General features: G+C 43.2%; 2 protein-coding genes across 9 annotated transcripts in view; one reads left to right on the top strand and one right to left on the bottom strand.

Moving 5' to 3' along the window:
• Positions 1–5,864: 5,864 nt before the first annotated feature.
• si:dkey-10o6.2 (uncharacterized protein LOC100124608 homolog) lies at positions 5,865–72,855 on the top strand. Of its 4 annotated transcripts, none has more exons than XM_068046259.1 (8): positions 45,997–46,070; positions 50,655–50,837; positions 59,484–59,602; positions 60,019–60,085; positions 63,640–63,793; positions 64,202–64,347; positions 69,068–69,178; positions 72,596–72,855. In XM_068046259.1, exons 2-8 carry the CDS (start codon positions 50,685–50,687, stop codon positions 72,797–72,799), a joined length of 954 nt encoding a protein of 317 aa, XP_067902360.1. In that variant the 5' UTR covers positions 45,997–46,070; positions 50,655–50,684; the 3' UTR covers positions 72,800–72,855. The 4 variants fall into 4 exon arrangements, with proteins under 4 accessions (XP_067902362.1, XP_067902360.1, XP_067902359.1 ...); XM_068046258.1 differs by having other exon boundaries at positions 46,040–46,121; XM_068046261.1 differs by lacking the exons at positions 45,997–46,070; positions 50,655–50,837 and adding an exon at positions 5,865–6,017.
• A 10,032-nt stretch (positions 72,856–82,887) lies between these two features.
• The window catches only part of nucb2b (nucleobindin 2b), a 68,205-nt gene continuing 6,913 nt past the window's right edge, over positions 82,888–144,179 (bottom strand). For 4 of the 5 annotated variants that reach the window (XM_068046267.1, XM_068046265.1, XM_068046266.1 and 1 more), the window contains exons 2-13: positions 143,630–143,767; positions 115,215–115,322; positions 109,528–109,660; positions 106,935–107,038; positions 106,533–106,718; positions 105,371–105,461; positions 104,449–104,507; positions 100,175–100,267; positions 95,960–96,049; positions 90,648–90,818; positions 87,464–87,548; positions 82,888–86,226 (exon numbers count right to left, since the gene is read on the bottom strand). In XM_068046267.1, coding sequence (XP_067902368.1) covers positions 86,114–86,226; positions 87,464–87,548; positions 90,648–90,818; positions 95,960–96,049; positions 100,175–100,267; positions 104,449–104,507; positions 105,371–105,461; positions 106,533–106,718; positions 106,935–107,038; positions 109,528–109,660; positions 115,215–115,322; positions 143,630–143,767 — 1,371 coding nt within the window. In that variant the 3' untranslated portion in view covers positions 82,888–86,113. The remainder of the gene's footprint in view (positions 86,227–87,463; positions 87,549–90,647; positions 90,819–95,959; positions 96,050–100,174; positions 100,268–104,448; positions 104,508–105,370; positions 105,462–106,532; positions 106,719–106,934; positions 107,039–109,527; positions 109,661–115,214; positions 115,323–143,629; positions 143,768–144,179) is intronic. The other variant, XM_068046264.1, reaches the window with a different exon arrangement.

Genomic DNA, 144,179 nt, shown 5'->3' on the forward strand with positions numbered 1-144,179 from the left:
TCATTTATTTTACCTGCTGTCCTATTGCTCTGGTTCCCACCCCCCTGCCACACTAGTTTAAACCCTCCCGAGTGACGCGAGCAAACCTCGCAGTCAGGATATTTGTGCCCCTCCAGTTTAGATGCAACCCACTGCTCTGGCTGCTGCTGTTGTTTTCCCCTGATAGGCCATCCCCCCCAAAACGGTATACTTGATAGAGAGGGGGATAGCCACAGGTCCCCCCTGTCCCTGAAGAGATCCTCATGATCCAGATATCTGAAACCCTCCTTTCTACACCAGCTGTTCAGCCACGTGTTTAGCTGCAATATCTTCCTATTTCTAGCCTCACTGGCGTGTGGCACAGGGAGTAATCTCGAGATTACAACCCTGGAGGTCCTGTATTTTAACTTTCTACCTAATTCCCTAAACTCCCCCTGCAGGGCCTCGTCACTCTTGCTGCCTATGTCGTTGGTACTGATGTGTACCACAACCTCTGGCTGTTCACCCTCTCCCTTCAGAATGCCCCCTGTCCATTCAGAGACATCCTTGACCCTGGCACCAGGGAGACAACATACCAAACTGGAGTCTCTGTCACGTCCACAGAAGCGCCTATCTGTGCCCCTGACTCTCGAGTCCCCTATAACTATTGCTCTTCTGCGCTTTGTCCCTCCCTGCTGAACAACAGTGGCAGCCGTGGTGCCACTGCTCTGGCTGCTGCTGTTGTTTTCCCCTGATAGGCCATCCCCCCCAAAATGGTATACTTGTTAGAGAGGGGGATAGCCACAGGGGATTCCTGCACTGACTGCCTGCCCCTACTAGCGGTCACCCATCTATCTGCCTGCACCTTGGGTGTAACCACTTCTCAAAAACTCCTGTCGATGATGCTTTCTGACACCACATGCTCCTAAGTGCATCCAGTTGCTGCTCCAACCGATCCATGCGGTCTGTGAGGAGCTGCAACTGTGTACACTTCCTGCAGATGTAGTCGTCCGGAACGCTGGAAGAATTACATACCTTCCACAAATCACAGGTGAAGCACTTTACCCCTCTAACTGACATTTCTAGCACTAATTAATAAATTAATTTGAAATAAATAAATACTTATTAAATCCTTACTCAATTATGCTGCAATTAACTATATGGTCCCTAGTGCTTAATTTCTACTATAAATATTAAATGCTAACTAAATAGAGTAATCTCCTCCCTCTGGTTTAGTTACTCTACTTATTAATTAGTTAATTAGGGTTTTAATCAATTTTTATCAATGTTTTATTTTCAAATTCAGTACAAATTCCCTACCAGCCAATCAGGTCACAGCTTTCCTGTGATGTCACTTTTTCAGGGGGGATTTTTACCAGAGGTAAGTTTTTTATACTTACCAGTCTGGAACTCCGCCCTCCGAGTCTTCTCCCTGGATGAAGGCCGCGAATCCCCGAGGTAAGTTTTTTATACTTACAGGTCTGGAACTCCGCCCTCCGAGTCTTCTCCGTGAAGGATGGAATCAGGATGTTTGAGTCAAAGACAGAGTCTCGATTGGTTATAACAAAACCATGTTCTAAGCATTTCGTCAAGCAAAAGATTCATTGGAGTTTACTTTCCCTATTCCTTCCTTGCCAATCATACCATTCCAAAGATTTGAGTCCTTCCCAACTCTAGCATTGAAGTCACCAAGGCGAATCAGTTTGTCCCCCGCTGGGACTCGAGCTAGAGATTGCTCGAGATTGAAGCAGAATCGTCTGAGGCTTTGATTGTTGCATCTAGGGTGGGAACATAGGCAGTGATGGTAGCAAACTGGTTGCTCATTAGGGAGTGCTGGAGGGTCATGAGACACTTGTTCATGCTGCAGGGGAAGGCAGTGAGATGCTGGACAAGCTCATTCTTGATGGCGAAGACCACCCCATTAAGGCATCGTTCCTCTTCAGGATAGCCCTTCCAGTAAAAAGTGTACCCGCCACCTTGTTCCTTGTGTTCGTTTTCCCCTGCCTGCCATATCTCACTTAGAACTGCGACATGGATGTCATAGCACTTGAGTTCCTGAGCTATGATAGCCGTACTATGTTCAGGTCTGTCATTGTTTGGATTGTCCATGAGGGTCCTGATGTTGCAGGTTCTGAAGTTAATTTTGAAGAGTGGCAGATGGCTGTGGGTGAGCTTCTTTTAAGGTGGGGTGGTTGTTGCACATCAGCTACCACAGGGTCTAGGCAGAGTGAGGTCTAGATCCAATGGCAAAGAAGTCCGAGGTGATTGGAGACCAGACTCTGCTGCATAATGCTAACACAGCTGGCCCTTACACAAGACAGACAGAGGGATGTAAATAGAATAACTACTCCCCTCCACAACTCTCATCCATCCCTAAACCTCCCTCGTCCACTTTCCCACAGCCTCCTTCTACACCATACGTCCACCCTCAAACCTACCTCACTCTAAATCATTCCCTCTCCCAGATGCCTCCCCCACCCTTAGCCACCTTCTCTGGCTGCAGCTTGGTCTCACTCTCCCTCCAACCCTACCTGCTTTCCTCCCTCCTTCTCTCTCCGATAGTCCCTTCCCTTCTCTCTCTCCCAGTCTCTGCCTCACACAAGGGAGGCCACAATTTCACCACTGGGACCCAAACCCACCCCACCAGGGTCTCTCCTCACACTCCGGACTGATCACACCACCACCCCCTCCACAACCCCAACCAAGGCCGGAAAACCTGCTGCTAGGCCTGAGACCCCAGGATTGCAAAATGCGCCGCTGGGACAGGGCCACCAGCAGCCACCCCCACAATCAATGTTATTGAATCCATTCTCCCTCCTTCAAATATGCTGAACCAGCATTGTCCTGGCCTCCCAGACCACTCTCTGCAACGCCATCACTCAGCCCCTCACTCCCAAGCTGCCATCATCCACAACAGTAAAAAGGAAAGGTGTTACAGGAATTAGTGCTACACATACTCTGGCACAGAGGGAGGCCATTTGGCCCATCAATTCCGTGTTGGCCCACCACAGAACAATCTGGTCAGTCCACTCCCCCAAATCGACCCCCATAGCCCTGCAAGTTTATTTCCTTCAAGTGCTCATCCAAGTATGTGAGAAAAGTAAAATACTGCAGATTCTGGAAATCTGAAATGAAAACAGAAAATGCTGGAAATGCTCAGCAGGTCTGGCAGCATCTGTGAAGAGAGAAAAAAATGTTAAAATTGTTTCCGGTCGATGACATATCGTCAGAAATGACAATATTCAGTCTGACAACAATGTGATAAACGTGCAGTCAATCTGTCTTGGTTGAGGATAAATGTTGACCAGGGCAGCAGGAGAACTCCCTTCCTCTTCAGGTAGTGCCATGAGATCTTTTACATCCAGCTGAGCAGACAGTCTATCAATTTAATGTCTCATCTGAAAGATGGCACCTCTGACAGTGCAGCACTCCATCAGTACTGGACTGAAATGTCAGCTTGGATTTTGAGCTCAGGTTGCAACCTTCTACCTAAAAACCTGATTTGCGGCACGTACACCGAGTGCAGATTTCAAACTCACTCAGAACACAAGATGGCAGGTTTGGAGATTGGAACATATTACACTGCTGCATTATTAAATGTGTTTGGGGGATACGGTGCAATGTAGGGGCGAAGATGGAGCTTTACTTTGTATCTGAAAGTATCAAACATTCCTAGGTTAGATATGACACTGAATGCTCAATATAGGCAAGCATGCCTTTTCCTAATTATATCCCTCATCTTAATAAGCACAATTTAAAAACAAAATAAATGATTTCTTTCCAATCACATCTATACTTAATTACATGCCCAGTGTCCTTGTTTAAAGGTCATGTAATTATTCACATCCAGGACTGACCTGCCGACTAATGATTGTTCTTATTTTGTTGCAGTATTTACTTTCTCATCATTTTCAATTGCCAGCACAGTGAAGGCAAACACTTGACAAGTAGCACAGCAAACTGGTAAGTCAATCAATCAACTGAAATCTGAAAAGTTTTAAATTAAGTTTAAACTAGCAGAGAGCCACAAAACATTTGCTGTGAAATTAGTACTTAGGATTTCTAGTTATTCTTTCACCAAAACTTTAACAGAATCAAACTTCTTGCTCTGGAAAAAGCTACATAAGGCTGCCCATGTGTAAAAACAGGTCTAAGAATATAAATACATATTTTGTCAAAAGTGTAGTCTTGCACTGGGATTTCAACATAGTATGTCAATGGACATGTAAAAATTAAATTACTTGAATAGTGAAAGCACAAGTATAGGTTTTGTCCCTCCAAACTTGGGTTAAGTCTGGAGAAACTGTTGTGAAGGATTTGTGGTTATAGGTTTTTCACTGATCATTTAAGTAGTGGGAATAATTTTAAAGTGATGTAATATTGAAACACAGGATTGAAGCATTTCACGTTCAGTGCATTATAGGCAGGATTGCATTGATCCTAGTATGTTAAATTGGTCGAGAGATAATACACCCCCAGATATCAATTATATCCCTGTCAGCATAATGGAGTACTGTTAAGTATCTCATGTCACACCCCTACTTTCTGCTATTTTTGTCACCACAGCCACCACCACCAACTGTTGACAGCCGCACGTGCATCACGCGTTCCAGTCCTCCACGTGCACCGGGCTCTACCCACCAAATCAATCCACCGGCTAATCAAAACAGTCCAGACAAACAGAAACCAAGTATTATTATAGTTTCAACCTTGGTTACAAATTTCATAATTTGGTAAAAGTTCAGACATTTCACAATTAAGGTCTAAGGCCAGAGTCTTCCTGGCCCCTTGGAAATAGCTTTGGAGGCAGAGGGGGCCAGGGAAGTAGCAGAAAACCTTGTCAGGACAGCTCCCTGATGCTGTCACCACCCCACCACCCCCCCCCACTCCCTCCTCCAAGCAGGTTTCCCAGGCCGAGCTGCCACGGGAACTGGCAACCTGCTCCATGGAGGTGGGCAGCCAATCAAGGCAATTAAGGTCCCACTTGAGGGCCATTTCCCCACACCAATGGAATTTTTCTGGCATCTGATTGGACCTCCCACTGAGTCCGGAGCCGGCAACAATTTGGAGGCAGCCTCCCTGCAGGAGGTTGGAGGGCCATTGGAGCCTGCTCTCCAGGTGCCTATGACAGAACCGCAAAGCGGAAATGGCCACAGCGAAAATCATACTTGTGGAGAGGTTCGTCCTCCACACTGATGGCCCTAACAGCTCTGGGCCTTCTTTGTTATGGAACCTTCTGCAACTTTTCATTATCTCCATTTTGAGGCGCCCTCACACTCATCTTTGCGTCACTGGGACCCCTTATTGGGTCTCCTGCATCTTGTTCTGTTGCCATCCTTAATTGGAGGCAGCCAATTATGAGGCTGCCTCATGTAACGTTGCACTGGCATGCGCGCTGCCAAGCTACAATGATCACGAAGCCAGATTCTCAACCCCCATAAGATAATACAGCTCTAAATCCCTGAACCTGTTTTTCCATTTCCAATGATAAATTCCTAGCTAGGTTCTCTGTCTTATCTGCTGGTTCTCTCTCTCGCTCACTCTCTCTTTTTCTCTCTCTCTTTCTTGTCAATTTATAAGCCTTTTTTTTTCTCCTTTTGTGTCCTTTTTTTGCAATCTTAATGCTGCGTTTCCCTTTGTATTTCTCTTTTATGTTTCTCTGTGTTCTTTGCTTCTTGCTGTTTTCTTTTTTGGTTCTTTCTCTTGCCCCCCATTCCCTGAGAAAATGAGAGAAGAAAGAGTTGCGGAGGTGAGATGGGATGAGGGGAAGCGAGGGATAGTGGATGGGAAAGAAAAGAGGGATAGGGAAAGGAAGAAGCAGGGAATGTTCTGCATCTCTATTTAAATCATTTTGTTCTATCTTTATTTACTGAAAGTTCTTAAGAAACCAGGATCCTTGGAATAAGATGAGCATTGCAGTGGTCGACTTTAGCTCATTTGGTTTGAGAAAAGCTGAACCCTCGGCCATTGAAATGGAACACTTATCCACTGAGATCATAAAGGCCTTCAGTGACCTTGGGTTTGTGTACCTCAAAAACACTGGGATCGAAGATCAAAAAGTGTGTATCCATTTTATTGTCTCAACATAGATATACTAACAGTACTTCCTAACTGTGTGCCAATGCATGCTATATAAATTTCTGTATTTTACTACATAAAAAATAAAATGTCAATATAAAGGGTGACTTAGCTCAACTATTAAACAATAAACCATGTCTGTCATAAAACTGTTAATGCTTGAGATTTTATAACATCAATTGAAGGAACAATTTATAAGCAATTATAAGTGCCTTCTGAATCTGAAAACACATATTTGAAGATATATTCTGCATTTTCCATTAAAGACCTTTGATATGGAGTAAATCCTGTTAGATATTGTAAATTATTCAGTCAATAACCAGACTGCCAAACATGTCACAAGACATCTGCATTGTGCCCTCCCTTCTGCTAACCCTTACAACTATCGATTTGATGTCTCTCTTCTATTCAGGCTCTCATATTAATGTCCCACCACCTCTATCTAATTACTTTTGGAGACGATTGATGACTTCAAGAGGAGGTTGGATGGCTACCTTGCAGGGCTACGGGGATCGAGCTGGGGAGTGGGAATGACAGCATAGCTCTGTGGAGAGCTGGCATGGACCCGATGGGCCGAATGTCCTCCCTTTGTGCCATAAATGACACTATGACACTATGGCTCTATGACTTCCTAGCAGGGCCCTTTCCATCATCAGAGGGAACTGCATAAGTTCCTAGTCCATTGGAATATCTTCATATGATGTGTTGCTGTAAACAGGGCACACCTGGGGCTGGCTTTTAAGTGGTCGCCGCCGTACACGGCAGCAGCCGTAAAAGATGGCAGCCCACACATGGAGTTAACTCCGCGGAGCTGCTGTTATCTGATATGCAGCAGCTCATTGACATGGCTGGGGTGGCAGCCCTGCCGCACCCCGCCGCCCCCCCCCCCCACCCCCTAAGGCATTGAGGGGACGGGCGAGCCAGCAACGGTGTCCAGCACCATTGTGCCAGTGCCATTTTTAAAGGGCTCAGAGCCCTAAATGACAGGTTGAATTTTTAATGTGACAGTCCATTAAAAAATATTGAGAATAATTTTTAAAAACTTTCATCCCCTCTCCCATCACCTGCCCCAAAAGTCTTACATTTAAGATCTTGTCCACTCACACCCCCAAATACTTACCTTGACTACGTGACCTCCTTCTCCCCGCCCCCCGCTGCATAGATCATGAACTCTAACCCTCAATCCCTTCCCATCATGCCCCCAACCAATCCAAAGCATTTGACCCCGCTTTCCCCCCTCCCCCATTGCACTGAGAAAATCACCACCTCCACCTTCCCCATAGGTGACATGCCTCATTTCCCTTCCCAATTGGAAGGTGTGGCATTGCCAGCCACCGGAATGAAGATCTCAGCCTGCCGTTGGAATGGCAGCGGCTGGTATGTTAATGAATGGTAAGTGCCCATCTGCATATTGTAATGCAGGTCCCGTCGTTGAGTGGCGGGGATGCTGATACCGCCGAGATGGTGATGGGCCCTACCAGCGTCGAGGTCGGTGGCGGGCCTTATCCGGAGCAATCTTCATGACCGCCCCCCACCCCCCGGCCATTGTTCCCAATGTAGATGTTTGTATAAAATTCAACCCTTTATCATTTCTCCAGTGTTCTTGACTGTTTCTACTTGGCACCCAATAAATATATTCCAAAATTTTTCTGCTTCTCTGCCTCCATAAAGATCCTATTCTAAGCATCTTAAAGAAGGATAAACTGCACGTGCTGACAAATGCTCTCCTTTTCATTTCCCATGATACATCTCTGCTACCCAGAGTGATTTACGTAATCTGTCAAAAAAGATTGGGAAAACCAGTATGGGGCTGCCAGTATGTAGCAAGTCCAACAAGAGAGGGCGCAGTTTTAGACTTAGTTTTAGGAAATGAAGATGGGCAGTTGGAAGGGGTGGCAGTGGGAGAGCATTTTGCTGGTAGTGATCATAATTCAGTCAGTTTTAACATAGTTATGGAAAAGGACAGAGATAGAACAGGAGTTGAATTTCTCAATTGGGGCAAGGCCAATTTTACTAAACTGAGGAGTGATTTAGTGACAATGGACTGGAACCTGCTGCTTGAAGGTAAATCAATGTCAGAACAATGGGAGGCATTCAAAGGGGAGATTCAAGGGTTTCAAAGTAAACCTGTTCCCACAAAGAAAAAGGGTGAGATGGCCAAATCTAGAGCCCATGGATGTCAAAGAGCCTACAGGGTAAGATAAGGCAGAAAAGGAAAGCTCATGTCCAACACCGAGAACTCAATAATACAGAAAGCCAAGAGGAGTATAGGAAGTGGAAGGGTGAAATCAAAAAGGAAATAGGGAAAGCAAAGAGAGCATGAAAAAATATTAACAAGCAAAATCAAGGTGAACCAAAAGATGTTTCAATACATTAAGAGTAAGAGGATAACTAAGGAGAGAGTAGGGCCCGTAAAAGACCAAAAAGGTAACCCATGTGTGGGGGCGGAAGATATTGGTATGGTTTTTAATGAATACCTTGTGTCTGTCTTCACAAAAGAGAGGGACGATGCAGATATTATAGTTAAGGAGGAAGAGTATGAAGTATTGGATGTGATAAACATAGGGAGAGAGAGGAAGTATTAATGGGATTAACATCCTTGAAAGTTGATAAATCACCAGGGCCGGATGAAATGTATCCTAGGCTGTTAAAAGAAACAAGACAGGAAATAGCAGAAGGTCTGACCGTCATTTTCCAGTCCTCACTCAATACAGGTGTGGTGCCGGAGGATTGGAGAACTGCTAATGTTGTACCTCTGTTTAAAAAGGGAGCGAAGGATAGACCGAATAATTACAGGCCAATCAGTCTAACCTCAGCAGTGGGCAAATTATTGGAATCTATTCTGAGACAGGATAAACTGTCACTTAGAAAGACACAGGTTAATTAAGGATAGTCAGCATGGATTTGTTAAGGGAAGATCTTGTTTGACCAACTTGATCGAATTTTACGAAGAAGTAACAAGGAAGGTAGATGAGAGTAGTGCAGTTGATGTGGTCTATATGGATTTTAGCAAGACTTTTGACAAGCTCCCACATGGCAGACTGGTTTAAAAAATCCCATGGAATCCAAGGAAATGCAGCAAGGTGGATACAAAATTGGCTCAGTGGCAGGAAACAAGTCAGGAATGTGATGGAATACTCTCCACTTGCCTGGATGGGTGCAGCTCCAACAACACTCAAGAAGCTCGACACCATCCAGAACAAAGCAGCCTACTTGATTGGCACCCCCATCCACAAACGTTCACTCCCTGCACAACTGACGCACAGTGGCAGCAGTGTGTACCATCTACAAGATGCACTGCAGCAATGCATCAAGGCTCCTTCAACAGCACCTTCCAAACCCACGACCTCCGCCAACTAGGGCAGCAAATGTGTGGGAACACTACCACCTGCAAGTTCCCCTCCAAGTCACACACCATTCTGACTTGGAACGATATCGCTGTTCCTTCATTGGGTCAAAATCCTGAAATTCCCTTCCTAACAGCACTGTGGGTGTACCTATCTCACATGGACTGCAGCGGTTCAAGAAGGCAGCTCACCACCACCTTCTCAAGGGCAATTAGAGATGGGCAATAAATGCTGGCCTAGCCAGTGATGCCCACATCCCATGAATGAATAAAAAAAAACAAAGGGTAATTGTTGACGGCTCTTTTACCAGTTGGAGGGCTGTTTCCAGTGGCGTTCCGCAAGACTCAATATTGGGACCCCTGCTTTTTGTGGTATTTATAACGATTTGGATGTAAATGTAGGGGACATGATCAAGAAGTTTGCAGACAACACAAAGATTGACCATGTGGTAGATAGCGAGGAGGATAGCTGCAGGAAGATATTGATGGTCTGGTCAGATGGGCAGAAAAGTGGCAAATGGAATTCATCTTGGAGAAGTGTGAGGTGATGCATTTGAGGAGGTCAAACAAGGCAAAGGAATACATGATTAATGGGAAAATACTAAGAAGTGTAGAGGAAGTGGAGGACCTTGGAGTGAATGTCCACAGATCGCTGAAGGTAGCAGGACAGGTTGATAAGATGGTTAAGAAGGCATATGGAATCTTTTCCTTTATTAGCCGAGGTATAGAATATAAGAGCAGGGAGGTTATACTGGAACTGTATAACTCATTGGTTAGGCCACAACTTGAGTACTGTGTGCAGTTCTGGTCACCTCATTGCAGAAAGGATGTAATTGCAGGAGAGAGGGTACAGAGGAGATTTACGATGATGTTACCAGGACTGGAAAAATGCAGCTATGAGGAAAGATTGGATAGGCTGGGGTTGTTCTCCTTGGAACAGAGAAGGCTGAGAGGAGACCTGATTGAAATGTACAAAATTTTGAAGGGCCTGGATAGAGTGGAGGTGAAGGGTCTTGGCAGAGAGGTCAGTGACTATAGCGGGCATAGATTTAAAGTGATTGGTAGAAAAATTAGAGAGGAGATGAGGAAAAACTTTTTTCACCCAGAGGGTGGTGATGGTCTGGAACTCACTGCCTGAAAGGGTAGTTAAGTCAGAGCCCCTCAACTCATTCAAAAGGAGTCTGGATATGCACCTCAAGTGCCGTCAGCTGCAGGGCTATGGACCAAATGCTGGAAGGTGGGATTAGAATAGATGGATCATTTTGCGGCCGGCACAGACACGTTGGGCCAAAAGTGGCCTCTTTCTATGCCTTAAACTGTCTATGATTCTAAGGCAGGAAAAACACAGAACAGAAAGAAACTGAAAAAAAACAGTATGTCAGTTTTTCAAACTGAAAATTCTGATGTTTAAAATCTAATGAGATCCAAATGTTACTAAATCAAAGATGCAAAACACATTCACCATGTTTAAAATGTAATTGCTCCTCAGCTATTCGAAGTGATGGACATCTGCAAGAAGTTCTTCATGCTTCCAAGTGATATTAAAAGCCAATATGCCCGTTCAGTGGACTCTGAGGATCTAAATCATGGCTGGGTTGCAGCAGAGGTTGAAAGGTAGTAAAGCCTAAAAAAACTACCTTCAGCAGAATTATTTCATATAGCAATCCTGAGCCTGAAGAACCAAAATAGAGGTATAGAGTACAAAAGCAAGGATGTAATGCTCAACCTTTATAAATCATTGGTTAAGCCTCAGCTGAAGTATTGTGCCCAATTCTGGGCACCACGAGAGGAGCTTTACTAAAATTGTACCAAGGATGAGGGACTTCAATAATGTGGAGCGACTAGAGAAGCTGGGATTGTTCTGCTTAGTGCAGAGATGGTTAAGGGAGATTTAATAGATCTATTCAAAATTGAAAGGTTTTGATTGTGTAAATAGGGAGAAACTGTTTTTACTGACAGGAGGGTCAGTAACCACAGGACAAAGATTAAGGTAATTCGCAAAAGAACCAAAAAGAGATGAGGAAAAAAATTATGCAGCAAGTGTTATGAACTGGAATGCACTGCCTGAAAGGATAGTAGAGTAGTAACTTTCCAAAAGGAACTGGATAAATACTTGAAGGTGGGGGGGTCGGAATTGCCGGGCTATGCGGAAAGAGAAGGGGATTGGGACTAATTGGATAGCTTGTACAAAGAGGCACAATGGTGTCATGCTGTGCTGGATCCCCAAACACTACTTCAGTATCGTGGTAGTGAGGTTTTGATAGAACAATATTTATGAATAAAACAAAGTAGCTGAAGTTTGTGAATAATTATTTGATCATCTTATCAGTCAATATCTTAGACAAATTTAGGACTGCTTATGTTTTCTTTCTAACAATTTGTAGTGAAAATACCTAGGTAGATATGCATGGCAGAATTTTGCCTGAATGCTTTTGCAGAAGATTAAAGAAGAATTTTCACTTCGGTAGTTCCCTGGGTGGAGTAGATTCCATGGTAAGGTGGATTGTATATGATCTGTGGAGGAAGCAGATTTGGTCAGCAAGATGACATTTCTTGTTCCATACCTTCTTATGTTATAGTCAAGCTAATTAATCAGATGCTAAGTTATGAGTAAAACTTGCCATTATCTTTGCAAAATATAAATTTAAAAACTGTTTGTTCTTCACAGCTTAAATCCTACACGTCCTGGTGACCTGAAGGAAGCTTTTAATATGTCAACAATATCTTCACATGCTGTAAGATCTAAGAAGTTCCAACTATGGTTGTTCTTGAGCTGTATATTGTAAATTTAATCTGGTAAGATAGTGGAATTGAGGGGGATTTGACCAGTCGCTCGTTAGACCAGCTCAAATGAAGTGCCCGTCTTAGTCCCAACCTGCAGTTGGTGGAGGGCCAAATGGCCCTCTTGTAAAGGGAGCTGATCATGGGGGAAGGTAGGCTGAAATGTTTGGAAATTGAGGTCAAGACTACAGGTGAGCCCCTGGGTTCACGCCCCATGATTTCCCATCCCTTCCGATTCCTACCACCCCCTCACCCCATTTATATTCTACTCCCCTGTTGTCTTCACTCTCTGTCAACATCATACTGCCTCCTCCTCCCTGTCCCTCATCCTTTCTCCCATTACTACAATCTCACAGCCACCTCTATTTGTTCTCACTATCCCCTGGTTCAGTCACCTCCCATTTTGCCTCCCCTTCCCATTCTGCCATCTCTCCTTTCCCTGATCCCTTATGCTACCTTCCAACTCTTGCTCCTATCACCTCTGTTACCTCTTCCTTGTCTCTCCACCAGTTCTCACTACCTTAATACCTTTCACGTCCATCATCTCCTTACTCCTTTTTCCCTTCCCGCCAGTTGTTCACCTCAACATCCTATTGCCTCCCATCTTCCTCACTCCCATCTCCTTGCCTTCACACTCCCCTCCATTACTTTCTTCATGGCCTGTTACCTCTCTTCCCCTTACTTCCCTTATCTCCTCAACTCTTTCCCACCCACCATCAGCCTAAACCTAAAATCAGGTTTCTAGACTAAGCTGGAAAACCACTTAGTATTTTCAACCACCTGCTTATGCTATAAACTGGTGGTTCTCAAATTGAGGTCCACTGACCCCATAGATCCGTAGAGACTTTGCAGGGGGTCTGCAAAATAATGTGAATATGACCAGTTGCTTTGATGATACATGCTGTTGACCATTATTTTGATTTCCTTCATCTGCTTGAGCAGCACAACCGAGAGCTCATGCCCCAGGAAGTTCAATGTCAAGCCCAGGGTCCTGGTGCTCTCGCATAGCGAGACACTGGTAAGCGATTGCCAGGCAGGCACTGGGATCGAAGCAGCTCTGGAAACAGGTGTATAACCAGATTAACGGGGCCTCGGAAAGACTGAGAATCCTGCAAGAGGAGACGAGAGGCCCCAGAGGCTCCAGAAATTAATTCTGAGGGAATGACAACATGTCAGCCCTGTCCTGGGACCTGGACTGACAATCAAGCTTCATTCACTCAATACAGAAGATGGGCCTGTGACTTGCCCTGGACTAAACCCAAGGTCCCAGTTACAGGTGATCCCTTTTGGAAAAAATACCACACACCAGGCAGTCTGTCAGTGATATTCCAGCACATACAGGCTAATAAATAGCAGAGGAGAAGGGAAAAAGCCCTGAAACATAAATAACTGTGCAGTCAGTAGGCAGGCAGTGGAGGGTTACATCTGATATGGTGCCCCTGTTCCCAACAGGAGCCACAGAGCCTAATCCCACTCCTGGAAGAGTAGGGAGATGTCATATAGTGAAATATTCAACAGGTGTGTTGCTGAACCTGTAGGGTTACCTTTCAGCTGAAGGGAAAATAAAAGTTTTCACATTATCAATCACGTCAATATTCATTATATCAGAGAGCCCTAGCAAAATTTCATGCAAGTCCATTGAACAGCATACTGATGAACTTCATTCGGAAATGTTAATATGCAAGGAGTTTATAGTATTATCCTTTAGATGTTGATCTATGATTACAAATCCATTTGAAAAGGGGTCCTTTGACCAAAAATTTTTGAGAACCACTGCAATAAATAGACGATAGTACTATAAGCACTTTAAAAATGTTGCCAGTCTTTGGGCTTTGTACTATGAAATGGACCAGCAGAAAAGAACTGGAGAGGGACATTGGAAAGGTGATGGGCCAATGGCAACCACAGCGGCTGAGGCCTGAGCATGGTTTGGAAATAAAGTAGTGAAGGCTCAAGGCATCAATGGGCAGGCTGAACAACAGGAAGTGACCAATACTATATGGGAAAGACTGAAATTGGTGAAAATGGTCCAGAGGAATGTCTGTGGCAGTTGGAAAGAGTGACCATTGTAGCAGATGTAGGAATGGTTTGGAGCCACACTGGTGACAGGAATAGTGGCAGGATGGGGTCTGCTGAAAAAAAAAACCTTGCTGGAATTCTTAGAAGATCTGAAAAGGCTCCCCTTGGAACCAGCTAGACTAGAGATGGATGGGACATCTCAAATGTAAGTAAGCATCATTGTTGGAATTTGGGGAGTCAATTAACCCCTAACCCCTTCACTCTCAAGTTCTGAAATGATTCTAAGTGATAGCCCTTGTTGGTAACCGTGGTTATATTTTATTCAGTAAACTTAAGGATTGGCACATGCGAATGTCTGAGAGGTAGTATCAAAGCACAACAGCATTACCATTACACCCTGGGTAGGAGTGCAATATCCACGCAACTACTCCCTAGTTGTGCCCCAGGTATCGCCACATCTGTCAATGCGACACATAATACCTCTACATTCTCTGTGCTCAGAGAATCATTTCTTATACATTTTTTACATAGCAAAGCCTATGGAGACTAATTTAACCCAGTCATTACCGTGCTATTATTTGAACGGCCCAATTACAAAAGGTGTCATATACCCATCTGCTCACTCAAGCTAGATCAGAGTTTCAGGATCTCTGACTTCCCACACTCAGATTCTTATTTGCTCAGAAACATTCCAATCTTAGTGCCTGGCCAAAGCAATGAATACATGGAGGCCTTGGCACCTAGTTATTTTTCTCAGCTCTACTTACAGTAAGGCTTCTGGGATTCTGCTCATGTATTTACGTCACGTTGCAGGTTGCCTGCTTTCACACCCTGCTAGATTTCTGCTGAAGTTTCGAAACCTTCAGGGTAAATAGAACACTTGGTTCAACTCACAATTTCCTATCATGTCACCTGTCAGCTGCTTTTACACAAGACAGATCACAAGCATGGTTAAAAATATAGTTCAGTACAAGCATTATCAGATCACAACTAGTGAATACTCTAATTTACAGTCAGTCATAGTATTTAAGTTTTTGTTAATTAGGGATTTTGCACAATTTTTATATAATTGAGTGAGAATTTTGATAACCAAGTGAAGCAAGCTTAGAGCTTCTTGAAATTGAAATCAAGAGAAAAAAGACAAATGGTGGCAATGACAGAAATAGTGTGAGAGCTGCAAGAAGAAATTGTACAACAGGACATTTATGTAAACACAAGATTTATCTATCTGGAGTAGGAAAAGCATTATTAATTAATTTATTTTCCAGGAACCAATACTTCTTCACTGTCTTTCATTGGATTTTTTGACAAGTGTCTTCACACATCCTTCAACAGCAATGTGCAACCCTCCCCCACTCCCCACTAAGTCCCACTCAGCACCCCAACATCCAACTTACTACGAGCAATGGCATGAGAGATTTAAATTCTTTTTCTTCTTCTTCTTTGGCCTCCTTGTCGCGACAGACAATGGGTAAGCGCCTGGAGGTGGTCAGTGGTTTGTGAAGAAGCGCCTGGAGTGGCTATAAAGGTCAATTCTAGAGTGACAGGCCCTTCCACAGACGCTGCAGATAAAATTGGTTGTAGGGGCTGTTTAACAGTCGGCGCTCTCCTTGCACTTCTGTCTTTTTTCCTGCCAACTGCTAAGTCTCTTCGACTCGCCACGCTTTAGCCCCATCTTTATGGCTGTCCGCCAGCTCTGGCGATCGCTGGCAACTGACTCCCACGACTTGTGGTCAGTGTCACAGGACGTCATGTCATGTTTGCAGACGTCTTTAAAGCGGAGACATGGACAGCCGGTGGGTCTGATGCCAGTGCCGTACAATGCATCCTTGGGGATCCTGCCAGCTTCCATGTGGCTCAAATGGCCAAGCCTTCTCAAGTGCCACTGGCTCAGTAGGGTGTATATGTTGGGGATGTTGGCCGCCTCGAGGACTTCTGCATTGGGGATACGGTCCTGCCACCTGATGCCAAGGATTCTCCGGAGGCAGCGAAGATGGAATGAGTTGACACGCTGCTCTTGGCTGATATACGTTGTCCAGGCCTCGCTGCCGTAGAGCAAGGTACTGAGGACACAGTCTTGAAACACTCGGACTTTTATGTTCCGTGTCAGTGCGCCATTTTCCCACACCCTCTTGGCCAGTCTGGACATAACAGCGGACGCCTTTCCCATGTGCTTGTTGATTTCTGCATCGAGAGACAGGTTACTGGTGATAGTTGAGCCTAGGTAGGTGAACTCTTGAACCACTTCCAGAGCGTGGTCACCGATATTGATGGATGGAGCATTTCTGATGTCCTGTCCCATGATGTCCATTTTCTTGAGGCTGATGGTTAGGCCAAATTCATTGCAGTCCTGTCGATGAGTCTCTGCAGACACTCTTCTGTGTGGGATGTTAATGCAGCATCATCAGCAAAGAGGAGTTCCCTGATGAGGACTTTCTGTACTTTGGTCTTTGCTCTAAGATGAGCAAGGTTGAACAACCTGCCACCTGATCTTGTGTGGAGAAAAATTCCTTCTTCTGAAGACTTTAACGCATGTGAGAGCAGCAGTGAGAAGAAGATCCCAAACAGTGTAGGTGAGAGAAAACAGCCTTGTTTCACACCACTCAGGATAGGAAAGGGGTCTGATTAGGCACCGCTATGCTGAATTGTGCCTTTCATATTGTCATGGAATGAGGTGATAATACTTAGTAGCTTTGGTGGAGATCCGATCTTTGTTAGCAGTCTGAAGAGACCACATCGCTGGCGAGGTCAAAGGCTTTGGTGAGATCTATGAAAGCAACGTAGAGGGTCATCCGTTGTTCGCAGCATTTCTCCTGTAGCTGGCGAAGGGAGAACAGCATGTTAATGGTGGATCTTTCTGCTCGAAAGCCACACTGTGCCTCAGGGTATACACGCTCAGCCAGCTTCTGGAGTCTGTATAAAATGACTCGAGTGAAGACTTTCCCCACTGTGCTGTGCAGGGAGATTCCACGGTAGTTGTTGCAGTCACCGCGGTCACCCTTGTTCTTACAGAGGGTGATGATATTGGCATCGTGCATGTCCTGTGGTACTGCTCCCTCAACCCAGCACAGACAAAGCAGGTCATGGAGTGCTGAAAGTATAGCAGGCTTGGCACTCCTGATTATATCAGGCATAATGCCGTCCTTTCCACGGGCTTTCCCACTGGCTAGAGAATCAATGGCATCACGAGTTCCAATTTTGTTGGCTGTGCATCCAGCTCATGCATGAGTGGCAGAGACTGGGCTGCATTGAGGGCGGTATCAGTGACAACATTTTCCCTGGAGTACAGTTTTAGGTAGTGCTCCACCCAGCGGTCCATTTGCTTGTGTTGGTCAGTGATTGTATCCCCTGATTTAGACTTGAGGGGGGCGATCTTCTTGATGATTGGCCCAAAGGCTCTCTTAATGCCATCATACATTCCTCTGATGTTTCTGGTGTCGGAGGCCAGCTGAATACGACTGCATAGGTGTTGCCAGTAGTCATTTGCACAGCGCCTGGCTGTTCTTTGTGCAGCGCTTCTGGCTACTTTAAGTGCTATGGATGTTAACTCACTGGGGGCTTTCTTGTAGTTCAACAGTGCAGTGCAGTGCACTTAGCGGCTATGACAGGTTCCAGCTCTTCAAAGTGAGACTGAAACCAGTCTGCATTCTGCTTCTCGCGTTTGCCAAAGGTGGTCATTGCTGAGTCCTAGATGGCGTCTCTGATGTGGGCCCACTTGGTCTCTGCATCCCCTGCAGGACTGTTTTGAAGGGCTTTTTCAAGTGAATTAGAAATTTTACAGTCAAGTAAAGTAACTCTTGCCTTTTTTGTTATTTTAGTAAAGCAAATATGAATAAAGTTTAAGTCCTGCTGTTTTCACTTACATTTTTTTTAGAAATGGCCTTGTGTCAATGATAATCCTGAGTTTAGAGAATGTCTGGAATTATTCTTCAAAACCTGTGAGCAGCTCTCTGTCCGAATAATGAAAGTGATTGCACTGGGCCTTGGTTTTGAGAGTGATTTCTTTATTGAGAAGCACAAAATGATGGGCAGTTAAGTATCTGTTTCAATAACAGTAAAATCTGTCTCTCTTTTTCTTTAACTAAAGATCTCTCCTGCATTTAAAGATCTCCTATATGTTAAAGAAGGTGGGCTAACTCCAGGCAAGTGGTCGGTGTTTCAGTAGAAACACCAGCCAATTTAAGCTGAGGACGCTGAAGGCAATCGTTATCCCACTTCACTGAAGAAATTTTGTTGGACAGTGTGACAATCTAATGGAAAATTCAAATTATGAAAGTGTTTGTTATTATTTAAAAGGAAAATAATTGCTTTCATTTTCTCATTTGTTGGTTAATGGTTTTAAAAAAAACATTATGTAACTAATCCTCCTTTCCATTTGTTATCCCATCATCAATCAGATTACAAAAGAAAAATCAGAACCAGCAGCCAGGATAGACCCTTTCTCCATCAGAACATTATTGTGTGACCACAACAAGGCTCCCACACGACACACAACTCGGCTCCCACACGACACACAACTCAGTCCCAAACTGGAAGTGAATCTCCCGGAGCCATGTGTCAGCACAAGATTATGACAAGCCTGATATCGACATAGGCCTAGGCTGAAATTAAACTGGGTCACAGGTGGTTTTAACTCTATCTGCCCAGCAGAAACTGGGCAGTTGGTCGTTAAAATCCCCCACATTACATACCAGCCTTCCTGCTCCCGGGATCTGACTGTTCAGACTTTTAATCTACTCAACTGAGCCGGCAGCAAGAACATGCTTCCAAAGCCGGTTTGGTCACTTTGTAGACATGAATGCCGGACTTATGTGGTTCGGACATGATGGCAATTTTAACTTGGTGGCCTGAGTGGTAAACTACAGTGACTTTACCGCCAGATGAAGAAGGTAGGAAAGAGGACCCAGGCCAGAAGTGGTCCAAATATTTAAAATTTTTAACGTTTTTTACTTTCATTATGGGGCCAGGAGGAAAGCTTAGGCCTCCCCTGCCACGTACTCGACTCCAATCCCCCACCCAATCTGATCAATGGACCCCATGAGACAGCCCCAGGAGGTGATCCTCCATCCTACCTGCTATCAGCAGGTGACCACCAAGCCATGTGACCTTCCACCACATCCCACCCGGAACATATGGGAAGTCGATTGGCTGATTTAAATCAGGCCCAGGATTTAAAATACCTCAGGTCTATTTCTGCAGCAGTAAGTTAACTTTTAACTCACCCTGCTATGCAGCTGCTCAAAACCAGCCTGACCTGAGAATGCTAATACACAAACGAAAGTTTGACCTACATGATAGTGATGTTTAATTTTTAAGTAGATCGATTTATGAGCCTGTATGGAGGAAAGAATAGCACACAATTGGCTGGATTTTATTGAGGTCCCAACATAGCGATCCGTGGCGGGGAGGGCGGCTGGAAAATCTTACCAGCAGCGGACTGCCATGGAGCTCGACGCCGGGAGTGCCAGGACCGATCATCCAGCTGGCGGTAAGGCTACGTGGTAGCCCTCTCCCCCCACCACCCCACCCCCGCTGCTGGGTGACGGGACCCGGCTTTACGTATTTAAATTAAGAAAATAAATAAATTTAAATAAGTTGTAAGTGATCTTACCTGGTGCCTGGGATCTTCCGAGTGGCGACCAGCACTCACACGCCTTCACTTTCCTGTCCAGGGAAAGCTGACACCACCGAGGTGGGGAAGGGCGGTACTTAGGATTTTCAGTGTAGTGGGGGAAGTGGGTGGGGGCGTTTACAGGGTCAAATGTAAATTACTAGTATGGGGGGCAGGGGGGATGACCTCTGCACTTTGATCTTTTTTGGGGGTAGGTCAAGTCTTGCAGTTAAGTGTTTGGGGTGGGGGGAGAGGACAACTATTACAAATAATTGTTCTTGCGGGGGAGGGGCAATAGTTTATTTTGCAATGCATTTGGTGAGGGGGCAGGGATAGGCCTTTAAAAATTTAAATGTGGCGACAGGGCTGGCTTCACAGTGCCTGCCCCCTCCATGTGATTTGGGGGGGAGGGCAGCCCGACCGGCGTATTATCTTGGGTCATTGCACAGTAGATCACGGTGGCGTGACAGCGCATGTTGTTCACCCGCTGCCATTTCCGACACCGAGAGAGTGAAGAACATTCAGCCCAAACTATGAGTAGTGAATGAGCACAAGCATTAAAACATTAACTGGCCTATTTTAAGTGAATAGATTTATTTCTAATTTGTGACTGCAATGGATGAGTAACATAATTTACCAATGTACTTTTTTTTTCAGTTTTATCTTCAAGATATGTCATAGGAAATACAATAGTATTTATATAGAACAGCTTGGAAGTTGTCCGTCACATAGGATACCTTATCTGTTGGACAGAAACATGGAAAAAATGAAACAAATAAAACAATGAGTTCATGGTATTCATTTTAATTTATTGTACAATCTCTTAAAGGTAACCAAAATCCTACAACGCTTCGAGTTCTGTCTTATCCGTCAATACAGAAATCTTCTGTGAAAGGACGTCAGATCCGATGTGGAGAACATTCTGATTATGGCACATTCACTTTACTCTTTCAAGATAAGACTGGGGGTTTAGAGGCAAGTGTAAATCTCCACAATATGATTTCAGATTTAATTGTTTTCTATTTGTGTTGTAATATGTTCCTAAAGCACCTTTTCAAACTTTGTTTACCATTTGGTAATTTGCTAATGTACTACTGTGTTTACATTTAAGTACTGCCCGCACATTCCTAAGGTTCTGAATTCTAGTTTTATAAATGGTACTTTCAGCGCACTTTCCCTATCATCACACATTTATGTTGCAGCAATATTTTTGTTTTCTGTTCGCCTTGAATTTGTTTACAATTAAACAGACATTAATATGGCAGAGAGTATTGCACCAGCAAGAATTATCGCCCTGCGGCTTCTTTAATTATTACATCAATATTATCAGCCAAGATAAGCACAATCTCCAGCTAAATGATGTCTTATCTTTTGCTCTTTAAGAAAAAGACCAGCAGGATCTCAGATTCAATTCCTAGTCTATGCTGAGTTGACTGATTGAGGGGCCATAGGTGTACATAGAGCATATGAGCTAGGGAGAGTGGATAAAATAACAGCAAAGTTTCCTGCCCTTGATCATATCCAGTGACCTCTACAGGCTACTCCATGTGTGGATGTTAGGATATGACAGAATTAGACGTGAATATGATTCGTCAACTCATGTGCCAACATTCATTGTTAAGTTTCAATGCATGAAAGGTGGCCACTATGGGCAAGGTACAAGAGGGCTCCCAGTGAATTGGTATCTTCAGGAGAAGCGATAAATGTGGAAGAAAAATAGGATGGGTGGGGTGGGGGGACAGATGGTTTTAATGTGATAGTTGGTAGTGTTCCATCACTTTACAACATCTGTATTTTAGGTTATGCACAAGTCTGGCCAATATATTGCTGCTCCCTACATCCCAAGTACTGTTCTTCTCAACATAGGTGACCTTCTGCAGAGGTGGACATGTGACACATTGATATCCACGGTGAGTTGGAACCCGTTTTGGTAAAAATATGGTCATTTGACCACATTCTGAATACTTTTTTACTTTTCTGCAGCCAGATGCAGATGAAAACTTTGGGAGCTGAAATTCCTGTGTAGATTTTAGCACACTAACATGTTCACGTGAAACTCCACAGTTTCGTCAAGAACTCGAATAAAATTGCTGTATTTGTAATGCATTGCTTAATACACATATGTGAAATTATACCATTTGTTATTTGAATGAAATCATTCAATGGTTTGAACTATGCAGTTTTGTCCGAATGCATTAACCAATGTTTTACAAATATTACATTGGAGAATGTGAACTCACCAATTAACTTTCAGATTGGATAGTGAAGTAATCGACTGAATTTAATCATGGAAGCTGAATTCCAATTAAATGGCTATGCAACCAGAGGGCCAGCAACCTCAGCAGTGCCACTGCTATCAGTGAAGCTGCAGTTGCAGGATGAGGGTGCATCGATGGCTGGTTGCCCTCAAAGAGTAGTAAGTGGGATCTGGGGATGCCAGGGCCAGGCTGATGGGCCCCAACATTGGACAGAGGGGGGGTGAGTTGGTCACTGAGGGAGGTAGTGCTGTTGCTAAGGAGGTGGCCATTGCCACTGGGGCCTCCTCCATGGGCCATGGAGTGCCCCAAGAAAACGTAGGGCCACCTCAACTGGAGACCACAGAGGTTTCACTGGACAGTCTCCTCACGCAGCAGTGGGCCCCCCAGCCGCTGGCAAAATGCCTGCAGAGGCAGGAAGTGGCCCTTAACTGACCACTTAAGTGGCTGAATTGGGCTCCTGGCAGATGGCACATCTGCCAGCTTTCCCACTGCTGGCAAAGTGGCATTGGCAGGAAGATGTTGGGCATGCTGCTGCGAGGAGGCTCCAGCGGGGAGGTGCGCCCTACTTTTTGCGTATTCCATCGACCATGGAGGGCCTTCCCACACCATTTTGCCAGCCTTCCTAACTCCCAGCCCGTCGCCAAGGGACTGATAAAAGTCTGCCTATATTTGTTATTTTACATACTTAAGTGAATAATATATATTTTTTATTCATTCATGGGATGTGGACATCACTGGCCAGGCCAGCATTTATTTCCTATCCCTAATTGCCCTTGAGAAGGTGGTGGTGAGCTGCCTTCTTGAACTGCTGCAGTCCATGTGGGGTAGGTACACCCACATTGCTGTTAGGAAGGGAGTTCCAGGATTTTGACCCAGCGACAGTGAAGGAATGGCGATATAGCTCCAAGTCAGGATGGTGAGTGACTTGGAGGGGAACTTGCAGGTGGTGGTGTTCCCATGCATTTGCTGCCTTTGTCCTTCTAGCTGGTAGAGGTCATGGGTTTGGAAGGTGCTGTCGAAGGAGCCTTGGTGCATTGCTGCAGTTCATCTTGTAGATGGTACACCCTGCTGCCACTGTGCGTCGGTGGTGGAGGGAGTGAATGTTTGGGGTGGTGTGCCAATCAAGTGGGCTGCTATGTTCAGGATGGTGTTGAGCTTCTTGAGTGTTATTGGAGCTGTACCCATCCAGGCAAGTGGAGAGTATTCCATCACACTCCTGACTTGTGCCTTGTAGATGGTAGACAGGCTTTGGGGAGTCAGGAGGTGAGTTACTCGCCACAGGATTCCTAGCCTCTGACCTGCTCTTGTAACCACAGTATTTATATGGCTACTCCAGTTCAGTTTCCGTTCAATGGTGGCCCCAGGATGTTGATAGTGGGGGATTCAGGAATGGTAATGCCATTGAATGACAAGGGGAGATGGTTAGATTCTCTCTTGTTGGAGATGGTCATTGCCTGGCACTTGTGTGGCGCGAATGTTACTTGCCACTTATCAGCCCAATCCTGGATATTGTCCAAGTTTTGCTGCATTTATTAATATTAATAGATACATTGAATATTATGAATAATGTACAGTTATAATTATAAATTAATTCACCAATATTCCCACATGTGAGATCCTTTTCCTGTTTCACGTAAAGGTCGATCAATAGTTTTGTTCAAAATCAGTTATCTTTCCATTCTTTGTGTGTTCAAAGCAAAGTCTATTTTCCATGGGCAACACTTATATTCCCAAATCTGCACATTTGTACACAATGATTTGGGATAATACATTGCAGGGGAAGCAATTATTCTTTTTACTGATATTTTACACCGGAGGTTGCGCACCATACTTTCCTGGGCTTCTCAAAAGTCAGAAAGCGATACCCAGTCAGACTGCATCATTCAGACTAAAATTAATGATTGGATTTATTTACATGATACTTAATTACATTAATGGAAGACATCTCCAAGAATTGTTTGCAATCTAGTTCTTGACTTTTATTTAACTTTAAGCTGTTTGAGAAACCAAAATGCTAAGAGTCTGAAATTTTACAGTCAATTTAAGAAAGTTTTAACTAAGTCCTATTTCATGACAGCAACATGGATATGTATGATTGCAACAGAGGAACTGGGAATTAATGAAAATACCCACCATGTCTTCATTCCTTAAGTCTCCAAGGCTGACTGCATAATACCAACTCAAAAATATTGTTTCCCAATAGGCTGTAATTATGTTATCAATCAATATTTGGCATTTAGGATGGAAAGTATGAAAGGCTGATTTGTGGCCATTGTGGCTTCAGTTGTTCTTGTCAACAGACTTACACATCAAATAGTTTCGGTTTTTGTTCTAAATGTCAACCTTACCTTGCATTGCATTAGCATCTCAAAAATATGAAACAAATTACTTATATCAGAAATTATCAGTATACACAATCAAAAGCACAAGAAGTGAGAGGTTGCATCCCTTCAAAATCAGTAAGCTGCCTTTAGATGTATTTGCATATTATGACATTTCTCTCAGCACACAGATAAAAGAATTATTTTCAGAGGCTCATTTTAAATTCAAATGGATAGATTTTCAACTATCCCTCAGCATCAAAGCAGCATTGAGGGCCAGTCAGCCATTTTAAAACCCACTGGATATTAATTTCCAATCTGAATTTCCAGTTTTATGCACAGATGGTAAGTTGAAAATCTACTCCACAATATGCTGGCTTACCTAGAACTTCACATGCAATGTATACTAGACATTGTATGGCTTGAAGCCAGGTGAAGATCGACATTGGTCATAGTTGTATCTAGCCCAAAATTTTCACACATCGATCTTAAGACGCTCATTGCTAACACTAACCTTGTGCTGCTTTGCTTTCATTCTGTGTTCGGTATAAAGTAGCTTAAAGTCTAATCATTTTACAATGCAAAGCATTATATTGTAGAGTGACTTTTTCACATAAAAATTACAAGCAGAAAACATTTATCTACATTAGAAAAATATTTTTATCACATTTTTAGTGTGATAAAAAGTCTCCTGACCTCAAGGCTGAGATCAATACTGCAAAATGTTTTAGAAGCTAAATAAGAAGGGCTTTGTCTCAATTAACCTAAATTAACCATGTTCTGTGTTATCATTTAGTTATCTTACTGAAAAGCAATCTTCTTGCCCAGGCTTCTGACAGTAACTTGTGGTAGTGCTCCTTTTTTTCATGTGGCAGCAACTTACCTGTTCCTGATACAGCCATTTTTAATATTATTGGGTCTTTGAGCCAATTCCTGGAAAAAGTCTGAGAGGATGGCAGAGGTGAGAGAATGGGGAAAGGGAAAACAGGAGGAGTGGAACGGTTTAATATGTTTCCTTTCAATTAAAAGTGCTTGCTAGTGTTTTTTTTTGTAGTAGAAGATTAATATTACCATATTAAGATGTCTCCTTATATTTCAATCATAATATCTCCAGTATTGGTGTTTGTTTCTGCTTCTTAGTAATTGTGCTGAAAATGACCAACTCAGAGATCCTAGAATTTCCAAGAACATGTCAATACTTAAAAAAAGAACGATTTTTAATAGAACCTTAAAAGATGGCCCTAACAAGGAGAATATTACAAATCTGTACAAGCGAAGAGCGACTCAACAGAATCAGGCTCCAATATGCCACAAGACATTAGGTACAATGTAAAAATAATAGAGAAAGAAAAATGGGGGACGATAGAGAAAGAGATAGGGAGGGAAAGAGAAGAAATAGAGCAGCAAAAAGGTTATTTGCAAGTTGTTGAATTCCTTTGCTTTTTAGTTCAACAAAAGATGTAAGATATATCATCCTTTTGGTTAGTCAGGGGCTGGATTTTCCAGTCCTGGTTTGGTTAGAGTTGCTGAAAAGACTACAACCCATTGATTCTGCTTTACAATATATAACACTTAACTCTACAACCCATTGATTCTGCTTTACAATACATAACACTTAACTCTACAACCCATTGATTCTGCTTTACAATGTATAACACTTAACTTAGATAAATAATTGCTCTTTTTTATAGGTACATCGAGTCCTTCTTCCGCAATCTGATGACAAGGTGTACAAACCTAGACAGTCATTGGCTTTCTTTGTTCATCCAGATAATGATGTAATCATCAAGTGCTGCAGTGGATCTAAGAAGTACCCTCCCATCAATAGTCTGCAGTATCTACAGCAGTGTTTCAGTTCTACGTACAAAATGTAACAAATTATGTGATCTAAAGGGTGGGCACAGCAGCAATTAGAGATTTCAAGATTGCATAGAGAAGTCTCAAAATCAAGGGGATGTTAACGGATTTCTGATAAGCTATGATGTGATTACTTCAACTACAATTTCTGAAGGGTGGTGGCAGAACATTTTGGGGCCCTAATGTGTGATGCCACAGCAGGGATAGGCACCAACATGTTGCATCACGGACATTTTACATAATTATTTACTCAGCCACGGACATGGGGGCAGTTAATCTGTATATAAAGTGTATAGCCAATCTAATGTCATCAAAACACAGTCCGATTTAAAACTGATTTCTCCCTATAAATAAAGTAGCTAAGCATACAAACACCAATGGAGAGCAGCACAACTGTATTAGCTAGCTAGCAAGCAAAATAAAATGCAATGCCAATGCGAATTACTTTTGTCGACAGAATAGAGCTAGCTACAACATGTCATGGGGTAGTAGATGGACCTTATCGGATGACCTCTGTGTCAGGAGTGCAAATTCATCCAATAAACCATGAAAGTCAGGAGAGGATTGTTGGTGATTATTGAGGTGAGGCAGTAGAAAGATGAGCAGTAGGTAGATGGACCATTTCTCACACTGTTGTTGTCACAAGACAATGTGGTCAATGTTTGTGCAACTTCTCCACCTGCTTGTAACATGTACCTGAAGACAGGGCAGCCAACAAAAGGGCAGTGATCTCCAAATCAGGAGAATTTTATAGGATGGAGAAGATAGTACTTCAGAAGAGTCATGTAAAACAGAAAAGCAGAGTGGGACAGGAAGGGACGGAGAGATTAACGGCAAGTAGCCAAGACTAGTTTATTCATCTTGACAGGCTTTTAAACTAGGTCCTAGATTCTAAAATACAGAAACAACAGCATCTCTCATAAAGAAAATGTCATTTGCTCTTGAAAGCTCGTGAAAATATTAGATAAACACAATTACAAATAAAGAGCACCCTTCAGTTCCTCCAATAAAACAATTCTTTTAAATATATCTCAGTCGATCATTGTCAATTTCTATTCAGCTCTGACGACAATTATTAACAAAAAGCTTTTCTGCAAAAAGTTAAGCAGTTGTTACTGCATGTATTATTAAATCACAAAATGTTTCGTCACTATCTGTAAGATTGTACTGCAGACTAACCAATTTATGTCCAAGCCAAATCTCTTCCCAGTTAGCAAAGGTGCACTTTTAACATAATGTAATTATATGATATAGACAACGTTTAAATGACATTCGCCACTCAAGTTATCTGCCCTCAAAATAGATAGTAAATGATGCACACTGCAGTTACTGGTATGTGACATACTTGTAAAACTTGTCCTTTAATCCAATTTGATGCAATAAAAATCAGTTATTGACTGTTTCTAACATGGTCATTGAAACATAACAAATTTTTACTATGTCTTCCCCCACAGTTTTTAAAACAGCAAATGCAGCGTGGATTTTGTTAGGCAATCATAGACAGTTCATCAAAGATTAAGATTTATTAAAGCTGTCTGTTACATTGTATTTGCTAACTATTGTATATGGGTCAGCAGCATCCTTTTTTGCCAATATCAGTCAACCACAATACTCTGTGCTTTTCCTGAGGAACATACAATGATAAGTTTTGGAGATTCCTTGGATTTTCTTGTCCATTTTCCTCCCAATACAAGTTCTGCAGCAATGTAATTCCAATGGATAGCAGCAAAATTGTGGCATTTACATAGAAATAAAAGTTCAGTAACTTTCAACATGTCACTGAGTTTGCGTCCCAAGTGAAAGTAACATGTGCCAAAACGTAGAAATCAAGATATTCTCTAAATGATTTTTGCCATTTGAAAATAAGTTTATATAAAACAAGCCTTTAAACTTGTATTTTAAAATAACCTTGCTGCTAATTTATTTCAAAACACACGGTTATGGTTTGGAGCAGGGGTGTCCAACCACTTTGCATGGAGAGCCACATTACAATTTCTTGTCTTGCATAGAGGGCCAGTGAGACAATTTCAGAAAGATAAAGGCATTAAAAATTTATTTTGCTATTAATCAAAACAACAAATGTGCATTTTTGTGAAGAAGCTTTAAATGAGATTAATTTATTGATTTTCTTCCTCTTCATTATGTTGGATACTGATTTAGAGTCATAGAGTTTAGATTTAGTGAGTTTTTTTTTGCTTGCACAAGTAGTCACTGTCTGCCCGCACACTTGTGTAGTGATGTGGAGTATTCCGGATAGATGGCCTTCTGTTAGAAGTGATGATGATTGCTCTCTCTCCCTCTCTGTCTATCTGTCTATCTCTCTCTTTCTATGTGTCTCTCTCAACCCCTCTCTGTGTTGTCCCCCTCTCTGTGTTGCTCCCTCCCCTCCGTGTCATTCACCCGCCCCCTCCCCCATGTCATCTTCTCCCTCTGTGACCTGTGAGCTCTCTCTGTTTCCCCTCCCCACATCCCCCCCCCAACCTCAGTCCCCCCATGGCCGGGAGTTTACGTTGGGCAGGCGGGAGCTGGCCACCAACTGAAATGTCGATGGCGAGCCTGCTTCCGCATCGCCTGGAGATCTGTTCCATATTTTACGGGTCCCCAAGCTTTAATTGTTCCCATGCGGGACTTCCACCCACTTGAGGGAGGAAGTCCCGCCTCATTGAGCTGCCAGCCAATCAGCAGGCCAGCAGCTCTTAGTCCCAGCAGCACCACCGGAAGTGGTGGCTACTGCTGGGACTGCAGCCCAGCCGACCATAGAGGAAGACATGGAGCTGCGAGTTAAGGAAAGTTTTGGTTGCCTCGCTGGGGGTAATCAGTTGGGGCCCCGCGAGGTAGGGGGGTCGGTTGGGTGTAAGGTGGAGCATTCCCAGGCAGCTTTTCCCGGCTCCAGGACACCTGTTTGCCTCACGTAAAATCCATGTGGAGGGGGCCACAGGCCCTTAAGTGGCCGTCAAGTACCCTATGTAAAGTGCGGCGGAGGCAGGAGTGGGTCGGGAAAGTCTCCTGGAGCCTCCTTCTTGATTTACGCCATCCCCCCACCATCATACCGCTCATTTGGGGTGGCGTAAAATTCCGGCCCACCTCTCTCTCTGTCCATCCCTCACCTCTCCATCTCTCCCACTCTCTCTGACACCCACTCTCTCTCTCTCCCCCCCTCAACTACAGTCTCTCTCTTTCTATCCCCCGGCTCGCTCCCTCTGTACAACCCCCCCACCCCCACCCCACTTTCTCTCTGACAGTTGCTGAGAGCTGGAACAGCACTTCTGACCCAGCAGGTCCCAACTTTTTTTAAAAGCCTGCCAGAAATCACAAAGATGTCTGAAGTTCAGAAGCACAGTTCTGTTTCAGCACCTGCCAGCTGTAAAACTGACACTTGTGATTTTTTTAAAAAGCCAGTCTGAAAAAGCCAATGGGAAATTTCTCGTCCATGAAATTACCAGTCACAGACCTCAAAAATATTTGCCAGAAACACTGGTGTCCATGTATGGACATGTTGCCAAACCCTGTGCCACAGTGAATTTTTGATCTCTTATTTCACTAAATTCACAGTCTCAGCCATGCTTCTGTGAGGAGATACAGTGGAAGGGGTGACAAGACATTGCCAAAGGAGAAGGAAGTAAGAAACTTTGGCTGGAATTTTGGCAGGAGTGGGCTGGAGAGTGGGGAGGCAGGAGCATAAAATGTAGTGGGAGGTGGGAGATGCCGTTCCCGTCGCCTTCCTGCCCCTGCTGTAATTTTACAAACGGCAGCAGAAGTGACAAACGACCCACCTGCCCCAGCCCCATTCAGGCCCTGAAGGGCCCCTCCGACCGCCACTGGAATATTAGCAGCAGCAGGCGGACAGCTCCGAGGCCACCCAGTAAAACCTGACGACCTCCTTGCAGGCTGTGGTGGGGGGCCCTCCTGATTGGGCTCCCTGTGCCTGATGGCGGGGTCACCCGTGACACAAGCCATCCCCACTGGAGCACCTCCCCTCCCCCTCTCGAGCGACACACCCTGACTCAACAGCACCCAGCCGATTGTCTCTGGTGAGGCCCCACACACTTACCTGAATTCCGAGGCCTCATCCATGTTGCCAGTCCTGGCTGGGTGCAGTCCCAGCAGTGGCCATTTAAGGATCTGGGCCACATAAAATCATGGCATAGCTTCCGAGCTCAGTGGAGGCAGGCTTGCCACTGACTTTTTCTGCCGGTGGGCAGGGCCTCAGTCCTGACATAAAATTCTGGCCTTTGTCGCTGTAACTTTCAGATTGTTGGCTCAGGCCTGGAAGAAGTCTTGGCTGCAGGATATGTTTGATCTAATAAGAGGAGAGAAAAGAATGGAGTAAATTGGAAAGTAGAACAAAAAAGCAACAAACTGCAGTTCTTACATTTTTAAGAATTGCACAATTAAGTAAATGTCCAGTTGCTTCATAAGGCACCTTATATGGTTGAAATTAAGTGTGACATTGTTAACTTTCCTTGAGATTACTTCCCCTCTTTACCATACCATTTATTTATCTGTTTTGTCTGTTTCAATTTTCGTTGGCCTTTTGTGTTTAAAGTGACTTTTATTGGTCATTTCCCTGTGGTTCAGTGAGTAGCTGAGTTATGTAGGCCAGTAAGAGTCCAGATTTGATTCCTGGTCTGTGCTAAATTATCTGAACTCAGCCACAACCTAATCCTAGAATACAGACTGCAAAATTGATGAGGCTTGCTGCACCTGATCAATATGCAAGACCCTGCCGGAAGAGTATAGCAACATAGAAAATAGGAGCAGGAGTAGGCCAGTCGGCCCTTCGAGCCTGTTCTGCCATTCATTATGATCGTGGCTGATCATCCAACTCAGTAACCTGTTCCCGCTTTCGCTCCATACCCTTTGATCCCTTTTGCCCCGAGAGCTATATCTAACTCCTTGAAAACATACAATGTTTTGGCCTCAACTGCTTTATGTGGTAGCGAATTCCACAGGCTCACCACTCTCTGGGTGAAGAAATTTCTCCTCACATCAGTCCTGAAAGGCTTACTTCATATCTTTATTCTATGACCCCTGGTTCTGGACTCCCCCACCATCGGGAACATCCTTCCTGCATCTACCCTGTCAAGTCCTGTTAGAATTTTATAGGTTTCTATGAGATCCCCCCTCACTCTTCTGAACTCCAGTGAATATAATCCTAACCGACTCAATCTCTCCTCATACGTCAGTCCTGCCTTCCCAGGAATCAGTCTGGTAAACCTTCGCTGTACTCCCTCTATAGCAAAACATCCTTCCTCAGATAAGGAGACCAAAACTGCACACAATATTCCAGGTGTGGTCTCACCAAGTTCCTGTATAATTGCAGTAAGGCATCCCTGCTCCTGTACTCGAATTCTCTCGCTATGAAGGCCAACATACCATTTGCCTTTTTTACCGCCTGTTGCACCTGCATGCTTACCTTCAGCAACTGGTGTACGAGAACACCCAGGTCTCGCTGTATATTCCCCTCTCTCAGTTTATAGCCGTTCAGATAATAAACTGCCTTCCTGTTTTTGCTACCAAAGTGGATAACCTCACATTTATCCACATTATACTGCATCTGCCATGCATTTGCCCACTCGCTCAACTTGTCCAAATCACCCTGAAGCCTCTCTGCATCCTCCTCACAACTCACCCTCCCACCCAGTTCTGTGTCATCTGCAAATCTGGAGATATTACATTTAGTTCCCTCATCTAAATCATTAATATATATTGTGAATAGCTGGGGTCCTAGCACCGATCCCTGCGGTACCCCATTAGTTACTGCCTGCCATTCAGAAAAAGACCCATTTATCCCTCATCTTTGTTGCCTGTCTGCCAACCAGTTTTCTATCCATTGCAATACACTACCCCTAATCCCATGTGCTTTAATTTTACATGCTAATCTCTTATGTGGGACTTTGTCGAAAGCCTTCTGAAAGTCCAAATAAACCACATCCACTGGCTCCCCCCAGTTACATTCTCAAAGAATTCTAGTAGATTTGTCAAGCATGATTTCCCTTTCGTAAATCCATGCTGACTCTGCCCGATTCTACCACTGTTCTCTAAATGATAATGGACTCTAGAATTTTCCTCACTACCGACGTCAGGCTGACTGGTCTATAATTCCCTGCTTTCTCTCTACCTCCCCTTTTAAATAGTGGGGTTATATTAGCTACCATCCAATCTGTAGGAACTGTTCCAGATTCTATAGAATCTTGGAAGATGACCACCAATGCATCCATTATTTCTAGGACCATTTCCTTAAGAACTCTGGGATACCATCAGGCCCTGGGGATTTATCGGCCTTCAATCTCATCAATTTCCCCAACACCATTTCTCTACTAATACTGATTTCCTTCAGTTCCTCTCTCTCACTAAGACCTGTGTTCTCCAACATTTCTCGTATAATATTTGTGTCCTCCTTTATGAAGACAGAACTAAAGTATGCAGTTAGTTGGTCAGCCATTTCTTTGTTCCCCACAATAATTTCCCCTGTTTCTGACTGTAAGGGACCTACATTTGTCTTCACCAATCTTTTTCTCTTCACATACCTATAGCAACATTTACAGTCAGTTTTTATGTTCCCCGCAAGCTGGCTCTCATATTCTATTTTCCCCTTCTTAATCCATCTCTTTGTCCTCCTTTGCTGAATTCTAAACTGCTCCCAATCCTCAGGTCTGTTGTTTTTTCTGGCAAATGTATATGCCTCTTCCTTGGATCTAATGCTATCTCTAATTTACCTTGTAAGCCATGGTTTGGCTACCTTTCCCGTTTTACTTTTGCGCCAGACAGGGATAAACCATTGTTGCAGTTCATCCATGCACTCTTTAAATGTTTGCCATGACCTATTCACCGTCATCATTTAAGTAACGTTTCCCAATCCGTCATAGCCAACTCGTGCCTCATACCTTCGTAGACTCCTTTACTAAGATTCAGGGCCCTAGTCTCAGAATCAACTACGTCATTCTCCATCTTGATGAAGAATTCTATAATATTATGGTGGCTCATCCCCAAGGGTCTCGCACCACTAGATTGTCAATTATTCCTCTCTCATTACACAATACCCAGTCGAGGATGGCCTGTTCTCTAGTTGGTTCCACAACGTATTGGTCCAGAAAACCATCCCATATACACTCCATGAATTCGTCCTCTGTGGTATTGTGACTGATTTGCCCAATCTATATGCAGATTAAAATCACCCATAATTAGAGACGTTCCTTTATCACACGCATCTCTAATTTCCTGTTTAATGCCATTCCCAACATCACCACTACAGTTTGGGGGTCTATATACAACCCCCACTAACGTTTTTTGCCCTTTAGTGTTTCTCAGCTCTACCCATACAGATTCCACATCGTCAAAGCTAATATCTTTCCTCACTATTGCGTTAATTTTCTCTTTAACCAGCAATGCAACTCCACCGCCTTTTGCTTTTTGTCTGTCCTTCCTAAATACTGAATACTCCTGGATGTTCATTTCCCATCCCTGGTCACCTTGCAGCCATGTCTCCATAATTCCGACTATATCATACCCATTTACATCTATTTGCGTGATTAATTCATCCACTTTATTGCAAATGCTCCACGCGTTAAGGCACAAAGCCTAAAGGCTTGTCTTTTTAACATTACTTGTCCTCTTCCCATTATTTTCCACTGTGGCCCTATCTGATTCTGGCCCTTGATTTCTCTGCCTATCAATTTTCTTATTCCCCTTACTGTCTTTTGTTCTTGTCTTTGATCACCCCTCCTCTGACTCCTTGCAAAGTTTCCCATCCCCCTGCCATTTTAGTTTAAACCTTCCCCAAACACTCTAGCAAATACTTCCCCCTAGGAGATCAGTCCCGGTCCTGCCCCGGTGTAACCTGTCAAGTTTGTACTGGTCCCACCTTCCTCAGAACCGGTCCCAATGTCCGGGAATCGAAAACCCTCCCCCTCACACCATCTATTCAGCCACGTATTCATCTGAGAGCGGCACAGTGGCGCAGTGGTTAGCACCGCAGCCTCACAGCTCCAGGGACCCTGGTTCGATTCCGGGTACTGCCTGTGTGGAGTTTGCAAGTTCTCCCTGTGTCTGCATGGGTTTTCTCCTGGTGCTCTGGTTTCCTCCCACAAGCCAAAAGACTTGCAGGTTGATAGGTAAATTGGCCATTATAAATTGTCACTAGTATAGGTAGGTGGTAGGGAAATATAGGGACAGGTGGGGATGTTTGGTAGGAATATGGGATCAGTGTAGGATTAGTATAAATGGGTGGTTGATGTTCAGCGCAGACTCGGTGGGCCGAAGGGCCTGTTTCAGTGCTGTATCTCTAATCCAATCTAATCATATCCTGCTATTTTTACTCTGACTAGCACGTGGCACGTGGACCTTTGAGGTCCTGCCTTTCAACTTACTTCCTAAGTCCCTATATTCTGCTTTTAGGACTCATCCTTTTATTTACCTACATCGTTTGTACCAATGTGTACCACGACTATTGGCTGTTCACCCTCCCCCTTCAGAATGTTCTGTAACCACCCTGAGACATCCTTGACCCTAGCACTAGGGAGGCAACATAACATCCTGGAGTCTCTTTTGCAGCCACAGAAGCTCCTATCTATTCCCCTTAAAATTGAATCCCCTATAACTATTGCATTCCCACAGTTTTTACTCCTCTCCTGCGCAGCAGAGCCAACTATGGTGCAATGAATTGGGCTGTTGCTGCTTTCCCCTGAGAGACCATTCCCCCCAACAGTATCCAAAGCAGTATATCAGTTTTGCAGGGGAATAGCCACAGGAGATTCCTGAACTGCCTGCCTAGTCCTCTTGCTCTGCCTGGTGGTCACCCATTCCCTTCCTGCCTGTGGAGTCTGAGCCTGCGGTGTGGCCACCTCTCTATATGTGCTATCCGTGATACTCTCCGCCTCATGAATGCTCCACAGTGTTCCCAGCTGCCGCTCCAGCTCCGAAACCCAGGCTTCCAGGAGCTGCAGCTGGAGGCACTTCCTGCACACATGCTGGTCCCGGGCACTGGAAATGTTCCCAGCTTCCATGGAGCACAAGGAGCACACCACAGCTTTGAGCTCTCCTGCCATGACTTAACCCTTTAAATGAACCTTTTGGAAGATCTTAATGTCAAATAATATCAGTTACTCTGGGGTTCTTCTTCTCTGGTCCTCATTACTACAGAACTCCCTAAAAAAACACAACTTACTATATATGAAATAAACTGTAAACCTTTCTTACCTTAGATACTTACCCAGCTATTTAGAGCTATTCCCTGACAGCAGTGACTCACCAACCAATCACCTTGCAGCTTTCCTGTGACATCACTGTTGGCCTTTTTTTCAAAATTCCGGTGCACTGGAAGAGGTCCGACTGCTCTCCGCTCCTGAAGGTAACTGAAGGCCCAGAGCCTCGCACTGGATTTATCTGCTCCCGGTTCTCGGTGTTTCCTCACAGGTCCAACTGCTCTCTGCTCCTGAAGGTATGTATGTGTCAACATCATTCGAGTATAAGATTGGGAATCACTATGATGCTTCCCCATGGAATAGTTTATCAGGGCAGTGTTAGAGGTGCTAATCAGGGCAATGGTAGGGCTTCTGCAATGTGACTCAGTGCCCTGGATTAGAGATTCCATTCCTAATCACTGCAGTGAGAAGTGTGTGTGTATGATGTGTGTTGTGCATGTATGTATGTGAGTTGGTGGTCTGTGGGGATGGAAACTCCAGTCCTAACCCCATATGTTCCCCACCCCACAGCTGATTGGTTCCCCACCCCTCTAATTACCTTCTCTATTAGGACATTGTTGCTGTGTTGGTTCAGGTAAAGGATTTTCCTTTGGTATTGACTTCTTTTGTTCCAGATATTACTCCAATGGCCCAAAATTATGAACACTTCCCACATACACCAGCCCTGCAGCAACAGATAACAAGGCAGAAAAGGCTAGTTTTCATGAAATCATCTTGTTTGTGGATATGCCCTGGCGCCTCTTAGAAGGAGGCATATATTTAAAAATCGAGGACAGTATTTACTGACAGTGAAGTTCTTGAAGTTTTGATTCTTAAACCATGCAGCACAACCTTGCCACACACTCTCCACTGAAGTATAACCTCCAAAAGTACTGTTACTCTGATATATTGATGTACAATTGCCTTAGTTGATGTATGCAGCTTACAGATTATTTTATGATACAGCGAAAGGGTCAGTAGTGCAATTTGACCTGCTGTCCATTTCTCCTTCACTTACCCCCTTCTTTCTCTCAGAAAAATAAATACATTGTGATTCCCATAAGGTTTCTATATAAGGGCAACTAAATTGTTGCACAGTGTAGATTAGCCCCTACTACTATTTCTGAAAAGCAAGCAGATAAATAGCAATTTGCAGAAAAATAATTACCAGACTCGGCTGATTTGCCACATTGTAGACTGCAGCTTTAAGGGAAATCTCTGCTCCCATTAGACATTTCGACGCTAACACTTGCACAGAATATACATCCTCTGAAAAATGTGTGTATGCATGCCCACCATCCCCTACCCACCACCCCCCCCCCCAACACACCATCCACCTCCACACCACCCTGCTCAGCAGCTCATTAGCCTGCTTATTTTAATATTTAGATCAGCAGCTTGCCACCCCAAAACTGACTTTATGGTGCTACTGTTAGTGTAAAGCAGTGGTAGTTTCGCCCTAAACAGTACAACATAATGCAGGCACTCATACATCCCCATTCTGAATCACACTGAGGAGGGAACCCCATTGTCAAAGGAAAGGTAAGTGACCAGTTGTAGCAGTGGTGTAGGCAATGAGAATCAAATATTATGCAGTCCATGTCTGGCCTAATTCTTAATCCAATCAACACTCCATAACTAAGGGTTATGACCTGCCGATTATCTTTAATTTTAATTTTGAAAGCTAAAGGTCAAAAGATGAAGGGTGAGGTTAAGTGCTGTGAGTTCACTGTGAAGCTCAAAAGATGAGCAATCCTGCTGGTCTCAAACGTATACTGCTCATAGTTTAATTTAAGACCATCACTCGTCGGCCTGGATTTTATTCCCAGCCCGACGCCAGGTTCTGTGGCTGGAGGGGGGATGGAAAATCAAGGCTGCAGAAGCTGCCACGGAACATGATGCCAGGATAATCAGGTCCGATCTTCCCGGCAGCGGGGAAGCTCCGAGGCAGCTCCTCCACTGCTCTGCGATGGGACCCAACTCAGCATATTTAAATAACATATTTGCATGAATTAAAATGAAGCCACAGCGATCTTACCTTCAGTTCCCAATCCTCAGCACGATGTGTGGCACTCACACACCTTCACTTTCCCTTCCAGGGAAAGCTGGCAGCACCGAGGTGAGGAAGGGGTGAACTCTGCATTCTGATGGGAATGGGGGAAGGGCTGTTTGGGGGGGGATGAACTCTGCGTTATGGTGTACTGTTTGAAGAGCTGGCAGCCTTTTAACAATGGCACCACCACCTGCCGTTCAACAGGTGACGCCATGAACGGTGTCACCACGGCCGCCCCCACCACATGATTGGAGTGGGGGGCAACTTCCGTGAAGAAGTAAAATGGCCGCCTGTCGTGTAATCACATCCGCACAGCGGCGCAAGTCCCATGGGTGATGGCCATCAGGCTCCACGCCCACCGCTGCTCCCGGTGGCAAAATCCAGCCTGTCAAGTTGTACACACACCTGTGCTGCAATGAGCTGACCTTACACGATTATTCAAGCCTCTGACTTCTATACTGTTTGAGCCTATCCCGCCCCTGACTAAATTGCAGTGCGACAGGAAGGCAACAGGCCCTCTGCCTCCCGCCTCCTGTCACAATTCTATGGACCCCCTCATCTCTGGGAGGGACCAATTAAATCCAGCCTAAAATGTGTATTGTGCCAGTAAAAGGCTTGACTCCTCACTTGTAAATTGAATTGAATCATCAACCTTATAGGAACTAAAGGGTTAAAGTCTGCCATGTTTTATCTGTTGGGTGCATCTGTAAGTTATGATCTGATAAAACTCTCATGAGATGCTATGTTTTAAATTAGAATGATTTTAAGTGATGTTGCGGTTATGCTCGGGAATAGTTATACTTTGTGTGTTATGTGTGTGTATATATCAATGTATTAGATTAGAACTAAGTTGTGGACCTTGCGTTTAGAAGCCTGTTGTTAAATGTGAAATCTATATTGGTATACTGTAGTGAGGAGAAGGCGGATGACAGTGTTTGTTATAACAACCATAGCAGAAGTAGTGTTGCTATGAGACCAGATGCCCATTCTGCATTTCAACTAAAGACAGACTCCGTCACAATAAGGGATAGACTTGTATGCCTCACAAAGGATGATAATGTAAATAAAGATATTCAGACACCATTCAAAACTTGAATTGACAGCAAAATTCCCCATTGTGTGACAACAACTTGGGCCATCAAGCTGCCTGCAGCAACAGTGTACAGAGGGTAGGGTCATATCTGCTGTAATCTGATTACTATAAACTAATCAAGAAGGGACAATGTACAGAAGGTGAGGTTAAACCTGACCTATCAAAGGGTTAAGGTGGACCATAACCTAATATGGAAGGAAGGAACCCTCAGATGGGGCCATAAATGGCAGGCGCTGGGACAACTCGGCACACCGATTCAAGAGTAAACCAACCTACAGTCAACAGGGGCATAGATAGGGTAGATAGGAAGAAACATTTTCCCTTAGCGGAGGTGTCAATAACCAGGGGGCATAGATTTAAGGTAAGGGGCAGAAAGTTTAGAGAGGATTTGAGGAAATTTGTTTTCACCCGGAGGGTTATTGGTATCTGGAACACACTGCCTGAAGAGGTGATAGAGGCAGGAACCCTCACAACCTTTAAGAAGTATTTAGATGAGCACTTGAAATGCCATAACATACAAGGCTACGAGCCAAGTGTTGGAAAATGGGGTTAGAATAGATAGGTGCTTGATGGCCAGCACGGACATGATGGGCAAAAGGGCCTGTTTCTGTGCTGTATAACTCTATGACTCTTTGATCTCAAGAAAGAAGACAGCGCCACAGCAGCTCGGAAGGCAAAGACCCTACATCCTGCTGTATAACTACTGCTGTTGGTTAAGTATTGCTTGTATATTCTTGCTGTATTTAATAAACTCTCTATCTTGATTAAGAAGCTGAAGTTTGTACTTTGTCGGTCAAAAGCAACATCCCACCTAAACAGACAAAAATCTTACAACCTCTAGATATTGGACTTGCTATCTGCCCTAACTGCTAATCCATCTTTTGCACCCCCGAAGGCAAGTGTGCAGTCCCTCCCTGCCCCTACTGTGAGGATTTTCAGATCACTGTTTCTGACAGGATTATCCAGATCTGACAGAAATGAAATGCACTGAATAGCAACCCACACCCACCTCCTTCTGGTTGCCAAGCAGCAGCCACAGAGAGAGAGAGAGAAGACAGAGATTCAATGTAGCAGTTTCGACTTTGAAAACTAGCTGGCAAAAAGTTGGTTTGGACAGAGACAGGCTGTTCCAGCAATTGACGGAAGTCAGTTGAGAGCTCTCTCTCTGGGAGACAATTTAAATCGAAGGGGAAAGAGCTATGTTATTTCTCTTTCAAGAAGATTCTACAGGGCAACAAGACAAATTAATTCCCTAAGAAAACTAGAAAAAGCTTTTCTCTCTTAACAAAGTATCAGTATTGGTGTGCTTATCACTGAAGGGATAGTTAATGATTGCCTAACTGAACTGCTGAATTCCTACCTTTGGAAGGACCTTCTGATTCATCAGACCTTGGAAGACTGCAAGTGAACTTTGACTGTGTTGTATTGGAAAACTGCATTTGTCAGGAACGTAACTTGCAAAGACTTAATTTTTTCATTCAGATAATTAAAAACCAAACTATTGTTAGTTTGAGTATGTGTATGCTGTTACAACCAGGTGAGAAAGGGGTCTAGGGTTCCCTCTGAGCCTTCACCTGGTCTTACCCTAATGTGGCTTAATTTTAAACGTGCTATGTTTTTAGTTTCCCCTTGGTGAATCCTTATTCACTGCTTTCCAATTATAAGGCAAAGAAACCAGCCAAACAGGTTTTCTTAGGTTTAAAGAGGAAAGGTTGAACTTTATTAAACTTAAACTCTAATTCAGTTAATGCCTATGGATCCATGACATGCTCACTCTAGCATGCATACACGATAGACACAAATGCAGATCGAGACAGAAAAGAGCAGAAGAAATAAAGTGGAAAAGTTTGAGACAATATCTGAAGATGGTTTTGGTTACTGTTCTTCGAGCTCGCTGTAGAGTCCTTGATTGTGGGTAGATCTTGCTTTTCGTTGGGGCCCAGTATTTTTCTTGAACCTTGTTCGATGCATGAGATTTTTCTCTCTTGAGGTCTTCAGTGGATTTGGAGTTCCGTGAGAAAGAGATGGGAGCAGGCAGGAGAGGTCTTCTCAGTGCAGGAGAAAACAGTCTCTCTCTTTCTCAAACTGTTTGTACATTTCAAAAAAATCCAGGTTGCCCAGCAGGTTAGTCATGTGACTAGCTGTTTTGACCACGTCTATTGGTGGATTCGGCCATCTTAGCAATCATCCTGGAATGTGAGCTTACTTGCCTTCAATGTCTGATGATCAAAGTCCATTGCGGGTTGAATGTGTCAGGCAATGGTCCTTTGTCTCCACAAGCATTGTCTGTTAGTACGTAAATGTTTTTTCCAGCCATGGCTGATCTGTTTAACAAGTCATTTCCTCGCTCCAGCAACAGCTTAAAATCAAGGTTCGTAAGACAAAATTAATATGCCTCACTCTTGGCAGGTGGGGGTCTGCATGACAATGCGAATGTGGGAGTTAGATTTTTTTTGAAATAAGTTATAACATCTTTAGATATTGGTTTATTTTAGTACTGTTTAAGATTTTTTTTTTAAATAGTTAATTTGTTGATATCTATAGATACCTAGTTTGGTTCGCTTTATTCAGGGGTTATTAGATTGTTTCAATTCAGCTGCTGCTTTCTTCAATTTGGAAAGCTTAAAGAAATATGATGCAACCTGTAGAGCGACGGGACTCAATTGACAGTGCATGGCTCCCACTGCGATCAGAATCATATATTTTAATTGGGGGCTTTGTCTTGAGCGGTCATAACAATTGCAAGAGTATAAGAGTAGGGAAGTATTGCTACAATGGTACAGGGCATTGGTGAGACTGCACCTCGAGTACTGTGTACAGTTTTGGTCGCCTTATTTAATGAGGGATATACTTGCATTAGAGGCAGTTCAGAGAAGGTTCACTAGGCTGATTCCTGGGATGAGGGGTTTGTCTTATAGGAAAGATTGGAGAAGATTTGGCCTATACTCATTGGAGTTTAGAAGATTGAGAGGTGATCTTATTGAAACGCATAAAATTCTGAGGGGGCTGACAGAGTAGATGCTGAGAGGATGTTTCTCCATGTGAGGGAATCTAGAACTCAAGGCACCATTTCAAATTAAGGTGTCTCAATTTTAAGATGGAGATTAGGAGGAATTTCTTCTCTCAGAGAGTTGTTAGCATTTAGAATGCTCTTCCCCAGTGAGTAGTGGAGGCTGGGTCATTGACTATATTCAAGGCTGAGTTAGACAGATTTTTGATTGAAAGGGAGTCAACCATTATGGGGGGGGGCAGCATTCCTGGAGTTCCTGTGGAGTTAAGGCCACAGTCAGATCAGCCATAATCTTATTGAATGGTGGAGCAGGCTCAAGGGGCCAAATGGCCTCCTCCTGCTCCTACTTCTTATGATCTTATGATTTTAAATTCTCCCATCCCTGGAACTATTCTCGTAAATCTCCTCTGCACCCTCTCAAGGACACTCAAATCCTTCCTAAAGTGTGGTGACCAGAACCGGATAACCAGACTCTAGCTGTAGCCTAACCAGAGCTTCATAAAGGTTTAGCATAACTTTCCTGATTCTGTACTCAATACCTCTATTTAAGAAGCCCAAGATCCCATATGCTTTGCTAATTACTCTCTCAATTTGTCCTGCCCCCTTGAACGATAAACATGTACCCCCAGACCCTTCTGCCCCTCCACACTCTCTAGAACTGTACCATTAAGGCAGACCCATTCACCCGCCTCCAGAATTCTCCCTCTACCTGGACTCCTCCCCCTGGCCTCCTACCCGCTCATGATCTTTTCATTGAAAACTGTCGGCGAGACATTGGTCATCTCAGTTTCTCTGCCCCCCTCACTCACTCTAACCTGTCCCCTTCTGAACTTGATGCACTTCGTTCTCTCAGGTCTAACCTCGACATGGTCATCAAATCTGCAGACAACGGTGGTGCTGTTGTTGTATGGTGTACCGATCTCTACCTTGCAGAGGCTCAGCGCCAACTCACAGACACTTCTTCCTACCTCCCTCTGTACCATGACCCCACCACCGAACATCAAGCTACTGTCCACAGGACTGTCACTGACCTCATCTCCTCCAGAGATCTTCCCTCTACAGCTTCCAACCTCATAGTCCCGCAACCCCGGACAGCCAGCTTCTACCTCCTTCCCAAAATCCACAAATGGGACTGTCTCGGCAGACCTATTGTGTCAGCCTGCTCCTGCCCCACTGAACTTATTTCTTCCAATCTTGACTCTATCTTTTCTCCACTGGTCCAGTCTCTTCTCACCTACATCCGTGACTCTTCTGATGCCCTACGTCATTTTGACAATTTCCAGTTTCCTGGCCCCAACCGCCTCCTCTTCACTATGGATGACCAATCTCTCTACACCTCCATCCCCCACCGGGACGGTTTGAGGGCGCTCCACTTCTTCCTTGAACAGAGGCCCAACCAGTCCCCATCCACCACCACCCTCCTCCGCCTGGCTGAACTTGTTCTCACATTGAACAACTTCTCCTTCAACTCCACTCACTTTCTTCAAGTAAAAGGTGTTGCTATGGTTACCCACAGATCTTTGTAGGATATGTCGAGCATTCCTTCTTCCAGTCCTACTCAGGCCCCCTCCCACAACTCTTTTTCCGGTACATTGATGACTGTATTGGTGCCGTTTCCTGCTCCCGCCCCGAACTGGAAAACTTTATCAACTTTGCTTCCAATTTCCACCTTTCTCTCACCTTAACATGGTCTGTCTCCGACACGTCCCTTCCCTTCCTCGACTTCTCTGTCTCCATCTCTGGGGATAGGTTGTCTACTAATATCCATTATAAGCCCACCAACCCCCACAGCTACCTCGACTACACTTCTTCACACCCTGCCTCCTGTAAGAGCTCCATTCCATTCTCCCAGTTTCTCCGTCTCCGATGCATCTGCTCTGATGATGCTACCATCCATGACAGCGCTTCTGATATGTCTTCCTTTTTCCTCAATCGAGGATTCCCCCCCTCTGTGGTTGACAGGGTCCTCAACTGTGTCCGGCCCATTTCCCGCATCTCTACCCTCACCCCTTCCCCTCCCTCCCAGAACCGTGACAGGGTTCCCCTTGTCCTCACTTTCCACCCCATCAGCCTCCATATCCAAAGGATCATCCTCAGCCATTTCCGCCACCTCCAGCGTGATGCCACTGCCAAACGCATCTTCCCCTCCCTTCCCCTGTCAGCATTCCGAAGGGATCGTTCCCTCCGCGACACCCTGGTTCACTCCTCCATTATCCTCACCACCTCGTCCCCTTCCCATGGCACCTTCCCCTACAATCGCAGGAGGTGTAATACCTGCCCATTTACCTCCTCTCTCCTCACTATCCCAGGCCCCAAACACTCCTTTCAGGTGAAGCAGCGATTTACTTGTACTTCTTTCAATGTAGTATACTGTATTCGCTGCTCACAGTGTGGTCTCCTCTACATTGGGGAGACCAAGCGCAGACTGGGTGACCGCTTTGCGGAACATCTCCGCTCAGTCCGCAAGCAGGACCCTGAGCTTCCGGTTGCTTGCCATTTCAACACTCCCCCCTGCTCTCATGCTCACATCTCTCTCCTGGGATTGCTGCAGTGTTCCAGTGAACATCAACGCAAGCTCGAGGAACAGCATCTCATCTACCGATTAGGCACACTACAGCCTGCCGGACTGAACATTGAGTTCAATAATTTCAGAGCATGACAGCCCCCCCATTTTACTTTCATTTTTAGTTATTTTTTCTTCCTCTTTTTTTTACATTCCTTTTTACATTTTTACAATCTTTTTTTGCATTTATTTAATTTCATCTCAGTTTGTTCAGTTTGCTTACCAACTGTTTTTTTCAGGTTGTTTTTCTTCAGGTTTGCACTTGCTGCTGTTCAATATTCAGTGTATTCACACCTAATCTGTACTAATGCTTTGTCTTTCAACACACCATTAACATATTGTTTGCCTTTGCTCCATGATCCTCTGGTCAGCTATTCTGTGCCCTTGTCCTATTTACACCTTCTCCTTTGTTATCTCTTGCCCCACCCCTGCTTTACTTGCTTATAACCTTTGACATTTCTAATATTTGCCAGTTCCGAAGAAGGGTCACTGACCTGAAACATTATCTCTGCTTCTGTCTCCACAGATGCTGCCAGTCCTGCTGAGTATTTCCAGCATTTCTTGTTTATATTTCAGATTTCCAGCATCTGCAGTGTTTTGCTTTTATTTATCATGCATTGCTGTTTTCTGCCCTTAAGATATGTTATCAAAGCTGTTGCAGACCTCCCTATTCCATGACCCTCAGTTTTGTGAACCATCCTTTTATGTGGTACTTTGTCAAACTCTTTCTTAAAATCCATATAGACAATGTTCACTGCATTCCCTTCATCAATCTTCTCTGTTACTTCATCAAAAAATTCAATTACAAATCCACGCTGGCTCTCCTTAATTAACACAAACCTCTCCAACTGCCGGCAATTGTTTCTAAAACCTGATTATTGTTTTAAATACCTTACCCACCTCGGATGTTAAACTGACTGGTCTGTAGCTTCCAGGAATGTCCTTACACGCTTTCTTTGAACAAGGGTGTCACTTTTGCCACTTTCCAATCCTCTGGCACCTCCGCCCTATCTAGGGAAGATTAGAAGATGTTAAGACCTTCTGTTATTTCCACTACCACTCGCTTAGCAACCTACAATCCAAGCCATCTGAACCAGGCGACTTATCCACTCTACACAGAGCCAGCCTTCCCAGTACATTCTGCCTATCAAATTTCACCTCATTTATTGCCTCTAGTGTCTCCACTTATACCAATATTTTGTCAGCATCCTCTTCCTCAGTAAACACTGATACAAAGTACTCATTAATTATTCTAGCCTTGCCCTGTGCCTCTAATTATATATCAACTTCTTTGTCCCTATAAAGCCGCACTTCATCTCTTATTATCACCTTACCATTTACATGCCTGTAGAAAATTTTTGGGTTAGCTTTTATGTTAACTGCTGTTCTATTCTCATATTCTCTCTTTGCCAACCTTATTTTTCTCTTCACCTCCCCTCTCAACTTATTGTATTTGACCTGGTTCGCACTTGAGGAATTCACCTGACATAGATCATACACACTTTGCTTCATCGTATTCTTCATCTCCATCATCATCCAAAGAGCCCTGGATTTGGTTCCCTGCCTTTCCCTCTTGTTGGAAAGTGCCTAACCTGTACCTGAAACATCTCTTTCATAAAGATCACCGATTGTTCCATTGCAGTTCTTCCCATCAGTCTTTGGTTCCATTTTACCCTGACTAGATCCTCTGTCATCCCATTGAAGTTAGCCCTCTTCCAATTTAGAAGTTCTACTTTTGATTGTTCCTTGCTCTTCTCCATTACTAACCTAAACCTCATCTTTTTGTTTAAAAAGGAAGTGAATGATTTACTCATGACTGAAAAGTCAATATCTGATTTGTTATTTTCTTAGAACAAGTTTTTCTCATCATTAACTCAGTGCAGAGTACATATTTGATGAGCAGCTTTATAAACTGGTAACGATATTAACTAAGCATTGAGGTAAGTCTAATTTCTGTGAGGATTCAAACAGAATTTCTGAGGATCTCAGCGGTGAGTATTGAGTAAAAATCATAATTTGTCAAAGATTTCAATACTTTGCAATTCAGGCTTAACATTTTCTGGTCATCAGTTATGGGAGCACTGATTTTTATGCTGCAATTTTAGGTGTTAATTGTTTTAAACATAATTTGAAGTGTGGCATGTTTTGCTAACATGATAATCATCTTACTGAAAATGAATTTAGTGAATTTTGAAAGAATCAACCAGAAGTGTCCTGTGAAACCTGCATCAAAGGCAGAAATGGAAATTTGTAAATCAATTTTTAATTCAGCTGTATGTTTTAGCAGGAAAGAAAGAAAGAGGAACTCACAGAGATAGAGTCAATACTGCAAAAATGTTCAAATGGGCTGGGATCTTGTTATGTAATTTAAGGGAGGGATGACAGATAGTCCTTGGGACTGAACTATCAACAGAAGTAATATAGCATATTGGAAAAATGGGGCAAGGAGCGGATAAAACCAAATTCACTAAAATGCCTACTTTTCTTTCAGTCTTCAGTTCAATGGCAGGTATGTGTATACAGACATATCCTTTCTCTTTACAGATACTGATGACCCTAAAGATGACCAATATTTTTAGTGTTTATTGAAAATTGGTAAAATAGTTTTCTTTCACTCTTTCCTGACTTTTTTTTACTTTTAATGGGAAATGTGCTTCTGTGCTTTTGTAAATCCCTGAAAAAGTTTGTGGAAAGAAACTACAGTTCTCCTTCTTCTCAATTGACTGCTTTCAATTTTAAGGCAGCCGTGCAACACTAATGAAAATAAATGAAGCAGCAAAGTCCAAGGAATTTTGATAAATTTACATAAAGAAACTTAGTTCTGTGTTCCAACTCATTGCTCTTGTCACTTGCTAAGCTATGAAGTGGTGTGACTCAGATTTCCAGCCACATAGATTGGTTTCCATTTTCAGCCAAACCGACCAGGGAACATTTTGAACAAAGGGAATTAGGTTTTATATCAGTTTGTATGGATCAAATCTAATATGTGCTCACTGTTAGTCCTGCTACTACTCTTCCAAATAACAGGTTAACAGCCAGAGATGCTTTTTGTTTTTGAAAATAACAGGTCATGTTTTTATGGAGAATGGAAATTCAAAGGCAAGTAATATCAGCCAGCTGATCATGCCTACTCTAATGATTCAGTCACATTGTCATTGGCAGGAATTGAAAGCAGTCTGCCCAAAGGGAAATTGGTTCATAGCATGGAAGAGAAAGAAATGTAAATAGATCACAATATATCAGTGCGGGAGGGAAAGAGAAATATTGCAATCAGTAAAAATGCCATTTAAAGTTAAAATAATTCCTAGCTTTCGTTTCGCAAAACGCCTGAGAATTAATTAATTGGTAGACTACAACTTGCACTGCAATCAGTAAAAGCAAAATTCCTCAGTTTAAATGCATGTACACAGACTTCGACTATGAAGAAAATATGGCTTGCCTGTGTATGGCTGTGCAACTATGGCTTTGGGGGGCAGCTGGCACCTTAGAACAATGTTCCAACCTGATTCGGCACCTTTGCCAGGGGAAGTTACCAGGATGGTGGGGTGAGTGGTGGAGGGGTGTGGTGGTGGTGCTTGGAGAGAAATCACTTATAGGGATAATATAGGGACACAGATCAGAAAAAAAGGGATTTAATTTTTTTAAAACAAATGAAATTCTAGGAGAAAATTCAAGGGAGCTGAATTGGATATGGGCCTGAAAATGGGTCTGGGGATTGCATCGCATGAATGACCCACATCTGTTGATTGCAATGCAGGCAGCATGCCAACTTTGTGTTCTGTACTTATTTACGTGATCTCTGCAAGCAACCAGCACTAACTGCACTGTTCATTGGCTGGACACATCACCAGCGGGCCAATATCATGAGTGACGAGAACCACTTAAAGCTAGCCTGCACTGCTTAAAGCTAGCCTGCACTTCTGAAGCTGTAACTAGGGGCAGAGCTGAAATCATTGAGGGTGGTGGTATCCTTAGACCTAATCCTCCTTCTCACATGTCACATTCCCCTCATCCCACACTCTCTTCTGATTTACAAGCTGCAGACAGTATAAGCATACACCTCTTTCTTTTCATCTCACACACCCCACATCCCCACACCACAAACTTACTCTAGTGCCTTTCTCCTTTCAAATTCCCAAGAAGTGCAACCTGGCCAGGCAGTGGAGGAAGACCAAGAAGAGAGTAATGATGAAGACACAACACCTTCACTTGATTTCAAACACGCAGCCACCACCTCAGATTCTGGCACAGTGTGTATCTTAGAGGATAGATTAGAAGCCGGAACTGCATGTGGCGAGAAACTGCGTGAGTGGCTGCAACCAGTGCAGCGGGCAAGGGTAGCCCCGGGGGGTGAGGTCACACATGGGTTCCACTGCAGAGGATTCAGTTGTAGACTTTGAAGCCAACAGCGGAAAGCTGCTGATATTCACAACAAAATGCTGCCTGCATTGGGACGCCTGCCAGAAAGCCTACAGTCAAAGTCAAGGAGCATTGAAGAGTCCAGCAGCTACTTGGCACAAGGCTTACAGCTGAACTTGGAGCCCGTCCTTCCAGCATGCAAGTGGTGGCCAATTTCATTCACACACAGATGGCCAATGTCGCAGTTTCCATTGCAGCAGAAGCAGCAGCCACCAAAATCTGAGAGCTGCAGTGGAAACTCAGACTGGAGTCATACAAGGTCAGCTTGCTGCCTTGCAAAGAAAGACTTGCATTTATATAGCGCCTCTCATGACCATCAGCCCTCTCAAATCTCTTTACAGTGAATGAAGTACTTTTGAATTGTAGTAACTGTTGTAATGCAGAAAATATGGCAACTAATGTGCACACAGTAAGCCCCCACAAACAGCAATGTGAGAATGACATGATAATCTATTTTGTGATGTTGATTGAGGGATGAATATTGTCATGGGAATAGTGCCATGGGATCATTTACATCCACCTGAGAGAGCAGATGGAGATGGTTTCACGTCTCATCCAAAAAATGGCACTTTTAACAGTGCAGCACTCCCTCAGTACTGCACTGAAGTGTCAGCCTTGATTTTTGTGCTCAAGTCTTGGAGTGGGACTTGAACCTACAAATTTCTGGCTCAGAGGTAAAAGTACTACCAACTGAGCCATAGCTGACTCTGCAAGCTCAGATGTCTGCCATCATGGCAGTTGATTGCAATGTGTAAAGGAGCTTACAGGGTGTCACAGCAGTTCAGCAAATTTCCTCCTGCAGATTACTAGGATTACTGAATCACTGCCCTGTCAGAATGGCAGTGGCTCCATGGAGAACAAACCAGCTGTCTGCTCTCATGAAGACATGGGAGATGGTGGCACAGGGGTAATGTTGCTGGCCTAGTACTCCAGAGGCCCAGGCTAATGCCCTGGGGACATTGGTTCAAATCCCACCATGGAATTTGATGGAATTTAAATTCATCAACAAATTGAAAGCCAGTCTCAGTCATGGTGCCATGAAACTATCCCATCTGGTTCACTAATGCCCTTAAGGGAGGATGTCTGGTCTACATGTGACTCCAGATCCACAGCAAAGTGACTGACTCTTGGGCAAATGCTGGTGATGCCCACATCCCATGAAAAAATTTTAAAAGATGTCATTGATCCTCTCACACCCACTGGTAAGGTGGTCCTTGCCCGACAGTAAGTAAACAAGCTTGCAGTTGTGGCTACAACAGATGACAAATTTCAATGAGGATAACTTTACTGAAACACAAACGTCACACCATTGTTCCTCATTGCGGTTCAGGTAGGGGAATTGCTCCCTGATACCCTAGTAGGAGCCCTTCTCCCTCTCCTTCTGTCTCTCCCAGTAGCTTCCCCTGTTCTGCATTGCCTCTGTTCATTCTCCAAGTCATGCTGTAATCTAAGGGGAATGCAAGTATTGCACTCATGTATGGGAGCAGCTGGTTTGTGCAGAAGCCTTGAAGTCAGCAAAAAGTCCTTCAGTACCTGTCTTACCCCTCCCTGTAGCCTTTTTGCAACTTGAAACAACAATGGAAAGCACCAACATTACTAGAATTGCAGAAACAGACAGAAAAAATCAACCAACTACTAACCTGCAAGTAGTCGATGACTCCTTTGCATTATGCTGGTAGGGGGTCCTTCCTGCTGTTGAACACATGTTCAGATGTGTGAGGTTAAGAGCAAGGTGTTGGCTGGAGCATTGAGCTTCAAAACCGCAGCATTGCACACTGATTGATGTCATGATCTGCCTGGCCTGCATGCTTCTGACGAATATTCACTCCACACACTAACACCTACACTAATGTGGTGTCTGCCGTGTTTCTCCCCACAGGTGAGCACACACACTGCGGACGCCATTTTGGAGCTCTAAGGGTGCTTGTAGCACCCAACAAACAAGTGATATCAAGACCAATTTCTCATCGATAGCAATTAATAACAATTTTCAACAGATCTGGTCGAACTTACAATTCATTTAATTATTTTACTGCTATGTTTTCGAAAAGCAGTTTTATCCTATTCTATTTAAATCATTTTGTTCTACCTTTATTTACTGAAAGCTCTTAAGAAGCCAGAATCGTTGAAACAAGATGAGCATTGCAGTGGTTGACTTTGGCTCATTTGGCTTAGGAAAAGCTGAACCCTCGGCCATTGAAATGGAACGATTATCCACAGAGATCATAAAGGCCTTCAGTGACCTTGGGTTTGTGTACCTCAAAAACACTGGGATCGAAGATCAAAATGTGTGTATCCAGCTTATTGTCTTGTTATATATATTTACACTGCTCTCTAACTGTACTGTAATGTACATGCTATATGAAATAATATGAGCGGTCTTGTTCTGCTAAGTAGTAACTGTATCAATATAAAGATGATTAATTTTAAATTCTGCTTTTAGATTATGCCATGTGAATACTAACATGCTCACATGAAAAATTTTTGTTCACTATTCAGAGGTGTTAATTTATTTAAATAATGAAAAGTTTTATATTTAGCATGCTTAACAACAGTGTCACACATTCCAACACACCCCAAATGCAACATTTAAATGTATCACATGCAGGGCCCAAAATCGAGGTTTTAAGTGCAAGTCCTGACTACTTTGACAACTACCCATGCCTGTTCTCCCTCTCATGCTGTTGCCTTGTTTCCATGGGGAAAGGGACAAAGCACTTCTCCAGCAGCAAAGCTTCAGTGGCCTGCATGGTGTATCGCTGAACTTAAGTCTGACTAACTGAACTTAAGTCTGACTAATGTGGCAAATGTCATCAGTGGTAAGGGTCTGTTGACGTAAAAATGCTTTGCTATGGCAACAGAAAGGCCTGTTCCTGTAAAAGGTCCATCAGAAACAACAGAAGGCACTGGATACTGCAAAGGTGATGGGCCCTGACAATATTCCGACAATAGTAATGAAGACCTGTGCTCCAGAACTTGCCGTGCCTCTAGCCAAGCAGCTCCAGTACGGCTACAACACAGGCACCTATACAGCTATGTGGAAAATTGCGCAGGTATGTCCTGTACACAAAAAGCAGGACAAGTCCAATACGGCCAATTACCAATCCATCAGTCTACTCTCAATCATCAGTAAAGTGATGGAAGTTGTCATTGACAGTGCTATCAAGCGGCACTTGCTGAGCAATAACCTGCTCACTGCCATTCAGTTTGGGTTCTGCCAGGGCCGCTCAGCTCCTGAGCTCATTACAGCCTTGATTCAAACTTGGACAAAAGAGCTGAATTCAAAAGGTGAGATGAGAGTGACTGCCCTTGACATCAAGGCATCATATGACCGAGTTTTTTTTAATTCATTCATGGGATGTGGGCATCACTTGCCAGGCCAGCATTTATTACCCATCCCTAATTGCCCTTGAGAAGGTAGTGGTGAGCTGCCTTCTTGAACTGCTGCAGTCCACGTGGGGTAGGTACACTCACAGTGGTGTTAGGAAGGAGTTCCAGGATTTTGACCCAGCGACCGGGAAGGATTGACGATATAGTTCCAAGTTAGTATAGTGTGTGACTTGGAGTGGCACTTGCAGGTGGTGTTGTTCCCAAGCATCTGCTGCCATTGTTCTTCTAGGTGGTAAATGTTGCGAGTTTGGAAGGTGCTGTCTAAAGAACCTTGGTGTGTTGCTACAGTGCATCTTGTAGATGGTACACACTGCTGCCTCTATACATTGGTGGTGGAGTGAGTGAATGTTTGTGGATGGGGTGCCAATCAAGCAGGCTGCTTTGTCCTGGATGATGTTGAGCTTCTTGAGTGTTGGAGCTGCACCCATAGCGGCACAGTGGCGCAGTGGTTAGCACCGCAGCCTCACAGCTCCAGTGACCCGGGTTCAATTCTGGGTACTGCCTGTGTGGAGTTTGCAAGTTCTCCCTGTGTCTGCATGGGTTTCACCGGGTGCTCCGGTTTCCTCCCACCACCAAAAGACTTGCAGTTGATAGGTAAATTGGCTGTTATAAATTGCCCCTAGTATAGGTAGGTGGTAGGGAAATATAGGGACAGGTGGGGATGTGGTAGGAATATGGGATTAGTGTAGGATTAGTATAAATGGGTGGTTGATGGTCGGCACAGACTTGGTGGGCCGAAGGGCCTGTTTCAGTGCTGTATCTCTAATAATAATAATAAAAAAAGTATTCCATCACACTCCTGACTTGTGCCTTGTAGTTGATACACAGGCTTTGGGGAGAGAGGATGTGAGTTACTCGCCGCAGGATTCCTAGCCTCTGCCCTGTTCTTGTAGCCACAGTATTTATATGGCTACTCCAGTTCAGTTTCTGGTCAATGGTAACCCCCAGGATGTTGATAGTGGGGGAATTCAGTGATTTTAATGCCATTGAATGTCAAGGGGAGATGGTTAGATTCTCTCTTGTTGCAGATGGTCATTGCCTGGCACTTGTGTGGCGCAAATGTTACTTGCTAGTTATCAGCCCAAGCCTGGATATTCTCCAGGTCTTGCTGCATTTCTACAAGGACTACTCCAGTATCTGAGGAGTCACGAATGCTGATGAATATTGTGCAATCATCAGCAAACATCCCCACTTCTAATATAAAAGCAAAAGATTGCAGATTCTGGAAATCTGAAATAAAAATAAGAAATGCTGGAAATACTCAGCAGGTCTGGCAGCATCTGTGGAGAGAGAAGCAGAGTTAATGTTTCAGGTCAGTGACCCTTCATCAGAACTGGCAGAGGCTAGAAATGTAATAGGTTTTAAGCAAGTATTCCGAAGGGATCATTCCCTCCGTGACACCCTGGTCCTCTCCTCCATTACCCCCACCACCTCATCCCCTTCCCACGGCACCTTCCTTTGCAGTTGCAGGAGGTATAATACCTGCCCATTTACCGCCTCTCTCTTCACTATCCAAGACCCCAAACATTCCTTTCAGGTGAAGCAGCGATTTACTTGTACTTCATTCAATGTAGTATACTGTATTCGCGTCTCACAATGTGGTCTCCTCTACACTGGGAAGACCAAAAGCAGACTGGGTGACTACTTTGCGGAACACCTCCGCTCAGTCTGAAAGCATGACCCCGAGCTTCCGGATGCTGACCATTTCAACACTCCCACCTGCTCTCATGCCCACATCTCTGTCCTGGGATTGCTGCAATGTTCCAATAAACATCAACACAAGCTTGGGGAACAGCACCTCAATTACCGATTAGGCACACTACAGCCTGCCGGACTGAACGTTGAGTTCAATAATTTCAGAGCAGGATGGGCCCCCCTTTTTATTTTTAATTTTAGTTATTTTTTCTTGTTTCTTTTTTATGTGTTTATTTTATTTTAGATTGTTTAGTTTGTTTCTACTTTGTCCATCCACCTTTTTTCTCATGTTTGTGTTTGGTGCCAGGCTATTCAGTTTTTTGTCAATTAATACCCTCTCTGTACTTTGTCTTTCCCCACACCATTAACATACCGTTTGCCTTTGCTCTATGACCTTCTGGTCAGTTATTCTCTGATTCTCTGTGACCTTGTCCAAGCAACACCTCTTTTTTTATCGATTGCCCCACCCCCGCTTTACTTGCTTAAAACCTATGAAATTTCTTGCCAGTTCTGATGCAGGGTCACTGACCTGAAACATTAACTCTGCTTCTCTCTCCACAGATGGTACCAGAACTGTTGAATATTTCCAGCATTTTTTGTTTATAACCCCACTTCTAACCTTATTTTTGAAGGAAGGTCATTGATGAAGCAGCTGAAGATGGTTGGACCGAGGACACGACACTGAGGAACGCCTGCAGTGATGTCCTGGAGATGACTGACCTCCACAACCACAATCATCTTCCTTTGCGCTAGGTATGACTCCAAGCAGCGGAGAGTTTACCCCCGATTCCCATTGACTCCAGTTTTGCTAGGGCACCTTGACGCCATACTCGGTCAAATGTTGCCATGATGTCAGGGGCAGTCACTCTCACCTCACCTCTTGAGTTCAACTCTTTCGTCCATGTTTGAATCAAGGCTGTAATGAGGTCAGGAGCTGAGTGGCCCCAGTGGAAACAAAACTGAGCCTCACTGAGCCCCTTCTTAGCACTATCAATGACATCTTTCATCACTTTACTGATGATTGAGAGTTGACTGATGGGACAGTAATTGGCCGTATTAGACTTGTCCTGCTTTTTGAGTAAAGGACATACCTGGGCAATTTTCCAAATTGCCGGGTAGATGCCACTCTTGTAGCTGTACTGGAACAGCTTGACTAGGGGTGCTGCAAGTTCTGGAGCACAGGTCTTTTCTGAATGGAGGGATGTGACTAGTGGTGTTCCGCAGGGATCAGTGCTGGGACATTTTCTGTTTGTCGTATATATAAATGATTTGGAGGAAAATGTAGCTGGTCTGATTAGTAAGGCTGCGGACGACACAAAGGTTGGTGGAGTTGCGGATAGTGATGAGGATTGTCAGAGGATGCAGCAGGATTTAGATCGTTTGGAGACTTGGGCAGAGAAATGGCAGATGGAGTTTAATCCGGACAAATGTGAGGTAATGCATTTTGGAAGATCTAATGCAGGTGGGAAGTATACAGTAAATGGCAGAACCCTTAGGAGTATTGACAGGCAGAGAGATCTGGGTGTACAGGTCCACAGGTCACTGAAAGTGGCAACGCAGGTGGATAAGGTAGTCAAGAAGGCATACGGCATGCTTGCCTTCATCATTCAGGGCATAGAGTATAAAAATTGTCAAGTCATGCTGCAGCTGTAAAGAACTTTAGTTCGGCCACACTTAGAATATTGCGTGCAATTCTGGTCGCCACACTACCAGAAGGACGTGGAGGCTTTGGAGAGGGTACAGAAGAGGTTTACCAGGATGTTGCCTGGTCTGGAGGGCATTAGCTATGAAGAGAGGTTGGATAAACTCAGATTGTTTTCACTGGAACGACGGAGGTGGAGGGGTGACATGATAGAGGTTTACAAAGTTATGAGCGGCATGGACAGAATGGATAGTCAGAAGCTTTTTCCCAGGGTGGAAGAGTCAGTTAGTAGGGGACATAGGTTTAAGGTGAGAGGGGCAAAGTTTAGAGGGGATGTGCGAGGCAAGTTCTTTACACAGAGGGTGGTGAGTGCCTGGAACTTGCTGACGGGGGAGGTGGTGGAAGCTGGTACGATAATGACGTTTGAGAGGCATCTTGACAAATATATGAATAGGATGGGAATAAAGGGATACGGTCCCCAGAAGTGCAGAAGGTTTTAGTTTCGGCAGGCATCAAGATCGGCGCAGGCTTGGAGGGCTGAATGGCCTGTTCCTGTGCTGTACTGTTCTTTGTTCTTTGTACTATTGCCGGAATATTGTCAGGGCCCATAGCCTTTGCTGTATCCAGTGCCTTCAGTCGTTCCTTGATATCATGGGGAGTGAATCGAATTGGCTGAAGTCTGGCATCTGTGATGCGGGGGACTTCAGGAGAAGGCCGAGATGGATCATCAACTCGGCACTTCTGGCTGAAGATTGTCGCAAATGCTTCAATCTTGTCTTTTACACTGATGTGTTGGGCTCCCCATCATTGAGGATGGGGATATTTGTGGAACCACCTCCTCCAGTTAGTTGTTTAATTGTCCACCCCCATTCATGACTGGATGTGGCAGGACTGCTGAGCTTAGATCTGATCCATTGTCTATGGGATCTCGTAGCTCTGTCTATCACATGCTGCCTCTGCTGTTTGGCATGCAAGTAGTCCTGGGTTGTAGCTTCACCAGGTTGGCACCTCATTTTGAAGTATGCCTGGTGCTCCTCCGGGCATGCTGCCATGACTGACCCAGGGCTGATCTCCCTGCTTGATCGTAATGGTAGAGTGGGGGATATGCTGGGCCATGAGGTTACAGATTGTGGTTGAGTACAATTCTGCCACATGCTGATGGCCCACAGTGCCTCATGGATGCCCAGTTTTGCATTGCTAGATTTGTTCTAAATCTATCCCATTTAGCATGGTGGTAGGGCCACACAACACAATGGAGAGTATCCTCAAAGGCAGGACGTCGTCTCTAGAAGGACTGTGCGGTGGTCACTCATACCAATACTGTACAGATACATCTGCAGCAGGCAGATTGGTGAGGACAAGGTCAAGTATGTTTTTGGTTCCCTCGCCACCTGCCACAGACCAAGGCTAACAGCTATATCCTTTAGGACTCGGCCAGTAGTGGTGCTACTAAGCCACTCTTGGTGATTGAAGTCCGCCACCCAATGTACATTCTGCACTCTAGCTACCCTCAGTGCTTCTGCCAAGTGTTCAACATGGATGAGTACTGATTCATCAGCTAAGGGAGGGCAGTAGGTGATAATCAGCAGGTTTCCTTGCCCATATTTGACCTGATGCCATGAGACTTCATGGGGTCTGGAGTCGATATTGAGGACACCCAGGGCAACTCCCTCCAGACTGTATACCACTGTGCTACCACCTCTGCTGGGTCTGTCCTGCTGGTGGGACAGGACATACGCCAGGATGGTGATGTCTGGGACATTGTCTGTCAGGTATGATTTAGTGAGTATGAGTATGTCAGGCTTGACTTGTCTGTGGGAAAACTCTCCTAATTTTGGTACAAGCACTCAGATGTTAGTAAGGAGGACTTTGCAGGGTCGACAGGGCTAGATTTGCTGTTGTCATTTCCAGTGACTAGGTCGATGCAGGGTGGTCTGTCCGATTTCATTCCTTATGGACTTCGTAGCAGTTAGATACAACTGAGTGGTTTGCTCGGCCATTTAGAAGGGCATTTAAGATTTGACCACATTGCTGTGGGTCTGAAGTCATATGTAGGCCAGACCAGGTATGGACAGCAGATTTCCTTCCCTAAAGGACATTAATAAACCAGATGCGTCCTTGCAACAATCGACAATGGTTTCATCGCTATCATTAGTCTAGCTTTTAATTCCACATTTAGTAATTGAATTCAAATTTCACCTTTTGCTGTGGTGGGATTCAAATCCATGTCACCTGAGCAATATCCTGGTTTTCGAGGTTACTACTCTCGTGACAATGCCACTACGCCACTGCCTCCCCGAGGACGGCATCAAGGAGCCCTAGCAAATCTGGAATCAATGGGAATCGGGGGAAAACTCTCTGCTGTTCAGAGTCATATCTAGCGCAAAGGAAGATTATTGTTGTTGTTGGAGGTCAATCATCTCAGCTCCAGGACATCACTGCAGGAGTTCCTCAGGGTTCATATCCTAGGCCAAACCATCTTTAGCTGCTTCATCAATGACCTTCCCTCTATCATAAGGTCAGAAGTGGGGATGTTTGCTGATGATTTCACAATGTTCAGCACCAGTCACAACTCCTCAGATAATGAAGCAGTCCATGTAGAAATGCAGCAAGACCTGGAGAATATCTAGGCTTGGGCTGATAAGTGGCAAGTAACATTTGTGCCACACAAGTGCCAGGCAATGACCATCTGCAACAAGAGAGAATCTAACCATCTTCCCTTGACATTCAATGGCATTACATTCACTGAAACCCCCACTATCAACAACCTTGGGGTTACCATTGACCAGAAACTGAACTGGAGTAGCCATATCAATACTGTGGCTACAAGAGCAGGGCAGAAGCTAGGAATCCTGCGGCGAGTAACTCATCTCCTGACTCCCCAAAGTCTGTCCACCATCTACAAGGCACAAGGTACAAGAGTGTGATGGAATACACTCCACTTGCCTGGATGGGTGCAGCTCCAACAACACTCAAGAAGCTCAACACCATCCAGGACAAAACAGCCTGCTTGATTGGCATCCCATTCATGAACATTCACTCCCTCCACCACTGACACACAGTGGCAACAGTGTATACCGTCCACAACATGCATTGCAGCAATGCACCAAGGCTCCTTAGACAGCACCTTCCAAACCCACGACCTCTACCTCTTAGGAGGACAATGGAGCAGATGCATGGGAACACCACCAGCTGCAAGTTCCCCTCCAAGCCGTTCACCATCTGACTTAGAACTATATCGTTGTTCCTTCACTGTCACTGGGTCAAAATCCTGGAACTCCCTTCCTAACAGCACTGAAATGCACCTACCCCACAAGGGCTGCAGGGTTCAAGAAGGCAGCTCAGCACCACCTTCTCAAGGGCAATTAGGGATGAACAATAAATGCTGGCCTAGCCAGCGATGCCCCCATCCCAGGAAGGAATAATAAAAAAAGGCATCATAATTTTGTCGCAGCCTGCTCAAGAGAGAAAGATGGAAAAAGCTGTTCTCCTCAGACAAGGCAATTCGATGGACATGGGTTGGGGAATTTAGTTACTTACAATTGCAGGTAACCAGCCTCAAAAAATATTCTTCTTCTGCCACTGAATCAGTAGTGTAGCTCCACTGGTGCTCTGGCTTATCTATCCAATTCTATGGTGGATTTGTGGGGCACTTCCCCAAGTATTACATCAGGGAAACAATCCTATAATCGGCGCAGTGTCTCTCTTCTTTCTGCCATTCTGAAGTTTGCAAAACTCTGTTTTTGCTAATTTAATGAAATTATGAACAATTACCAAAAGAATGTATTTACAATTTCACTGGAACCATTGAGCAAAGAATATTTTTTAATGTATTCACATTTCACATGTGCAACTTCATGTATTTACAATATCACTATACAGATCAACTAGAGGAATATTTGTCCTACAATTTCCCAGTTCCTGCTCATGATGAATTTTGTTCTTGCCTCAAAGTAGGGAAGATGAGAATTTTAAGAGAAAAGCTGGGGAAAATTAAACAGCTGGAAAACTGAAGAATCATTAAGGAGAAAACAGAAAGAAACAGCAAAGAGCAGAAAAAGATGAACTGAGGGACACAATAAAGTAACCAGTGTCCAGTGCTTATAAAAGTGTAAATGCTAAGGTTTACCAATCCAGTGAAACCCCAGTGTTGCTATATTAAAGATAGAGCACATATTTTATAATCTTTCAAACAATTGCTCCTTAGGTATTTAAAGTGATGGACATCAGCAGGAATTTCTTTCGACTTCCAAGGGACATTAAACAGCAATATGCCCGTTCCGTGGAATCTGAGACTCCAGGCCATGGGTGGATTGAAGTAGAAAGGTAAGATTCCCTGAAAAATTTCCTCCAGCACAATCCATACCTCCATCAATCCCAACTGCATGATCGGAAAATAAAGAACCCTGAATGGAATTTGCACTGGCTAATTCCCGAAGATTACTTTGTCATGACAGGTACAGTGACATTTTGATACCATGACCACATGCAGCTGAAAATCATGAATTGGTATTTGCTCATATCAATACTTTCTTAAACAAACCCTCCAGGATCACGCCTTTACTCTTGGGGACAAAGGATTATTGCTGCAGAACTTTTCCTCAGTGGATTAAACTGATTGAATATATTATCTATAGGGATAAAATGTTGCATGGTCATGGAATGAGTGGGTTTGAAGATGGCCTGGATAATAATTCTGCATGGCTGTGTAATAAATAATGGAAATGTTATGTGATTCACAGGATAATTTCCACAAACCCTGGAGACCTGAAGGAAGTCTTTAATCTGTCAACATTATATTCAAGTGACGTAAGATCTATAAAATTGGATCAGATTGCTTTTGTATTATAGGTCGTTGTCTATATGGCAAGATTGAGATTTCTAGATGCAGTGTATTTCTTCTATACATTTACAGGAGGAAATGATACTCACAGACAACACGGGCAATGATATGATTGCTGCAGGAAAAGTCATGTTTTTGTAGCAGGGTTTTCAACACTCAATTTCCCGAACTTCATGTTACAATATTCCATTATTGTTCAGCTCAAGACCACTACATAATATACCTTTCATGACATCGATCCTTAGTTTATATTAACTTCTGTTAGCTCAGCAATCTGGAGGCTCATGATTTCTGTGGTAGAATTCAGTAGCCTTCACTCACCTACGTTTACAGAGGGAACATAAGCTGCCCGTCTAAACACATACAAAAGAAAAGGGTAAAACTAACTTCTTATATGGCTCAACACCGATAGATTTATCTCCCATAATGTCAGAAATACACAAAGAACAAACAGCTATCTTTATGATTCCAGGATATACCAGCCACAAAGAGGCCCTGACGGTCTCAGCTGATCTGGACATGTTCCAGATACTACCTGCTTCAGCAGTTTGCTGCAAACACTGTCTTTTAATCACAAAATGGTGTCCTCAGTAGAAGTTGGAACCCAAATACAATCTCAGATAGTATAGTTTTCATAACACTGGAACTTTAAAGAGGATATGAATAAACTTCAAGAGGACATAGACAGGCTGGTAGAATGGGCAAGACATGTGGCAGATGAAATTTAATGCAGAGAAGTGTGAAGTGATACATTTTCGTAAGAAGAACAAGTAGAGGCAATACAAAATAAAAGGTGCAACTCTACTTGGGGTGCAGGAACACAGAGACCTGGGGTGTATGGGCACTAGTCTTTTAAGGTGGCAGGGCAGTTTGAGAAATGGTTGGGCACATGGGGATCCTGGGCTTTATAGAAGCATAGAGTACAAAAACAAGGAAGTCGTGATGCCCTTTATAATCACTGTTTCGGCCTCAACTGGAGTATTGTTTCCAATTCTGGGTACCACATTTTAGGATGGATGTGAAGGCTTTAGAGAGAGTGCTGAAAAGATTTACAAGAATGGTTCAGGGATGAGTTATATGGATAGATTGGAGAAGATGGGGTTGTTCTCCTTGGAGGAGAGAAGTTTTAGAGGAGATTGGGTACTGATGTTCAAAATCATGAGGGGTCTAGACAGGGTAGATCGAGAGAAACTGTTCCCATTGGCAGAAGGGTTGAGAACCAGGAGACACAAATTTAAGGTAAACGGCCAAAAAAAAAGCGACATGAGGTAAAATCTTTTTATGCAGCGAGTGGTTAGGATCTGGAATGCACTTCCTCAGAGTGTTCTGGTGGCTGATAGAATTGTGGGTTTCAACAGGGAATTGGATAAGCACATGAAGAGAGAAAATTTACAGGGCTACGGGGAAGGGGCGGGAGTGGAACTTGCTGAGCTGCCCTTGCAAAGAGCCAGCATGGATGCAACAGTGCAAACGGCTTCCTTCTGTCCTACAACTATTCTATGATACTCTAACAGATGGTAGCTCTGTACATGTAGAGCTAAGGGGCTAGAAATTTGGTTGCATAGTGTCTCCTCAAGCGGTGCTATGGAGGTTTACTGTCTGGTGTTTCATCTACATGCGCCAGAAGTCCTTGAATAGACACAATCCTGATGTCACACAGGCCAACTGGCTGATGTAATGCCCAGATTCCAAACTTGGACCATTCTTGTCCAGGCCATGAATCCATGCATCGCTAACCAAAGATCAGGTGTTCTGCTCCAAGAAAGGGACTGAACCCATGCTAATTAAATAGCTACTCCACAAGTTCCAGGTGAGGTGTTTTTGAGTGCCTGTTCCTTAGACAGTGAGTGAAAGCATTGTGCTTGGGTCTTGGAGGTGATTTTACCAGTCTCTGAATGACCAGGAAATGGAACATCGGACACAGAGAGGGGAAGCTGTGTGAGCAGGGAGGGAGGGAGAAAGGAGGAGCAGGAGGGGGGAGGAGGAGGCATCCTGGACCCCAGCTAAGTGGATGGACTGTGTGTGAGTGAATTGTGAGGCTCTGTTCACATTTCAACAGTTTCCCCAACCCACATGGACTTACCATTCACCACTGTCACATCCACTTCACACTCACCCTCACAACATTGAACAATAAATGCCGCCAACAAAAATCTTCACAAAACACCTTTATACAACAATACATTCAATTACACAAAATGGAACTTTTCACCCTTGTGCATTCCTTTAGTGCCTATCTTGTGGGTGCACTTGATTAACCTCGTGCTACCCCAGTGGCTGCAGCATAGCTGGTGGAAGGTTGCTGACTTTCACTGGACGAGACTGCACACGAACTTGCAGGATGCCCTCAAGCAACCCTGCGCCTTGAGGGCCCGACTTCAGACTTGCACCACCTCAGAATGAGTGGCAGCAGTTTGGGCTGGCTAGCTGAGAGGCAACAGCATGGGCACTGGTGGAGTTGCAGTGGTGGGAGCACAAATGCTATCATCCTGAGAAAGGACAGTAAGTTCGTCCTTCATGGGGCCACTGCCACTCAACGGGGTGGCACCCCATCAATCCCAGTAATCTGCTTGTGCACAGATTGCTGGACTGATATGAGAGCCTGTATGTCTCTTTGGAACACCGAGTTTCAGCTCATGATGGCAGTAGTCTGAGTCCATGACTTCTGAGCTTCCACTGCAGCACTGAGACATCAGAAGGATTCCATCTCTGCTGTAGTGAAAGCGAGACAGCAGCCTCCAGTCTCTGCATGATGGCTGGGTTTACCATTGCTGTCATGGAGTTAGCCACCACTTCGATGCTGAAAAGGATGGGCTCCAAGTTATGATGCCTCCAGCCACGTTGGAACCAGACTCCTTCATGCTGCTAGACAGTGACAGGAGGCTGTCTGTCTCCACCTCAGTCACCAGAGTCTCTGAGGCAGTGTCGCCAAACCTGGGAGCATGTTCCTAAACCTGGGAGCATGCTCCTTTGTGTGTTGTGTCACTCTGCTTCCTGAAATCTTGATTGACCAGCAGCCTTCACTTCAGAGCACAGCTTTCCTTTAATCGTGAGTTTGCCTTTCAGAAGGGAAGGCTGGCTGGACCATGTGGTTTGCTAACAGTGTTGCCTGGCTCCCATATAGTGCGCAGAGACTGCAAGCAGCATGTAATACAGGAGAACAGCCTGGGAACTGCTCAGGCCATACAACAATCACTCAGACGAAGTGGGTACACAAAATTTGCATGTTGCCCACTTCGATCTGAATGGGCATTGGCAGGGTGCGAATCGCGACGCCTTCCTCCAAAAAATGGAGCTATCCAATTTCAAGCCCATAACATTTTTGATAAACCAGTAGCTAAATAAAAAAATTTAAAAAGCTGGAAATTTGAAAGATAAATTGAATCTTTATGCGACATCCCAAAATTCTTCAAAATTAATATCAAATCAAGTAATGAAAATATTGCATACATATTTCTTCTACTTTCTATTTCAGTAAAGAAAACATGATTTTAAAAGTCCCTTTTCTCATTTATATTAGAAATGGCCTGTCAAACATGATCCTGAGTTTACGAAATGCATGGAATCTTTCTTCAAATCCTGTGAGCAGCTTTCTATTCGAATTATGAAACTGATTGCACTGGGCCTGGGTCTCGAAAGTGATTTCTTTGTCAACAAGCACAAGAAGATCGGCAGTAAGTAACTGTTTCAACAATAGCAAAATCTCAATAGCAAAATCTGCTGTGATATTTCCTCCATGGTTAAATAGTTTGCCAGCTTTCATAGTCATGGCTTGCATATGAATAGTGACCACTTAACTAAGATAACTAAATATGCCTGACATTTTTGGAACCATACCCTAATAAAGAATCAACAGCCCCAGGAGATATGGGAAACTGTAGAAATTTTAAAAGAGAGAAAAATTGGTTAAAAATAACAGTGTGATTATTTAAATAGAAAATGTGTTGAAAATTCAACAGGAAGTAGAAAAGTGATAATTATCATCATCTGTTTTAGTTGTTTGTGGTTAATAAGGACAGATTTACTGTAATATAACTTTGCCTTTCAGCATAATGAATGAACTATTATGTAATCTCTTAAAGGTAATAAAAATCCTACAACCCTTAGAACTGCATACTACCCAGCAATACAGAAATCCACTGTGGTGGAACATCAGATGCGATGCGGAGAGCATTCCGATTATGGAACATTCACTTTACTCTTCCAAGATAAGAATGCGGGTTTAGAGGTAATCGTAACGCTCTAAAATGTGACTTTGCTTTCAGATTCAATTTTTCTATGAATTACAACAATCGACTGAATTAGATTTAATGGGGGATATATTCGAAAGTTCCCAAAAACAAGCGTGGAAATCCCGTAAGATGATTAACCCACTTCCATTTGATGTAATGCATGCAGCAAGGCATCTTTGTGCTGCCTCCTGATTTACACAATTTATGTGTGCAGCTAGTGCTGTTCATTGGTTGAACACATCGACAGGAGTTGAATCTGATCTGGGAAAGACAGAAAAATGGCTGAACATGGGGGAGAGCAGGCAGCAAAGATTTGGATACTGCACTGGTGGTCTTGGTGGAGGAAGTGGAAAACAAGTAGAGTTATCCTGTATCTGCAGGGGGCCAGGAGGCCCTCCAAACACATGGTGAAAAAGCAGTCAAAGCTGATCGCTGTGAAAGTGAATGTCAGGAGTCCAGCCCCGAGGACCTGGATGCAGTGCCAGAAGAAGTTTAATGACCTCATATAATGTCAAATCACATATCCTACCAACTACATCATTAGCCTTAGCCACATTCAAACCAGTACACCCCCATCACTCACCGACCAACAATCTTAGGTAATCAGGCCTCATAACTAAGACGCATATACTTCACGTTACCCTCACACACCTAGAACTGTTACAATCCTCATACCCACATGGGCACACACTGCAAGCTAATCAACCAAGACAGTCACATCAGCCAAACAAATTGCACAACACTAATTGACACACTTCCCTCTCTCTTGCAGAAGGTCATGGAGGCAGCAGGAACCTACAGGGGACGAAGCATGCCTGCATGCTTCAGCCCCATTATCAAAGTGCCATTGTTGAGACTGTGGCCAGTGACAGGGCTAAAACAATTGAAGGTGATGATATCTCATATCCGGTCTTCCTTCTCATATCCCACTTCCTCCTCATCCCACACTGTCTTCTGATTTACCAGCTGCAGATGATATAAACAGGCACCTCTTACTTTCATCCCAGCCTGTCACCATGAATTTACCCACGTGCTTTTGTCCTTTTAGAAACCCAGGAAGTGCAACATGGCCAGGCAGTGGAGGAAGACCAAGAGAGTAATGAGCAAAACACTCCATCACTTGATTTCACACTCGTAGCTCAGATAATGACACAGCGCATACTTTACAGAATAGATTAGATCCGGAATCTGCACGCAGTGAGATTTTGGGCATAAGTGACTGCAGCCAGGGCAGGGGCAAGAATGGCACAGATGCCAGCTTGCCAGAGGGTGGGGTCACACATGACTTCTGCTGCAGAGTACTTAGATGAAGACTTTGATGGGGAAGGCTGCAGAAGAAGGCTGATGGGTACGCATAACAAATTGCTTGATGCATTGGGAAGCCTGCGAGAAAGCCTGCAGTTAATGTCAAGGGACATGGAGGAGTCTGACACCAAATTGGCACAGGGCTTTGTACAGAGTTTGCAGCCCATCTGTCCAGCATAGAACTTGTGGTCAACTCCATCAACACAATTGTTGACCCAAACATGATCTAGCATCTGATTACTGATCTCTCAGCTTCCATTGCAGCACAAGCAGCTTGCTGTCATGCAAGCTCTGACTGCTGTCATGCAAAGTCAGCAGTGGGTCCATGGAGCATAAATCTGCACTCTCTCAGGATGACATAATTCATCCTCCCACACCTGCCACTCCGCCAGTGCCTTTGTTGTTGTCTGTCAGCCAGTCTGCCCAGACTCCTACCATCTGTTCCAAGATGGTGCAGTCCAAAGCCGGCCATCAAGGCCCAGAGCTGCTCAAGGGCACCCTCCAAGGCCATCCAGAGTCTCCTCCACTGAAGGTCAGCAGCCTTCCACCAGCCATGCTGCAGCCACTGGGGAGCACTGTGTAGGAGCACTCAAACAGGCAAAGAATAAGGGAATGCAATATGGCATGATTTCATTAAAAAAATTTGGTTGGAATGATTATTTTGTGGTGGCTTTTATTTTTGCATTGTGGCTACAAGGGCGATGTGATGACCAGTAACAGAGGGAGTGTGGGATTGTCGGTGAGTGGGGAATTAGGGTTGAGGTTCCCGAGATCCCACTCAAATTACTTATACATGTACAGCCTGGGCAGAATGGGGCTATCTAGGTTGCAATCTTCCTTGCTCTTCCTCCTCCTCCACCTCCTCCCTGTGCACCTACCCCTCAGCTTCTTGCTGTATAGCTGGTGGCAAGGGCTGTCCCCTCATGATGGTGAGGTTGTGTCATATGCAGCATTACACTATGAATCTTGAGATCCACTCAGCTGAGTCCTGCAGGGCTCCCCCAGAGCACTCCAGGCAGCAGAAGAGTTGCTACAGCACACCAATGCTCTGCTTTCTCAAATTCCATGAGGCAGCATAGCTGTCATTGTATACATACTGCGCAAGTGTGCAGAGGTTGCAAACTGGAATCGTGAGCCATGTCATCAGCGGATAGCCCTTGTCGCCCAGTAACCACACTTTGGTTTGCCATGCTGCATGAAATAACAGATGGCACAGTGGAATACCACAGAATGAAGACTTCATGACTGATGCCAAGATACCAGGCATTGACTTAAATGATGCCTTTGGTCACACACTATCCGGATGTTAAGGGAGTGGAATCTCTTTCGGTTCCAGTACAAGACAATATTGACATGTGGTGCCTGCAAAGCAATGTACGTGCAGTCAATGGGACCCTGCACCATGGGGAATTCTGCAATCCTAGCAAAAGTGCGAACTCACTCCCATCTGCACTAAAGTTATCTTTCTTTGAATAGAAAGCCTCAGTGCAACAGTGGATGGCAAACTGCGAAATGTGGCTAATCCTTCCAACACCAGCTTAGAAGGAGCCAGATGCATAAAAATCCATCACCATGGTCACCTTACAGCCATTAGTAATGCAGTCTTTGCCCTACTGAGGTTGGAGTTGCAGCTGCAACAGTTGACAGATTTCAGTCAGGACCTTCTTAGCCAAATGCAGATAGCTTACAACAACACAACTTAGATTTAGATCGCACATTTAGTGTAATATAACATCCCAAGGCACTTCAGAGGAGCATTAAAAAGCAAAGTTAGACACTAGACCACATAAAGTGATATTTGGGCAGATGGCCAAAAGCTTGGCCAATGAAGTAGGTTTTAAGGAGCATCTTAAAGAAAGAGAGGTTGAGAGGTAGAGAAGGAAAAAGATTTCGGGAGGGAATTCCAGAGGGTAGAGCCCAGGCAGCTGAAGGCATGGCCACTAATGGTGGATCAATTAAAATCAGAAATGTTCAAGAGGCTAGAATTAGAAGAGAGCAGATGTCTCAGAGGATTGTGGGGCTGGAGGAGATTACAGAGTTCGGGAGGGGTAAAGCCATAAAGGGATTTGAAAACAATGATGAGAATTTTAAAATCGAGGTACTGTTTCCAGGAGCTAATATAAGTCAGCAAGCACAGGTGTGATAGGTGAAAGAGATTTTGTGGTCTTTTTAACAAGGTTTATCAGACTTTTTAAAAGTTTTCATGTTGACCTTTAAACAAGATTGATCTGATTTGTTTAAAAAGTCATTTACATTAAAACAATGAAAAAGGCTGATAAATCTTGTGAAAGCATTTTTGCTCTGAAAAAGACATTTACATTTTAACATTTAAAAGGTCCCTTCTGGTGCCAGCATCCTCTTTAAGTATTCACAAGATGAGAGGAGTCATCTTAAAGCCTGGACATTCCATTCCTAAAATTTTTCTGCGTGAATATTTTATTGTTAATGGGCAATTAACCCAAATTCACACTTCTTTCATACCTACGCCATTTAAATCTGCAGGTTGGCAATTGAAGTTATAAGGCCTTGGGTGTAACGTAGATTGGCGCTCCGCAACTTCCAGATTTACACACTACAGTCTCTCCGATGTCCTATAACAGTGAACGCTGAACGTGTTGCTGTTATTGGCACCACCATCCTCCAGTAGTTTTCTATCACAGTTTCAGGAGCCAGGATCCCCGTTCCTTTGAGACGGGGATCCCACCTCCATGATCTGCTGGCCAATCAGAGATCCGGCAACTCAGTAGTATCAGCAGCACCACCGGGAGCAGTAGCCACTGCCAGTACTGCAGAAGCCTTGGACCCAGGCCCGGTGCTAGAACCCCAGACCAGAGGTAGGTGAGGCAGGGTCATTGGGGCCAGTCCGAAAGGCCCCGATGAGGGGGTGGTCGTGCAGCCCAAGGGGAGGGGCGTCCTGGGGAGTAAAGTGATTCCCAGCGGGTATCCTCCATGGGTCACAGATTGACCATAAAGGAGGGACAAACCCCCAATCCCACAGGAAGGCTGCCTCATTTTACAAGGTGACCTCCCCGTGTGGAGGAGGTACCCCCACCACTCATAAGATCTGAACAGCGGTGGGAAGAGGCTCTTAATTGGCTGTTAATAGGCCACTTAAGGGCTTCAATTGGCCACTGAGAGGGAACACTGTCATTGGCCTATCCTGCCCCGGGTATGTTGCTTGGCAAGAGGAGGCAACAGGCCTTTCACGCTCCCCGCTACCTGTCATGATTATGGGCCTCAGGAGGGCCCATAAAACTCATCCCATAAAGAACAGCCACTTGGGTAAGGTATGGCTGCCTGTTACCAGCATAATCCTTCTCCAAATTGGGTGAAAGGGATGAAATAAACTGGAAATGCTATCTGATGTGATTGCTCTTGGTATTTCAACACTTTACAACATCCACATTTTAGGTTATGAACCGTTCTGGCCAGTTTGTTGCTGCTCCCTACATCCCAAAAACTGTTCTACTCAACATAGCTAACCTTCTGCAGAGGTGGACATCGGACAGATTGATTTCCACGGTGAGATGGCAGTTGTTTTGTAAAATAGTTATTTGAAATGAAAATAATCTTTTACTTTTTTGTGCATTAAAATTATTTATTTTTAAGTAGTTTTACTAGATTTCATTAGAGAACAATATCGACAAGTACGAAAGAGATAGAGAGTAAGATGAAGAGAAAAAGGGAGCATATGACAGATGTCAGGTTGACAATACAAGTGGGAACCAACCTGGAGAGTTCAGAAGGGCAGTGAAAAAGCAAATAAGAGAGGCAAAGAGAGAAGTATAAGAAAAATCTGGCAACTAGTATAAAGGGGAATCCAAAAGTCTTCTATGGGCATATCATTAATAAAATTGTAGTAAGAGGAGAAGTGGGACCAATTCGGGACCATAAAGGGGATCTGTGCATGGTGGCAGAGGACACGGTTGAGGTACTAAATGAGTACTTTGAAAGCAAGAAGGTGCTGCCTTCTGTCGTAGTGAAAGAGGGGTAGTTGAGAAACTGGATGGCTAAAAATTGAAGAGCAGGTATCATTAGGAAGGCTGGCTGTTCTTAAAAGTTGCTAAGTCACCAGGCTCGGATGGGATGCATCTGAGGATGCTGAGGAAAATAAGAGTACAAAATGGAGAGGTACTGGCCATAATCTTCCAATCCTCCTTAGATAAAGGGGTGGTGCCAGAGGACTGGAGAATTGCTAATCTTACACTCTTATTTAGAAAAAGGTGTTAGGATATGCTCAGCTACTACAGGCCAGTTAGTTTAACTCAGAGGTGAGGAGGTTTCTAGAAATGATAATTCAAGACAAAATTAACAGTCACTTAGACCTCTGTGGATTAAGGAAAGCCAGCAAATCATGTTAAAGGCAAATCATGTTTAACTGACTTGGTTGAGTTTTTTGATGAGGTAACTGAGAGGGTTGATGACGGTAATGCCATTGGTGTGGTGTATATGGGCTTCAAAAAGGCATTTGATAAAGTGCCACATCATAGGCTTCTCAGCAAAGTTGAGGCCCATGGAATGAAAGGGGCAATGGCGCCATGGATACAAAGTTGGCTGGGTGACTGAGAACAGAGTAGTGGTGAACAGCTGTTTTTGGAACCGTTTTGGGAAATACAGTGGTGTTCCCCAGGAGCCAATATCAGGACCATTGCTTTTCTTTGTATAGATTAATGGCTTACAATTGGGTATACAGGGCATAATTTCAAAATGTGCAGATGACACAAAACTTGGAAGTATTGAGAACTGTGAGGAGGATAGTGATACACTGCAAGAGAACATAGGTTGCTAGAACGGGCAGACACTTGGCAGATGAAATTTCATGCAGAGAAATGTGACGTGACTCATTTTGGTAGGAAGATCAAGAAGAGTCAATATAAATTAAACAATACAATTGTAAAGGGAGTGCAGGAACAGAGTCACCCGGGGGTATATGTGCACAAATCATTGTAGAGGACAGGGCAAGTTGAGAAAGTGTTTAAATAGGCACACAGGATCCTGGGCTTTATAAAAAGGCACAGTGTACAAAAAGAACGAAGTTACGATGAATCTTCATGAAGCACTGTTTTGGCCTCAACTGGATTATTGTGTCCAATTCAGGGCATCGTACTTAAGGAAGGATGTGAAGACTTTAGAGAGGGTGCAAAATAGATCTATGAGAATGTTTCCAGGGATAAACGACTTCAGTTACAAGGACGGATTGGAGAAGCTAGGGTTGTTCTCCTTAGAGAAGAGAAGGTTGAGAGCAGATTTGATAGAAGTGTTCAAAATCATGAGTGGCCTAGACAGAGTAGAAACCGTTCCCTTTGACAAAGAGTCCAGAACCAGAGGACACAAATTTAAGGTGACTGGCAAAAGAACCAAAGGTGACATGAGAAAACTTTTTTTTTAATATGTCCAGTGGTTAGGATCTCGAATGCACTGCCTGAGGGGATAGTGGAACATGGGAGCACAGGAAATAAGAGCAGGAGTAGGCCATTCAGCCCCTCGAGCCTGCTCTGCTATTCAACTAGATCATGGCTGATCTTCTACCTCAATGCCATTTTCCCAGACTATCCCCGTATCTCTTGATATCTTTACCCTCTCCAAATCTACTGATCTCTGTGTTGAACATACTCATTGACTGAGCCTCCACAGCCCTCTGGGATAGAGGATTCCAAAGATTTTCCACCCTCTGAGTGAAGAAATTCCTCCTCACCTCAGTTCTAAATGACCTACCTCTTATTCTGAAACTGTGTCCCCTGGTTGTCAACCCCCCAACCAGGAGAAACATACTTCCTTTATCAACCTTGTCAAGCCATATAAGAATTTTGTATGCTTCAATGAGATCACCTGTCATTCTTCTAAATTCTAGAGAATACAGGCCCAGTCTCTTCAATCTCTCCTCATGGGATTATCCCGCCATCCCAGGAATCAGTCTGGTGAACCTTTGATGCACTCCCTCTATGGAATTTATATCCTTCCTTAGGTAAGGAAATCAAAACTGAACACAATACTCCAGGTGCAGTCTCACCAAGGCTCCAGCAAATTCAACTAGCTAAACGGCCTTCTTGTGCACTTCCTTATGCTTTTACTATCACAGTGTATGAGTTGAAAAGTTTAAAAAGCACGAGTATAGAATCTAGAATTTCCTAAGACCTATTGATAGCCTAAAGATTATGCTAATAAATTAATGTACACACAGACCAACCTGAAAATCATAGAATTATAGAGTGATACAGCACAGAATGAAGGCACTCAGCCCATTGCACCAATGCTGGCTCTTTGATAGAACTATCCAATTAGTACCATTCCCCTGCCTTTTCCTCATAGACCTGCAGTTGCTTCACCTTCAAGTATTTATCCAAGTCCCTTTTGAGAGTGGTTTCTGAGTCTGCTTCCACCACCTTTTTAGGCAGTATATTCCAGATCATAACAATTTACTGTGTAAAAAATTCTTACTTTGGTTCTGATTCTTTTACCAATTACTCCTGGTTACCAATCCTGCCACGGGAAACAATGTCTCCTTACTTGATCACATCCAATGATTTTGAACACCTCTACTAAATTTCCCCTGAACTATCTCTGCTCCAAGGAGAACTCTAGTCTCTCCACGTGACTGAAGTCCCACATCTCTACTAGCCTTCCAGAAAATCTCATTTGCACCCTCTCTAACATCTCCCTAATACAGCTTCTAGCTCATTTTTAAAAATAATTTTAAGGTTCTGGTCTCAACCACCCTGTCTGACACCTTCTTTTATGATTGACCTGTTCAAAGACACATTTCTTTATGTCTGTCCTACGTTTGCCTTTTACAGTCCGGAGATCTCTCCTGTGCCCTGATGCTTCTGAAAATATTGCATTACTCACTGGTTGAACCCATATTATAGAAATCTTTATACATATGCTTACAATGACATGTGAAGTATACAAGTCAGGTAAATTGTTGTTTCATTTCCTCAGAAACATCGAGTCCCAATTCCACAGTCTGATGATATGTTGAACAGCCCTCGACAGTCAGTGGCTTTCTTTGTTCATCCGGATCATGATGCAACACTTGTATGCTGCGATGGATTGGACAAGTACCCACCCATCAAGGCTATTCAGTACCTGAAGGAGAATTTAAGTGATGTATTTCAAAGGGAATCCTATCCAACTGATGATTGAACAGAATGGCAACCAGCAGACATGTAAATTCAAATGAATTAAAAGGATTTATCGAAGTATTAATGTGCTTATTAGAGCAGCAGAATACGATGTCATTCACCTCGTTGTAATGTTTATCTCGTTCATTTGCTGAAATCCCAACTTCTGTAGGAGTGTGACGTTAGGAAAATCTGAGATTAGTCATTGGGCCATTGCCAGGTAATTCCTGGCTGCAGCGAGAAGGCTACCATTTTAGCTGCTGTAGATAAGGGAGAAATTAAAGGGCAATATTTCTTCAAATACTATGCTAGAACACATAATTTTTTTTAAATTTCTGGAAATGAATTTCTCCATCCTTACCATACAATTTATGAATAGAAAGCAAAAACACATAAAAGTTTAATTAAAAAGAAAACATCTCATATTTTATGCATATCTGAATAAATTGCTTCAAAACAATACTGATCCACGATTCAGTTGAATTCCTTTTAGTGCAGTCAACTATTAAGATATCCAAAGGCAGTGATAGGCTCTACAGAATCGATCTCAGTGCCCTAGGATAAGATTCCTGCTCCAATATGCTATACAGTGGACCCCTTGGGAAAGTGTGTGTGTATCTACAGGCCAGATTTTATTCCAGCAACGGGGGTCTCCACAGCAGGCTGGAAAGTGGTGGGGGGTAGGGGGGAGTGAGAACCCACCTCGGCTGTCTGTCAGAACCCGACAGATATTTAACAGCAGAAAGGCAATTAACTGACCAGGGTGGGGGGTTGCCATCCTTTTAAGGGATGAGCTCTCGCCTCCAGCGCTGCCAATCAATTGGAAGGCTAGCAGCTCTGCAGTACTGACAGCGCCACGAGAAGAAATGGGCACTGTTGGTACTGCAGGAAGTGCTGCCACACAAAGAGAGAAACCCTGGGAGAGGTAATTGGAGTCGGGGACATTCAGGCAGGCCCCCGTAATGGGGTGGGGTGGTTGGTGATGGTGGGGGCCAGGGCTTCCTGGGAGGGGGTGCAATTTCCGCCGAGGGGCCATGGAATGCCCACAAGGGAGGGGACACACCCCAACTCCTCTAGGAGGCTGCCTGGCAGTGTTACCCCATGGCAGTAGGCCATTCTGCCTTCAACAAAATTGCGGTGTGTTGTATAATGGTATCAAGGGGTTAATCTTGAGGGAATATAAAGACTACCACCCACCAGGATGAGGTAAGAGATCATGTGGGAGAGACTTGAGAATAGTTACAGCGTGGCTTTAGAAGGAGACACACAGGCTATTGTGGAGTGTATATAGTTACTATGCAATAAAGATTAATGTTTAAACAGTACAGTCTAAGAACCTCTTTGGCTAGATTCTATACAGTGGCAGCATTAAGAACCAAATATATAACAAGGTGAACAGCACTGGGATTGAAGTCCTATACCAGAAGAGAAGAAACTTTAAAACAAGTAGCTGAAAAGAGTGAAATCAACTACAGATCTGAGAAGACTGAGAAAAGCTCCATAGAATGGAAGTGTGGCTGAAAAACAAGCCATCGGATGAGTTATTGTGCCAGCGATCGAGAAATCCCAGTTTAAAAAAAGCCTTTGAAGAGCTTCAAAAATTGATTTTCTAAAGGCTCCATGTGAGGGAGAGAGAGAAAAAAGGGAGAAACCCTGAAAAGTACGTGAACTGAGAGAGAAAAAAGTCCAACAGTGAAAAAAGCATGGGAAACCCCCAAACAAAGCAGAGACTCCAGTAACGCAGCCACAGCTGTGAGGGAAAAATCATTAAAGCAGTCAAGTGTGAAAAACATAAATAAACTCTAATTCAAAAAAAAGCAACTGGAATTTATAAACAGCTCTGTGAATTCCAATTAGCAGCTGTGTAAACATTTCAGTTAACTGCTTAAGCAAAGAGAAACCCGCTAGGGAACCCAAAAAATCAATGAACACTGTCAAGCACTCCATCAAAGCAAGCCAGCCTGAATAAAAGAGTTTCTTAAAGGGGAGAACTTTAAAAGGTCAATAAAAAATTTAATAATGGATCAAAAATTGGGAGCTCCAGAGAGTTTCAAAAGTCATGAGAGATCCAATCAGACTCAAATTTGGGAACGATGGAGGAAAAGGTTCCTCAGAGATAGAATTACATCAAAATTGGACAGCAGGTCTGAAACAGAACAAGTGAATACATTATTATATATAATTGGAGCTGATGATATAATAGCAAGACAATGTATTGGGGTAAACATCAGCCACATTTGATGACGTCTTAAAAGCTTGTGATTCCTACTTCCATTGGCACAGCAGTAACAGCCCAATCATATGAGGTGAGGAAAGACCTTGGTACAGGGCAGAACAAGAGGCACCAGGAAAAAAAGTACACTGGGGTGGGTGGGGGGATGTGCGGGGAAGAGAGCAAAAGACCCCTTTAAACTCTGCCAGCGCTGTGGTGCAAAAGCTTCCCACAGGCGTCAACAACATCTTGCCAATAGAGCAGAATGCTTTTATTGTAGAAAAATAGGGCATTTCAGTAAGATGTGCTGAAGTAAAATCTCAACTACTCTCAAGCTCAAAAGGAAATGTAGTTAAGAATAGAGAGGTAAATGCAGTTAAGCAACCTCCTGCAGCAGACCAATCGAAATATTTTCTGGGCGAGATCAATGATCCGAAACAAGCATTTTGGTCAGCAGACATATATATCAACGGACATATCACTAATTTCAAATTGACACAGGAGCAAGCATGATGGTCCTGTCAGATAAAGAGCCATGGCTTTACACACACTTTCTGCAACCAACAGAAACTCAGTTACATGGCCCAGGAGATGTTGTACTTGAAGTAAAGGGGAAGTTACAAGCAATACTTCAATGTAATGGAAAAAAGAAATCAGGAGTTCTCACTCCTAAGTAGAAGAGCTTGTATTGACCTTCATATTATGAAGAAAGTTGAAAAAATAAACAGGAAGAATCCAGGACCCAGGACAGAGGGAGAGTCCCTCAACCTGACCTGAGCACTGCAGAGAGTCCAGATTCCACCAGAGAGCCCACACAATGCAGAGAGAACCTGCACAACACAACACAGCTCACCATGCTGCTCAAAGACTACAAAAGTGAGAAAGAGAAATGCAGCAAGTTGCTACATGAGTGCTACATGGACAGAGAACTTGGGAAGAAGCAAGTTCAACAAATTTGTCAGGTACACAGAGAAGATCAAAGAGAAACTCTTAAATTCGACCCAATTCTCAACAAGACCATGGGAACAGTTGGCAATGGATTTAATTTTTCTTTGAGGGAAGATCCTATCTAATTATAATTGATTCCTTCTCAAGATGGACCAAAGTTAAGCAGATGTACACAACAACAACTGGAGCAGTCATTAGAGTTTTACAAGAAATTTTCGCAACACATGGTACACCTGATCAGATAGCATCTGATAATGGACCACAATTTGCAAACGATTGTTTTACGCATTTTGCAGAAGAATGTGGATTTGTTCACCTAACAAGCTCTCCTAAGTATGCACAATCAAATGGAGAAGCTGAGCGAGCAGTCAGAACCAAAATCAAGATTTCCAATTCGCACGACTGACATACAGAACTACTCCATTCTTCTTTCTTCTTCTTTGGCCTCCTTGTCTCGCGAGACAATGGGTAAGCGCCGGGAGGTGGTCAGTGGTTTGTGAAGCAGTGCCTGAAGTGGCTATAAAGACTAATTCTAGAGTGACAGATTCTTCCACAGACGCTGCAGATAAAATTGGTTGTTGGGGCTGTTACGCAGTTGGCTCTCCCCTTGCGCTTCTGTCTTTATTCCTGCCAACAACTAAGTCTCTTCGACTCGCCACTCTTTAGCCCCACCTTTATGGCTGTCCGACAGCTCAGGTGATCACTGGCAACTGACTCCCACGACTTGTGGTCAATGTCACAGGACTTCACGGTGCGTTTGCAGACGTCTTTAAAGCGGACAGATGGACGGCCAGTGGGTCGGATACCAATGATGAGCTCGCTGTACAATGTGTCCTTGGGGATCCTGCCATCTTCCATTCAGCTCACATGGCCAAGCCATCTCAATTGCCGCTGGCTCAGTAGGGTGGATATGCTGGGGATGTTGGCCGCCTCGACAACTTCTGCGTTGGAGATATGGTCCTGCCACCTGATGCCAAGGATTCTCTGGAGGCAGTGAAGATGGAATGAATTGAGACATCGCTCTTGGCTGACATACATTGTCCAGGCCTTGCTGCCATAGAGCAAGGTACTGAGGACACAAGCTTGATACACTCGGACTTTTGTGTTCTGTGTCAGTGCGGCATTTTCCCACACTCTCTTGGCCAGTCTGGACATGGCAGCAGATGCCTTTCCCATGCGCATTATTGTGCGGATTAGCGCTATCAGACCTCTTAATGGGAAGAAAACTTCGAACGCAACTTCCAATTCTACCCAAGAAATTACTGACAGGATTGCAAAGCAAGGATTATCAGAGTACAAGACAGAGAAAAGTTGTATCAAAACAAACAGACCCATAATTATAACAGAAGACACCGTACAAGAAACCTACCAAAAGTTGTCAGAAGGGCAAAAGGTATGGGTACAAGGCCAAAATAGAGAAGGGGTAATTCTCCAGAAAGGCAAGAATCAACAGCGATCTTATCTTGTATGAACTCAGGAAGGTGTTATATGGAGAAATAGAAGGAATCATATTCCTTTACATCAAAGATGTCAACCATCACACCTTTATCCGACTCAGATGTCGAACCGAAAATTGAATAAGCACCGAATGCTACAAACCCCAACGAAGGCCATCCAAGTCAAGAAACAAGGAATCAGCGAAAGACTACAAATCTTCCACATCTTCTGACAAGAAGATCAGGTAGAATTGTGAAGCCTCCTGATAGGTTGAATCTATGAAGTCAGAGACTGAGGGGGAGATGGGGTAGCATGTAAATAAAAAAAGTGAACGTATGTAAATATATATTGAGATAAAGACTTTGGGGTTAATCTTGAGAGGATGTAAAAATTAGCATTCACCAGGATGAGGTAAGAGATCACGTGGGAGAGACTCGATAACAGTTACAGTGTGGCTTTTGAAGGAGACACACAGGCTAGTGTGGAGTGAATATAGTTATGATACAGTAAAGATGAATGTTTCAGCACTACAGTCTAAGAACCTCTCTGGCTAGACTCCATATGGCTGCAGCATAACGAACCAAATATATAACAAGGTAGAGGCAGGAAGAGGCCATTAATTGCCCAATAATTGGCCACTTACGGGCCTCAACTGGCCTGGGGCGAGAAGGCTGTCTTCGGCCTTCTCCGCCCCAAATAAAATGGCAGGGGGCCAAGGCAACAGCGGGAACAATGCCTGCTGCCATTTTGTTCACCACCCACCTCCCCAACCACGGGCAGAACAAAATTCAACCCCATGTGTGTATATGTTTCATTTGCATGTGTGGATATAGGATAACATTAGTATTAGGCCAAATAGTGATATTGCCCCTGCCTATACAGACTGCTGTTACACTCAATGTTCCAACTTTCACATAAAGAATGGTAACTTAAGCAAGGTATTGAAACCCGCAAAGCAAGAAGTGTGGGGGGAAGGGGGGGATAAAAATGAATCATGCGAGTGTCTTTGGCATTGTGCTTTGCACTGAAACCAAAAGAAAAATCAAACAACTTTTATATCAGTAAAGAGCTAGAATTGTAAGTTAACACAGCATGTTGAAGATATTAAGGCTGGTGAGAGTAACCTATCGCTTACTGTACATTCCACACTCACTAACAATCTTATATCGTGCTAGGATTTTTTTTTTCTCAGCATGTACTGATCTACTGTACTTGGATTTCCAGAAGGTATTTGACAAGGTGCCACATAAAAGTAGGAGCTCATGGTGTAGGGGGTAACATATTAGCATGGATAGAAGATTTTCTGGCTGGTAGAAAACAGAGAGTATGCATATATGGGTCCTTTTCTGATTGGCAGGATGTAATGACTGGAGTTTCGCAGGGGGCTTTTCATGCAGCCTCAACTTTTTACAATTTATATCAATGACTTAGATAAGGGGAGCAATGACATGGTAGCTAAATTTGCAGATGACACAATGATAGGTCGGAAAGTATGTTGTGAAGAGGACATAAGGAGGTTGCAGACCGATATAGATAGGTTGAGTGAGTGGGCAAAAATCTGGCAGATGGGGTGTAATGTGGGAAAATGTTAAGTTGTTCACTTTGCCAGGAAGAATAAAAAATCAGAGTATTACTTAAACAGGGATCGACTGCAAAATTCCGAGGTGCAGAGGGATCAAGGTGTTCAAGTGCAGGAATCATAAAAAGTTGGTATGCAGCTACAGAAGATAATAAGGCTGATAGAATGCTATCCTTTATTACGAGAGGAATTGAAAATAAAAGTAAGAATGTTTTGCTTCAGTTATACAGGACATTGCTGAGACCACAAATCGAATACTGTGTGCGATTTAGGTCTCCTTATTTAAGGAAGCATGCACATACATTGGAGGCTGTTCAGAGGAGGTTTACTAGATTGATAACTGGAATGAGCGAGTTGACCTATGAGGAAAGGTTGGACAGACTGGCCTTGTTTTCACTGGAGTTTAGAAGAGTGAGGGGAGACTTGATTGAAGGTTATGAGATCCTGAACGGTCTTGACAAGGTGGATGGGGAAAGGATGTTTCCTCTTGTGAGTGAGTCCAGCACTAGGGGGCGCTGTTTTAAAATTAAGGGTCACCCGTTTAGGACAGAGATGAGGAGAATTTTTTTTCTCTCAGAGGGATGTGCGACTTTGGAACTCTCTGCCTCAGAAGGTGGTGGAGGCAGGGTCACTGAATATTTTTAAGGCAGAGGCAGATAGATTCTTGTTAGGCAAAGGAATCACAAGGATTATCGGAGGTAGATGGGAGTGTGGAATTCAAAACCCAAACAAATCAGCCATGATCTTATTGAATGGTGGACTGGCTCAAGAGGCCGAATGGCCTACTTCTGCTCCTAATTTGTATGTTCGTATGCAATGCTGGCAAGGTCTATATATTGGGCTAAGAAGGCCTTCCTCTGAAACCACAGTAGTCCTTTTGGTGATTGTGCTTCCCTGATGGAGTTAAGTAAGGAATTACAGTTATTGATCAAACAATGAAGGCAGAATGAAGGTATATGTCCAACTCGGGATGGTGTGTGACTTGGAGAGCATGGTTTTCTCATGACATTGCTGCTTTTGCCGTTTTTTATAACTGAGGGTACAGGGGAGATAGGTGCTGATTAAGTAGCCTTGGAGAGTTGAAGTGCATCCTGTAAATCATACATACTGCAGCAACAGTGTGCAGGTGGAGGGGGTGAGTAATAACTTCAGTGGCAGGGGCAACAACCAAGTTAACTGCACTATTCTGGATGGTGTTGAATTTGGAGTCAGGCCAGGTTAATATTGAGTATTTTAATGTCTTGAGTCTTGTAAATGGTGGATAGGCTTTGATGGGTCTGCAGGTGAGCACTTTTTGCAGAGTACCCAGCCTCTGCACTGCTCTTGTAGCCGGTGTTAACATGGGTAGTCCAATTAAACTTATGACCAATGGTGACCTCCAAAATATTGATAGTGGAGGCCTCAATGATGGTGGTGCCAGTGAAAGTCAAGGGGAGGTTCAAAAGTATCATTATCTGGCACTTGTCAAAGTTCCATGTTGTCCAACATCAGTTGCTTCCTTATCAGAGAATGGAGCTGAGCACTTGGAATTGTCAAGTGAACAATTGACCAAATGATGAAGTAGCCATTGATGAAACAGCTGAAAATAGTTGGGCCAAGGATGCTTCAATGGTAACTGGCCTCCGACAACAGGAATCTTTCTAGAAATGTAGGTTCTTCATTTTTTCCTCCCTCGTGTTAGACATGACTCCAGCCATTGGAGGGTTTTCCCTTTGACTACTGCTTGGTGCCAGACTCAGTTGACCTTGTTATCAAAGATGAAGTACTCGCACCTCTCCTCAAACATTCATAACTTGCGTCGACGTCTCTTTCTAACCTCTAATGAAGTCTGGAGCAAATTGATGCTGATGGAACCCAAACTGAGCACTGCTGAGCAAGTTTTGAGTAGGTTTTATATCAATGCCCTGTTAATGACTCTGTCCATCACTTTACACATGTTTGGGAGGCGGATAGGGAAGTAATTAGCGAGGGAAGATTTATCCTTTATTTTATGGATAGGACATAGCAGGGCAATCATCCACATTGTTTTGCAGAAGCCAATATCATAACTATACTGGAACAGCTTGGTTAGGGAGCACCTAGCTCTGGCGCACAGGTCTTCAGCATTGCAACCAAAATGTTGCCAGAACCCATAGCCTTTTCTATTTTTAGTGCAATTAGCAGTTTCTTAGTGTCACTGGAATGAATTTGATCAGCTGGACACTTGTATCTGTGATCAAGTGGAAGTAAATTAGGATCATCCATCAGCACTTTTGACTGAAGACTTTGCAAACATGTTAGCCTTGCCGTTTAGCCTCACAGTGGATATTCTTATGGTTGAGGACAGGGATAGGCACCAACAGGTTGCACCACAGATATTTGACAAAATTATTTTCTCAGCCATGGACATGGTGGCAATTAATTTGTATATAAAGTGTACAGCCAACCTCGTGTATTAAAAGCACAATCTGACTTAAAACACAATTCTCCCTATTTAGTGAGATACCTGGCACTGGTTTTGCTTGTGCAAGTAATCAATGCCTGCCCGCATACTTGAAATAGCAATGCGGAGAATTCCGATAGATGTCCATCTGTCAGGAGTCATCTTGATCCCTTTCTCTTCCCCCTATGTGTCCATCCCCCTCTCTTTCACCACACTCTATCCCCACCCACCCCGCCATATATCCATCCCCCGCTCCCTGGGCCACTTTTGTTTAACAGGCTGCCAGACTCTCAGTGTGTTCCTTCCATGCTGCACCTCTGGCTCTGTGCTGGTGAGACCACATCTGGAGTACGTGTACAATATTGGTCTCCTTATTTAAGGAAGGATGTAAGTGTGTTAGAAGCAGTCCTGAGAAGGTTTACTAGACGAATACCTGGAATGGGCGAGTTGTCTTACGAGGAAAGGTTGGACAGGATAGGCTTGCATCCACTGGAGTGAAGAGCAAGAGGCAACTTGATTGAAACATATAAGATCCTGAGGCATCTTGACAGGGTGGATGTGGAAAGGATAGTTCTGCTTGTGGGAAAATCTAGAACTGGGGTCACTGTTTAAAAGTAAGGGGTCACCCATTTAAGACAGAGATGAGGAGAAACATTTTCCCTCAGAGGGTTGAAAATTTTGGAGAGTTTGGAATTCTCTCCCTCGAAAAGGCAGTGGAAGCAGGCTTTGAATATTTTTAAGGCAAAGGTAGATTGATTCTTGATAAGCAAGGGTTATTGGGGGCAGGCAGGAATGTGGAGAAATCAGTTCAGCCCTGATGAGGGTCCAAATGGCCTACTCCTGCTCCTAATTCTTTTGTGCCTATGGCTTGCTTCCTGCTCTCTGCCCCGTTCCCCTGAAGCAACCATTCCCGCTCACTCCCTGAACTGCGCGGAAACAACAGGGGCGGCTGACCCCAGTGCGCCTGCACCACGATCTACCAATCAGTGGTCATCCCACCCAAGCAACCCACTGTCAGTCATAGCAGTGACCAATCACAGACAAGTGGCTGCCATGCGCCAGACCCAGGTCCTGCCTCCACCTGACGTACACTAATAGGAGAGATGTCAATCAAAATTGAGCCACAGGCAGCCCGCTGTCAGCTACAGAGGATTGGTGGGCTGGATGGCAACCTCAGACCGACATTTTACTACAGGCACTGGTGTCCGTGTACGGACATGTTACTGACTCCTGGTTGTGGATGGAGATGTTCATGGAGTTGCCTCCCTCATGTTAGTTGCCTAGTTGTTCATCAACTGGATGTGGTTGCACTATAGAGCTTTGCTCTGATTTGCTGGTCATGGGACTGCTTAGTTGTTTGTAGATGCTGGCTTTTGCATTTACCACACCAATAGCCCTGTGTAGTCGTCAAAGCCAAAATGTGTTTTAAAAAGTACTGATGTGGAGAGAGACATTTTCTCAAGAAGGGGCGTCTCGAGTATCGGCTCAAATAACAAAAGAGAAGCACATCAGTAATTTAAATATTCTGCTTTATGTTCAAACGCAATTCTTTTACACACCAGATCTGAAAGAAATTAACACTGAAACCCTTTCATCCACAAATATTGCACCACGAAACAAAATAAAAACAGTACAATATTCAAATAAAAATACAACTAACACATTTTAAAGTATGTTCCCTTTGGAGCTAAGACAATGAACTTAAGTCTGAATGTTAATGCTTAACAGATTTCAAAATTGCAGTGGAATACCTGTACACAGTAGTGGCAGAGATGTCTTTGGACAGGCTGTACTTGAATGAGCAGAAAATGAAACATTGCACTTATTAAATCAAGAAACGTTGAATATAGTACATAATGAAACTGAAGGTCATTCTACTCCAGGTCACAATAGCATTTTCTTAATTTAAGTGAATTTTATGCTCATCAAGTTGAAGGATGTGGTGCTCGGTTATTTAGCATTTTACTAGCTTAAATACTCAGTACCAACATTAAGCATTCCCAGGTCAGGTGCAATACAGTTAGATACAGAATAGAGCTCCCCTTTATGTGCCCAAACTATATATCTTCACCCAAGAGCACCCTTGGCTGTATCTGCAAGACATTTTGTATTTCCTGCATCAGCCAGTGAGTATGAGTGACAATTACTGTCACATTAGGGGCAGCTTTATGCTGTGAATCCACACCTACTAGAAATTCAACCAATTTGCAAACTCATTTCAAATAGGATGCATACTGACCAAATCTTCACTTTGGGCTGGACTGAAGTCCAGGCATTAAGATCTCAAGCTAACAATGCAACCCAGTACATCACTTAGTCTCCCCACTAACGGAAGTGTAGCAATCTGAACTCCGAATTCAACCTCCCCTTGTGTTAAATTTATGGTTTCCTCTGTTCTCAAAAAGGACACATTCAGTGATGGCTGATTCTCACCAAAGATGCTCCTAACTATGAAATGTTCCACGTCATCAGTTCAAACCTAGCTCAGCCGCCAATGACAGCAAGATCATTTTGGCAACAAATTGTAACAATTCATAATTCTGAAATATATATTTTAAAAATTCCCTTCTTGGCCACCATGCAGCAATTTCGATTGAGAGGGAAGGTGAGCTTCCAGGCCTCTGCCATTCTGAACCTGGCCTGTAAGCTGAGGTAAGTCTCCTCTGGTTTCCCTCTGCAACAGAGTATCTGGACTTCATTTAACATGTCCTCAAAATGGTGCAGCTAAATCTAGCATGTTAAGGGAGGGATCATAAGTGCATATTTGGGCCCACCCCCAGTTGATGAGGTAATAGGGCATTGGTGATTCACTACCTCAAGCCAAACATTGAATTTCATTAAGACACTCAGAATGTAAATGCTGTGAGAAGCAGCTTTTTAATTTAAATAAAGCTGGAAATGTTAAAATAAAATCTGTCTATAATCCTCAGGCCTCTAATGTTATCCAACAAATAGTTTACATGGTAAAATGCAACATTCAAACACCTATTGCTGCAGACTTAATATCTGTTCTCTATAATGTAGGTCAATCTGCATTCCAATGATGGCAGAAAAGTCAGAATCCAAGCTGTGCCAGTGAAGGTGAACTGGCATTGACTCCCACACAAATAGCATATGCCCTGGCTGAATACAGATACACGAGTGTTACCATATACAGGGTGTGCATGGTTTGTATTTTCACTCCAAAAATCAAACAAGGATTAGATTCTATATCTTTTTATTTTCTAATACACATTAGAATCAGAACATGATTAGGTGATTTATTTTATTTTTGTATTTAGAGATACAGCACTGAAACAGGCCCTTCGGCCCACCGAGTCTGTGCCGACCAACAACACCCATTTATGCTAACCCTACAGTAATCCCATATTCCCTACCTACACGAGGGGCAATTTATAACAGCCAATTTACCTATCACCTGCAAGTCTTTGGATGTGGGAGGAAACCGGAGCACCCGGAGAAAACCCACGCAGACACAGGGAGAACTTGCAAACTCCGCACAGGCAGTACCCAGAATCGAACCCGGGTCCCTGGAGCTGTGAGGCTGCGGTGCTAACCACTGCGCCACAGTTTAAAAAATTATATTTTAATGTTGCACTTTACAAACATGGCTTTTTAAAGTACCATACGTTTAGCTTTTGAGAACACTTTTGTACTTAAGTGGTTCTGTTGTGTACGTTGATAATTTACTGTTAGCCAGTGAATACTGGTGTTCTTTAACAAATTTAAAATGCTCAGAACTCAAAACTTGCTTCAAGTTCATGAGTAAAGGCAGTCCAGCACCAAACAAAACACCTATATTCAACATTATGAGCATTTATTCTAATGTAATGCTTTTTGACTAAAAGATAAATAATGTATTTTGAAATATTAGTAAGCTTCTATTCTGGATTAAAGAATGTGCTGACAGTTGCTGAATCAGTAACTGCTATTTGGTAATACATATCAGTCTATTAGAATTTTTGGATTTTTGTGGAACAACAACAGATTTGGACATCCGTAATGGTGATAGTACGGATTTAAGCCCAATTTTAGAAAGCCGATGGAAAAAGACAGTCTCAGAATATTTTCATTGAGAGGACTGTCTCTATCGCTCATCAGTCTGGCAGGGTACTGGAAACTGACAACTAGAGAAAGAAAGAAGAATTGTAGCTGGAGATAGGTAGCTGGCACTGAATATCATGGCAGTGGCACTGGTCCAACAGCATGATCGTATTCCAAAATCTCTAACAGGCGCTCACATACAAGATAAATACCTCTTCTACTTATAACCTCAAAATACTAACTACATTTCTCCTCTTGTACTCATTAACAGAACCCCTTAAACCATCTCCACTTTAATTACTAACACACTAAATAATCTCTTGGAAATATTTACTTGGAAAATACTTTCCAAGTGCTCACAACCTGACTGGAGTTAGGCTCTATGACACTTTCAATTCACAAGTAAATCTCAGATCTCAGTTCGGGTGGGGGGGTTTAAGTGAAATTCTGCTCAAGGCTCTGCTGAAACACGACCTTAAATAAATCATCTTTGTTGGAAAACTAAATATCTGCACGAGAGTTTCAATAACCTCCTTGAACAAGATGCTTGCAAACACAGTGGTCTCCACATATTGTGCAAAGTTAAAAGGATTAAACAGCAACAAAAATTATTGGATTGGAGCAATGGTCATTTGGACCCAAAGAAAGACACTCAGGAACTCATGTGTTAGCCCAAATCCTGGAGGCAAGATAATTATTGAGGAGGATGATCCTGTCCAGGTGCAGCTGGTTGATTTAAGTTTTGTGGTTGGTCATGGCCTGGTAGCACAGTCTGGGCATTTCCTGGAGGAGCTGCTTGTTCTGTGCCTATGAAAACAAACATGGAACACAACAAAAATCAGCCAGGAAGCTATCATTCCAGCAAAAGTAGCACTTAAGAGGAAATCAACACAGCAAAATATGCAAAACAGGGGCCTCCAACATTGCTGTCAGCCTGGTGTTTGTACTGATGACTCCTGAAGCTTACACCTCACGGAGCCAGTCACAAGCCGAGTATATTGGACAGTAGAGCAAAAAGGGTGCTGCTTTCCCAGTAGTCCATTACACACACTACCCAAATCTCATGGAATAAAATGTACTGAAAGTCTTCAGTTTGGAACATGTATACAGGAGTAGGCCATTCAGTAACTGGAGCCTGTTCCTTCACTTAATTACATCATGGCTGATGTGTACTTCAACTCTATTTACCCACCTTTGATCCATATTTCTTGATACCCTTACCTAACAAAAATCTGTTGATTTCAGTGTTGAAAAGTGCAAATAACCAAGGAATCACAACCTTTCAGGGAAGAGAATTCCAGATTTTCACTACCATGTGGAAAGTACTTCCTGATTTCACTCCTAGCTCTAAATTGAAGATTGTGTCTCCTTGTTCTGGATTCCTCCCAACAGAAGAAACAGCTTCTCTGTATATACCCTAGCAAGTCATTTTATCATTTCAAACACCTCAGTTAGATCACCCTACATTGCTCTGAACTCAAGGGATGCACGCCAAGTTTATGCAACCTATCCTCATAATTGAACTCTAAGCTCTGGTATTCTGTGAATCTATGCTGTACCCACTCCACGAATGATGTATCTTTCCCAAGGTGCAGTGCCCAAGACTGAATGCAGTACTCCAATAGGGTCTGACCAATACTCCACACAACTGAAACATCATGACATTAGTGTTCCAACATCTTTGAGATAAAGGCCCACATTTTAATAACCTTCGAATACTTTTTGTATCTGTGCACTAGCTTTTAGTGATTTGTGTACTGGAACACCCAAATCCCCTTGCACCTGCACAGTTCCTAATCCTTTGCCAAAAAGATTCTGGTTTAAAACAAAACAGATTTAGTGAAAGTGGAACTTGGACATCTCTTTTTCTCCAGCCTCACAGACCAAAATAATTTGATTTTGGTATGCAAGTAAAAGATAAAGAAAAATCCTGCATCAGATGGTAGATTTAAATAACGTGATTTAAGCATAATTATGAAAATGAAAGCAGATAGAGATGGAATGACTTACTGGTCACACTGATCTGTATCAGTGATCTACAAACCTTGGTGGAACTGGAGTTCTCCATGAGGTCCTGCTGGAGAATGAACTTTCTGGGTCTGTTTCTGCTGTTCCAGATGCTGTACAGCCTATTGGATTTGATATTGAAAAAAAGTCAAACTCTTTAAAAAAAAAATTACAAAAAGTTAAACTTGGTGATCATTTTGCTCACCGAGCTTACTGGAAGTAATAAAGGAACACAAAATCCCTCCCTGCCCCCACATTTATTAACTTGGGCACAGAAATATTTTTACACTTACCAAGCACTCCCAGATCAAGGTGGAGACTGAATAAAGCGCAATACTTGGCCCAAATAATGTTAACAAGGACTCCGTAGAGTTCCCGCTACATGCTGTGTGTTAATTATTCAATTTCCTAGAACAGACATTCTTGCAAATTTTGTATCTTTTGCTGTAGACCCACACCAGACATTGGGTCTGCTGGGAGAATCTCCAATCCATAAATATGAGATGGATTACTATCCAGGCTCTGACAGAATACTGTCCTTTCACTATCACATGGTGTCATATTAAGTAATCTCCCAGTAGTTTTCCCTTCATCCTTAGGTCTTTGAAGAGAAAATCTTACCATCAGCAGCAACAGACTGGTTTTAGCTTAAAGGACATGGGATAGAGATCAGCTGCTAACAGAATTTCTCAGATTCACTACAACTACCAGGAACAACTCTAATTTGCAGAGCAAATTGTAGGGAGCATCTAATCCTTGCCCAAGTCCAGCAAGGAACACCACATAAAATCCCAGCAAGGCTGTATCGGCTTTTTTTCAGAGCCAGTTAATTCCACTCCCCTGATCTTTTCCCCATATCGCTGCATTTTTTTCTCCTTCAACTGTTTATCCAATTCACTTTTGAAGGTAACTATTCAGTCGACTTCCACCACCCAATTAGTGCATTCCAAGTTCTAAACATCTGCTGCATAATAAAGCTCTTCCTCATGTCCGCTCTGGTTCTTTTGCCAATCGTGTATAGAATTGGCCATAATAATGCAGCTGGGGCCAAACGGGTGTTTTATACAGGTTTAGCATAAATTCCTGGCATTTGTATTTCAATACAGGCATCTTTAATGACAACCCTTACTCAAAATTGTTTGCTATGGTTTGCTTTTATAAAAGGTTTAGCAATGGCAAAAGTCTAAAAAGTAGCAAATGATACCACAGCACAATACTGTGGATGCTGGAAATTATACAAAAACAGAAAAATGGTCACGCAGTCTTTGTGAAAAAATAAAGTTAGCATTTCAGGTCTACGACCTTCCATCAGAACTGGAAAAAGTTAGAGGTGCAACAGGTTTTAACCAAGTACAGAGGCAGGGAAAGGGGTGGTGGGGAGTTGGGGGGGGGGGGGGGGGGGGGGAGGGGTGGTGAGTGTGCAGTACGATAAAAACAAAAGTTAATGTCTGTGATTGGGTGGAAAGCAGGAGAGATTAAATGACAAAAGGATGATGGTGCAAGACATAAAGAGGGTTGGAATGAGACAAGTAAAGAAACAAAAGATGGATGTAATGATTCTGCTATTCCCATTTACATCTCCTATAGACCAATCATTTGTTTCTTTACTGGTCTCATATATGGTAGCAGTAAGTGGTTATATTACTGGAGTTGTAACCGAGAGGCCTGGATGAATGATCTAGAAACACAAGTTCAAATCCCACCACAGCAACTGATGATTTAAAATTCAATTAATTAAATAAATCTGAACTAAAATGCTAGTATGAGATTGTTGTAAAGACCCATTTGGGTTCACCAATGTCTTTCAGGTGAGGAAATCTGCCCTCCTTACCCAGTCTGGTCTATTTGTGACTCCAGGCCCACAGCGATGTGGTTGACTCTTTAACTGCACGTTCTAGCAAATTGCTCAGTTGTATTCAAAGAGGTGATTCACCACCACCTTCTCAGGGAATTAAGGATGGGCAATAAATACTGGCCATGCCAGTGACACCCACATCCTGTAAATGGACAAAGAAGGTCTTATACTCTAGGATTTCGCACAAACTCACCGCCTACCCCTTCATCATCTTCATGAGAGCATAGTGTAGCCAGCTTCCATCTTGCTCTGCAGTTCTCCAAACTATCTGTGATGCCTGCTAAGACTACATGAATAACTATCTTAACAGCCACTTCTTTCATTGAGATTTCAAGAAGCCTCCTTATTGCGCCTGGTTGACTCTGAACTGCAAGCTTCTAGCAAGTCATCAGTTGTATTCAATGAGGTAACTCAAGGAGGTGGATGGTAACTACAACTATACTTTGTGGAATACAAAGATAAAACTTGTCTGAAACTGAATCAACATACCCTTTAAGTAATTTTTTTTCTGCACAGTTGATTCATTGAAGTGCATGGGCCCTTTAATTATTTTTGCACTTCCATGCACACTTGGTAACTTGAAGGGGTTGACTTTTGCTCGGCTTGAAAGAGTACTTTTATGTTGCTGTGTGGCTGCGCAGCTTAGAGAGAACATTGAACAAAATCCCATTCACTGGCCTTACAGGGCTGTTGATAGTTGAGCCAGCTGTATCTCTGGCACAGATTTGATGGGCTGAATGACCTATTTCTCTGCTATAACATAGTATGATTCTATATTCACCAGGACTCCCTTCATCTTGTGCAGCAATCAAACGCTAATGTGCATGCCACCTTCCTGTTAGTACTTTTTGCATCAACCTCTGCTGCATTTCTCATTGTGATATCCCTCCATGGCCTCCTCCCTGCCTATCTCTCATCTTTTCCATCCTATAACCCTCTGAGGATATCTGCGCTCCTCTAATTCTGGCCTCGAGCATCCCCAATTTCCATCACTCCACTACTGACGACCATACCTTCAGCTGCCAAGACCCTAAAGCTCTATAATCACTCCCTAAGCTTCTCCACCTCATAACCTGGACCAAATTGTGCCACATTTAAGCATTTTCTATTTCTTGTCATCAGTTTAGAAAGCAAATAGTGTCCTCTGCTGACCAAAAATAATGTCCAATTCACAAGGCTCACACTTTTGGGCAAGGAATTTTCTTGAAGCTGTTCCCTCTCCGCCGCCATAACTTGACTGGCAAAAAGTGGTTCGTTTTTTTTTTAAATTCTTTGATGGGGTGTGGCCATCACTGTCATAAGGAGTAGTTCAGGTGAAGAGGATAGATGCACTTCAAGGGAAACTAGATGAACACAAGAGGTTTACCTGTTGGAATTCAAATTTTTGGGCCTGAAGCTGGTCTTGTTGAAACTGCAGTTCTTCACGCTGTTTCAACAGATCATCTGATTTCATCCTCAGTTCATGCTCCTGCTCAGACAGTCGTCTCTCAAACCCCTGCAGCTCATCTTCTGAATAAAGCTGCTGCTCATCTAGGGTCTGAAGAACAAGACACAATAAAAGCACACAGAAGTCAAACTGGCAAGCATCTTCAACCTATGTGTAGTTACTAGTTATGGGAGGGGAAAAGTTAAGCTATTACTTTGAATTACATTTTGCCTGAAATCAAACAAGTTCACAATTGCTGGCATGTTTGAAATAATGAGATAAAATGGGTTCATAGATGGCAGCAAACACAAAGTCCATTTCTGTCTCGGCTCATCCCTAACAAACATAAGGTTTAGGGAGCCAGGTGATCAAGCAGTGCCATTTCCACCCCGTCTATTCTGCAACACTTCCTTAAGACGTGTAGTAATATCCTATCTCCAGCAAAAAGGCACGAAGGAAAAATGACAACTGGGCTACAATTCTAATGTAATATTATAGACATACAGTAAATAAAACCATCGGCAAGAATATTGTACTTCTGGACAAACAATGAATAAGTCCTGTACTCCCCCACCATCCCCCTCCCCAACAATTACAAAGGAACATAAGAAATAGGAGGAGTAGGCCATTCAGCCCCTCGAGCCTGCTCCGCCATTCAACTAGATCATGGCTGATCATCTACCTCAACACCATTTTCCTGCACTACCCCCCATATCCCTTGATATCTTTAATATCTACAAATCTATCAATCTGTCTGGAACATACTCAATGACTGAGCCTCCACAGCCCTCTGGGGTAGACAATTCCAATGAATCACCACCCTCAGTGAAGACATTCCTCCTCATTTCAGTCCTCTTATTCGGAGATTGCATCCCCAAGGTCCTAGAACCACCCCCCCCCCTCCCCCACCCCAGCTAGGGGAAGCATCCTTCCTGCATCTGCCCTGTCGAGCATGTAAGAATTTTGTATGCTTTGATGAGATCACCTCTCACCTTCTAAATTTTAGGAAAATATAGGCTTAGTCTCCTCAACTTCTCATAGGACAATCCCGCCATCCCAGGAATTAGGCTGGTGAACCTTTGTTGCACTCCCTCTATGGCAAGGATATCCTTCCTTAGGTAAGGAGACCAAAACTGTACACAATACTCCAGCTGCAGTCTCGCCAAGGCTCTATACAATTGCAACAAGACTTCTTTACTCCTGTACTCAAATCGTCTTGCAATAAAGGCCAACATACCATTTGCCTTCCTAATTGCTTGCTGCACCTGTATGTTAGCTTTGAGTGACTTATGAATAAAGACAGGCAGGTCTCTTTGGACATCAACACTTCCCAGTCTCTCACCATTTAAAGAAATACTCTGCATTCCTGTTTTTCCTACCAAACGCAAGAACATAAGAAATAGGAGAGGTAGACCATATGGTCTACAGTCTGTGTAGCAATAGTAAAACCACGCTGGCTCATTCTAATCATACTATGCTTTTCCAAGTGCAATGTTAAGACATCTTTAATAATAGTTTCCAGCATCTTCCCTGATGTTAGGCTAACTGGCCTATAGTTCCCTGTTTTCTCTCTATCTCCTTTCTAGAAAAGTGGTGTAACGTTTCCTAAATTCTAATCTGGCAGGATCAACCCTGAATCTAAGGAATTCTGGAAAAATCATAGCCAGGGCATCCTCTATGTCTGCAGCTATCTCTTTTGGAACCCTAGGATGCAGGCCATCTGGTCCTGGGGACTGGTCAGATTTTAGTCCCTCAGGTATCTCGGCTGATAAGCAATAGTTTCTTTGGAAGTGGAGGTTCCAGTATGCAAGGATCCTTCTTGGGTGATTCAGCTTCTTCACAGCTGAGAAGATACATCAACCTTGTAATAGCCAAAAACAACTTTCCCAGATTAAAGGTTGGTTCACAGGACAATATCTTAATGGTGTGTCTGTTGCATTGGGCAAAGAGCCATAAAGTGAGTCCTGCTCAACTGTTTGCAATATTTCAGTAACCCATCATTGCTTTCTTTTCCGATCTTGTATATAAAGTGGCTTAAAGACACTTATCTGCAGACTCTAGAGTTTCTGACTTGGATGAGGTGATGCATTTTGGGAGAACTAACAAGGCAAGGGAATGTACAATGGTTGATAGGACTCTAGGAAGTACAGAAGGTCAGAGGGACCTTGATGTACTTGTCCGTAGATCACTGAAGGCAGCAACACAGGTAGATAAGGTGGTTAGGAAGGCATATGGGATACTTGCCTTTATTAGCCAAGGCATAGAATATAAGAGCAGGGAAGTTATTTTGGAGCTGTATAAAACACTGGTTAGGCCACAGCTGGAGTACTGTGTACAGTTTTGGGCACCACACAATAGGAAGGATGTGATTGCCCTGGAGTGGGTGCAGAGGAGATTCACCAGGATGTTGCCTGGACTGGAGCATTTCAACCATGAAGAGAGACTGAAAAGGCTAGGGTTGTTTTCCTTAGAACACAGAAGGCTGAGGGGAGACCTGATTGAGGTATACAAAATTATGAGGGGCATAGATAGGGTAGATAGGAAGAAACTTTTTTCCCTTAGTAGAGGTGTCAATAACCAGGGGCCATAAATTTAAGGTAAGGGGCAGAAGGTTTAAAGGCGATTTGGAGAAAAACAATTTCACCCGGAAGGTGGTTGGAATCTGGAACACACTGCCTGAGTGGGTGGTAGAGGCAGGAACCCTCACAACATTTAAGAAGTATTTAGATGAGCACTTGAAACGTCATAACATACAAGGCGATGGGCCAAGTGCTGGAAAATGGGATTAGAATCGATAGGCCAGCATGGACATGGTGGGCCGAAGGCCCTGTTTCTGTGCTGTATAACTGAATGACTATGAGTCTATCAATATCCTTAATTTCCTCACTCTTTTTAGCCCCTAGGTTACTGCCTATTTCTGGTATGGAACTGGTGTCTTCTACTGTGAAGACAGACACAAAATATTTGTTAAATGCCTCTGCCATTTCCTCAATCCCCATGATTTCTCCTGAACAAGCCCCTAAGGGAACAATAGAGTCATAGAGTCGTACAGCATAGAAACAGGCCCTTCGGACCACCGCGTCCATGCCGACCATAATGCTTATCTATACTAATCCCACCTGCCTGCATTAATTCCATATCCTTCTATGCCTTGCTCATTCAAGTACCTGTCCAGATGCCTCTTAAATGTTGCTACTGTTCCTGCCTCCACCACCTCCTCAGGCAGATCATTCTAGATACCCACCATTCTTTGTGTGAAAAATTGACCCCTTTGATCCCCTTTAAACCTCCTCCCTCTCACCTTAAATCTATGCCCTCGAGTTTTAGTCACCCCTACCATGGGAAACAGACTCTGGCCATCTATCCTATCTATATCTCTCATAATTTTATATACCTCTATCATGTCCCCTCTCAACCTCCTTCGCTCCAGGGAAAACAGACCCAGCCTATCCAATCTCTCTTTATAACTCAAGCCCTCCAAACCAGGCAACATCCTTGTGAATCTTTTCTGCAACTTCTCTAGCTTAATCACATCTTTCCCGTAGTGCGGCGACCAGAACTGCACACAGTACTCCAAATGCGGCGTAACCAACGTTATGTACAACTGTAACATGACGTCCCACCTCTTGTACTCAATGCCTCGGCCGATGAAGGCAAGCATGCCATACGCCTTCAATGTGGATAACTTCACATTTTTCCACATTATATTCAATCTGCTATGTTCTTGCCCACTCACTTAACCTGTCTCAATCCCCTGACGCCACTTTGCAACTTCCTCACAAGTCATATTCCCACCTCGTTTTGTGTCAAGAGCAAACTTGGAAATATTACATTTGGACCCCACACCCAAATCATTGATATAGATGGTGTATAATTGGGGCCAAAGCACTGATCCTTGCAGTACCTCACTCATCACAGCCTGCCAACCTGAGAAAGACCTGTTTATTCCTACTCTGTTTTCTGTCCATTAACCAATTTTCAATCCATGTCAGTATATTACCCCCAATCCCATGTGTTCTAATTTTGCTTATTAACTTATGTGGAACCTTATCAAAAGCCTTCTGAAAATCCAAATACAACACATCCACCGGCTCCCCCTTATATCTTCTGCTAGTTATGCCCTGAAAAAACTCCAACAGGTTTGTCAAACATGATTTCCCTTTCATAAATCCACATTGACTCTGCCCAATCCTACCATTATTTTCTTCTTGTTCACACATCCAGTAATTACATCCATAATAATAGATTCTAGCATTTTACCTGTGACTGATGTCAGGCTAACAGGTCTGTAGTTCCCCATTTTCTCTCTCCCTCCTTTCTTAAATAGTGGGGTTACATTTGCTACTTTCCAATCTGTAGGAACCACTCTAGAATCTATAGAATTTTGAAAGATGACCAACAACGCATCTATTATCTCTACAGCCACCTTTTTCAACACTCTGGGATGTAGATCATCAGGTCCAGGGACTGATCCAGTTTCAGTCCCATTAATTTCTCCAGTACTACTTTTGTTAACTCATATTAATTTCTTTCAGTTTCCCATTCTCACTAGTCCCTTGGTTCTCTAGTATTCCTGGGAAGTTTTTTTTTTACATCTTCCTCCGTGAAGACAAACACAAAGTATTTGTTTAGTTTCTCTGTCTTTTCTTTACTTACCATTATAAATTCTCCAGTCTCTGCCTGTATTAGGCCCACATTTTCTTTCCTCATCTTTTCCTTTTTACATACCTGTTGAAGCTTTTACAGACTGTTGTATGTTTCTCGCTACTTTACTTTCATATTCCAATTTACCAGTTTCTTGGTCTTCCTCTGTTGAATTCTAAAATGTTCCCAATCCTCAGGCTTACTAATTTTTTGGCAACTTTATAAGCCTCTTCCTTTGATCTAATACACTAACTTCTCTTCTTCGCCATGATTGGATTACTTTTCCTGCTGGGTCTTTATGCCTCAAAGGAATGTAAACTTGTTGTAAACCATGTATTAATTCTTTAAATGCCAGCCATTGCCTGTCGACTGTCATACCTTTTAATGTAGTTTCCCAATCTACCACAGCCAATTTGCCCCTCATACTTTCGTAGTTTCCATTATTTAGATTTAAGACCCTAGTTTCAGATTGGACTACATCACTTTCAAACTTAACATAAAATTGGAAAGTACATCATAGCCTGTGGTCACAACAAACAGTGTTAGATTGGACTGAACTACAGACTTCACAGGAGACCTTTTGCCACTTGTTTCACATGACTCCTCACCTCCCAATTTTCTGCATCCACAAACTCCTTCTTTTCTGAAGCATTGAGAAATTCATCAACAGATATTAACCGGTCCTTGTTAGTATCAATCTGAAAAGAACATAAAATTGCATTTTGTGCACTCTGTATAGTTTAGCAGGTGTTGAATACAACTATAATTTACATTTATATAGTACCTTCAATATAAAAATATTTGCCAAATTATACAGAGGAAGTTATTTTCCTTTATAAAAAAAAAGGGATGCTGAGCTATGCTGGGCGAGCTTGGAGAAGTGAACAAAGATTTGTACAAGAAGATGGGTTTTAGGAAGACTTTTAAAAACAGATGGAGAAGCAGCGAGGCAAAGTTTCACTAAGTAGGGCCAAGACAGCTAAAGGCTCTGTCACCAATGGTGGGAGGGGAGGTATACACAGAAAGCAAGAGTAGGAGAACAAAAGGGTGCAGGAGGAGGCACAGAGCTGCATACGGTTGACCAGATAGGCCAAAATAAGGTCATGAAGTTTTGAAGGTAAGGGCCAGGCATTTAAATTCAGTACATTGAGAGTCGTGAGGATTGGGTAGTTCAAGAACCGAATCAGGTAAAGGTATGCGCAACTGAGCTTTGAACAAGTTGTCGTCTATTAAAAAAGTGGAGACCAACAAGAGCACTGGAGAAACCAAGTCTAGAGGCAACAAAAGCATGGATATCGATTTAAGTGACAGCACGGGTGAGGTCAGGAGAGAGGCAGGTGACATTTAAAAGGCAGAAGAAAGAATTTTGGTGATGAACAGGACATGGGAGTTTAGAACTCAACCCTGGATTGAAATCAGTGGCCAGGGAGTGGATTCTAAAACAGGGGCTTAAAACAATGGTTCTGTCTTTCTGACATTCAGATGGAGGAAATTCTAACTAATGCTTGAACACAGAAATGATCTAAAGATCAAAGCAAGTAGCTGGTAGGTAGATCTGGGTGGTGGTGATTATGCAAATGACAACCAGTCACTGTGAATCATGTCAAAGTGCAGCAGGGAGGTTAGGGCCTTGACACATCCCAGAAGTGACCATAGAGGTGGGAAGGGAGGTCGTTGCTGGAGATACAATGGCTCTGTTGGACAGGTAGTAGCGGAACCATGCAAGAGCAATGCTATTGATTAGGGCAACTGGAGAAACAACAGAAAATGATGGCGTAGTCAACTGCATTGAATGCTATGCAGAGATCTAGGAGGACAAGAAGGGGGAACACAATCAGTCACCGTGAATATACATTGTGACTTTTCCAAGGATGATGCTGTGGGTAAAGCACAAGCCAGACTAAAGTGTGTTTTAGGAAAAGATGGGCATAGAGCTGGGATGCAAGTCAAAGCCATTCAGGATGAAAGGGGATTTGTATGGCAGTAGCAGGGAGTACAGATGAGATAATGGTAGATTATTTAAAGCAGCAGGGTGAAAGAAGGATGGAAAGTGGCTAAAGAAAAACAGTAACCAATTGCATCCACAAGCAAGTGGTCCAGGATTGGATGGGGAAAGGACCAAGAGCAAGAGTGAACCTCACAGAACAGATTCACTTGGAGAGTGCAGGGAGATTGGAAATAAACTACAGAGGGATCAGGGTAGTCAGTAGGGTGGGAAGAGGAGGCAGGATCAGCCAAGGCAACTAAATAGATCTTAGAGTAAATGAAATCCTTGATCTCTTCATGGTTAGAGCTGGATGGAGAGGGGGAAAGGGGTTTGAAAAGGCAGTGCAACATCGAGAAAAGACACAGGTTGTCCTTCTCCACTTGAGTAATGTGGATGCAATTGGAGGATTTAGCTGAAGTATGTGTGCGTTTCAGGACAGCTTGATGAATCAGATTTGGTGAAGAATTTAGGCGAGGCTAGTTATTCTCCAGTTGTGTTCAAGTTTGCATCTCTTGGACTTAGAAACTTACAAACATCAAAAGGTGGAAATGATCATTTCTATTACAGTACCATCTTTAACATGTAATTTGATAATTAAGACAAATGACTAAAAACACGTTGGACAAGGGCCAAAATAAGTAACAGTTTTAATTCACCATTTCAAGATCTTGAAACATCTTAGACTAAATTCACATTTAAAAGGCAGTCATTCCACACTTTGAAGTTATTTAATATGCATATTTCCATCTTTTTAAAATTAGGCAAAAGGGAGCATGCAGCATTTTTCTTCTGCTCATTGTACAGTGCAATTCTTTTTGGGCCTCCTTATCTCGAGAGACATTGGATACGCACCTGGAGGTGGTCAGTGGTTTGTGAAGCAGCGCCTGGAGTGGCTATAAAGGCCAATTCTAGAGTGACAGGCTCTTCCACAGATGCTGCAGAGAAATTTGCTTGTCGGGGCTGTTGCACAGTTGGCTCATCCCTTGCGCCTCTGTCTTTTTTCCTGCCAACTACTAAGTCTCTTCGACTCGCCACATTTTAGCCCTGTCTTTATGGCTGCCCGCCAGCTCTGGCGAACGCTGGCAACTGACTCCCACGACTTGTGATCAATGTCACAGGATTTCATGTCGCGTTTGCAGACGTCTTTAAAGCGGAGACATGGACGGCTGGTGGGTCTGATACCAGTGGCGAGCTCGCTGTACAATGTGTCCTTGGGGATCCTGCCATCTTCCATGCAGCTCACATGGCCAAGCCATCTCAAGCGCCACTCAGTAGTGTGTACAAGCTGGGGATGTTGGCCGCCTCGAGGACTTCTGTGTTGGAGATACGGTCCTGCCACCTGATGCCAAGTATTCTCCAGAGGCAGCGAAGATGGAATGAATTGAGACGTCGCTCTTGGCTGACATATGTTGTCCAGGCCTCGCTGCCATAGAGCAAGGTACTGAGGACACAGGCCTGATACACTCGGACTTTTGTGTTCCATGTCAGTGCGCCATTTTCCCCACACTCTCTTTGCCAGTCTGGACATAGCAGTGGAAGACTTACCCATGCGCTTGTTGATTTCTGCATTCAGAGACAGGTTACTGGTGATAGTTGAGCCTAGGTAGGTGAACTCTTGAACCACTTCCAGAGCGTGGTCGCCAATATTGATGGATGGAGCATTTCTGACGTCCTGCCCCATGATGTTCGTTTTCTTGAGGCTGATGGTTAGGCCAAATTCATTGCAGGCAGCCGCAAACCTGTCGATGAGACACTGCAGGCACTCTTCAGTGTGAGATGTTAAAGCAGCATCGTCAGCAAAGAGGAGTTCCCTGATGAGGACTTTCCGTACTTTGGACTTCGCTCTTAGACGGACAAGGTTGAACAACCTGCCCCCTGATCTTGTGTGGAGGAAAATTCCTTCTTCAGAGGACTTGAACGCATGTGAAAGCAGCAGGGAGAAGAAAATCCCAAAAAGTGTGGGCGCGAGAACACAGCCCTGTTTCACGCCACTCAGGATTGGAAAGGGCTCTGATGAGGAGCCACCATGTTGAATTGTGCCTTTCATATTGTCATGGAATGAGGTGATGATACTTAGTAGCTTTGGTGGGCATCCAATCTTTTCTAGTAGTCTGAAGTGACCCAACTGGCCTCAGACACCAGAAACATCAGAGGAATGTATGATGGCATTAAGAGAGCTCTTGGGCCAACCATCAAGAAGATCGCCCTCCTCAAATCTAATCAGGGGACATAATCACTGACCAACACAAGCAAATGGACCGCTGGGTTGAGCACTACCTCGAACTGTACTCCAGGGAGAATGCGGTCACTGAGACTGCCCTCAATGCAGCCCAGCCTCTACCAGTCATGGATGAGCTGGACATACGGCCAACCAAATCGGAACTCAGTGATGCCATTGATTATCTAGCCAGCGGAAAAGCCCCTGGGAAGGAAAGTATTACCCCTGAAATAATCAAGAGTGCCAAGCCTGCTATACTCTCAGCACTACATGAACTGCTATGCCTGTGCTGGGACGAGGGAGCAGTACCCCAGGACATGCGCGATGCCAATATCATCACCCTCTATAAAAACAAAGGTGACCGCGGTGACTGCAACAACTACCGTGGAATCTCCCTGCTAAGCATAGTGGGGAAAGTCTTTGCTCGAGTCTCTCTGAACAGGCTCCAGAAGCTGGCCGAGCGCATCTACCCTGAGGCACAGTGTGGCTTTCGTGCAGAGAGATCGACCGTTGACATGCTGTTCTCCCTTCGTCAGATACAGGAGAAATGCCGTGAAAAACAGATGCCCCTCTACATTGCTTTCATTGATCTCACCAAAGCCTTTGACAGTGCAATACCTCTTTCATAACATGTTCCCTCATCCTCAACCGTTCTTCCTCCATCTCTATCATATCATCTTCTTCATTTTTCGGGTCATAAATCTTCTCCAGCTACAGTGTTAAAAAAAACAGGAAACAGCTTAAAATGGGACTTCTCATTTTGTGGAAATCCACAAAGCCAACATCCAGGTTTTTTTGGGCGGAAGCTGATGAGAAAAACATTTTTTGTAGCACAGCACTTCATCATTAACCATTTTGAGACTAAAGAACCTTCCAAATCTTCAAGTATTCTGAACATTTCCTTTGTACACTCCTGCACTCACTGAAGTGTTAAAAGTGGAGAGACAACACAGAGACAGAGAGACAGAGAGACACATGCAGAGAGAGAGAGACAGAGAGAGAAACATGCAGAGCTTTGGCAGACAGTGTGGTTTGGTGAGTTACAATATGCACTATTGTTAACACACATCAAATTAAACTCCCCTCTCTACAACTTTCACACAGCTGCTAGTTAGGTAAACAAATGCACTAAAGTAGTGAAGATAGGAATTCAATGTGCTGAAAATAGCACAAAAGGTGATGAGAATAAATTGACCTGCAACATATCAAATATCTCCATGATGAAAAAATTCCACATATTTTTAAAATATGTTTTTAAAGTCTGTTTATCTTTACCTTAGCTTCTATCTTAATCCATCATAATCATTTAATTTAAATTTTCAGGTAACAAGATAAGTGAAGGATCTTAAATCCTTTTAACTTCCAGGTTTGCTGTGTGCAAATACTTCAATATGATTGGCTGTTTATCAATTTTCTGACATCACTGCTGCCGTACATCCCCTTGTCTTGGCAGCAGATTTAAACAGTTGTCAGAAAAGTGGAAAACCATGCCACAGAGATCACTAGATCTTTGTGGGCAGCTTTCTTTGGGGTCAGTGGTGAACACTTGCTTCACCACTGACTGCAAAATCCAGTCCAATGTGTTTTATTTTGTGAGTGAGGCAGCTTTATGCTGCTCTGAGGACTGCGCTTCACCTTCCTGAAGATGGGCATCAGCAGGAGGATGTGGATGTCAAGGAATTGAATTCGTTTTGATATTATTTCTTGTTTTTATAGCTTGCTATGTATTGTAAAAAGTCATGAAGTCACGAAAACTTCAATTCCAAGTCACTTATATCAATGACGTTTTTGTTGAATCAGCAGTATCAACTGCAATGAGAAACAGAAAGTAGTTTTTATTTATACTTGACCAGTAAATCTTTCTATTCTTGTGTTCTTTGATTTATAAATTATTCACCTCACTAAATTTTTTTTTTTAATATTCAGGGCTTGGTGATTTAAGCTGCTCAACTAAGGTAAATGTAATACCATTTGCAAAAGTGGGTAAACATCGTGTGATTAAAACAGTATGGCTGTTGAAGACTTCTGATTTACCTCAGCAGTCAGACCAACAATCAACATTTATAAAAGCACTAAAAATATCAACATAATGCAATGTGGTCACCAATTATAGGCTCCTTTACAGGAAGTCGGTAAGGTCACCAAGTCACAAAAGCAATATTAAAAAAAAGGCATTCAAAGTCTGGAAGCCCAGCTGTATATTTCATCGGGGGAGGGCCCTGGCAAAATATTAATTTGTCAGAACATCAAGTGATTTATTAAGCTAGTAGAGATCTCCCATACAGCTGTGATGAATGCCAACAGGGAAGGTCAGGTGAGAATCAGGCATAATACCAGCCATAGGACTTTATAAGGGTAAGTGGCTAGCATATGACAATGTCATCAACTGTGGGTCATGTGTCAGCTTCAGATTCAGATTCCAAGACCTGGCATATTAAAAAAAAATCACATGAGCTGTTCAGGAGCAAACATTCCACAAGTTTATGACAATAGTCAATGCTTTGAAATCCAATATATATGAATCAAAACGAACAGCCAATGGACGATTCTCAAATTTAAACACGTTCAGAAAGGGGTAATCTTATTATTGGACAGACACCGGTACGTAGATGCATGCTGGTTCACTGTTTTTTAAAATTCTTTTGTGGGATGTGAGCATGCTGGCAAGGCCAGTATTTGTTGCTCATCCCTAATTGCCCTTTAGGTGGTGGTGATGAGTTGCCTTCTTGAACCACTGCTGTCCATCTGGTGTAGGTACACCCACAGTTCTGTTAGGAAGGGAGATCCAGTTTTTTGATCCAGCAACAATGAAGGAGCAGCGATACAGTTCCAGGTCAGAAAGGTGCGTAGCGTGGAGGGGAACTTGCAGGTGGTGGTGTTCCTAGGCAGGTGGTGGTGTTCCTAGGTGGTAGAGTTCACGGGCTTGGAATGTGCTGTTGAAGGGGGCTTGGCTAGTTGCTACAATATATTTTGTATAGCGTGCACACTGTGTACCGGTGGCTGAGGGAGTGAATGTTTAAGGTGGTGGCTGGGTTGCTTTGTCCTGGATGGTGTTGAGCTTTGAGTGTTATTGGAGCTGCACTCATCCAAACAAATGGAGAGTATTCCATCACACTCCAGACTTGTGTTTTGCATATGGTGAACAGGCTTTGGGGAGTCTGAAGATGAGTTAGACATCGCAGAATATCCAGCCTCTAACCTGTTCTCATAGCCACAGTATTTATGTGGCAGATCCAGTTAAGTTTCTGTTCAATGGTAACCTCCAACATGTTGAAAGTGGGGGATTCAGCGATGGTAATGCTGTTGAATGTCAAGGGGAGATTATTAGATTTTCTCCTGTGGGAGATGGTCATTGTCTGGCACTTGTGTGGTGGGACTATTACTTGCCACTTATCAGCCCAAGCCTGAATGATGTCCAGGTCTTGCTTCATGTGGACACGGATTGCTTCAGTTTTTGAGGGAGTTGTGAATGGTACTGAACACTCTGCAATCATCAGCGAACATCTAACCTTACGATGGAGGCAAGGTCATTGATGACTGAGCTAAAGATGCTGGGCCTAGGACACTACCCTGAGGGACACCTATAGCCATATCCTGGGGCTTAGATGTTTGGCCAATAGCCACAACCATCTTCTTAAGTATGAGCTATGACTCCAACCAGTGGAGTTTTTTCCCTGATTCCCATTGACTTCAATTTTTCTAAGGCTCCCTGATGCTACACTCGGTCAAATGCTACCTTGATGTCAAGGGCTGTCACTCTCGCTTCACCTCTTGAATTCAGCTCTTTTGTCTGTGTTTAGACAAAGGCTGTAATGAGGTCAGGAGCTGAGTTGCCCTGGCAGAACCCAAACTGAGCCTCAGTGAGCAGGTTATTGCTGAGCAAGTGCCGCTTGATAGCACTGTCGATAACCCCTTCCATCACTTTGCTAATGATCAAGAGTAGACTAATGGGATGGTAATTGGCTGGATTGGATTTGTCCTGCTTTTTGTGAACAGGACATACATGGGCAATTTTCCACATGGTCAGGTCGATGCCAGTGCTGTGGCTGTACTGGAACAGCTTGGCTAGGAGTGCAGCTAGTTCTGGAGCACAAGTCTTCAGTACTACTGCTGAGATGTTGTCACTGCTTTTATATCCAAAAGGCAACTACTGTTACTGTGACTAAAGGTCTTCAATGTCATCTCCTGCATAACAGGTATCTCTGGTAAATGTGAACACTTACATTGGATTTTCTCAGATTAAGTGACAGAGGCGTTTCAATGTATTTTCGAAAAGAATCTGGTGGTCTGCCCACATTTTGAATTTGTTAATAGTTTGTCTCCTGTGAAGTCACTCCAGGTGAAGACCAAGTGTTGCATTTAGGTCATGCAAGATTGGAGAGCAGATAGTTAATCTGATTAATACACGAAGAGGGGAAGATTGGAAAAGAGGGGCCGAGGAGAAATGGGGGTTAAAGAGAGCTGTGTGGCAGGGGAAGGAGAGTATAGCAGAGAGCTGGGTGAAGGAGAGCAATATTTCCTGGGACTTTTATTCATTTGGCTCCCCTTGTCATTGTAAGATTGAACTAAAAAAAAAATGTTTTAAATTGCACGTGCATCTTCATGTTTCTCCACCCTAATAATGACAGGAGGAACCCAAGGGAGGCATGTGATGTTGAAATCACTGACAGAAAAAGTGGGAAGTCAGTGAACTGATGATGGCCATGTTTTTCTCATAATACATTATAAACAAGGTTTTCCCAGTAGCACAGGTGGCTCCAAGCACCCATATGCCCATTCCAGCTGTGAATTCGATCACGAATTATGTATGGGACATAGAAACAAACTGCTGACTACAAATTTAACCTATTATAATAACGCTCGCCAAAAACAAACAGAATATTAGTTAGTACCTCTTTGGTAAATAATGCTTCCATCTCCTGCTCATCCAAGAATCCATCGCCATTAGTGTCTGAGGAAAAAAATTCTTGCAGTTAATTTTTCAACAAGTATACTCCTTTAAAAGTACAAACAGAAACTTGCGACTACTGATCCCACACACTCCCCAAAACCTTTCCAGCAATCTTGGGTACTTGGGTTGAGATCAATCCATCCATTATTATTAATATAACATTTTTTTTAAACTAGCAAATAATGTTAACATTCATGAGGATTTAACAGTTCCAAATTCAGTCCACACAAAATCTTTCACACTACAATAGTAGCCTTCAAAAGGGAACTACATAAATATTTGTATCGAGCAAAAAATTTGCAGGGAGATGGGGGAAAAAGTACGAGTGAATGGGGCTAACTGGACAGCTCTTCAAAACAGCTGCCACAGATTCATTGGGCTGAATGGCCTCCTCCTGCATTGTACAATGCTATGGTATTATAAAACCTTTTATGATTCTAAAGTCAATCGTTAGCTACACTTTTGCAAAGAAACCGACAAGACACATAGGAAGGAGGTGGCAATACAATGCCTAGTGCTATACCAAGTCAGGAAGTTCCGAGATTTGATTTCTGCTCTGTTGTGAGTCATCTGATCATAATCAGGGAAGCAATTGTGCTGTTATTACTGGTAAAGGTTGGGATGGTGGGGTTGGGTGTGGGTGTTGGGGGCGGTGGAAATCATATTTCTGATTCCAAAGTGTGTCTGCATGTGTAACAGATAAGGACAGAAACTCAAGCTCATCATAGCCAAATATTTTCCTGTCAGTCACTCTTTTGTCTTGTACATAAAGATTTGCCATTTGAACAAGGCACCTGCGCTACTTGGCAAGTGTTATCTGGCCCTGATACATTATTCTGAGAAATGATTGATCACAATCTTACCATGCAGTTTGAAGAAGGTCTTGGTATCAAAATCTTCAGGATCAAGGCCATCAGTTTCCTCCCAGACTTCTTTCAACTGATCTCTGCTTCCCTGAGAAAAATAAGACAGATAAAAGGTAAAACCTGTTTAATGTTAAAATTGTAACACCCCATGGAGGGTGAAGTTACAGCCATTTTTCCAAATGATGAACAAATTCTGTTCACTCGTAAGGCATATTTGCAGATGGAGATAGTAAGACTTAGTAAACAGTCAGAAAGTTTCAAAGCAGAGAATAGGCCGTAAATCACTGACATGTAGGAATCACAGACAGCTCGGAGGTCTGGCAGCGAAGTGCATGAACTCATCGTGTTAAGATCTCATGAGGGATTTAAGGTCTTGAGAAAGATGAGTTAAAGTAGGAGACAATGCAAGTTGTCTTTATTTTCAAGTTATTACAAGCATATTGTAAACATTGTTTCAAACAATGGGTTAAACCCAACTACAATATCCTGCCCACGTTGACCCTTATGCCCAAGAGAAAGGATTTACTGAATGAACTTGGCACACAACTGTAATAAGCAATGTTTATTAGAAAAAGACAATTTTCATGGAATAATTATTCTTCCAACCTCCATCACTTCATACATTATATGGCTATTCCGATTGAGGATATTTTAGAAAATTTGAAACCCACTGCATATCTCCTACTCTAATCCCTTATTTTCCCAATTAAAAACTGTGGAACTCTTCAGCTCCTTCAGAATTTCCATCCCCTTACAATCTATAACTTTTTAAAACTAGTTTAACAATCATTTCTTGATTCATCTGAACTTTACTTCTACTTTTTTTTAAACTTTGGATATCCTGTCGTACGGATATGGAAGCATTTATTTCACCATGTGACATCCTCTGAACTTTTACAGGTTCTGTGTGTAGTGCAATTTGCTGCTTGATCACCTCAATTTATCACAAAAGTTCCAGAGAAGCAATGGAAATACTGGTCTAAGAGAGGATCCCATCAATAATAAATCAGTTTCCAGAACAAGTCACTTACCCTAACTATGGGCTTTCGCCCTTCACCTGGTTTTCTCAATTTAAGAAGAATGTTCAAATTAATTCACCTAAGTTACAAGGAACCTCCAACAGCAATACAATCTACTTTAACAGTGGCATTTCTCTTACTGGATGATTAACTTTTGGGTGATCCTGGTGTTTCTTTCTCATCTCATCATATCGAGCCTCCTCCTGTTTCCTCTTTTCTTCATCTAATGTTTTCAAATACTCCCTCCTCTCATGTTCCTTCAGCATCTCATATTGTTTAAATTCTTCGTGTCGTTCTTTGTCATAGTTTTCCAGATCATTGGTGGCCTGTATGCATTAAAAATAAAACGCAAACCAAATTATACTGCACCTTATATAACCACCCCAAAATTCTTGGCGAGACCTGTGGATGAAGTTGAAATTGAAACATTGTGCATTCCAGAGTACAAGTCGAATGGTATGCAACTTAAATATTACGTTAATGAATGCTTTGACGGATCGGATTCATATTTGCACATTGGACAGCACTTAATGACCACTTACAGTTTTAATCAATAATTCCAAATCTTCCGGCTCAAAGCTATGGGGGTTTTGGTGATTGAGATGCTCAAATTGCTTCAACAAAGCGTGATGGTCTATTCCTGCATCTGAGAGGGTAAAGAAAAGCAATTAGTTTGTTATGCAGATCACCAGCATTTATTTTTCTTAAAACAAAAGAAAACAACATTACTGACTATTCTTTGTAACTGATAAATTTTTTTCAAATGAAAGATCAATGGATCAAAAATCAAGAACCAACTCTACCCAGAAGAATCGGCTCATTTGAACCACAGACAATAAATAGGACAAGAAACTATCCACCAGAGGGCATGCATACATTCCTAATTCAATAACCATTCCCACGAGCTCAAGTTCCTTCCTTCAGGTTCTTCTGTTCAGAATCAGCTAAGAATAAATTGATTTGAGATCTCCTCTGTCGTCTGGCTGTTAAGATTTACAATTAATTGGCCAAATCCCTCCCAGGACACAACAGGTATATTTAAATCAGCAATCAACTTCAATCCTAAAAAGAAGCCAATCACGTGCAAGAACTAAATTAAAAGTAGAAATCAGCAATGAAACAAGGATGGTTTAAGAACAAGTGTGTCTGTTCATTCAACTTTTGCAAACCAACAGTTAATTGTCCTGATCGGTATTCTCCATTTAACCAAAATTATCCAACAAGTGGTCAGTAAAATGGATATTAGACTTCATCTTAATTATAATGTGAAGGGCCCTGCAGTGAGATTAAGAACTGTAAATTATATACCAGTACAGTGAAGGGAGCTTGGGATTTTGCCCTATCATTGGGCTAATGCGTGTAAGACAAACTATTCATGTATACTTATGTACATTAGTTGGGATTTGCTTTAATCCTCTCATTTGCTTTCTTTTGACTTATAAATGGCTTGGTGATTTGTATTGCAACTAGGAATAATTTAAGTTCCATTCCCAGGATGCTTTAAACGTTAAGGTGTCAGACTTAGCTGACTGTGCTGTTAAGCTTCTGTTGAGTTGTGTGATTTGAGCTTATTGACGCCACATTGTGAAATGAGATAGCCAAGGTGGACTCGAGATAAAGGAGGTGGGCCAATGAGCTTAGGATGATTAGTGACATGCACAAATGCTAAACAAATTGGTGATCTAGAAGTTTGTAGGAACTCTTATTTCTGAGGGTCTCGTTCACAATAACACTTGTCATGCTCTTTATTTTATTTATTTAGAGATACAGCACTGAAACAGACCCTTCAGCCCACCAGGTCATTGCTGACAATCGCCCATTTATACTAAACCTACATTAACCCCATATTCTCTACCACATCCCCACCATTCTCCTAACACCTACCTACACTAGGGGCAATTTACAATGGCCAATTTACCTATCACCCTGCAAGTCTTTGGAGGTGGGAGTAAACCAGCTCAGTCCTGGACTCCGGTCAGTGTGGGGCACTCGGCAATGGGTGGACGTACAGCGGCTCATTGGTCATAGTTCCCTTTCTTCCCCTCTTACCTTGCTATATTGAATCAGCAAGGACATTAAGTGACTGGAAGCCTATAAAAATCTTCAGCTTTCCTTAACAAATTGTCGAGACAGTCAGGATCAAAAGGATCAACAACAGTTACATCGCTATCCAGGGGAAAAACAGTAATATTGGGCCGAATTCTACAGACGTCCACCCCCTCCCCCACTGCCCACAACAGATGTCATGGTCATGGCAGGGTGGGTGGGGAAGGGGAAGAACCGTGAAATGCCTCCAGGAGAGGCCTCACGGAACCCTCTCCACCCCACATCCCCCCCCACCCGGCGATGGAAGCCCCATTTAAATACTTAAATTAATTAAAAAGGAACAAATTAATGCCCTTTTCATTCCTGCTGTGTCTCTCAGTGTGATCTTCGTGCCAGTGGCCAGCATTCCTGAGCCTTCAGGTCCACATCCGGGAAACCAAGGGGGAACACTGGTCGGGTGGGGGGAGCAGGTAAGTTTCTCAGTATGGGAGGGAGGGAGGGGAGCGATGTCAAAGTCATCTCATCGGTGTAGGGGATGGTGGGGAAAGTCGATTAATTAATTTAATTGTTATGGGGGGGAAAAGAGGGCCTGAATAATTTATTAAATAGTCCTTTAAATATTTAAATTGAATGGCGAGGCTCAAAGCCGTTGCTGACACCATTGCTGGGGACAGACAGCCTGCCTTCTCCATGTCATCCGGGTGATGAGGGGAGCGTTTGGCCCACGCCAGCTGTTTAAATGAGCTGCCGCACTTAATATCATAGCGCCTCAGTGACGGGGGCTTGCCATTGTTTTCACCCACCACCGATTTCAGCAGCGTGACTATAAATTTCAGCCCATTGTTTATTTCTCTGCATGCCTACCCGGTTAGAAATATTTGATGTGTCAAAGACTTGGACCGATTCAAATTATCTTCCATGTGGGAATGGCTCCATAGGACGTCCAATTGGTACACAACCTGTTTAGAGTGTACACTTGATACTATATCTCGATGCTGTATGAAGCAAGATTTTACATTCCAGTTTGAATGTCCTTCACTAACAAAGACATAGTGGAAAACAAGGCAACAATCGGTTTCTGTACAGTACCTTTACCTTGTTGTGCATCTATTTTGGCTTTAATAAGCATTCGTAGCCGAGACACCTCCTGTCTTTTCAATTCATCCAGTCTGGTTCTCACAAGATGACTCACTAAGTTTAGTTCTTTAGCCAGTTTTCCACTCTTCATTTAAAAAAAAACAGAAAAATTGTCATGAAAACCCCACCTGCCAAGAATGAGGTATATTAATTTAATCATGTGAAACATGAATTTTAAACTGTTGCTGGACTGAAGAGATGACTGGTTTAAAGAGATCAGCAGTGGCTGGAAACATTTGCATTCTATGGGACAGTTGCCGAGAAAAGACAATGGAACTGCTGCCTGATCCAATTAACCCCAAATGGATTTTGATCACCAGACACTGAACGTGTAACAAGCCAGCATTCCATCCACCCCCCACTGAGGGTGTCTGTTAAGATGGAGAATCCACAAAAAAATGCAGGAAAGTTTGTTGAAAAAAAAATTTAGTCATATGACTAACCACTGGTCAACTTGGAGGTTTGAATCGTGCACACAGTACAGTTTGAAGACAGAGACGGCAACTTGAAGACAAAAAAAGAGAAAGAAGGTCTCTCTCCCTGGCTCTCTCTCACAATAGTCCAGATCCACTGAAGCCACTTAAACCTCAAAAGAGAAGACTCCTACATCAAAACAAGTTTGAAAGCGTGCACTGGGCCCAACGAAACGACAAGATTTAACTACAATCAAAGACTCTACATCAAACTCAAAGGACAGCAAATAAATCCCAGCTTTTGCGTCAAACTTTTCTGCTTTATTCTTTCTCCTTTTCGGTCTCTATCTGCATGTGTGTTTGTTACAGGTGCATGCTCACATCACATATTCATAGTAGTTTTAACTGAATTAGAGTTTTAAGGTTAATAGATTGAAACAAGAAAGATGTAAGTTTAAGAAAACCTGTCTGGTTGATTTCTTTGCCTTACAATTGGAGAGCAGTGAACAAGGATTCACTGAGGGGGAAGCTAAAAATTAAAAAAAAATTAAACCCAGTTACGATCAAATCAAGCAAAGGCAGAGAGGGAACTGCTCTCTCACCTGGTCGTAACTAAATTAACAGAATCATCCAAGGAATCAATTAAACATTACAGGGATCACAAAGTTTTCACTGATGAGAGGGGCAATTCAGTCCCTCTAGCTCATCTTCCCATGACACCCCCACAACTCCCCACCCCTCCCCAATGCCATCACAACATCCAATGACTGGCTGAATTACTGCAGAGTTGTTGCCTCTTCCAGTGACCATCCACCCATTCCAGGTATTAAATCGCCTTTTATGAATAAGTTCTGAACTTGTCTTTTCTCAGTTTGTACCCATGTCCTGTTGCCTCTGCCCCGCCATGAAAAAAGTGCTCAGGATTAATTTCTTCTCTTTCACCTACTAAGTTATATATCTCAACATTAAACAATACCTGGTGAATTGCAGAAAAACAAATCTGGTGGACAGGATCACACACTTGAAACAGAACTCACCAGATCTTCCTTCCATCAAAATTATAAGAAGGAAAGTCCAGCAGGCAGTAGCTTAGTGGTAATGACTGGTAACCTAGAGCCCAACTAGTGCTCTGGGAACATGGGTTTGAATCCCACCATGACAGATGGTGAAATTTGAATTCAACGAATAAATCTGGAATTAAAAGTGAGTCTCTAATGGTGATCAAACAGGTCGATTGGTGTAAAAACCCATCTGGTTCACTAATGCCATTGAGGAAAGGAAATCCACCATCCTTACCTGGTCTGGCCTACATGTGACTCCAGACGCACATTTTTAAAATGCCATTTGAAACAGCCTATGGGCATTTCAGATCAAGGGCAATTAGGGATGGGCAATAAATGTTGTCCTAGCCAGTAGTGCCCACATCCCACAAATGAAATTAAAGAAAAGATTCTGTATGGACCTCAAAATCATTCTGCTAGATTTTCCTTTCTGCACTCTACTCAGGCAATACTTAACCCTAGGCAGTCAAGACAAAAGATCTACCCTCTCTCAAAGTACTGTAGATGGACAATAAATGCTGGCCTTGCCAGCAATGCTCACATTCCATGAATGGTCAACTCAGCATGACCATCTCAGATTTATATTCTTAACAATTTGGCAAAATATCTAAGCATTTTATTGCTTTGTTAATCATTCCTCTGCAATGATTGGACATATTTATTAAGTATGCTTCCCAATTTTGTCTTCCAATGTCAGTCAATGTCTGCTACTCAATCACAGTGGAGTGGTGGGCACAGTCAAGGCTAATCCCATCCTCACCTGGTGATGACACACAATAAAAGGATCAAGAATCCTGAATGTTTGTGCCTTCTATAGCTCAGGGACACAGAAGCAAGCAATTTTCAACCAAGGCATTGACTCTTGGGGTGGCTTTTATGTCTGTAAATTACAGCAAGTAATTGTTGAACAACAGGTCAACTGACATTAGGATCAAAAACAACAACAGTCAAAATACAGAATTTTATTCAAAACTTGAAGCATTGATCAGTAGACTGCCTGGAACTGCTTTATCTCATTGCAGCTTCTTTTAAAAGCATCCTCCACAAAAGTTCACTATCCCATTTGTCCATTTCATCAGGTTAAAAAGGCAGAAAAACAGTTTAATCTCGTCCCATTCCCAAAATGCTCTTTATGAATTTGCACTAAGTGCTTTTTGTAACTTTTCCGTAGTGTTTATTTGGCGACAGGAAGGGAGAGTGTAAAAAGTAGGAACGTTAATTAAATTCTCTTCTTCCCTCCTCAGTACTGTACCCATTTAAAGAGAGAGATCCAATCTTAGGAAGTAAATTAAACTGCATTTAAAATCATCAGACTTTGTTTAACATTTCCCTGGATGACTGGATATTCTACGTTGTCCACTTGTTACTTCCTAAAATTACCAGTACTTTACATAACGAAGCACCAGTGCAGGTGATTGAAAGAAAATAAGCTCAACCAGTGATCCCACAATCCATCCCAGAACCCACCAACACTCAGATTTAGCGAATTCACAGCAGAAAGTGAAATTACTCGGGTGGTGGGAAACAGAACTACCCTGTAAGAGAGTCATGTACTGACTTGCACAAACCTGCAGCCTACAGACAGCCTACCATCCCAACAGGTCTGACTTACCCCAAACATGTGTTTCATCTCAGATCTGCTGTCCGCTCCACCCTGCCACTGCCACCCCTCCCCCACAACCAGAAAAATACAGTTATCTAAAAAGGTCTGTAGCTAAATTGATATCAGTAATTGGAATGTCCAGTGGGATTTTATGATTCCATATTGCGACAATTATCTGTTACTAAGCAAAACTCCCATTACAGTGGATAGTAACATTTTATGAAACCAGTTCTGTGTTGTGTTGAGAATTTATGGTTCAACCAAAAAAGTTAATTTTACAAGAGGCAAATGGTTCCATTTTCGCACACAATCCAGAAATAATTGAATGACCGTACACGTCCCCTCACATAGTAAATAATATGTTTTGTATGAAGCTTCTTTGTTCACTAGGAATATTACAGACTGTACCAGAGCCTGCACAGCACAAACTTCAGATTGTTCAATGTGGATCAGTTTGATATACTAAAACATTTCCAAACTTTTTCCAACATAAATATCAAAATCACATTATCCATTTCTTCTTCCCTTCCCTATTTCAAAACATATCTATAAATTAAAGCGGCATACTGAACAACAGCACTCTGACATTACTGACTAAAGCAAAAATAAAGTTCAAAGTACAGATTTTATTCAGCACATGAAACAATCACATCGTGGAACTGCTTTATCTCACTGCAGATACTTTTAAAACTTTTCAACAAAAGTTTACATTTCCTCACAATCCTCCACCTTCGACATTTACTCCCTCCACCACTGCGCTCAGTAGCAGCAGTGTGTACCATCTACAAGATGCAGTGCAGCAACTCACCAAAGCTCCTTCAACAGCACCTTCCAAACCTGTGACCTCTACCACTGAGAAGGACAAGGGCAGCAAATGCATGGGAACACCACCTGCAAGTTCCCCTTCAAGTCACACACCATCCTGACTTGGAACTATAATCGCCGTTCCTTCACTGTTGCTGGGTCAACATCCTGGAACTCCCTTCCTCACAGCACTGTGGGTGTACCTACCCCTGATGGACTGTAGCAGTTCAAGAAGGCAGCTCACCTCCACCTTCCCAAGGGCAGTTAGGGATGGGCAATAAATGCAGGCCTAGTCAGCGATGTCCACATCTCATGAACGAATTTTAAAAAAACTATATTTAGCAAATTAAAAAGTGAAAAAAGTATCCAACTTATCCCAACCCCCACTTTGTGAATTTACATGTTTGGAAGTGCTGCCCACAGCACTCAGCATAGAGTATAGCGGCAGCACAAACAAGTATGCAATACAACATATTCATCATTTGCAGTGAGATTGTAAATGAGTTGTTTGGAAGCCCAGCTTTGATTTTATTACTAGCAGTGCAGGGAAAACTTGCTCTCCTGATAAACAAAACTTTTAAATATTTAAAATCGATCTTACAACCCACTATTACACTCCCATAGTTAGAACATTTAACAACTGAATCTTTTAACTCAAACAATGCAAATTTTTATAAAATACACAGCACCAACTTGCATTTATACAGTGCTTTTAAAGATAAATCTCCCCAGGAGCATACTCAAACAACTGATACACCCTCACAATGAGATATTAGGACAGGTGGCCAAAAGCCGAGTCACATACATCGGTTTTAAGGAAAGTCTTACAAGGACAGATACAGAAGCAGAGAGGTTTAGGGAGCTTAATGCCTGGACAACTGAAGTTATCGCAGCCAATGGTGGGATGAAGGAAATTGGGGATGCACAAGATGTCAGAATGAGAGGAATGCAGAGTTCGTTAAGGGTTGTAGGATCAGCAAGAGGTTATTGAGGTAGCGTGGTGGGAGACCCTGGAGGAATTCGAACACAAGGATGAGAATTTTAAACTTCAGTCATTGCTGGACCAGAAGCCAATTAGATCAGCGAGCACAGGAGGTAGGGGTGAACAGGACTTGGTGTGAGTTAGGGTATGAGTGGAGGAGTTTTGGGGGTGCTGAAGTTTACAAGGTGGGAGGCTCACCAGGAGCCCACTGGAATGGTCAAATCTGGAGGCAACAAAAGCATGGATGAAAGTTTCAGCAGCAGATGGGTGAGGCAGGAGCAGAGACTGGGAATATCAAAATATCAAACTCAGTAGACATGGTAGTGGAGAGGATATGAATTAGGAACTCAGCTCACGTCAAATAGGAGGCTAAGGTTGCAGCAATCTAGTTCAGGTTCAACCAGTGGCCAGAAAGCAAGATGGAATTAGTGCATAGGAAACAGATTTTGTGGTAGGGCTGAAAACAATGGCTTTGGTTTTCTCCAATATTTAACTGGAGGAGCTTTCTGCTCACTGGATAAGCAGCATGACAAATTAAAAGCAGGAGAGTAGAGAGAGAGGTGATGGTGAGGTGGAGCTGAGTGTCATGCAGAACTGCAGTTGTTTTTTTTCGAATGATGTTGTGAAGGTGGAACATGCAAATAAGAAATAGGAGGGGGCCAAGAATAGATTCTTGGCAGACTCCAGAGATAACAACGAGGGAGCAGGAAAGAAGCAATTGCAGGAGACTCTCTGGCTATTACTGGATAGCTAAGAATTCTTAACATGCAGCGTACCTTTATTTCTTCTATATCTGCTGTCTGAAGTTTGTCACGGAAGTGCCTGTCTGTTTCCAACACATCAATTACTTCACGGAGGTAACGATCATAATACAACCCAGTGTCCTGTAGGAAATTGGGAGAAATGAGAAGGTGTTACAGAACTCTGGCAAAGTAAATGGATTTTTAAATCAGTTATGAAGCGTGTAAGCCTATTGTTTTAGTGATGTCACAAGGCAGATTTTTTTTTTTAAAAAAACCTCTTCCACCCAGGCAGCCAAATAGTGATAAGTTACACAGCATTCCACAAAAAGGCCAAATTGAACATCGGGGTAAAATTAGTTAGGGGAGGTAACTGAAGGTTATGATCAGAGAGGCAGATTTTCAAGAGGCTTTGGAAAGTAGAGAAAGATATGATAAGACAAAGTGGTTTAGGAAGAAATTTCTAGATGACAAAAGGTCTGCATTTCAAATAAGATTGCCAGTGTGTGCAAAACCACAGCATAAAAAATTGTAATTCAGTGTTAATAGTCCAGTCAGTATTGTCACTAGGATTTCAGGACAGCAAACAAACAATGGGCATATGAAATGTTCATGCTGTGTTCTTCGAACTGTGGAAAAACAACCAGGAATACACATATAGATTTTGTCCTACCAAACATGAGTTGTACTTGGAGAGAGCATTTTGAGCTACATTGTGCTGGATGAAGTCTGGTGCTTAGAGGTCTGTCACTGATACAAGTAGTTTATTGGAACAATTTGAGATGATTTATGAAGATTTCAACCCAAGAAATGTAATTCTTAATTTAGTGCACTTTGACTTAAGTGCAGTTTTTCCTAAAGGGCACGACTACCAATAAGCTAAATAAGCCTCAGAACAAATACACAGGTTTATTCAGATTGGCTAATGTGGAAAAGGCACAGTGCTGGGTGCTATTTTGACCTTACAGTAAGACACCTGGGCACAGATTTTTTTATGTGGTACTATATGCTAACAATCCACCTTTTTCTTTTAAAAATACATGTTAACATGCATTTTTAAAAGGGTGGATTGTTAACATGCATGTTTCCAAACCAGGGGAAGTCTCACCTTGAGTGTCCACCGTTTAATACATCCATTCAGCCTTGTGAAGCTAGAAGCATTCAGCTTTAAGAATTCATGAAAGGACAGAAAGTGAAACATAAGTGAGGTCAGACAATCCAACACAAATCATGGATTGATCCTGCATCATAGAAAAGTACAGAATCAGAAAATACCACTATGTTCCATCTGGCCACTTCAGATCTGTATGGCTGATTAAAGCTTTACCAGTAGAGACATTAAGGAAGCTCCAAGGAAAAGAAATTGAACTGGCTTTTTTAGCAGAGAAGACATGATGCATTCAGTGGATGCCCAGAAAGAAAATGTTCCATTTCCTAGCCTATTATTTCCAATAGGCAAACTTCTTGTGACCATAAAAAAGCTTCTGCTCAGTCACTGAGCCACCACTTGTGAACCAGGCAGAGTTGAAGAAATTGTGCAGTATTTCTAACATTATTTCCTAATTTTTAAAAAAGATACCTGGCTTTCGTAATGGGTATGTGTGTAGTAAATTGGGAAAAATAATGGTCAGATCAGATCCTTCAATTCACAGGAAAATTCTCAATTTCCCTTGCTTAGATAGTACATGCAGGCCAATGGGGATCAAATGGAAATACACTAGTGTCACGGTCTTGTTTTTCTCTCAGAAATATTGTGTGCCTTTAAGACTGTATAAAGATCAGTGCAACTTTAAGACAAAGTTCCAGCGACCCTGCCAGAGTGCATTCTGGTTGCCAAGCAACAGCAGCAAGAGGGAGGTCACGTGATTCAATGTTGCAATTTGCCTTTTGAAAATTAATTGGCACAGATTGGTTTGAGCAGAGAGAGTTCTGATATGATTTGAACTGAAGGAGCTGTGTTATTTTTCTCTCACAATTCGACAAAGCGAAGCAGCAGAGATTTACTAGAATCTTACCAGGAATGAGGGAATTCAGTTCTGTGGCGAGACTGGAGAAGCTGGCATTGTTTGCCTTACAACAGAGAAGGTGAAGGGGAGATTCGATAGCAGTTTTCAAAATCATGAATGATTTTGATACAGTAAATAGGAAGAAACTTTTTTGAATAGAAGGGTCAGAGACCAGAGGACACAGATTTAAGGTGACTGGCAATAGAAACAGAGATGACATAAGGAAACCTTTTTTATATTTTTTTATTTACACAGTGATTTGTGATCTGGAATGCACTGCATGAAAAGGTGATGGAAACAGATTCAATATTAACATTCAAAAGGGAATTAGATAAACATTTGAAGGGAAAAGAATTCACAGAACTATGGGGAAATAGCTGAGGTGGTGGATTAATGGATCATTGTCCCAAAGAGCCAGCACAGGCACAATAGGACAAATGGCCTCCTTTTGTGCTCAATTATTCTCTGAATATTTCAATAATAACCACTACTATTGAGAAGAAGGACAGGAGAAGCAATATAGTGGGAACACCAACTTCAAGAACCACCAACTTATGGGCGGCACAGTGGCGCAATGGGCGGCACAGTGGCGCAGTGGTTATCACCGCAGCCTCACAGCTCCAGCAACCCAGGTTCAATTCTGGGTACTGCCTGTGTGGAGTTTGTAAGTTCTCCCTGTGTCTGCGTGGGTTTTCGCCAGGTGCTCCGGTTTCCTCCCACAGACAAAAACTTTCAAGTTGATAGGTAAATTGGCCATTATAAATTGCCCCTTGTATAGGTAGGTGGTAGGGGAATATAGGGAAGGTGGGGATGTGGTAGGAATATGGGATTAGTGTAGGATTAGTATAAATGGGTGGTTGATGGTTGGCACAGACTCGGTGGGCCGAAGGGCCTGTTTCAGTGCTGTATTTCTAAATAAATAAAAATAAATAAATAAAAGACACACACAATATCATCTATCTCTATTCCTTCATCCCTCTCCCTGGCAACTGTAAGGCTAAATCAAACTGTTTGCAAGCTTGATGTCATATTTGACCCCGAAAATGAGCTTCTGACCATATATTCGCACTACCAAGAACGCCTGTTTCCAGTTCTGTAATATCACTTGACTTTGCCACTGCCTCAGCTTATCTGTTGCTGAGACCCCCATTTATGCTTTTGTTACTTCTAGACTTGACTATTTCAATGTAATCTTGGCTGGTCTTCCACGTTCTATCCTCCATAAACATCAGGCCATCCAAAACTCTGTTGTCCGTGTAACCAAGTCCCATTCACCTATTACCCCTGTGCTCGCTGGCTTCCAGTTAAAGGCAGTTCTGCAACTTTTAAAACTGAATAAAGTGTGTAGAAATCCCCCGTTGGCTAACAGTTGTTTTCAGTGTCTATTTTCTCAAAATGTTGGTTTAATCTGCTGTACAGTTGTGAGATCCAGAGATATTTCCAGCCAGTACTTACTCTGAATAAATAATGGTTAGGGAGCGTCAAGTACATTCCATTTACATTGCTAAATCAAACGGGAGTGAATCCAGCACATGCAGCAATATGGAATGAAGCTGACAACTAAGTAATCCAACTTGTGCTGTTTAACTACCCAAATCTCAACCATACAATTGACCTTATGACATTACTTGGTTCTCATTCTTCAGTAGTTCATAGTTACACGCAATAAATAAATCATCAAGTTCCATTACATTAATTCTAATCATCAAGTAAATTCTGTTGACATTATGCAACCGAACACACCAACCGTCTCTCACCTCAAACTCCATAACCCTATAGTCAGCACTTCCTTTTTTAACAATGCTGGCACCAACACAAACCACATTAGCAGAGGAAGGAAGCAGCATTTAGCTTGAAAAAGGTTGAGCTTCAGGTATTAAATGAAAGAAACAAAGAAGATTATTTCAAGTTAAACTTTTCACAAATAAGCGCCTGTTTTCAGTGACACAAATCGGAGCATGACCACATGATCAATAACCACCCCACCACTGGAATTTTTAAAACTGGCACATGCCAACACCTAAGGACATCAGAATTGAAATATAGGTCAACATTTCTGAAGGTGGAAAACTGGTTTCAAAACTTTTTGTAATATATTATTTAAATACTCTCAGCCCATTTTTCCACTTTTAGGAACCATAAAACACTGGAATGAACTAAGTACTGTCCAAAGATTAGCAAGAGTAATTTAATAATCTATTTGTATAATGGCCTAAATTTTCAATTTTGCTCAAACAAGTTCTAGGACAAGAATACCAGTGGTGCCAGGAAGTCCTGCTATAACAGACACTATTTTGTACATTACCAAATAATGGGTGCAGAGAGGAATGAAAGTATGTTAATGGAATTCAGGTTTGAAACCGCAATGTCCCGAGTTCCTGATTCAAGTCATGCTGCATTGTGTGGTGTTAAATAGAGGTCAACAATTTCACAAATGGCAAGAACATATTAGTAAGATGCAGCAATCATTTCCATATCAGCCACAAGCTCGGGCACTGGAGTGTTTATGTCTCAACAGCACAATTTAATTTTTAATTTCTCCATTCAAGATCCAACTTGTGCTGTTTAACTACCCAAATCTCAACCATACAATTGACCTTCTGACATTACTTGGTTCTCATTCTTCAGTAGTTCATAGTTACACGCAATAACTAAATCATCAAGTTCCATTACATTAATTCTAACCATCAAGTAAATTCTGTTGACATTATGCAACCGAACACACCAACCGTCTCTCACCTCAAACTCCATAACCCTATAGTCAGCACTTCCTTTTTTAACAATGCTGGCACCAACACAAACCACGTTAGCAGAGGAAGGAAGCAGCATTTAGCTTGAAAAAGGTTGAGCTTCAGGTATTAAATGAAAGAAACAAAGAAGATTATTTCAAGTTAAACTTTTCACAAATAAGCGCCTGTTTTCAGTGACACAAATCGGAGCATGACCACATGATCAATACTTTAACTGCATCTGACTACTTGAACTAAAAAATATTCAGACAGGGTGAATGGAGGTTCACAAAGAGAGAATGCAGTTTTGATCCCCAAACCACAGAGTTTATGATCTTAACTTGAACTATTCTTCCCAAGTTGGAAGCTATGAATCACATCACTGCAGTGGAAGGGGATGAGGGAATTCAAACAGTAGGTCTCTACTGTTTTGGTTTTACAGCCCTAGCAGCTAGCCAAGCATACATTGGTAATCACCTGGACACAAAACTGTCAGTTCATGGAAACAAGAAGTTAAGAATATATACAAGTCACACATTTTAATTTTAACAATTGCTTTTTGTGGGGAGGTCCCATTACAGTCCAACAGTTTCCTGCTCCATCCCGCAATCGCCGCTTCTCTTCTCTGCTACCTCCTTTTCCCACCTGCTCGCTGCTCTCTCCCGTTGTTCTCTTCCACTCCCAACAGCTCTCATCTCCAGCCCACTGCTTGCTCCCAGACTCACTGCCCAAAGAACCGGTGGTGGGACGGGTTGGAGCAAGGAAGATAAGTGGCAATTGAGGCAGCGACTGCAGGAGGGAGTGGGGAAGAAAAGTGGTAATTGGGGCAGCAATCATGGGAGAGAGAGCGAGGTACTGTTGGAGGCAGGACAGAGGTGGCGATCGCGGCCATCGAGGTGTGAGGCAACACTCAGACATCATTATATCTGACGTCATTATGTGGTGATGTTGCATGTGCAGATTCATACTGGAAGCTGGCAAACGTTCGGACACATTGATGATGTCAGTGATCGCTCTGCACATGCTCTGCGTTGTCAGGGGACATTCCGAATTGGTTTTGGAGTGCACAAGCTATTTGTTTAACATTTTTTGTGAGGCCACACATGTGCAGCAATTTAAAGGGGCTGATTTGTGCACAGCCTGTGCAGGAACTTGATTGCTGTGCAGTTGCACAGCTTAGAGGGATTGATGATCAGAGCTGCAGTCGTTAACTTAAGCAGGAAATCAGAAATAGTCTCCATTCCCTAATCACTTTCCAGAACCCCTATTTGTAAAGTGCAAGCACATAAACTTCAGGCGATGACAGTTATCAGGTTTGGCCGTGATCATAGTTCCTTTAATTTGTTTTTGCAGTGTGCATGTTGCTGGCAAGGCCACATTTACTGCTCATCTCTGAGAAGGTAGTGGAAGCCTTCTTGCACTGCTGCAGCCCTTCTGCTGATAGTGGACAGAGTGGACATAAGATCCAGTGGCAGGGGCACCAATTAAGCAGACTGCTCTGTCCTGGATGGTGCTGAGCTTCATGAATGGTGTTGCAGTTGCACCATCTAGGTGTCCAGTTTTGATCTTGATTTTGCAGTTGGTAAACTAGCCAGTGACACCTAGTGCTTTTATTTTTTCTGGCAGTGCACTGATTTTGCATGTTTGCAAAAAAATCTTTTGCGCACTATTTTAATGGTCATTAACTGATTTATTTTAAAAGTGCTTTGAAACAGGTTTTGTGTAATGCTGGAGCCGTTGGGCCAAATGCATTGATATTGTGCAGCCAATGACAGCTCCAAAGTAAACTTGCCTGATTTGCTCAGGCCAACGGCCAGGTTTAATTTCCTCGTGTAGCACATCTGTTAACAGGTTTGTTGGCCAATGTGCTCAAACAGGAAATAAACTCTTAACCGTCTAAGCCCACACATGGCCCTTTATGTTGAGCAAGGAATAAGGCAGCAACAGAATCAGGAAAAGTGACTTCTTAAAAGGTATACACACACACAAAGCAGATTTGTATGCCCAAAGAAAATAAAATTAAACCAAATAAAGTAGTAGTAAAAGATTTTGTTGGAACACCTGCAGAAGACTGGGCAACCCAGATAGGAATACAGAATATTATGGCTAATAAGGCAGCTATAACCACGTCCCGTGTAAGCTATAGTTTTCATTTTAAATTTTAAATAAGCTGGTACCCAAAGCAACATCAAGGTTAAAAAGAAAGAGTTACAGGTAAGTCAGGAAGTAAATATTAGATGGCATCAAGCTTACATTTTAAAGGATTTTAGATTGAAGAAATGGACAGAAAATTGACAGCTATAGTTTTAAAATGCACTTGTAAAGAAAGATTTTAAAAAAATAATTAATTGGACTAGCCACATAAATACTGTGGCTACAAGAGCAGGTTAGAGGCTGGAAATTCCCCACCAAGTAACCCACCCGCTGACTGCCAAAAGCCTGTCCACCATCTGCAATATATATGGAATATTCTCCACTTGCCTAGATGGGCACAAGCATCCAGCTTGATTGGCACCCCACCCACCTCCTTAAACATTTACTCTCACCACCACCGACGCACAATGGCAGCAGTATATACCATCTACAAGATGCTCTGCAGCAACTCACCAATGCTGCTTCAATAGCACCTCCCACACCCGTGACCGTCACCAACAAGAACTAGAGCAGCAAACACATAGGAACACCACCACCTGAAAGTTCCCCTCCAAGTCACACACCATCCTGATTGGAAATATATCACCGCTCCTTCACTGTTGCTGGGTCAAAAGTCTAGAACTCCCTCCCCAACAGATCTGTGTGCACGCCACGCACATGGACTGCAGGGGTTCAGAAGGCAGCTCACCACCACAGGGATGGACAATAAATGTTAAGCCTCATCAGCAATGGTCACATCCCATAAAAAAGGATTCGACTGAATCAACCTTAAATGTGTTAGCTGACTTAAGCATTTCTCTATGATTGTCTCCACTCACCCAGATTAGCAAAATTCAAGTCTCACTTTAAATATGACCTGAGACTGGTATGTTCCAAATACTGTCCTCCATTTATTGAACCAGTGAACACATACTAGAATGGAGTTTATCTACTCTAGGGCAGAAGTGAGGGTAGCAAGAAGTAAAAATAGAACAATACAGCAATTAAGCAATTCAGTAATAGAGTTTGCAGTACAACTGCACTTCAAAAACAACCAGCAAGTACAATTTATTTGAACCAAACGCTTTTATTAATGAAAGCCATGTCCCAACAGCCACAGAGGATAAGAATTTCAGGACCATGCTATTAACAGCCAGGCTAACAATTTATAATGAAAACAGGCCACCCATGAAGAATCCACAAACGCTACAGGATCTGTGCCAATACTCATAACATTTTTGCTCAACAGGGTGGGCAGGATGCTTCCTTGTGAGTATTGCATTTAACTATCAACAGCTTATGGCATCAATTGCATCAAGAGACACAGAATGGAGAGACTCAAGTTTCAACTCCAACATAGTTTTTCCATGTAAACTCAGCTATCCTCACTTTGCTAGCTCCAGGTAGGGCAACTCTCTTCACTTGTACTACCAGATGCCTAAATCTGGGGATCATTATTTTGAATCTGGTCAACTCACATAACTCATGGTTGGAAGCAGAAACCAGGGCCAGCCCTTTCATATGTTCCCATAAAAAGGCTGCAGAGGATCCAGAAACAACAGTAGCAACATTATTATACTGGATGAAGGCTTACATTTCTCTCAAGATCCCCCAGGTCTGTCAGTTCTCTGTCCAATCCTGCACAATGGGGAGCCCCAGAAACATTTGCAATAAACAATTTCAGCTGGTAAGAGAAGTTATTACATGCCCAAGATAACCCCGAGCAAGGCTTAGACTGCGCCCTTCCTACATGCTGGCTGACAAAATATCATCTCACCTAACTGAATATTTTCCGTCACCACCAAATTAACTGCATTACAACCAGAACCCAGCAATGTTACATACACCAAGTGAACAAACTGCCCTCACCCATAACCCACCAAAAAACCTTTCCTCTCCATCAAGCCCAGTGACATATTGCCACTCTATGAACCCAATTCACCTAAAAAGTCAAAATAGAGGACAGAAAGCCTAAGGAAGACCATGCAATAAGACCTAGTCCACCAAGCAGTAGAGAGGGAAGTAAGAATGGTGTGGAGACAAGTACTGCATGCAATGTATGTTAGAGTCAACCCAAGATTAAAACACTGAACACGCTGCATTACATCGGAATGTATGAATTAGGAGGAGTAGGCCATTCAGCCCCTCGAGCCTGCTCTGCCATTTGATAAAATCATGGCAGATCTGATTGTGGCCTCAACTCTACGTTCCTATCTACCCACTATATCATGAGTGACAAGGGAGTCAAACACAAACAGCCTTAAAAATATTCAATGACCCTGCCTCCAACTCTTCTCTGGTGAAGAGAATTCCACAGCTCAATGACCCTCAAAGAAAAACATTTCTCCTCATCTCAGTGTTAAATGGGAGACACATTTTTAAACTGTGTCCCCTGATTCTAGTCTCGCCCATAAGGGGAAAACATCCTCTCAGCATACAGCCTGTCAAGCCCCCTCAAGATCTTATACATTTCAATAACATCACTTCTCATTCTTCTAAACTCTAATGGATAGGGGCCCAATCTGTCCAACCTTTCCTCTTAAGATAACCCCTTCATCCCTGGAATCAGTTGAGTGAACCTTCTATGAACCGCTTACTTATAATGCGGTTAAATCCTTTCCGAAGTAAGCAGACCAAAATTATACACAATACTCCAGATGTGGTCTCACCAACACACTGTTTGGGATCTTCTTCTTCTCGCTGCTGCTCTCACATGTGTTCAAGTCTTCAGAAAAAGGAATTTTCCGCCATACAAGATCAGATGGCAGGTTGTTCAACCTTGCCCATCTAAGAGCGAAGACCAAAATACAGAAAGTCCTCATCAGGGAACTCCTCTTTGCTGACGATGCTGCATTAACATTCCACACAGAAGAGTGTCTGCAGAGACTCATCGACAGGTTTGCGGCTGCCTGCAATGAATTTGGCCTAACCATCAGCCTCAAGAAAACGAACATCATGGGACAGGACATCAGAAATGCTCCATCCATCAATATCAGCGAGGACGCTCTGGAAGTGGTTCAAGAGTTCACCTACCTAGGCTCAACTATCACCAGTAACCTGTCTCTCAATGCAGAAATCAACAAGCGCATGGGAAAGGCTTCCACTGCTATGTCCAGACTGGCCAAGAGAGAGTGTCGGAAAATGGCGCACTGACACAGAACACAAAAGTCCGAGTGTATCAAGCCTGTGTCCTCAGTACCTTGCTCTACGGCAGTGAAGCCTGGACAACGTATGTCAGCCAAGACCGACGTCTCAATTCTTTCCATTTTCGCTGCCTCCAGAGAATCCTTGGCATCAGGTGGCAGGACCATATCTCCAACACAGAAGTCCTCGAGGCGGCCAACATCCTCAGCATATACACACTACTGAGCCAGCAGCGCTCGAGATGGCTTGGCCATGTGAGCCGCATAGAAGATGGCAGGATCCCCCAAGAACACATTGTACAGCGAGCTCGTCACTGGTATCAGACCCACCGGTCGTCCATGTCTCCGCTTTAAAGATGTCTGCAAATGCGACATGAAGTCCTGTGACATTGATCACAAGTCGTTGGAGTCAGTTGCCAGCGTCCGCCAGAGCTGGCGGGCAGCCAGAAAGGCGGGGCTAAAGTGCGGTGAGTCGGAGAGACTTAGCAGTTGGCAGGAGAAAAGACAGAAGCACAAGGGGAGAGCCAACTGTGTAACAGCCCCGACAACCAATTTTATCCGCAGCATCTGTGGAAGAGTCTCTCTAGAATTGGCCTTTCTAGCCACTTCAGGCGCTGCTTCACAAACCACTAACCACCTCCAGGTGTTTACCCATTGTCTCTTGAGACAAGGAGGCCAAAATAGGTCTCACCAATGCCCTGTACAACTGTCGCAAAACTTCCCTACTTTTACAATCCATTCACTTTGCAATAAATGACAACATTCCATTTGCCTTCCTAATTACTTGCTGTACCTGATACTAACTTTTTGTGATTCATGCACAAGGACACCCAGATCCCTCTGTACCCAGCATTTTGCAGTCTCGCGCCATGTAAATATACTGCTTTCCTATTCTTCCTACCAAAGTGGACAAGTTCACATTTTCCCACATTATTCTCCATTTGCCAAATTTTTGTCCACTCTCTTAACCAATCTAAATCCATTTGCAGACATCTTATGTCCTCTTCACAACTTATTCTTCTACCTACCTTTCTGTTATCAGCAAATTTAACAACTTTACATTCGGTTCCTTCATCCAAATCATTTATATAGATGTAAATAGTTGAGGGCCAAGCACAGATCTCTGTGGCACTCCAATAGTCATATCCTGCCAATCCGAAAATGGCCTATTTATCCTACTCTCTGTTTCTCATTAGCTAACCAATCCTCTATCCATGCTAATACGGTTACCCCCTACACCACAAGCTCTTATTTTGTGTAGTAACCTTTGATGTGGCACTTCATCAAATGCTTTTGGAAATCCAAGTACACCGCATCTACAGGTTCCCCTTCATCCATATTGCTTGTTACTTCCTCAAAGAACTCTAATAAATTAGTTAAACATGTTTTCCCTTACACAAAACCATGTTGACTCTGCTTGATTGCATTAAGATTTTCCAAGTATCCTGCTATAACCTCCTTAATAATAGATTCTAGCAATTCCCCATGACAGAAGTTAGGCTAATGGCCTGGAGTTTCCGGTTTTCTGTCTCCCTCCTTTCTTGAATAGAGGAGTTGCATTTGCTATTTTCCAATTTGATGGGACATTTTTTTTTTACATTTGCATTTAAGAAGACAGCACTGAAACAGGCCCTTCAGCCCACCGAGTCTGTGCCGATCAACAACCACCCATTTATACTATTCTTTGGCCTCCTTATCTCTAGAGACAATGGGTAAGTGGCTGGAGGTGGTCAGTGGTGTGTGGAGCAGCGCCTGGAGTGGCTATAAAGGCCAATTAGAGTGTGACAGGCTCTTCCACAGGTGTTGCAGAAAAATCTGCTTGTCGGGGCTGTTACACAGTTGGCTCTCCCCTTGCGCCTCTGTCTTTTTTCCTGCCAACTGCTAAGTCTCTTCGACTCGCCACACTTTAGCCCCGCCTTTATGGCTGCCCGCCAGCTCTGGCGAACGCTAGCAACTGACTCCCACGACTTGTGATCAATGTCACAGGACTTCATGTCGCGTTTGCAGACGTCTTTAAAGCGGAGACATGGACGGCTGGTGGGTCTGATACCAACGGCGAGCTTGCTGTACAATGTGTCTTTGGGGACCCTGCCATCTTCCATGCGGCTCACATGGCCAAGCCATCTCAAGCGCCGCTGACTCAGTAGTGTGTATAAGCTGGGGATGTTGGCCGCCTCGAGGACTTCTGTGTTGGAGATACGGTCCTGCCACCTGATGCCAAGTATTCTCCGGAGGCAGCAAAGATGAAATGAATTGAGACGTCGCTCTTGGCTGACATACGTTGTCCAGGCCTCGCTGCCATAGAGCAAGGTACTGAGGACACAGGCCTGATACACTCGGACTTTTGTGTTCCGTGTCAGTGCGCCATTTTCCCACACTCTCTTGGCCACTCTGGACATAGCAGTGGAAGCCTTTCCCATGCGCTTGTTGATTTCTGCATTGAGAGACAGGTTACTGGTGATAGTTGAGCCTAGGTAGGTGAACTCTTGAACCACTTCCAGAGCGTGGTCGCCAATATTGATGGATGGAGCATTTCTGACGTCCTGCCCCATGATGTTCGTTTTCTTGAGGCTGATGGTTAGGCCAAATTCATTGCAGGCAGCCGCAAACCTGTTGATGAGAGTCTGCAGGCACTCTTCAGCGTGAGATGTTAAAGCAGCATAGTCAGCAAAGAGGAGTTCCCTGATGAGGACTTTCCGTACTTTGGACTTCGCTCTTTACTAATCCTACATTAATCCCATATTCCCTACCACCTACCTACACTAGGGGCAATTTACAATGACCAATTTACCTAACAACCTGCAAGTCTTTCCAGAATCAAGGGAATTTTGGAAAATTACAACCAATGCATCTACCATCTCCGCAACCACTTCTTTTAAGACCCTAGGATGAAGTCCATCAGGTCTTGGGGACTTGTCAGCCTTTAGTTCCAATAGTTTTCTCAATACCCTTTCCCTGGTGACTGTAATTGTTTTAAGTTCCTCCTTCCTTTTCTCCTCTTGATTTACAAATATTCCTGGGATGTTATTTGTGTCTTCTACAGTTTCCTTATTTCCTATTAATTCTCCAGTCTCTCTCTCTAGAGGACCCACGCACACTTTTGTTTCTCTTTTCCTTTTCAAGTACTTGTAAAAGCATTCCCTGCCCCAGATTAGACAAACCCTCCTGAAGGATGACTGCTGGAGGGGTTTAGGCAAAAGAAAAGACTCTGGTCATGCCCCACCACCACCAGGGCTTCACAATCCCATCAGTCTGACCTGGGTTTGAACACAATTCCAAAAGTGAGTGAAAGGTCAATGTTTAATATATTACACTGCCTACTCCCCTGACACAGCCCTTTTAAAGAGCTGCATTCTCCAAACCAAGAACTTTAAAGCCACTTTTACAGGAAAGAAATACAGCCAACTGCAACAAATGCTGCTGCGGTTTTATGTGTAAACAGTTAGACCTACAGGAAGCAAATAGCAGGAAAGGCCCACAAAAATGTGGGTGTACAAGTTTGCTGTCAGATTAATGCCAACAGATTAAATACAGTGAATTAGTCCCAGATGTCAGCACCATATCTGAATATATTAAATTTGGATAAAATTGGTATTCAAAGGCTTCTCAATATTTCAGTTTGTAAATACAGTACGCTACAATTTTGTAGAACTGAGCAACAAAAACCAGAAAGGTCAAGATTTGCAGCCTTACTCAGAGCAGTCAGTTGATCCCAGTTGGACCGTTAGAAGGGGGGAGAAAAAAAAAGCCAAGGACCCTATTCCTGATTACTATTCATTAACCTCCGCTCGAAGATGTGCCTGTACGACATTAGATAAGAACAGACCAAGATTATGGAACACCCATTGACAACTCGAGAATATTTGGGCCAAGTAATTCAGGCCACTTTGCACTCGTGGACCTGTACCCTAGAATAAGTCACTGGCTTCAGGTGATAATGAACAAAGAGAGAGAATTTGTGGTTTTTGTACTATTGTCAACTAAATCCTTGAAGAATCATCTTCATGGTGTTGTTTTGGCATTTTTGTTTGATGATTAATATGTAACATCAGGGGATATGGCAAAGCTGAAAACAAAAATCAAATTTGAAAGTGCAAACGATGCAGCATATTTGACACAGTACAGAGGACAGAGTTTTAATTTATCTATTCTTCAGCTGGTTTAACTCCATTTGCAGGTGTCATTTATCAGCCTGAGAGATTCTTGAGAAGTCAAGCACACCTCTGTCACTCTTAGCTGGTCTTGATCATTCCCTTGTTACCTGCACTGTTTCTACAATTAGCTGGCCTTATTGATCCAAGGCCTTCTTAATGAAGAAAGAAAATCAGATGCCACATGAATGAGGTTTTATATGACTAGTCAGATGGGGATTCTGTATCTTTATTGAAATTATATTGATCTACAGCATAAACAAATCAGTAGAAACTAGACCTGAAACACATCATTTGCCAAGAACTGTTCTGACTGAACAAAATGAATGCATCCCTTTTGGCAATACTGACACGTTTATGAAGCTATCATGTATGAATATTAGGGGAATCATACAGAAACAGACATATAGCCAAGGCTAGAAAGAATATAAACATTTGTTCTTTTGAAAAAATATCTGCAATCTTAACATACTGAAATGTTCTCATGTCCACTGCCTGCACGTGGCCAAATCTCTACAATCAGGACATCATTCTCTGGATGGCAGCAAGCAATGGAATGAAAAGAGCTCGATTGCGATTATTCACCCATTTTCTCCGCTGTAGTAGTCTCAAAACTTGGCATTAATCTTTCACCAGACATTTATTTATTGAATGAATTCTGAAAAAGTGAATAATTTATAGGTCAAACAGCTAAGGTCTGCCACTTAACCTCTCTCAGGAGCAACCTTGATGGGTTATTCATACATCAGGAGTTGAAGATTATTTTTAAATAACGTTGTAATAATTTCTTTCTCTTTGGCCTCCTTGTCTCGAGAGACAATGGGTAAGCGCCTGGAGATGGTCAGTGGTTTGTGAAGCAGTGCCTGGAGTGGCTATAAAGGCCAATTCTAGAGTGACAGGCTCTTCCACAGGTGCTGCAGAGAAATTTGTTTGTCGGGGCTGTTGCACAGTTGGCTCTCCCCTTGCGCCTCTGTCTTTTATCCTGCCAACTACCAAGTCTCTTCGACTCGCCACATTTTAGCCCTGTCTTTATGGCTGCCCGCCAGCTCTGGCGAACGCTGGCAACTGACTCCCACGACTTGTGATCAATGTCACAGGACTTTATGTCGCGTTTGCAGACGTCTTTAAAGCGGAGACATGGACGGCTGGTGGGTCTGATACCAGTGGCGAGCTCGCTGTACAATGTGTCTTTGGGGATCCTGCCATCTTCCATGCGGCTCACATGGCCAAGCCATCTCAAGCGCTGCTGACTCAGTAGTGTACACAAGCTGGGGATGTTGGCCGCCTTGAGGACTTCTGTGTTGGAGATACGGTGCTGCCACCTGATGCCAAATATTCTCCGGAGGCAGCGAAGATGGAATGAATTGAGATGTCGCTCTTGGCTGACATATGTTGTCCAGGCCTCGCTGCCATAGAGCAAGGTACTGAGGACACAGGCCTGATACACTCGGACTTTTGTGTTCCATGTCAGTGTGCCATTTTCCCAACCTCTCTTGGCCACTCTGGACATAGCAGTGGAAGCATTTCCCATGCGCTTGTTGATTTCTGCATTGAGAGACAGGTTACTGGTGATAGTTGAGCCTAGGTAGGTGAACTCTTGAACCACTTCCAGAGCGTGGTCGCCAATATTGATGGATGGAGCATTTCTGACGTCCTGCCCCATGATGTTCGTTTTCTTGAGGCTGATGGTTAGGCCAAATTCATTGCAGGAAGCCGCAAACCTGTTGATGAGACTCTGCAGGCACTCTTCAGTGTGAGATGTTAAAGCAGCATCGTCAGCAAAGAGGAGTTGATGGGTTATTAGGAGTTGAAGATTATTTTTAAATAACATTGTAATAAGACCACACAAAAGCCTGACATTCTTGTGGACGAATTTTGTCTTTTGCATTTTGTTGCCATTAAACTGATGGTAGTTAATGTCAAGAAATGGAACTCATTCCATTTTGGGTATCCAGTGTCAAACGCTCCCAGACCAGTTATAACTGTACTAAATAAAACTCCCTCTGCTCTCCCACACCAATTTCAGAACAGCATCCCATATTGGACCAATGTGACATTCTTTTTTCCATAACAACCTCTCTCCAAGGAATAATTCCAATTATCAATGCTTACTAGGAATTAAATTAAAACTAGACAAAACGAATTTCATGCCAGACCCTTATGACTAACAGATAGAGAAGACAATAATCTCATTAGTCTGCAGAATTCAGCTCCCTTGTGTTGGTTACATACTACATTGCACATCACCAAACAATAAGTCACTGGAGCTGAACCCCAGAAAACAACACACCATTAAGCACAACAAACAAAATAATTGTAAACATTTATTTGTACAGTGCCATGCAGGCCCCCACCTGCCAAGAATGAGGCACATTCATTTCAGTGATTTTTAAACTGTTACTGGAGTAAAGAACTTGCTTTAAAAAATGGACCCCTGACTGGAAAGATATTTGCATATTTACAGACAGTGCTTAAGAGATAAAAGACCATGCCTGACACATTCAATCCACAATGGACATCTGATTACCAGACATTGAGGGTGGAGGAGCTCGCATTCCAGGTTGACTGCAAAGATGGCCAAATACACACACAGACGTGGTCAGACCAGTTTAGTCACATGCCCAACTGACTGTTGCAGGGTTTTTAAAAAAAAAAACTTGCCAGAGAATTTGTACTCGGAAAGGTGTTGGCTCCGGGACTGAAAAGACTTCTCATGGCTGCCTTGCCGCAGCCTCTCATGTCTGCTCTCATCAGCTGTGAAATCCATTGAAGACATACGAACCCCGAGACAGAAAAGTCTCCTACTGTGAACAAGGTTTAAGCAGCATACTGGGCCCCAACGAACAGCAAAATCTACCTACAAGCAAGGACAACAGCAAGATCGAAGCACAGTAACAAAAACCCCTCTTCAGAGATTCACAGAATACAGCGAAGAGGCCCTTCAGCCCATCGAATCTGCACCGATGCATTAAAGACACCTGACCTGTCTACCTAATCCCATTTGCCAGCACTTGGCCCATAGCCTTGAATGGTATGACATGCCAAGTGCTCATCCAGGTACTTTTTAAAGGATGTGAGGCATCCCGCCTCTACCACTCTCCCAGGCAGTGCATTCCAGACCGTCACCAGCCTCTGGGTAAAAAAAGTTCTTCCTCAAATCCCCCATAAACCTCCTGCCCCTCACCTTAAACTTGTGACCCCTCGTAACTGACCCTTCAACTAAGGGGAACAGCTGCTCCCTATCCACCCTGTCCATGCCCCTCAATCTTGTACACCTTGATCAGTTAGCCCTCAGTCTTCTCTGCTCCAGCGCAAACAACCCAAGCCTATCCAACCTCTCTTCATAGCTTAAATGTCCATCCCAGGCACCATCCTGGTGAATCGCCTCTGCAAGATTGCTTCAAACCTCTCCACTATTTTTTCTTCTGCTCTTTTCTGTCTCTATTTGCATGTGTGTATCGTGTATGCATGCTAGCGTGGGGCACGGGGTGTATCCGTAGGCGTTAACCAAATTAGAGTTTATGTTTTAATAAATTTTACTTTTCTGCTTTAAACCTAAGAATGCCTGTTTGTGCTCATTGCTTTGGCTTATAAATTTAAAAGTGGTGAACAGGGATTTACCAAGGGGGAGCTAAAAACAGTGTGCTTAAAACAAAACCCTGTTACAGTAAGATCAGGTGAAGGCTGAAAGGGAACCCCTAGACCCCTTTCTCACCTGGTCTTAACAACAGATATCCCCACATACACTATGTCCTGAACAATATCAAGGCTTTGGCTAATACGAGTCAAATATCATTCGTACCATACAAGCAACACCTCCCAAACTCACAACCTCCACCAACCAGATGGACAAGAGCAGCATGTGCATGGGAATATCAACTTCAAATCACAGATATCCTGAGTTCAACATACATCACTGTCCCTGCATCAAAATCCTGGAAGATGAATGTGGCTCCAACACCGCTCAGGAAGCTTGACAACATCCAAGACAAAGCAGCCTGCTTGATTGGCACCCCATCGACCACCTTAAACCTTCACTCCCTCCATCACTGATGCACAGTGGCAGCAGCGTTTACCATATACAAATGCACTGCAGCAACTCACTACGCATCCTTTGATAGCACCTTTCTAACATGCAAACTCTTCCACCTAGAAGTACAAGGGCAACAGGTGCTGGGAACACCACCACCTGCAAGTACCCCTCCAAGCGACACACCATCCTGACTTAGGAATATATCCACTGTTCCTTCACTGTCACTGGGTCAAAATCCTAGAACTCGCTCCCTAACAGCACTATGGGTGTACCCACACCAGATGAACTGCAGCAGTTCAAGAAGACAGCTCACCACCACTTCTCAAGGGCAATTAGGGATGGGCAACAAATGGTGGCCTTGCCAGCCACACCCATATCCCATGAAACAAATATAAAAAAAATCAAATGGCTTCTGCAAGAACAAAATTGTGATTGTATTCAGTGTACAATGTATTATTCTGTTCCCCAGGTGAAATTGCATCTCTTTGAAGCCATGAAGTTTAACTGCTATGAAGTAAACACTGGGCAAGGTCAGTGATAAATTTAATTGATCTTCAGGCCACAGGTCACAAATGAAACTTCCTCCACTTTCTTTTAAAAAAAAGTTTGGTAGGTCAGTCAGAGCTTATAAATATTCCGGCTCTTAAAGTATCTTGATTTGTTGTGGTACTTTGTGTACTGCTACTTTATACTTTTTTAAAAAAGGGACACAAAAATTTTCAGTCTGACAGAAATTGCATGCTGGACATACCACTTTTCTTTCCAGTGGATCTTCTGTGGGGCTGTTCACTGATGATGCAATCTTAGAGCAGGGATTGTTTTGAAAAACAAAAATCACTCATGGGATGTGGGCATTACTGGCAAGGCCAGAATTTATTGCCCATCCCTAATTGCCCTTAACTGAGTGGCTCCCTCGGCAATATCAGAGGGCAGTTAATGGCCAACTATGTTGCTGTGGGGCTGCAGTCACATCGTCCAGACCAGGTAAGATCATATTTTCTTCCATAAAAGAACATCAGTGAACAAGAAGGGTTTTTAATGACAATGTGGTAGTTTCATGCTCACCATTACTGGTTCTAGCTTATTACTCCAGAATTTATTTACTATTTGAAATTAAATTCCATGGTGGGATTTGAACTCATCTCTCCAGATCATTAATCCAGTTTCCTGGATTACGAGTTAACATAACACTATGCTATCATCCCCTATGTGACTTATATTGTGGAACTGCTACCTTGTGACTGGTCAGGTAAGTCAACAAAGTTCACAGGTATGGCACAGCATAGACACGAGTTCAAATTCCACCAAGGCATTTGGGAAATTTAAATTCAGTTAGTTAAATACATTTGGAATTAAAGGCTAGTATCAGCAATGGCGAGCATAAAACTACCAGATTGTCTTAAAAACGCAACTGATTCATTCATGTCTTTCAGGAAAGAAAACTCGCTGTCCTTACCCAGTCCGGCCAAGATGTGATTCCCGAACCACAGCAATGAGTTTACCTCTTAACTACCATCTAAAAAAAAATAGCGTGTCAAGCCATTCAGATGCATCATCCTTCTGCAATAATGTATATTAAGAATAAAACTGATGGTGCACCCAGTGTCGACCTAGTTATCGGACTTGGACACGAACATGACAAAGGCACACCTAGCCCTTATTCACACTCCCACTGAATTAAAGTTTTTTTCTGTCATTGATGACTATACTTTCTAGCCAAATCATTTTTAGATGTTCTTTTCACTTGATTACCTTCAACTAAAGTGTTTATTTCACCAAGTTAAAGCTTTCTCTGTCGACCCTTCGAAGTCCTCCTCATAACATCTGAGGACATGTGCCAAAATTATGTCCCATACACTAGTCAAGCAACAACCTGACTAAAGTCATATTCACAGAATCATACCTTTTAGCAAATGTCCCAGACTCCATCATAATCCCTGTATTATCCCACAGATAGGACAGACTGGCAAGAGCTGGCAGCACAGTGGTATAGCCCTTGGAGTGCTCAATATTGACTCCAGACCCCATGGAGTCTTACGGCATCAGGTCAAAAACAGACAATGGACCCTCCTAATGATTACCACCTACCACCCTCCCTAAACTGAGGAATCAGTGCTTCTTCATATTGAACACCACTTGGACATGGGTTTGAATCCCACCTTGGCAGATGGTGAAATTTGAATTTAATGAATAAATCTGGAATTAAAAGCAAGTCTAATGGTGACCATGAAATCATTGTTGATTGTTGTAAAAACCCATCTGGTTCACTAATGTCCTTTAGTGAAGAAAATCTGCTGTCCTGACCTGGTCTGGCCTACATGCTACTCCAAACCCACAGCAATGTGGTTGACTCTTAAATGACCTCTGAAATGGCCTAGCAAGCTCCTCAGTTGTATTAAACTGCTACAAAGTGTAAGAAAATGAAACTGGACGGACAATCCAGCATTGACCTAGGCACTACAACAACGGTACACCCAGCTCTGGCGACCCCGCATAGTCCTCCTTACTAACATCTAGGGACTTGTGCTAACTTTGGAGGAGCTGTCCCACAGACTAGTCACACAACAGCCTGACATAGTTATATCCACTGAATCATACCTTACAATGTCCCTGACACAACTATCACCATCCCTGGGTATGTTCTGTCCCAACGGCAGGACAAACCCACTAGAGGTGATGGCACAGTGGCATACAGTCGGGAGAAAGTTGCCCTGGGAGTCCTCAACATTGACTCCGGACCCCACGACGTCTCATGACATCTGGTCAAACATGGGCATGGGCTGATTACCACCTACCACTCTCCCTCGGTTGATGAAACAATACTCCTCCATGATCAGTTCCATTTGCAATTCTTCAGATAATGAAGCAATCATGCCTACATGCAGCAAGACGTGGATAACATTCAAACTTGGGCTGAAAAAACAACAAGTAACATTTACATCATACGAAGTGTAAGCAATGACTATTTCCAACACCACCACTTGACATTCAATGCCATCACTATTGTCAATTCCCCACCATCAACATCCTGGGGGTCAACACTGACCAGAATCTTAACAGGACTAGCCATATACTGTGGCTGCAAGAGCAGGTCAGGCACTTGATAGTCTGCAGCAAGTAACTTACCTTCTGACTCCTCAAACCCTTTTCACCACCTGCAAGGAACAAATCAGGAGTGTGATTGGTGAACATTCTCCACTTGCTTGGATGAGCGCAATTCCAACACAAGAAAGTTCAACTCTATCCAGGGTAAAGCAGCCTGCTTGATTGGCACCCCATTCACAACCTTAGAAATTCACTCTCCCCACCACCGATGTAAAGTGGCAGTAGTGTGTACCATCTACAAGATGAACTGCAGCAACTCACCTAGATTTCTTCCACAACACCTCCTAAACCTTTACCACCTCAAAGGACAAGGGCATCAGGCACATGGGAACACCACCTCCAAGTTCTCCAAGTCATAAACCTCCCTGACTTGTAAATATGTTGCCGTTCTTTCATCGTCGCTTGGTCAAAATCCTGGAACTCCTTACCCAACATCATTGTGGGAGCATTTTCACCACACAGACTGCAGCAGTTCAAGAAAGCAGCTCACCACCACCTTGTCAAGGGCAGTTAGGGATGGGCAATAAATGCTGGCCTTGCCAGCGATACCAGCAGCCCATTAATGAATAAAAAACTGCTGCTTAGCATTCCTATAAGGCCACACTGTCTCATAGTTAACTTTATAGGGAGGAAGAGGGTAGGTTATTCGGACTTAAAAAAACGCAAGGAAACTTTGCGAATTGGAATCTGCTCATCAAATTCACATTCTGGTTCCGTTCCTGTACCGTCTTTTAAGAATAATTTGCACCTGTATCTTAGCATGTCCTCTGGATGGCAAATAAATGTGATTTTATGAGAGAAACTAAAGATGTAAAACAAAATGAAGCTGTAGCTCGGAGGTCTAATTGCTCCAATATTCAAATGAATGGGTGGGTTCATTTCAAAATTGGGTTGCAAATGAGAACCTAGAGTTTGCCCAACTGGCATGTCAAAATACAAGTTGGAGAGAAAAATGAAAAATAAAAGGGCTGAATTTTACCGACCCCCCCTGACGTCCGGGGTTGTGGCAGTGGTGGGGGGGGGGGGGGGCCCAGAAAATGCCTCCAGAAAAGGCCCACCATGGACCTCGAAGCCAGGATGGCCCAGCCCGATATTGCTGGTGGTGGAAAGGTCTCGTGGCAGCCCCACCGCCCGCTGCTTGGCGACAGCAACTCCATTTAAATATCTAAATTCATTAAAATAAACAAATTAATTACCGTTACACGGGGTCAAAGTCGTATCATTAGTGTAGGGGATGGTGGGAAGGGTTGTCGTGTAAAGTTTATGCACTTGGTGAGGGGGGGGCGGTGGAGAGCAGAGATCAGCTGGACAAGGTAAGTGTTTTGCTGGGGGTGGTGTGGTAAGAGGGCAAGTAATTAATTCAACTGTTATGGGGGGGGCGGGAGAGGGACAAGAGCTTGCTGTGCGCAAATTGACCACCACGTTTCTTACATTACAACAGTGATTACGCTTCAAAAAGTACTTCTTTGGCTGTAAAGCACATTGAGACATCTACTGATTGTAAAAAGCACTACATAATTGCAAGTTTTTGTTTTGACAAGTTGGAAATTTAGTGCAAAATGGTCTATTCTTGGAGAGGGAGAGGTGAAATACACAATATTTTTCGATTGCTTTGTACCTGTAAGGAAGAGCTGACTGCAGGAACTACAAAGTGTAAATTATTCCAAATGTAGGATTTCAGAAAGTTTAACTTAGTTTGTGCAGCTCTTTGGAAAGATGTAACAAAGTTCACCCATGATTTAAATGCTCGGGTTTCTACAACTAGCCACATTAAAACTCCTCATGCTGCCTTTTTCTCATCCCACTCTATGCAAGCAATGCCAGTTAATAGCAATTAACTTGCATGCATCAACCAACATTTTGTAGAAAAAAGCAGCCCTCAAAGCCACATTATTGAATTCTGGGAACAACAAAAAGGAGCAAGATTGGAATTCTTGACCTGGAATACGTGTGAAGGAAAATAGCAATATAACGATTGCCATGCAGACTTCCACCACCCCCCCCACCCCCCATGACCTGCCAAGAAAGAGGTATATTAATTTTGTCATATGAACATTGATTTGAAAACTGTTGCTGAAGTGAAGAAAGGACTTGTTTTAAAAAAATAATCACCAAGCCTTTGGCTGGCAGAACATTTGCATACTAACAGACAGTGCTTGGGGAGACAAAGGGGTTACTTCCCTTATCCAATTTAACGCACAATGGACTTTGAGCACCAGACATTGAAGGTGAGGCAGCTCAAATTTCAGGATGACTGCTGGGATGGCTAAATCCACAAACAGACGTGGTCAGACCATCTGGTCACGTGACTCACCTGCTTGGCATCCTGTTTTTTTCTGAATTGCACAAACAGTTTGAAAAAAAAAGACCGTCTGCTCCCAACTCTTTCTCACGGAACTCCAAATCTACGGAAGACACATGAACCCCAAGAGAAAAAGGTCTCCTACAGTAAACAAGGTTTAAGGATACTGGGCCCCTAACAAGAGCAAGATCTAGCTGCAATCAAGGACTCTACAGTGAGCTCGAAGAACCATAACAAAAACCCTCTTCAGAGATGGCCTCAAACTTTGCCACTTTATTTTCTTCTGCTCTTTTCTGTCTCTATCTGCATGCTTGCATCGCATATGCATGGGTGCATCGTGTATCCATAGGCGTTAACTGAATTAGAGTTTAAGTTTAATAAATTTCAACCTTTCTTCTTTAAACCTAAGAAACCTGTTTGTGTTAGTTTCTTTGCCTTATAATTCAAAAGCAGTGAACAAGTATTCACTAAGGGGGAGCTAAAAGAATGGTGTGTTTAAAATTAAACCCTGTTACAGTAAGACCAGGTGAAGGCTGAGAGTAAACCCTGGACTCCTTTCTCACCTGGTTGTTACACAATAGAAATAATATACATAAGGTTAGTTACAGATGATGAAAACAACCTGAGAAGACAACGACCACATAAGTGAATCACTGCAGACACCCACTGGAATGCAGAACAGCGAAGGCTAAAGCAGCGAATCTGGGCATGAAATTCCAACCCATTTTTCAGTTGTGCATGTGATAGAAGGGCAGTGAGGAAGCAAATCTGTCTGATAACCCTAGCCTATTCATCATACATTTATAGATTTACAATGGTCACAATTGTACAATTTCAAATCCTGCAATACAGACAACCTGGAGATGGTTAATAAGGAGATGCAGCCAAATTTACCCTAAAATGGTCAATATAGTTGGAAGTTCAATTTTATTAATGCATAGTTTTAGTATAGAAAGAGTAATAGTTGTTGCCATAAGAACAAAAGTAAAACTGCAACGTCTCGCCTGTTAAAGATGTGAGACACATCTCGTTATATTGATTCTGTGGAGAAAATTCCTTCTCCATAATTTTAGCAAAAAAAAGAGTTGACAAGTCACTTTTCACAGGTTATTCACAGAAGGAAGTTCATCTCCCTTGAAGGCACAATAACGTTAGAACAAAATAAATTTTACGCAGTTAGTCACCACTTTGGATTAAGATCACAAAGTAACAATACACAGAGTTTATATACAAACTGGACAGAGATGTTGGCCCAAACTTTGAAGCTCCCTTCCTCTACCTCCCCCATATTTCCCACTATTTGCTCCAATTGAACTCTGGACACAGAAACCACCCATCAGACCCTACCATTCAAAGATCAGTGAAAGCACAAAGAAATGTTGTTTATGGAGAGAGCTTCTGCAATGCCATCTACAGGCCCCAAGAGGATAAGAATTTTAATTATGAAGAAATAAACTTTTCACTGGCAGCCGAGAGACTGCAAGCCTCATGCAATGGCAGGCCTCTGTGGCCTACTAATGCTGATTTCATCCTGATTTTGGCGGGATTCCCTGGCAGAAGCTGGGAGTCCACTTCAACATGCTAAGAACCCTAATTTTGGATTTATGGCCAATGTCGGGGAGACATCTGCAGAGCTGGCAGAAATCCCACCTTGCCAGAAGCCCTCCCACACCCCAATCAGAAAGCCGAGGCCAGTGATTGTCAAACTGGGTCCATTGAGACTTTCAACAGGTTCATGAAATAATATGGAAGTGCTTACTGAGTACTTAAACAAATGAGCAAAAGCTAGGGGCACGCTTGGTGTGAGGGGGAGCAGAGTTCAACCCCCACAGATGCAGAGGGGGTTCAACCCCCTAAGCAGCCTCGTCAATGAGATTTGCGGATTCCTCCAAGCTCAGACACTTTCAGTGGGGTGGGGGCTGGTGGGGGGAGGTGATTCTGACTCAATGACTCTCAATGTCTCTTTATCATCACTATTGACAAAACTCATCTGGCTAATTAGATGAGGGAGTACTCCCATTGTCTCTCTATGCCACTGTCCTTTATGATACAAATGTGCAGCTATGTTTTCAGCCACTGTTCTGTGGTCTTTTAAGCAAGTTTGTTCAATGTCCAGTATGTTCAAAAATAATTTCCATATGACAAAATTCATGTGTCTCATTTTGGCAGGTGTGGTTTCTGTCACAGGTGGAATATAAACTGTGCCAAAAAAAATTTGGAAGAAGGGAAAGGCATCTCCCCCTCCCCAGAGACTTAGCAGATTGACACACTCCAATCCCTGAAGGCCGCTTACAGGTCTTCAGTGGCAGAAGTCCAGTCATTTTACACTGCATTACATCCTGCAGTGGCAATGATGATTTGCTTTTTTCTCCCCCCATAGCACATATCCAAAACAACCTGCAAAACCCTGCAAACTGTGTCTCAGGATGAATAGAATTGGCAACCATTGCTTCCAACAACTTGAAACAGGGACACGTATGCACCCATTACACAAAAGATTTTGATCCCTTGGAAACTGTATTTACTTATATCAGAATTTACTCCTTCACTATCAGATGTACTATTCTTAGCAGCTCAGTGTTCTTGGTTACTTTTAATGGAACACTAGATAGCTCCTATAAAATTAACATGAGTATTTGGAGAAGGGAATAAAACCTTATATAACTAATTAAGGTTTTTTTTTGTTTCATGAGATGTGGATATCACTGGCAAGGCCAGCATTTGTTGCCCATCCCTAATTGCCCTTGAGAAAGTGGTGGTGAACTGCCTTCTTGAACCGCTGCAGTCCATCTGGTGTAGGTATACCTTCAATGCTGTTAAAGAGGGAGTTCTAGGATTTTGATCCAGCAACAATGGTGATATATTGCCAAGTTAGGATGTTGATGGCTTCAAGGAGAACTCGCAGGTGGCCGTATTCCCACACATCTGCTGCCTTTGTCTTTCTAAGTGGAACCAGTTGCAGGTTTGGAATGTGTTGTCAAAGGAGGCATGGAGAGTTGCTGTAGTGCATCTTGGGTAGCGTACACACTGCTGCCACTGTACATCAGTGGTGGAGGGTGTGAATGATTAAGGTGGTGGATAGGGTGTCAATCAAACAGGCTGTTTTGTCCTGGATGGGGTTGAGCTTCCAGAGTGTCATTGGAGCCACATTCATCCACACAAGTGGAGAGTATTCAATTACAGAATCGTTACAGCGCAGAAGGAGGCCATTCAGCCCATCGTGTCTGCACCGGCTCTCTGAAAGAACAACTCCCTCAGTTTATTCCCCTGCCTTCTCCCTATAACCCTGCATATTCTTCCTTTTCAAATAACTGTCTAATTCCCTTTATAATGCTTCAATTGAACCTGCCTCCACCATGTTCTCAGGCAGTACGTTCCAGACCTTAACCACTCGTTGCATGAAAAAGTTTTTCCTCATGCCACTTTTGCTTCTCTTACCAAATACTTTAAATCTGTGCCCTCTTGTTCTCGATCCTTTCATGAGTGGGAACAGTTTCTCTCTATCTACTCTGTCCAGACCCCTTATGATTTTGAATACCTCTATCAAATCACCTCTCAGCTTTCGCAAAGGGAAACAGTCCTAACTTCTCCGATCTATCTTCATAACTGAAATTACTCATCCCTGGAACCATTCCCATGAATTTTTTCTGTACTCTCTCCAATGCCCTCATGTCTTTCCTCAAGTGTGGCACCCAGAATTGGACACAATACTCCAGCTGAGGCCGAACTATTGTCTTATACAAATTCAACATAACTTCCTTGCTCTTGTACTCTATGCCCCTATTAATAAAGCCTAGGATACTGCATGCTTTATTAACCATTCTCTCAACCTGTCCTGCCACCTTCAATGACTTATGCACATATAGACCTAGGTCCCTCTGCTCCTGCAATCCCTTTAGAATTGTACTCTATTTTATATTGTCTTTCCACGTTCTTCCCAAAAAATTAATCACATTACATTTCTCTGCATTGAACTTCATCTGCCACCTGTCTGCCCATTCCACCAACTTGTTTGGAGTTCTACACTATCCTCCTCACAGTTCACAATGCTTCCACACCTGACTTATGCCTTGCAGATGGTGGACAGGCTTTGGGAATTCAGGAGACTGTTTACTCACCGCAGAATTCCCAGCCTCACATGCTCTTGTAGCCACAGTATTTATGTGGCTGCTCCAGTTCAATTTCTGGTCAATGGTAACCCCCAGGATGCTGATAGTGGGGGATTCAGCAATGTGGTGTGTGTATGTGGTAAATGTCGAGGGGAGATGGTTAGATTCTCTCCTGCTGGAGATCGTCATTGCCTGGCACTTCTGTGGCACGAATGCTACTTGCCATTTATCAAACCAAGCCTGAATGTTGTCCAGAGTGTTGTACATATGGTGGCACTGAACATTGTACAATCAGTGAGCAGCCCCACTTCTGACCTTATGATGGAGGGAAGGTCATTGATGAAGCAGCTGAAGATGGTTGGACTTAGGACACTAGCTTGAGGAACTCCTGCAGCAATGTCCTGGGGCTGAGATGATTGGCCTCCAACAACCACAACCGTCTTCCTCTATGCTAGGTTTTACTCCAACAGTGGCGAGTTTCCCCGCCCCCCCACCACCACCACCCCGATTCCCATCGACTGCAATTTGGCTAGGGCTCCTTGATGCCACACTCTGTCAAATGCTGCCTGGATATCAAGGGCAATGCACTCAGATCACTTACTGGCCCAAGTTTATACATTACTCAAACATATACAAACCCAAAACCAAGGCAGAATTTTGAACATCTCCACTGCAACCAAGCCTTCTACATCTATAAATAGCTTTATTTTTCAGACCTGTGGAACAATTGGAATACTTACTGGATTTTCATCCGTAGCCTGCACTACTGGCTCTTCTATTTTGTTCACCTTTATTTTATCGATTGGTACAGTTTCAGCAGCAACAAGGAGACAGAGCAGCAACCAACAGTGAGACACTGATACACTATTCCAAGGCATCTACAGTGTACAAAGGAAAGCAATATCAGATCTTCCTCATAACAATTCAAAATTTATTTTCTCAACTGGAATATTTAAATTAAATCAACTAAGTAGCGAAAAGGATGCTGCATGATCATTCCTAAAACCATCACAAGCAGTTGTTAATTCAGAAAATTGACATTCACATAGCATCACTGAACCCCTGTTGAATTCACTGCTCCAAATACAATTGTTTTGTTCATCAATATAAACATGGCAGCCATTACAGGTGTGCCCTTCGACTTGGTTACGCATTGCACTGAAGTACTCTGTAAAACAATGTCCAGTACATGATATCACATTGTTGAAACAATACAGTAGTATGAAGCAATAATATTGTAACTGTAACCTTACAAGAACATACTCTCCACTTAGTTGTAAAAAAATTCAC

This window comes from Heterodontus francisci, chromosome 14, assembly GCF_036365525.1.
Source record: "Heterodontus francisci isolate sHetFra1 chromosome 14, sHetFra1.hap1, whole genome shotgun sequence".
Taxonomy (NCBI): domain Eukaryota; kingdom Metazoa; phylum Chordata; class Chondrichthyes; order Heterodontiformes; family Heterodontidae; genus Heterodontus; species Heterodontus francisci.

Excerpts from the sequence above, each read along its gene's own strand:
- si:dkey-10o6.2 (XM_068046261.1), top strand. The coding sequence starts at position 5,865 with ATGAGCATTGCAGTGGTCGACTTTAGCTCATTTGGTTTGAGAAAAGCT. Across the intron at positions 59,603-60,018 it reads GGGTGGATTGAAGTAGAAAG|GATAATTTCCACAAACCCTG; the intron begins GTAAGATTCCCT and ends TGTGATTCACAG. Across the intron at positions 63,794-64,201 it reads CAAGCACAAGAAGATCGGCA|GTAATAAAAATCCTACAACC; the intron begins GTAAGTAACTGT and ends AATCTCTTAAAG.